Source organism: Phalacrocorax carbo, chromosome 1 (genome assembly GCF_963921805.1).
Source record: "Phalacrocorax carbo chromosome 1, bPhaCar2.1, whole genome shotgun sequence".
Lineage (NCBI taxonomy): Eukaryota > Metazoa > Chordata > Aves > Suliformes > Phalacrocoracidae > Phalacrocorax > Phalacrocorax carbo.
In genome coordinates this window covers 201052909-201197087 of record NC_087513.1, presented here as the reverse complement: position 1 = coordinate 201197087, position 144179 = coordinate 201052909, and the positions used below count along the sequence as shown (strand labels likewise).

Genomic DNA, 144179 nt, shown 5'->3' with positions numbered 1-144179 from the left:
ATGTGCGGTCACAACTTCCAGCCCATCTCCTCTTACTCCACATTAAACAGAATCAGGCTTAGGAGAGAGGGTGCAGTTAAGGTGACTGCTTTCAGACAGGTTTCCCAGTGCTCAGAAGACAGAAGCTGATGTGGAAATGCTGCTGCTTCCATTTCCTCCCATTTTACTTTGTCATGGGGGGCATGCAAAGCCTGAAGGAAGGCTCTAAGACATCTGAGCCATTAGCATGTAGAGCTGATAGGATTTGGTCTGTCATGTTCCTCTACTTTCCTGTCCATTCAGACCTGATGACCTGATTATCACAATCCCTGTTAGGAAGTGAAAAGCAGGAGTCACTGTGACATTAAATAAACCTGGGGTGCGGGGGTAAATGATGAGCATTAACCTTTTCTTAACCTTCTTCTTCTACTTTTAGCAAATTCTGTGGCATGTTTCTACTGATAAATCATAGGAGTCTTGGCCCAAAGAGGAAATGGGCTGATGCTTTCACTCAGAATTTTTGTCACTGTGTCAGTTTCTGAAGGCCACTGAAGCTCTGGACTGTGTGTGGTAGTACAGCATCAGCAATGTGTGGTCAACTTGAAAAAAGGTCTCTGGAGATTTAACATCTCCACAAGGCAACAGGAGCTTTTGACTTTCCATCAGCATAGTGAAAGTGAAGTCCATCCAAACCAGAGCCATACTATCTTATCTTCTTATGAGTCTCAGTAACGGTCACAATGCACAATCCACACACAAGTCACTTTGTGTGGTGTTCATCTGGCCACTTGTGGATCAGCAAACCAGAGGAGCAGAAAGCCCTTTTCTCAAGTGCTTATGGCCCCATTTTTTCTCCTCCTCTCTCCCTGCTAGGCCACATCAGCCCTTTTCCCTCTCTGTAAGATTCTAGACTAAAGTCCTGCCCTGTCGGGCATCAATGGGCTATAGCTAGTGAGAAGGAAAGGGACTGATGAAAATGGAAATTTGAATGGGCAGGTTGTGGACCTGCTCTACAGTTCCCTCTCTGGCTGCCTTTCCTCCTTGCAGCTCTCCTGCTGTCCTGCACACCCTCTCAGCTCTCTTTCCTTATTTCAAGCCCCACAACAGCTCTGATCTCTGGCATTTTCCTGACAGACCTCCCTCTGTCAAAGCCTAGTTCACCCCTTGGTCATGAATTTCCTTCCCTGCCCTGAGTTTTTCCACCTTTGCTGATGTACACCAAAGCCCAAGGCTGTCTCCCTTGGGAGAAAGGCTGGGGTTTCTATCACTATTGCAGCTTTTCTTTGTGCCAAGGTGCCTTGATTCATCCCTGATGAAGATTGTGATCTTGTCACCACCCAGTCCACTCTTTCAAGGCAGTATGGTATCTCCAGTCCTCCATGACAGCTAACCTCAGATTAACTTCTAAACCTCAGACTGGTTACTATTTTTTCCCCAGGACTCTTCCCAGTCGAACCACATGCATCATGAAGTCCTGTATTGAAAGCTGCCTCCAGCTCAGGCCTGATGAGTGGTCACAACTGAAACACAAGGATTCCTTCATGTGCATTGCAGACAGTATTCCTAAATTTTATGTTTAGGAGTATGAGGATGTTGGTGCATTTTCTTCCTGTTTTTTTGCAGTAAAGCTCATCTTTCATTCTGCATTTCTGTAGTAGATTACTCCTACTTAAGTATACAGTTTTACATTTGTCCGTCTTAAATTGCATTCAATTTTTTCTATATTATTTACCCAACGGATTAGCTTCATATAAAACTTTGCAACAGTTCATACTATATAGAAAAGAATAAGGGAAAAAGGAAGGAAAGAGCCTGTTTTAACAGAAAGCAATATTATTTCCTTATGACTACTTACAAGCTGCAGTGAGACTAATAGTTAATATAGCTTGAAATAACATTTTCAAAAGCTTTCTTGTTAAAATGGTGATTTCCTGCAAAACATATTGCAGAAAGGCTGCATTTAAAGTCATAACTTCAGAGTTATTTTCAAAATTATGGCAATGCAATGTTTTTGTTACATTAGCAACAGACAGTGTTAGGTTGTTATAGCAACAGAAGTGATGTGATGACTTCATGGAAGCAAGTGACATTACGGTGGCAGTTTGGGAATAGTTGCTTCATTTATGAGCTTGGCTTTGCAGAAAAAAGACAGATGAAGATTTGTAAATCTAAGGCTTCTCTGTGTATAAAACGCCAAAAGTCCTAACTTCCCTCTGAGTAAATCTACAGGTTAAAGAAGATAAATATTTCAACAGTACTTCCTCAGGCCCCTGTACTTTAATATCCATTAGGAAAATAAGATTTATATTCATACATTAAGTTTGTAATATGGGATAAACACCACAGTTCAGTAAAGGTGATATATCTGAAGGGTTTCCTAGTAGGTGGAAGGCAGAAGTAGTAATTTCTAGGCAGTAGAACATGTTTTTCTTTTCTGGTTAGGTATGAAGTCATCAATCAGAAAACTTTCTCTTTGTTTTGAATCAGCCCTCTTGGATAAATGCTAAAATTAACTTTAAAAAAGATTTATTCAGTAAAATGATGCTAAGACAAAAGATGTCCCTTTCTAGAACATCCTTTCTTATGTTCTTTGTGAGAAGAAAGAAGAAGAAAGAAAAAGACTTGTACATTTACCAACTGCGGTATTGAAAATTTATACAGGGCATCAGCACATGAATAAATGCTACTGAGCAACATTTCAGTCAATGTGAAGCCTGATGTCAACCCACATTAAAAATAGTGAAAAAATGCCAAACTCCACAGTTCCAGCTACCATTAACATCAAACAGAAGGATGCGCAAATGAAACAGAAGCAAAGAAAGAACTACAGCAGTATTCACAAAAGTGGACAGTACTTGGAGAAAGTCCTTGGAATGAGAGGTAGAAAGGGCAAATCTGTTATTAGTGGTCAAGCAGAAATCCAAACATCTTGTTAGAATGAATCCAATGGAAGACCATTCAAAGGAAACAGAGAGCATCTCCAGAAATACCAAGTCAAGAGTTACATACAAATGCTTGAAGGGGACATACAGGCAGTGAAAGGACAAGGTGCAGCGGGCAGAAGTTGCAACAGCAGAAATTCAAGTTAGACATTTGTAAACAAAATTTTCACAGAGAGGTTGGTCAAACATGGAGACAGGCTGCTCAGAGGGGTTGTGGGGCCTCCGTTCTCAGAGATATTTAAAAGCTGCTAGGCACAGTCCTAAGCAACCTGATCTAACACTGAGGTGGGATGTCACAGCTATGAGTGGGGGTTGGTGCAGAAACTTGCAATGGCCTCAAGCTTCTTGCAATTTAAACACTATTCTGAAAACGTTATTCAATGGAGGACTGTTTCCTTCCTGACGCTGGCTCTGCAACATGAAACCATTTTTTCCTAGACTGGACAACCTAGAGAGAGATAGAAACTGTTGTTTGGTGGCCAAGCAGCTCCTACCTAGTAAAGTAAAGAGAAAAAGGAAGCATTAGTGTCGGATATGACACTTTGGGGCCACTCTAAAAGTACATTTGGTGAGTGCAGTTTTCTGACTTTCAAATACTTTGTGGCCAATGTGGCAGCAATGAGTCAGAAATATAAGGGAAGCAACAAATTTCCTGGAAGAGAAGGAGCAGGTTACTGAGCAAGAGGTTCATGCTAAGCATGTGATGCAACAGTGTGTACTGGGAGATGATATGAAGGGTGTGATTTAAGGTGCTGATCGTGCACAAAATTTAAGTCATCTGCATAACCACAGATCCTGACTTATCCATCCCAATGGGGAACTGGCATCCTCACCAAGGATTATTCATGTCTGGTAATTAATAATATTAAAAAGATGACACCATATATTAAATCATTGCTCCTTATAATGCCCTCCCTGCTTTCCCATAGCCTCCTTGTTCCCATTTGCTCCTTTCATGACCAAGTACCACTTATTTCCCAGATTTCTTCCACTAGGAGACTCCCCATTTTGCAAGATCCACATGTCGTTCCCTGAAATTCTACTGTCTGTAGGCACACAGTTCCCTATACACAGGAAAGAGGGATATTTTAATCTCTAAAAAAGATTTTAGGAAAAAGATAGAGCCAAAAGAATGGGGAGAGCAGCTATAGCAAAGGCCTGGCAGAGAAAAGGAGATGTGGATAGAGTCAGTGCTGGGGTGGTTATCCTTCCTGGTGGGAGTGAACATTTGTAGCAGAATAAATGCAAACTGTTGCAAATGAATCATAGAATCACAGAATTGTTTATGTTGGAAAAGACCTTTAAGATCATCAATTCCAACCGTAAACTTAATGTCACCGAGTGCACCACTAAACCACGAAGCCCCAGAAGTTGCTGTTTTCTGACGGTTGTTTTGGAAAAAGACAAAAAATGACAGGATTAAAAGGAGCACCTATCAGCATATGATACCATTTATATCATATAAAGATGATAGGGAAAACACTGATGGTAATGGGTACATCCACACTGGAGCGCAGGCTGGTCATTTGGTTTCACAAGCTAATCTGTGTATGGTACATGCTGATTCCCATCTCACGATACCCACCTACCACCAGGGGTGTTCATTGTCCTGAGGAACTCAGGCTGCGATCATTTATTAGCACAGGCACTTTGGGAAATCCCTTGCTCTTTTCAGAGGCTCACAGTTCTACAGTCCAGAAGGGGAAATTGCAAGCATCTCATCGGATCGCACATATGCCACAGTCCGTAGCACTTCCCATGCTGGTGCTGGGCTTTCAAACGCCTCTCAGAACTGACTTAAAGATGTCAAGTCAAAGAAAATCTAGATCCCTAGGTGTTTTGTTGCAAGCCCTCAGGGGTAAAAATCGTCTTTTTCAAGAATCCAGGAATTCGTGTTGGTTTGCCTTTATCTGTTATAACACTCTACCCTCAGAAATCTCCCATGTTGATATTTCTAGACATTAATCAAGCTATGTTGTCATGGCCTGTTATCTCAGATAAATTAAATTGATTTATTATTTAAATATCTTATTGTACAGCAGTTTTTCCCAACCTGGAGTCACGCTTGATCCATGTATCCTTGGGCTGTGTCACCACAACACTTTAGTCAGTCATGTTTCATACTCCTGAAAGCTTCATCATGCTAAGACCACTTTGGTACGCAGGAGGGAAACCTCACCGCAGCCTTGCAAGATCCATTCAGATGTGTGAAGGTGAAGACAGAAAACTCCTCTGCCTTGCCTTTATTCAGCTGTAGATGTGCCTGTTTCTCTCTTCTGGAACATGGAACAGGTTTGCTGTCCCAACTGTCACCCAAGCGAGCCGATGCTCCCATCTGCTGCTACCTTTCCCTCAACAAGCAGTCAGTGAAGGCACTTCCCAGGCCCTGCCATGACCACCAGTCTTGGATGGACACTTGGGGAAGAGAACGAAGCCAAGTTCCCACCCAGGACCCCTGGGACAGATTTTCTCCCCAGAGCTGATCCTGGAGCAATATGGCGACCCAAATCCAGGGCAGCCACAGACTGCTGGAGGGAGGACAAGGTGGGATGAGAGACCGACCCCACTCAGCAGTGAGTTATTATCACATGCTACAGCGAACATGTGGTGGCTTTTTCCCTGCCTACTTCTTACAGGCCTACGACCTTATTCTGTTAATTTCAGTGGGAAATGTGATGAGTAGGTGAATATGTCCTCTGAATTGGTATTTCAGGCAGAAAAGATTAATTTATGTATATTTGATAATTGGTGATGCATTTCATAATTTGATTTCTTTTGGATGATTTCCTATATACCCACATATACTCGAAAATTAAAAAAGGACAAGAAGTTTATTGGCTGCCGTATTTTGTGTATATCAGTAGCAAGATACATATGGGTTGGTGGGGTATTTTTTGCAGAATATGTGAGAGCTGCTAAAACTTATCAGGCAGACTCCATTTGAAACTGAAATTTCTTGTGTAACCCTGGGAAAAGTATTGCACGGGCAATAGTAGTGCAGGGTACCCCCAGATCACACCAGCAACTCTTGGCATCAGCCTTTATTTAGAGAGAAAACCATGTCTCAGTTATCATTGTCCTTCGGTCTTTGTACCCTCTGTTGTGCTTCTGGAGATGAACTGCCTGGTATTTTTGTGATGAGATTGTGTGTCCATTTGCAACCGTGTTGAGTCAGCTTGGTGATGTTGTCAAACCTGGGTGCAGATGTATAGGAAGCCACTGAAGGAGAGTGCGCTGAGAATTGATTTGAGCCATTCTTTCTGCTGCTGACATAAATATGCTCAGCTCTTGCAAACCTGTTTGTCTCTGAAGATTCCCACTACCTATGAAACAGTATCTCACAGGGTTGCAGAGGTTCATGGTAGTGCCATTGGAGGTCAGATTTCAATAAGGAACAAGCCAAAAATGCTAAATTTAAATATCCAGACTTTGGAGGCATTTGGGGTTTGTTCTTACAAATCCCTTGCTATTTAATCCTTTAATACTTGTTTAAAAGAAGCTCCTACCATTTCTCCTCCTTTTGCTCAGTCCCTTTATTTCCCTTCCTTCTCCAGTACAAAAAAGTTTGTATATTGGGAAAAAATTATCCAGGCAGCCACTGTACCTGAGGTTTGGGAAATATGAACAAGACACTTCAGCTTTACTCCCTGTCTCACTACACTGATTTAAAATAAGAATTTAAAACTTCCATTTGAACTCCAGGTTGATTGAATTTTTTTATAACAATGACAAAGGATCAGAGATAAGGCTAGAACAAATATTTCCAATGAAAATGCAGGACTAAAAGGATTGACATGGAATTTACATTATGAAAAAAACAAAGACACTGTCAGAAACAAGTTTAATGGGAAGACATTTGTTAACTTGAAAATACAGTCCCAGAGCTCCCCATTTCCATCTGTTGTATTGGAATTTGCTTTCTGGTATCCATTTTTAGCTATCAAATTAAAATTAACTCTAAACAATGACCTTAGAAATTGTGCCACATAAACCATACCTGCTACAATTCTGGACCTGCTCACTTATCTCAGGCACTTATCCCAGGACAGTCCCATGCCCCAGGCCTTTGACAAGAAATATTCCAGCAGGGAAATGTGCTATGCAACTAACCTGAGCAGCTCCATCACACCCTTCCAGTTGTACAATTTCCTTTTCCTTGGGTGCTCCCCTAATTTTCTGAGACTCTCGCCACAAAAGTTCACCATTACTTTTGGAGGAATGATTTCAGCCTAAAATCTATTTAGTTCCGTCTCATCCAATCAGTTTGAAGAGCCAGCACAAACACTTCTTAGCGAAGGATCTTGCTTCTTCCTTTCTTTTTTCAGTCTCAGAAAGTCTTTTCTTTTTTTCTTAGGAGACTTTGACTCAGTGCCCATGATGTCCCCTTGGTCACTAGGTAGGGATAAGTGCTTTAAATTTCCATAGAAGTTGCTAGTATTGTTAATTTAGTATCTTCTTGAGAGTATCTCTGAATTCGCCAACTGCCCTTGTTCTCCACCCTTTTCTTCTTCTTCTCTAGCTCCAGTTACAGAAGCACAGCGATGGTGGAGAGGCTGTGCAGCAGATGGAAAACCTCCTGCCACAGGACCCAGAACCATTTGTGCCACACCGGACAAGAATAATTAAGGATACCAATCACCTCCTTCCCTCCCACTGATAAATATCACCCAATCAAAAATGTGATGTGTGTCAGATCTGTAGTGTGGACCTGGATAAGAGCACATCAGCACACCGGAGAAGTGTTCATCTGTATCACCTGTGGGCTCAGGGGCAGCTCTGATCCTGGGGTCCATGGGGTCTGTTTCCACCAGAACCTATATTCTCCTAAACCTCCTTTGGTTTATATGCACCTGTGCATACACACACGCACGCACTCACACTTTCCTGTTCAGATAGATCTCCACCAACTGAAGAGCAGTAGAGCCACTGCTGAGTATGCTGAGCTTCCCTTCATGCAGGCAATGGTGAGGACATTAGCACAGTGCTGGTCAAGGGAAGGACCACTGCCCCTGCCACCATGTGTGCTGTGTAGAAGGGTTCTGCTGACCCCAAGGGACAGTTGTTCCCTTCCCTTTGGCAGTGGCAGAGGGGGTTTGAGAGGAGGCTTTTCAATGTCTGCTCCACTTGCACTGTTTTTGTGTTTCCCCTAACCTCCTTCTGCACTCTTGGATGAAAAGCTGTGAACTGAAGCTCACAGAGCTCCATTTCTGTCTTTCCCACAAAGATTTTTGTTCTACAGGAAATAACTCTTTTCTACAAAAAGAATAAACATATGAACTACTCAGACTTAACAATGCTCAAATATCAAAAGGGACAGTGTGAAGAGGGCACGAGGGACTTATTTCCTGAATGGGTTTGCTCATCCTGAATAAAAGCTGGCATCTTCTAATAGAGTGAATTTGCTTTTCTAGCAAACTGTCCAGCTAAACTGACAAGCTTCTGAGCACAGCCTCCTAAATAAACAGCCTTGTCTCCTTCTTGCAGAAACATTGCAATTATTATAAATACTGCAGATGGGAAAACAATTTGAAGGAAGGGAAGCTGGTGGGATCCAGGAAGGAGGAAGAGCCAGCATGTGCACTTCGATTCACAGGAAGGGTCCTTTTGTGATAAAAATTAAGTAGGGCAAATACTTGTGTTCACTTCTGTCCCTGTTTCCAGAAAAAAATAAATTATCAAGATGATGTATGGCTAAAAATTTAGATTATCTAGATCTTATATATAAGGTCAAATACAAGTCAGTTCTTAGAAAAGTATGTGACAATGTATATTTGTCTTGACAGAAATTATGGTTTTTCAGCCTGAGACAGCTCAGAGGTCAGTGATAACCCTTAGCTTGTCCATTTAGAGTCAGAGCTTTCCTGGATACCTTTCTGGTTTAGCCCACAATTTCTTCTTTATATTTCTGATCTGAAAGATCTTTCCAGCCCCAACCTGTAAAAGAAACAGTGCTAGTTCTTTTAGCTATAGTCTGCTCGGAGTGGTTTAGAAAGGCATTAGTGCACCGGTCACCAGCCCCAGAGCAGACAGTGCGCCAGCGCTCTGGAAGCTATCTGCAGGGAGATCTGCACATGTCTAAAAGCAACTGTACTCCTGCCCACTCCCTATGCAGGCCTTGAAAAGCAGCAGAAACACCCATACAAGTAAACAACAAGACCGGATTTATTTTTTAAAGCTTTCATTAGATTGGTCCATTTTTGTCTCCAGCCCTTAGCTCAGAATTTTTTCTCTGCTAGAACCAATATGAAAGAATAATACTTCTTATCTTTGTTTTTTTCCCCTTCTGTCTTTTGTGCAATTCTTTAAAGATTTGGGCACTTGGAAGTGGACAGTCACAGCTCAAGGGGAGGCTGATCCTCTCTCTCCTCCTCCCCTGGGTGTTCAGACTTGGACAGAGACTGGCCCCTGGGATCCCAGGATTAAGGACCCTCATCCTCCCTAGGTCTCTGTGCTGCCACCAGCCACCATCCTGCCTTCACCTCTTAGACTCTCCGGTCCTCTCCAGTAATCCTGCAGTGTATTCCCTAGGGAGGGATCACCAAATGGCCCTCAGCTCTGCAAGTGCTCAAGGTGCCAGTGGGCTAAAATATTATTCTCTTTCAGCTTACCTGAACCCAGGCCTGGGAAAATTAACAATTCACCTGTTCAACTTTGTATATCCAATTTTCCTACTTCTTCGGCTGTGTTTTTGCTTTCTTGATTGCTATTTTGCTGCAATAGTGCAAAAAGATACATACCAGAAATGGGGTGACTGATCAGTTGATCTGTCTTCACAGCATTTCTCTTGAATCCTTTTGAGTGGACCAGTTTGCTGTGCTCGTAAACAACCTGGAGTCTTTCAACTAAAAGACCTCTGTGTTAATAATGTGTATAAAATAGTAGTGATGTGTCCATTTAAAAGTCAGTTGAATACCTGAATCGATAGACAAGCATATTGGTCCTGGAGAGCCAAGAAGAGAGGTAAGATGCTATAAAATCCATAGTCACTGCCGTTCTTGCCCTTCACTGTGTCCCTGGTATTCACTTACTGACTCCATCTCTGTTCTCTGATTTCTGATCTGAGGCTTTTTTGTTGTTGTTCTTTTATTGTTACAGCTGGCCTTGATTAGTGGTTTTGCTCATCTGCTGTGTAGAGGATGCTGGGAGGAGCTGCTTTAGTGGAAAACCCAAAGTGATGCTGTATTGTTTCTTCTTAACAAGAAGAGGAGGAGATGGTGGCGCCAGGCAGCCAGCCACTGTCCACCCAGATTGCTCTTGTCTGCTGCCCAGTTTCCCCCTTTCTGCCTTCCTCTACTTGTTTAAGTATCACAGTTAACTGCTTTCAGGGTTTTTTTATATCTATTGTCACAGCAGAGTGTGTACTACCTGCCTTGCTAGTCTAGTCCTCATGTTGCCCTCTCTCCCTTGAACTTCTCCTCAGCTCTATGACTGAACACTCAACCTCAGTCCTTTTTCGATGTTTTGGAAACAAAATGACCTTGACACATTTTGCAGACACAGCTGCTTCACCTTGCTTTGGTGAGATGACCAAAACGCCCTTCAGGGTACCTGAGCTCAAGGTTTCTGAAGCATTTTTAACTGTGCTATTTCTGACTGGTGGGATCTCACTTCTAGCCCTTGGAGGAAGGATGATATACTAAAAGGATGGCAGATATGAAGTAAGACAGAAAAGTCTGAGGTGTAGCCCTGTGCAAAAGTCAAACAGCAATGAAGACAGAAGAATTTTATTATAGAAATATGAATATTTCACCTATGGGTTTTGCCCGCATACCCTGCAATTCTAAAAAGATATTCAAGAACATAAACATTGCTTTATTGAACCAAAGCCATAGTCCGTCTGGCCAGAAATTCTGTCCCTGAAATTGGCTCTCAGCAGGTGCTTCTCAGAAAAGCGTAAACAGGATCAAACTTTCCTCTGCTGTAACCTCAGGGCAGTAGAATGTCATTTATCCATGAAAGTGATAGCCCTCTCCACTCTTACTCACTTGGCATGGCTGTTCTGGCTGTTCTTGAGACCCATGTAGCACTCTTGGACACTCTTGGATTCTTGCCCTGTTAGGAAAAGGCACTTCCTATATCCTACAACTGTTTGAAAGCTGGCTGCCGCCTTTGAAGATTGTTTGACTCATGAACACTCCTATGACTGAGCAGAAAACCTTTGCAAAAAAATTTTTTTTCACAGGCCTAGTACTGAGCAGTAGTAGTAAGTAAGATCATCAGCTCATTTCACATAATCCTTGGAATAGTTACGAGAAGCAGGTAATGGGTTTTCTCCAGTACATTAAACAGGTAAGATTTGCACTCCATTAACAGAGTAATACACAATACCTTTCCATGGAAGAGCATCTAATTTACATCTTTCCTGTTTTGCAAACCAAAACTTTAGAAAATGCTTTTCAAACTTCAGTTCTCTCTTTTAAGTTCTCATTTCTGTAATCTCTTCCTATCTCAGTGAGATAAATATTGGTTTGAAAAGCACTGTTCAAGTAGCTAAACTGACAGAGGAGCAAAATTAAAAATTTGCTTCTTCCTTTAACTCATACACTCCGTGATGGGGCTATCCATCAAAAGTGAGCTATCTCAGGATTGATCACAAGTCTGGCACAATGTAATTACTGAACCAGAAGCATTGTATTATATAGCATGAAATGAAATAGCAACTTTGCCTTCCACATTATGAGCCAGTTGACTAATGATGGAGTGTTGCAATTAGAAAATATGGAAGTAACAAGGCAAGGTATTCCACGGTCTGCTAATGTGTAGAATAAAAGTACTGATAGTGTGAAGAAGGGAAATTAAAAACAGTAAAACTGTAACAGAAAATAACAATGGGATTCTTAATAAACTGCAAAAGGAGAAGATGGAAGTGTCCTCTAAAGTAGGTCAAGTTTAAAAGGATTATGTGCAGTGCATGAAGAGGGCTGCTTCTGGTCTTGTGTCAGTGGACCGGTATTTTTCTAATATGTTTTCTGATGACTGAGAACTGTTGCATTCATTGGCATAGTACATGTGACCTAGCATTGGGAGATTTTGCTTTAAAAGACCAGGAAGGAAAAACGATGAGCTGGGGGTGAGAGCTGCCGCAGTCACATTGCCCAGTGCTCCCTCCCTGACTCTCATTTCATGCTGTGTGAGTGATAAATGGATAGGTCACAGCATCACTGCAAGATTATCCAGTGACACCGAGCCAAAAGCACTGGTGGCATAACTAGTGGTTTGAAAAAAATCATTTTAGTATAAATTAGCCAAAAAAAAATTTAAGAGGAAATTATGAAGTACTATATGTTGCCCCAAGTCAGTACTGAAGGCATTCTTCCCTTCCTTCCGCCTCTTATTTGCCTGGAGCACACGTCTTCAAATGAGTTGATTACACGGCAACAAAAAAAGTTGGGCATTTATTTTAAAATTCAATCTTTTTTTTTATAAAGTGTGCTGGTTTTGGCTGAGAAGGGGTTAATTCTCCTCACTGTGGGGGTCGGCTACCTTTCCAGCTTCCCGCGCTCTGCCACGTGGCGGGGGGGGGGGGGCTGGGAGGGGTGGGGCCGTGGTGGGGACGGCTGACCCCGACTGGCCAATGGCAGGTTCATTCCATACCATGTGACACCGTGACCAGTACTTTCAGGGGGGGCAGTTGCGGCTCGGGAGTGGCGCGGCGGCGGGTCGGCGGGCGGCTGTGTTGCGGGCGGCTCATTTGGGTGGTTCGTTCCCCTCCACGCTCCCTTCCCCCCTCCCCCGGGGCTTTGCGCCTCTCGTTGTTCTCCTTTCCATTGCATTTCTGTTGTTGTTTCTTTTAATTTTAATTATTAAACTGTTCTTATCCCAACCCACGAGCGTTACCCTTCTGATTCTCTCCCCCATCTACCGGTGGGGGAGTGAGCGAGCAGCTGTGTGGGGCTGAGCTGCCGCTAAACCATGACAGTCTTTTTGGTGCCCAACGTGGGGCTCAAGGGTTGGAGATAACAACAGCTGCTGGTCACAGCACCATGTTGTCCTTTTTGCAGTTGGTGTTAAAGATCGGTGTTGGTTTGTTGAGTCTGCTGTGTTCTGCTGTGATTAGTAATGTTTTGCCTACAAGATTTGTTATACAAACACTTGTTTTCAGCTTTATCTGGTATTTGGGGTTTTTGCTGAAACCGTTACTGTACTTCGGATACCACCTTGTTGAGGCAATTAGCAATTACACCTCCTCCTCGGAGAGACTTTATATGGAGGAAATACAGAATAGTATCTTTGCAGCTTTGTTCTATGATGTCTCTGCCTCTATTACAACAACCTTTTTGTATCTTGAACATCCTTGGGTGGTTAAGGTGCACTTATTGTTAGTTTTTGGGCATGTTGTTTTGGTTTTGACTAAGCAACTTAAGAATATCACCTGGAAATCTGCCCCGAGGTTTGACAGTTACAAGTGGCAGGGTATGTGGGATAGCATGGGCAAATACCTGGGGCAGTGGGCACCCCCAGTGTTTTGGAGTTTCACCCCCGAACAAGTGCAGAATCCTAAAAAACTAGTCGAATATTTGGAGAAAGTATGTTGTTGTGCTGGGAACTCCAGAGAGACACAGATAACTGTAACGTGCTGGGGTCTGGCCCATGCGTACCGAGCCCTGCTCAACAGTATTCAGTGCCCCCAGGGGGAAGAGAATGTCTCTGGATTGAAATGCAAAGTGACTGGCACTGCAGACACTCCAGCCCTGACGACAGGCACTGCAGCCACTCAAACTCCCACAACAAGTAGTGGAGCTGGCTCAAAGAATCAACCTGTACCAGTATCAGTTGTCCCCATACACAAGACGAAATATTGGAAGCGGACGTCAACTCGTTTAGAACGAGATGATGAAAAAGCAGGGCCATCGCGGGGAGAGGAGGGAGAAGTCATAAATGAAATAGAGACCACCCGATCCCTGTCCTTGGGCGAGTTGCAAGATATGCGAAAAGATTATAGCCATCCTCCTTCAGGTGAGCACATTGTCACCTGGCTGCTCTGATGCTGGGATAATGGGGCCAGTAGCCTGGAACTAGAGGGAAAAGAAGCCAAACAATTGGGATCCCTTTCTGGGGAAGGGGGTGTTGACAAAGCAATTGGAAAAAAACCACAAGCCCTCAGCCTCTGGAGGCGACTCCTGTCTGGAGTGAAGGAAAGGTATCCCTTTAAAGAAGATGTTACATATCACCCAGTAAAATGGACAACTATGGAGAAAGGCATCCAGTATCTAAGGGAATTAGCTGTGTTTGAGGTGATTTATGGTGACCTGGACGATCAACGGTCATCCAAAGATCCAGATGAAGCCGAGTGCTCACGACCCACATGGCGGAAGTTTGTACGGAGCGCACCATCTTCGCATGCAAACTCATTGGCAGTGATATCCTGGAAAGATGACAAGACACCAACGGTGGCAGAGGTGATTGATAGACTCCAGGATTATGACACAAATATCTCTTCCTCACTTGTCTCTGCTGTGGAGAAACTATCCCAAGAGGTCCAGCAACTCAAAGAAGATCTGTCCTGCTCCCCACCTCGACAGATTAGTGTCTCAGCTGTTAGGAATAAGTGTCCTTTGGCTCAAAGGAGAGGATACACACCATGGGCCACCCTATGGTTCTACCTGCGTGACCATGGAGAGGACATGATGAGGTGGGATGGCAAGCTACTTTGACCCTACAGGCACGAGTGCGTGAACTGCAAGGAAGAACAGTCACTCAGGGAGGCTCTTCCAGGAAAGCTGCTGCTCCAGTTTCCAGTGAGCAAGTCCCCAGACAGAGGAGTAGAAGCGCTGGTTTTATTTCTAAGTGTAATAGAGGGACTCCTGATTCACATTTACAGGAAGTGAGTTGTGACTGCCATGATCAGGACTAGAGGGGCCCTGCCTCCAGCCGGGTGGAGGAAAGGGATAACCGGGCTTACTGGACTGTGTGGATCCGATGGCCTGGCACGTCCGACCCGCAGGAGTATAAAGCTTTAGCAGACACCGGCGCACAGTGTACCTTAATGCCATCAAACTATATAGGGGCAGAACCCATCAGCATTGCTGGAGTGACAGGGGGATCCCAAGAGCTAACTGACTTGGAGGCCGAAGTGAGCTCACCGGGAATGAGTGGCAAAAGTACCCCATTGTGACTGGCCCAGAGGCTCCGTGCATCCTTGGCATAGACTATCTCAGGAGAGGGTATTTCAAGGACCCAAAAGGGTACAGGTGGGCTTTTGGTGTAGCTGCCTTGGAGACGGCGGAAATTAAACAGCTGTCTACCTTGCCTGGCCTCTCGAAGGACCCTTCTGTTGTGGGGTTGCTGAGGGTCAAAGAACAACAGGTGCCAATCGCCACCACAACAGTGCACCGGCGGCAATATCGCACCAACAGAGACTCCCTGATTCCCATCCATGAGCTCATTCACCAACTGAGGAGCCAAGGAGATCCTTCAGTAACACCCACTCACCCTTTAACAGTCCCATATGGCCAGTGCGGAAGTCTAATGGAGAGTGGAGGTTAACAATAGACTATTGTGGCCTGAATGAAGTCACTCCACCGTTGAGTGCTGCTGTGCCAGACATGCTAGAGCTTCAATGCGAGCTGGAGTCCAAGGCAGCCAAGTGGTGTGCCACAATTGACATTGCTAATGCATTCTTCTCAATCCCTCTGGCAGCAGAGTGCAGGCCACAGTTTGCTTTCACACGGAGGGGCGTCCATTACACCTGGAATCAACTGCCCCAGGGGTGGAAACACAGTCCTACCATTTGCCATGGACTGATTCAGACTGTACTGGAACAGGGAGAGGCTCCAGAACACCTTCAGTACATTGATGACATCATTGTGTGGGGCAACACAGCGGAAGAAGTTTTTGAGAAAGCAGAGAAAATAGTTCAAATCCTTCTGAAAGCTGGTTTTGCCATAAAACAAAGTAAGGTGAAGGTACCCGCACAGGAGATCCAGTTCTTAGGAATCAAACGGCAAGATGGATGTCGCCAGATCGCAATGGATGTGATCAACAAAATAGCAGCCATGTCTCCACCAACTAGCAAAAAGGAAACACAAGCTTTCTTGGGCGTTGTGGGTTTTTGGAGAATGCATATTCCAAATTACAGTATGATCGTAGCCCTCTCTATCAAGTGACCCGGAAAAAGAATGATTTCAAATGGGGCCCTGAGCAACGACAAGCCTTTGAACAGATTAAACAAGAAATAGTTCATGCAGTAGCTCTTGGGCCAGTCCGGGCAGGACAAGATGTAAAAAATGTGCTCTACACCGCAGCCGGGGAGAATGGCCCTACCTGGAGCCTCTGGCAGAAAGCGCCAGGGGAGACCCAAGGTCGACCCCTAGGGTTTTGGAGTCGGGGATACAGAGGGTCCGAAGCCCGCTATACTCCAACTGAAAAAGAGATATTGGCAGCATATGGAGGGGTTCGAGCTGCTTCAGAAGTGGTTGGTACTGAGGCACAGTTGCTCCTGGCACCCCGACTGCCAGTGCTGGGCTGGATGTTCAAAGGAAACGTCCCCTCTACACATCATGCAACTGATGCTACGTGGAGTAAATGGGTTGCACTGATCACCCAGCGGGCTCGAGTAGGAAACCCCAGTCACCCAGGAATCTTGGAAGTGATTATGGACTGGCCAGAAGGCAAAGATTTTGGATTGTCACCAGAGGAGGAGGTGACACGTGCTGAAGAAGCCCCACTCTATAACAAACTGCCAGAAGATGAAAAGCAGTATGTCCTGTTCACCGATGGGTCCTGTCGCCTTGTGGGAAAGCACCAGAGATGGAAGGCTGCTGTATGGAGTCCTACACGACAAGTAGCAGAAACTGCTGAAGGAGAAGGTGAATCGAGCCAGTTTGCAGAGGTAAAGGCCATCCAGCTGGCCTTAGACATCACTGAACGGGAAAAGTGGCCAGTGCTCTATCTCTATACTGACTGCTGGATGGTGGCAAATGCCCTGTGGGGCTGGCTGCAGCAATGGAAGCAAAGCAACTGGCAGCGCAGAGGCAAACACATCTGGGCTGTCACATTGTGGCAAGATATTGCTGCCCAGGTAGAGAATCTGGTTGTAAAGGTACGTCATGTGGATGCTCACGTTCCCAAGAGTCGGGCCACTGAAGAACATCGGAACAACCAGCAGGTGGATCAGGCTGCCAAGATTGAAGTGGCTGAGGTGGATCTGGACTGGCAACATAAGGGTGAACTATTTCTAGCTCGGTGGGCCCATGACACCTCAGGCCATCAAGGGAGAGATGCAACATACAGGTGGGCTTGTGATCGAGGGGTGGGCTTGGCCATGGATGTTATTGCACAGGTTATCCACGAATGTGACACAGGCGCTGCAATCAAGCAAGCAAAGCGGGTAAAGCCTCTGTGGTATGGGGGACGATGGCTGAAATATAAATATGGGGAGGCCTGGCAAATTGACTATGTCACACTCCCACAGACCCGCCAAGGCAAGCGCCATGTGCTTACAATTGTAGAAACAACGACTGGCTGGCTGGAAACATATCCCGTCCCCCCGCCACTGCCCGGAACACTAACCTGGGTCTCGAAAAACAAGTGCTGTGGCGACATGGCACCCCAGAGACAACTGAGTCAGACAATGGGACTCATTTCCGAAACAACCTCATAGACACCTGGGCCAAAGAGCGCGGCATTGAGTGGGTGTATCACATCCCCTATCACGCACCAGCCTCTGGGAAAATTGAACGGTACAATGGACTGTTAAAAACTACACTGAGAGCAGTGGGGGGTGGGACATTCAAGCACTGGGATACACATTTAGCAAAAGCCACGTGGTTAGTCAACACGAGGGGATCTGCCAGCCGAGCTGGCCCTGCCCAGTCAGAAATCCTACGTACTGTGGAAGGGGATAGAGTCCCTGTAGTGCACACAAAAAGTATGCTGGGCAAAACAGTCTGGGTTCTTCCTGCCTCAGGCACAGGCAAACCCATTCGTGAGACTGCTTTTCCTCAAGGACCTGGGTGCACTTGGTGGGTGATGCGGGGGGATGGAGAAATCCGATGTGTGCCTCAAGGGGGTTTGATTTTGGGTGAAAACAGTCAATGAACTGAATGGCACAATGTGAACTGCTATATAATATTGTGTGTCACCTCTGTGTTGTATCAATGATATCAGAGTACGAGCCTCCCAAGTCATGGAAGATGAAGTATGAAACAAGCTGTGTGGCAGTGATGGAATGATGACTGACTCGGTATGCAGCAACCCAACGCCCCTCACACCACCTCTCCCACCCTGAAAGACTGATACAACAGATAGAGCCCAGAGTCATGGACTGGGTGAACTCAATGGACATTTTAATGGACATTTTACAGGGAAGGTCCATGAACTAAGGGAATGATGTCTGTGTGTTATGTTAAAGGATGGGAATGGGAGGGGTGGTGGTTGGTACAGTTGTATTGCATCGTATGGGACCTGGGCATGGTGTAAATGGTATGGAATAAGGGGTGGAGAATGTGCTGGTTTTGGCTGAGAAGGGGTTAATTCTCCTCACTGTGGGGGTCAGCTACCTTTCCAGCTTCCCGCGCTCTGCCGCGTGGCGGGGCGGGGCTGGGAGGGGCGGGGCCGTGGTGGGGACGGCTGACCCCGACTGGCCAATGGCAGGTTCATTCCATACCACATGACACCGTGACCAGTACTTTCAGGGGGGGCAGTTGCGGCTCGGGAGCGGCGCGGCGTCGGGTCGGCGGGCGGCGAGCAGCTGTGTCGTCGTGGGCGGTTTGTTTCGGCGGTTCGTTCCCCCTCTCCCCTCCCTTCCCCCCTCCCCCGGGGCTTTGCGCCTCTCGTTGTTCTCCTTTCCATTGCATTTCTGTTGTTGTTTCTTTTAATTTTAATTATTAAACTGTTCTTATCCCAACCCACGAGCGTTACCCTTCTGATTCTCTCCCCCATCTACCGGTGGGGGAGTGAGTGAGCGACTGTGTGGGGCTGAGCTGCCGGCTAAACCACGACATAAAGCTTGGATTAAAATCTTTCTGTAGCCCTTATACCAGCTACAAACATTCTGAGTCACTGATGCAAAATAAACCCACTAATGTATGGAGGAATCTGGCCCACATATTTAATCTTAATGTTAGCTGCAGACTTCAACAGTGCCTGAGCGATGTGGGGATTTAGACCTTCAGTCAAATCCAGGTTTGTTGGAAGCTGTAGCTGCTGCTACTCTCACTCTTCTAGCTTTTAAAATCAGGTTTATTTGCTCATATGTAGCTACTTGCCTCTTTACCACTTTGGAGTACTCAAAGGCCTCTGGTTCTTGCTCTGGTTTCTGGATAACATGGTTACTGCATAATGTAGCTCTTCACAAGCTGACAGCCTCATGCCAAGTTGGGGATTCAAGAAAACAAATACGCACCTAAAACAACCAGCTCCAGCTTTTCCTGTGTCAGAGCACAGTGCCCACCAAGCCCCTTGTGCCAAGTGCTGTCAGCAAGAGGTCAGTGGGTGAGTGGTCACAGCTGGGGCAGAAGCTTGTGCAGCCCCTGTTAGATGCGTGAGGCAGCTGTGGCGCTGTCAAAAAACCCTGTATAGTCATGCCACTGGAAGGTCTGCTTGTCCATGACTTTCAGCCTCTGGGAAGGAATATTGCCATAGAAAGCCCAACATTCATACTATGTACTAACGTGAGTGATGGAAATGATGAGTGAAAGGTTGAGTGCCAGACCACAGCTTGTAGCATGAGATGCTATGTGCATACCATAGGCAAAAAATTTACAATACACTGTGTTATTGAGAACTGATCCCAGGACGTGTTGCCTGTCTTGGGCTGTGTGACTGCTCATGACCTTGGAGAGAAAGGTTTTCCACTCTGGAAGCTCATGGGGTGCACAGGCATGGGAGATGGTACAAACCTGGTAGAGAAATGCTGGGCTGTGAAACAGCTACTGGACATTTTGAGTTGAGAAACTGCCTGGAACACAGCTGAATTGCCATCCTGGCAGGACTCCCTGTGCCACACACGTGATGCCGAGCAGGAGCAGAGATTCTGGTGCAAAGTGGCTGAGCCCTGAGCTGAACAGCCATGCTGCCTCCTCCACGGCTCTCCCCATCCATGGGGATGCGCTTGAATAACATGCTGGAGCTGGCTGAGCCTAGGAAATAAACGCAGGTCAGAAGATCAAAGGCAGCATCTCACATCCACACTGTGTAGCTAATGTCATTTCCCAAGACAAGACTTCAAGGGAAGCCAGCATGGAGAAATTGGAGAGATAACCAGGAAAAGAAACAAATACTCTTTTTGCTCCTGTTCATGGCATTGTGAAAAATATCAGTGAGGATAGTATCTCTCTCTCTGGTGACCAATGACAGGACCTGAGGGAATGGCAGGAAGATGTGCCAGGGGAGGTTTAGGTTGGATATTAGGAAAAGGTTCTTCACCCATAGCGTGGTGGAGCACTGGAACAGACTCCCCAGGGAGGCAGTAACAGTGCTGTTCTGGTTTCAGCTGGGAGAGTTAAATTTCTTTGTAGTAGCTAGTATGGGACTATGTTTTGGATTTTTGCTGGAAACAGGTGGTGATAATGTGGAGAGGTTTTAGTTGTTGCTAAGTAGCGCTTACACTGGTCAAGGACTTTTTCAGCTCCCCATGCTCTGCTGGGTGCACAAGAAACTGGGAGGGGGCACAGCCAGGACAGCTGACCCCAACTGACCAAAGGGATATTCCATACCATATGACGTCATGCTCCGTATATAAAGCTGGGGGAAGAAGAAGGAAGGGGGGGATGCTTGAAGTGATGGCGTTTGTCTTCCCAAGTAACCGTTATGCGTGATGGAGCCCTGCTTTCCTGGAGATGGCTGAGCACCTGCCTGCCCATGGGAAGGAGTGAATGAATTCCTTGTTTTGCTTTGCTTCTGCGCGCAGCTTTTGCTTTACCGATTAAACAGTCTTCATCTCAAACCATGAGTTGCCTCACTTTTACTCTTCTGATTCTCTCCCCTGTCCCACCAGGGGGGAGTGACAAGCAGCTGAGTGGTGCTTGGCTGCTGACTGGGGCTAAACCACGACAGATGCCAAGCCTGACAGTATTCAGGAAGCATCTGGACAACGCCCTCAGAGACATGGTGTGAATTTTTGGGTTGTCCTGTGCAGGGACAGGAGTTGGACTCGATGATCCTGGTGGGCCCCTTCCAACTCAGGACATTCTGTGACTCTATGATCTGTATCATATTTCATGTTTGCCAAATGTATTTTTAAAATTGCTGAACGATGGAGAATGTACAGGTTCCCCGGGCATCTAGACCAGTCCTTCAGGTCCTGACCAGCCTTTTGCCTCATGGCTAGTCCAGGCAGCCACAGCTGTAATTCAGGCTTATTCTTCTATGTCTCATTGGCAGTGGCCATAAAAAGATTATTTCCTGCAGGTTTTCATGCATTTGAAGGCTGTTATGTCTCACCTCAGTCCCTCTTCTCCTGAGTAGGCAAACCCAGTTCTTTCACCCGTTCCCTGTGAGTGATGTTTTAATACTTGTCATCTTGCTCACAGAGGGTGGGAAAGCGAGAGACTTATCTTTACTTCTCCACAGAAGGAAAAGAAGTGAGAATATATCACCACCAGGTCTCTCTGGAAAGTCACTGGAGTCAAGACAGTGACCAGGGACTGTTGCTTTCTCATGTTCCATTTTAATAGACAGCCAAGTCAGTGTCATGCAAATGGATAGATATCAAAATTGAATAGAGCTAATCAGCATCATGTGGATATACGGACATCAAAGTGACAAGCACCCCAGAAATTTCTGAGCTAGATGAAGGCAGAGAAGTGCAAGACAGAAAGTGAAGCAAAGACTGGGATCATGCAAGGAGGCAGGGTGACAGCCTGGAGGAGAGTGGAGCAGGGAAAAACAGTCTTTCCCTTATCTCTGAGCAATGAGGCAGGGAGCCAAATTGCCTGGCCCGGCACCTCCACTCCTGAATGGGACACTGGGAACTTGAGCTGCGCTGGATCATGTTTCAAAGCACTTTGAGCATGGGAGGAACAGGGTGCACACTTGTGGTTACTAATTCTTGTACAAAGACATGGGGCCAGTGTCCTAAGTCAACAAGGGAGGAATGACAGCCCATGAGATGAGAACCTGCACAGGGCCTTAAGCAATCTTCTGTATTGTCTAGCTTTTGCCATTCATTAGATTTCAAGGTTATTATATTTGATTCTAAAAGAAGGAAAAGAAGGGAAAGGGAAGGGGAAGGGGAAGGGGAAGGGAAAGGGAAGGGAAAAGAAGAAAAGGACAAAAAGACTAAAGAAAGAGAAAAAAAAAGAAAAAAGAAAAAATAAAAAGAAAAAAATGAAAAAGAAAAAAGTAAAAGTGAACACCATTGCATTTGGTGGCATTTTCTGACACCCTCTGGCTTAAATTCACTAATTGACTTCAGCAACAACAGAGGGAAAAAACCAGCCTTTCCTCCTCCCTCTTCTCCCACCTATCACTTCTGTCAAGGCTCCTGATTGACATGGAGTAGGATTTTTGAGGGTATTTTTGTGTTTGCAAAAGATCAGCCCTGGATCTCACTCCTTCTCCTTAAAGCATCCCCTGCCTTTCTGAGGGGGGCTTCTGGGGGCAGGTGATGTCACTGATGCTCTTTTGTAGAAACTGCCTCAAAACTTCTATGAAAAGGCAAAGAAATGTGTTAATAGCTTCTGTTCCCACTTGCAAGGGGGATTTTATCTGACAGATTTAGAAACTTCTTTTTTGAGGAGGGGAAAAAGAACATTATTCAGCTATATTTTGAAAGGGCACCTATTGTCCATTTCAAGATGATGCACACACACAACATCCAGTCCTGGATTATCCAAATACCTGGTGTAGCAGCAGTGTTTTGGGCAACTTTTACCACCAGGCAGCTGGCAAAGAGCCTGATGTAATCAAGAGCCCTGTGCTCTACCTGGAAATGTTCATAGGAACCCAAGACTTACTTTTTTCTCCCTCCTGGCTTGTCATGTGATTTCACAGAGCTGCCAGTGACTGAGAAGCTTTTTCCAACACCTGAAACAGCTTGAGGAGAGTGATACTAGCTTTGCCTCTTTTTTGCCCAGTCTTGCTATTACCCTGAAGACAAGAAGAGAAGTAACATCCAGGACCCCATCAGCCAGTCACAGCTCCTAACCCCACAGGTGGGTCCTGGAGAACTGCTTTACTCGCTGCAGGTTGGTTTGTACCACTATGCAAGACCTCCTGGACCATTACTGGGTGGGTCCAACCATCTCTGCAGGTAAACATGTAGCCTCCCCACCATGTCTTTAATCCAGGGCCCAGCACAGCCTGGCTGCCTAGCCTTGGTGCACACTGATGGGAAAATTGTGAAGTTGTGAGAAAAATCTCAGAAACTTTGTAGGGAAGAGCCAAGTAACATAAGGTCTCTATAGATGGAGGTGGGACTGTTAAGACAGATGTCAGTAGCACTTTGAGGATTTAAGGGGGGAAAAAATCTATTAACATGGAAAGATTAAGGAATCCCAAAGGAAAAAAAAGGAAAAATCAAACCCTCAGAAAACGGCAACTCAGCACCATCAGAGAGCTACGCTGTGGAGCCCTTCGTCTTCTGCTGATGCCTGCCTGGCTAACAAAGATGCCTTGAGGTAATGAGGATACTAATACTTAGTCTGATAGCTTTATTAAATCCTAACTGTCTCTTGTTTTTCTTAATAAATAACTATTTTATACCTTACTTGCAGCATCTCTTTATGCACAGTGAAAGTTGCTCAAAAAGGCCCATAAGTAACACAGGATCCCTTACTCAAGGAAATGAGGTTGGCTTTGAATCCAGCTGTGCTTTCTTAGGTGGGTCCTGTTGGGAGTGCAGCTGCTGTTTGTCCTGGGCTGTTCCTGGGGACCACATTTACAACTTTACCCTATGACCTTCTCTGGCTGTTGTTAGGACACTGTTAAGCATTAGCCAGTCTGCCTCCAAACTGTGCTGTGGAAACACCTGGACGCACTCTGCTTTTCTCCATCAATGTCTTAGCCGGGCACAAATTGGTGGGGCCCTTCACTAAGACAGCGAGAAGCTCTCTAAAGTGGCCTTTATTTTGCCTTTGTTATTTGGCCTTCTGGCCCTAAAATTACTGGCTAGAAAACCCTTCATGGAGCGGTGGACATAATGGCATTTATGAAGGTCCTGGCGCACATTCCTGCTGCGGCGCAGCAGCATGGCATGCACGGAGCGCATGAGCCTGCCGCCTTTCACATGGCTGCGAAATTGCCTCAGGGCATGCATTACCCCTCGCCTTCCCTGTTCATACATTACTGTGAGGGTCCACAGAGGCATGAGATCTGGCATCAGCACATTAGACATGACCTCAGTACAGGAGTTCACAGTGACCACTGGGGATACTTCCAGGACTCGCTTTTATCTATCGCCAGCTTCACCCACTCCCCCTCTTAATAAATGTTTGATCTTCTCACCTCTCCTTTTTTTTCTCCAAATACTTGCCTCTTCCTCCATATGTGTGTAGTTCCCCCCCTTGTCTTAAAACTCTTCCCAGTCTGGAAATGTCACTCATTACTTACAATCACAGGCCCTTCTTTTAAATAGGAGTCCAAAATCTCTCCCTAACAGAGGCACTGAGTTCAGGTGTATGTCCTGACCTTGCTGACATTTACATGGTCCAAATCTTACCTTAGGCTTTGCTGTCAGGAACCCAGGCTGGTAAATCAAGCAATTCAGGTTTAGGAAATTGCAGATTAGTATTTAAAAATATGACATTTAAATACAAATTATCACAAAATGACTGCAGTTTTGGTATGAAGAAAGCAAGCTATAAAATTGATGTATTAAACTCTGTAATTTTCTCTGAATTTTATGTTGAAACTCTGTTTTCAATGATTTATGACGATACTTAATTTCATCATTCAGTATTTTCCAGAAGGTTTAGTATAACCAAAGGAGGCATCTTTTCCCTAGGAGACTGAACAGTTGTTAGAAGAAATAATTGCTTACATACAGCTCTATTCACATTTGGAGAAGTGTTCAAGTTTCTGAAATGATTCAGAATTCAGAGATAGTTCAGATTTATCTATTTTTTTTTCCCCAAAACCTTAAATGCTCTTGGGGTATAATACCCAAAATGTCCAATGTAAAATACAAACCATTATCCTAATGGTTAAGTCATTCAACTGGAGTAAAATACGAAGACAGAGGTGCTGGTACTAAGAAGTAGCATAGCTACCTGTCAAAACAGGAGCCAGACTCCCCACCTGCTCCTTCCCAGCCAAGTACTTTTTACAGCCAAGACCATAGGAAGGTTCTCTGTCTTGGTTTGGTCCTTCTGGTCACTACCTCTTACGCGGCTGTCTGTGTTGCCCCGTGTTCCTCCTCACCCTGTCTGGCAGTCAGAATGCTTATCTAGAAAGTTGGTCACCTCAGGATACGGCGATCATGAAATCCAAGTTACCCCACTATCTGGGTAAGTGCTCTATGCACTAGGCAATCCCGACAAACTTCCTGAATTCTGCCTCTCTCGTGTTTTAAAAGGGAAAGATAAGTAATTTCTCCAAGTCAAGAGAAAATGTTAATGGGGACAGAAAGCTGTTTTTAATAAAAATTTGTATGACACGTATCAGGGAGCTGAAAATTTGTCACCTTATTTCAGTGTATTGTGTTTACGTGGCGAGGTTTTGGTAGCAGTGGGGCTAGAAGCTTCCCCTTTGTGTGATACACCCTATGCCAGCCGGCTCCAAGACAGACCTGCTGCTGGCCAAGGCTGAGCCCATCAGCGACAGTGGTAGCGCCTCTGGGATAACAGATTTAAGAAGGGGGAAAACACCTGCACAACACCAGCAGTTGCAGATGGAGAAGTGAGAGTATGTGAGAGGAACAAGTCTGCAGACACCAAGGTCAGTGAAGAAGGAGGGGAGGAGGTGCTCCAGGTGCCGGAGCAGAGATTCCCCTGCAGTCTGTGGTGAAGACCATGGTGATGCAGGCTGTCCCCTCACAGCCCATGGAGGTTAATGGTGGAGCAGATATCCACCTGCAGTCCATGGGGGACCCCACACTGGAGCAGGTGGATGCCTAAAGTAGGCTGTGACCGCATGGGAAGCCCGTGCTGGAGCAGGCTCCTGGCAGGAGCTGTGCCCCGTAGAGAGAGGAGCCCACACCCTGTGGGGACCCATGCTGGAGCAGCCTGCTCCTGAAGGACAGTGCCCCAGGGAAGGGACCCATGCTGGAGCAGTTCATGAAGAACTGCAGCCCACGGGAACGGCCCCCATGGGAGAAGTTTGCGGAGGACTGTCTCCCATGGGTGGGACCCCATACTGGGGCAGGGAAAGAGAGCAAGGAGGGAGTGGCAGAGACAACATGTGATCAACCAACAGCAACCCCCATTCCCTGTGCCACTCGAGGAAGAGGTGAAGAAAATCAAGAGTGAAGTTGAGCTGGAGAAGAAGGGAGGAGTGGGGGAAAGGCGTTTTATGACTTGGCTTTATCTTTCATTATCCTACTCTGATTTTGATTGGCAATAAATTAATTTCCCCGAGTCGAGTCTGTTTTGCCCATGATGGGAATGGCTGAGTGATCTCTTCCTTGCCCTTATATTTTTCTCCCTGTCCAGTTGAGGAGGGGAGTGATAGAGTGGCTGGGTGGGCACCTGGCATCAAGCTAAGGTCAACCTGCCACATTCAGGAAGAATCTCAGATACACTTCCCCCTGGAGTATGTCTATCCAGCTGGATTGTGTCTCCTTCCTTCCTCTTGTAAGTGCTGGTTGGTTTAAGTCCTACTTTAGAAAGCCTCACCTCTCTGATTTACTACACAGCGAATACAGGCACCAGCAACTTTGGGGTGCCGCAGCGTTGAGTATCCAGGTTTCTCTTCACATCTAGCCCTGTTTCTTTGTGAATAAACAGTCCCAAGAGCAATTTTGGGTTGTAGTAGTCAAATTTATTTCCACTGTAGAAGCACACTTGTTTCAGTAATAAAAAAATAACATTTTCTTTGCAGAATAAAAGTAATCCTGTAGTGGTACAAATATATTTACTTGCACAAGAATCCATGTAAGTCACTCAACATATACTCAGATTTAGTATTCTCATAGTCCTAAGTTTCAGAGTCAAAAAAAGGTAGTTACTTGCAGAAAGATGAAAAATGTGAAGTCTGGCTCAGTTGGGATTTAAACATATATGAAATAATAGAAAGCTTCCCTGTTTTTTATTATTAAATTCATACATTACTTATGAAAAACACTGACAGTCTTCAGCACTGACCATTTCTGTTTGTCAAAATAAAATATACTATATGGTGTCAGCCATAGAAGCCTCTTCTGGCTGCCTCACAGATGTGACCTCAGTGCTGGCCAGGCAGAACTAACATCAAGAGGGGTAGTGTTTAAGCTCAGTGCTCCTTCACCTGTGCTCAGCCTCTGTGTCTCCACTCTCAAGCCTCCCATCACCAGCTAATGTCTTTCAAGGAACAAACCAGGTCTAGCAATTTACTTCAGGGGGTTGTCACAGACTCATCAGACAGCATGCCTGATCAATCAATAAATACATCCCTATGCTACACTAAGACAGGTGCTATGTTCCATATAGCATCATCAATGACCTGGTGAAACCAACAGTCCAGCTTGTAGTAGGTATGGTTGATGTGTAGCTTTATCTAGCACAAATGATTCATGCAAAAGGAAGAATACTATTTTCTGAACTCTCATTCAGTCCAAGCCATGGAACAACAGTGAACGCAACTGCAGTGAATTGAACTTGTACTTCAACTTTTAGATAATTCTTGAACTCTTTTTCCCATTGTGAGGGTGGGGGAAAAAAAGAAAAAGGGGAAATTAAGTTTACTGAATCAATCGCATCATGATTGCGTTATTGCGTTCTAACTTATGTAGTGTGTGGGCTACTGTCAGGACCATGCCCTCACAACATATGTTGATTTATTCTGATCATCCTAACTGTTAGTACAGTGGAAAAAAAAGTACAAGGTTCAGCCTTGATTCTTCTCAATGTGTCTACAAGAGGAGAACACTGAACTAACACAACACAATACTAAAGACAAGAGAACATAACACTTAGTTCTGACACACTGAAAAGCAACTTCACACTTTAGCTCATTTATGTAGGCACGCTGACATATTGAGCACCATTCTTTTTTCTTTTTCAGTTTAACATCAACATTCAAGCCCAAACAGAAGAATGTTAAGCCTCTAGAACAATTTCAGTATTAAGAACTACCTCTATTTTACAAACATCAAAACACTAATGTTGACACTTCAGTTGAGAAATTCACTGCAGGTGACCCTCCCTCTGAATTCGAAGGCGCTCCTTCTCCACTTGCAAGCGTTCCTTCTCAATCTGCAGCTTCTCTGACTCAAACTTTAGGAACTGCAGCCTCTCCTTCTCTAACTGCAAACGTTCTTTTTCAAGTTTTAGCTTTTCAGTTTCTAGATCCAGAGGCTGCATGATGGGTTTTTCCGTTTGGGCGAGGTCATTGTCGAGGGCAGGTTTTTCAGCATGCAGAGTCTCTAGCCTGAGTTTCTCCCATTCAATCTGAAGTCGCTCCTTCTCAATCTGAAGTCTCTCACGCTCCAAGTCAACATGCCGCAAGCGTTCCTTTTCAATTTGCAGGCGCTCCTTCTCCACTTGCAACCTTTCAGCTTCAATGTCTAGTCGCTGCTTCTCCAGCTCCACCTTCTGCTTCTCCAGATTTATAAGCAAGTGAGAATCTTCATAGGCTAGCCTAGCTTGAGCAGAGCTTAGATTTCCAAACTCTTCAATGTGGGGGAAGTCTGGTAGGTCATTTTCCTTTTTCGAATCTGGCAAAACTGACGACAAAATTTCTTCTTCTTCCTCAATAGGAAACTGCAGAGAGGAATGCAATAGACAAGAATTAAATTCCAGCCAGAATAAATTTGTTACACACAACTTGACTGAAAAGAACATATTGGGTTTTTCATCTTAAAAGCTACTTAGAACTGTTTAACTCATATGCTATGAAATAACCATGTTAGATCAAAAGACACTTTTTACCATTACACAGGCAGAGAAACATGCTTTATCTACCAATTAATATCTGTTAATGAAAAACAGAAAATCAGCTTGTCAGTGGACATGCAAGAACATACAGAAAAAGCTGCATTATAAATATTATAGAGCTTTCAGAACCACTGATAGAAAACTGGATCTAAAAAAGCATATGCTGTACTTAAAGACATTTATGTAAGCCACTAGAAATTTGGTGTGACTATTTATCAAAGCAGCTGGATCCATAGGCTACGTGGTATGGAAGCTAACCCAGCCTTCACTAGCTTGAGGATTCCATCTCTGTGAAACATTTAACACTGACATTTTTCACATGCCCCTAACCCTTTGAACTGTATTAAGTGGGTCAGTAAACAGGACTTGTGATAATACAATATTGGTTAACATTTGCTGTAAAGCTATTTATGATGCAGAAGACCAGGTGGTTAGGACCATTGTTCTTGGTGGACTGTGACAACTCGTGCAGAATTATAGGCTTTATGTGCTACAAATTCATAGTACACAAAGGACAATTGTCTCCCACTAAGTATGCTGCAAAAGAAAGACAAACTGAGGAAGATTGGGGTTCAGAAAATCTTAAGACAGTGAGAGCCACTGCCAGTCCTCTCGCATTAGAGCACTGTTCTTCAGCAGTTACCAGACAGTAGTCTCACTACCATTTAACAGCATATGGTGATTTAAATTTTTTTTTCCCCAGCACACATCTCAACTGAGCTAAGACAGGATTTGCTTCTTCCTCATCCACCGCCACCCCACCCCCCCAAAGAAAAGTCCAAACCAAAACTGTTTGAGTACCCCTTTTGAAACTTAGAACGATGCATTTGGAGGTTTGGATGGTTTCATTGTACCTGTACGACTTCACTCTGGCTGGCTGCCTAGCCCAGGACAGTCATGGTACTACTAGGAGTAACCACCTGTCCACAGGATCCACAGCTGCTTGCCAAATTCACACTAAAATTCTGAAAGAGAGGAACGGCTGACTGACTTATTCAAGTAATGTTTTCATCTCCTGCAGGTTCGTTTTAGGAAATGCAAACAGCATTCCATTTCTTTTTATACCTGCAGGTAACATATATTTGCATTTGTTAAAGAGATGCATTTCTCGTCTCTGTTCATCCAGCCAGCCAGCCTAAGTATTAAAATAACCAGTCTTCTTCAACAGCGTATTTTCATTCTGCTGACTGAACTAATTCTTTTCTATGGCACATACAAATTGAAAATATATGTGCAACATATTCAAAGCTGAGGGATATCAATTTAATAATCAACATCCAAGATCTTACACACAATTGCAAGCTGCTAGATTTGAATACCACCTCTCCAAAACATATTTGTTTCTACAGTTTCTTTAATTCACACATTCAGGGAAAACCAGAAACAGATGCTATGAAGAAACACAGCAAAAAGCCTTATGCTGACATGAAACGAAGACCATATTGCATATAGCTAATCATGTCAGTCACTCACTTCAAAATTCTGCGGATCCTCCTCTTCTACTTTGATTTCTGTTAAGGATCCACCGGCTTCTCTGAAGTCAGTAATATTTTGCCATTCAAAACTAGATTCAATTGCAAATCCCATTTTCTCGTCCATGTCTTCATTGAGAGAGTCATCTAAATTGGATGAAGGAAGGTGAAACCCAGCACCTACTACTTTGATGTTTGCATTCAGACGTTTTCTCTTCATGAGTGCTCTCCAGTCAAGGTATCGCCTTTTCACTTCTGTCCCTGTTCTTTGCTCTCCTTCACCTACAGCATTTACACACTCCGCTATTTCCTCCCAGGCTTTCCGTTTCATCTCATTAATTGTTGTATTAAGTTGCTTTGAAAAGAGTACTTCTCTCCTTTTTCTGATTTCCTTAAGGAGAGTTTGAGTTTCCTGAACACTAAAATTGCTTTTTCTTTTTCTTTTTAATTGTTTCATTTTTTCCAGCTTTAACCTAATAATCTCACCACAGTAGACTACAGAGATGATCTGACACTAATCAGTTATTAATACAAATAAAATTTAAAAGCCAATGAAAGCAGAGCTCAGTTCTCGTGAAGTGAATTTTCTCTTCACTTTGTAGTATTTTCCTATTTGTCAGGCTTCCTAAGAGAAAAAGAGCAAACAACATAAATCTCCAAGGTATACACTGTAAATTTTCATGTGATGAACTTGATTCCTAAGTCACCATTTAACGAATGCATACTCTGAACTGACTGCTCATCCCATAGAAGAAAACCATTTTGTTAAACTCTGAATATAAAGTAGCTCTAGGTACCTTCTCTAATCTCATATGAATTATAAGCCCATTAATATATCCATGTCACAAACCATTAAGAATGAACTGATATTTGCATTGTAAAAATATAGCCATTTTCCTTCAACTCTTAGATTTTTGCCAGGCAGGATTTGCTTAAGGCTGAAATTTGACATACACATTTCAGTTTGAATGCTAAATTATTTCCAAAAGAAGCTAAACTTGTTATTTCATTACTTCAAAAACAGGAAATATTTAGGGGACTGAATTTTCTGAGACACATTTTAAATGAGACATCATTTCCAGCCCTCCTCCCCCCCCCAAAAAAAAAGTTTTAGAGGCTCTTCTGACTTAATGACAAAAAAAACCACCACCAACCTGGAACAATTCTGCTGAATGTCAGAAAATTACTAGTTCAAACAAATGTCATGCGTTAGAGATGTTTTAACAGGCAACAGAATTAGGAATAAGTCATTATATGCCCATGGTAAAGCCCTCCTCTATCCTTCTCACACTGCAAAACACCTCATGGTCAGATGTCATGACAGGTTGGAAGCATGTCCAGTCCTCTACCCTCAGCAACAGCTGGCCCTGTGCCTGATGCTGAAGGGAAAGCTAAACCCTGTCATACAGCTGACAGATTGTGCATAACTCTGGACAGAAAGTGGAAAGTTTGAGTGGGAGAAATGGAGGACAATTAATGCAGGGATGAATATATCATAGACCATATTACCAAAAGAAAAAATTGAAAGCAGACATGGAGAATAAAAAAAGGCTCTTGGTCAGACTGCTCAGTAATGGTCCAACTTAGTATTTATTTTGACCTTTCTTTTGTACCACGTTACCTACCACTTTAGGTAGGCTTAAAAGGCTTTAAGCAAAGTAGGCCAACGACTCACTATACAGTACTTAGTTTCAAGCTGTTACATTTGTTCCCTATTAATCTAGTATAGACTTTTTGTCCACCTGAAGCAAATGGCTTGTAGATTATATATTTGATTGCTACTGACTAATGGACTTAATCCTTAAATAACTCCCACCCCCAGCTATACCGGATTCTTAAATTACAAAGGTCTTTTTTCCTCCTGTTATGCTCCTAAACTTGGCTAAAACATACACATCGACATATTACATAAAAACCTCCCTATTTGGGGGATAATGCACACAGTAGTTTAGACATTGTTCTTCATTTCCTATGCGCTATTGACTGTAAATGTGTTTCACTTGCAAAGTTTTCCATATCAAGCAACGTTCTTTCATACCCAACACAAGAATGCTGCCATCAAATATTTTTTAAAACACTGCATTTAGGAAACTGGTTTACTACTTTTCCCCATTAAAATATTGCCCTCACTGCCAATACATTTACTTCTGATGGTTACTAGCTAGCAAATATGCAAAACCAAGTCCCAAGCAGAAATCAACTGCATAAAGCATGAGCGTGTAGCAGCACAGCCCACTCTACGGTGCTGCCATGCAGTTACCCAGCACTTCCAACCCCTCACAGACTCAAGCTGAAAGCTGCATGTTGCTGTTTAAGATGCATGAAACTTCCTGCCCTTCTGAAAATAAAATACTAATTGCTTTTGAGAAAAAGGGAATTATTTAAAAAATAATATAACCTACTGTTTTAATGTAGACCTTTAACTTGACATGACCAGTACTAAAGAAAAACAGAGTGCTGCAGTTTAAAAAGTCAGATTCATAGCACAACACAGCACTGTGTCTGCCTACAATTACACAATTCCTTTCTGAGACCTTTTATCTGATCTTTAAGCATCTTCCTTAACCTTCATTATGATAAGTTTACCATGAACAGACTTGGGCTTTCAAGGAAGCAGCATCATATTTACTTGTCTGGCAGTAAATCAATTTATTTGGTACTTGCTGTGCTTTTGAAACACAAATTACAGCTTTAGTGCTTGTCTATTATTATGGCAACTGAATTTCTTGACCTATGTATCAAATTCTAAGTTTCAAAAGAAATAAAAAACCTTACACAAGATAAAATTTTAAAAAGTGACCAAGCAGGTAAATTTTTCAGAAAAGTTACCTGCATACAGAACGAATTAAAAGCACTTTTAGAAGTTTCACTGCTAATAAGGCAATTTTTCTGGACTGACAAGTATCTAGATTAAGCTGTGATTCCTGGTTTCTGGGGAATGACCAAGTACTCCTGTCTTCACTCTGGCTTTAGAAATACACACATTTGCACTTACCTGTTTTCAGGGTGGGGTGCATGTGTAAAAGATTCAGAGGTATCTGTTTTGAGGTGGTCTTCCAAAAGGTAAAAAGAATTATCTTCTTACATACAACACGAATTTCACAAGAATTATGGTATTTCTGACTTGTCACTACCAAGACACTGAGTCTCTGTTTATAAGGTCACATTTATTTTTACTGAAATCAGTAGGATTTCACATTTGATTTTAAGCATGCACTTAAGTGAACATTCAGGTACTTCGCTAACTATGGAAGAATGGATCAGACTTTCCAAAGTACTGGCCGACTGGATATGTCAAACTTTTGAAAGTAATAGTAGATACTTATTGTCTAAATATCGGACTTTTGCTGAATCACAGCCATTTTCAGCTTAAGATATACACTGGCTAAATCCTTTACTTAGCCCCAGCCAGGATGAACAGGTCCTAGTCATTCCCCAATAACAGGGAACCACAGGATTTGAGAGACTCACATGGCATCTCTATTTACCCTGGCCCTCCCTGAATTTCTCAGAGCTAGCACAGCAGGATAAAGCAGGCACAATTGCAGGAAAACAACAATAAAAAAAGGGTTTTCAAATCAATTTTTCATCCACATTTTCTCCTAAATTAAATCCTACATGAATGCAGAAGACACAGCCAGGTAAGCTTTCACCTTCGCTCCAGAGAAGGTTGAGAGTAACAAATGTCAGGCTACCCTGTGGGTCAGTGTCACTGCTCCTCACGCAGGTGTTATGCATCACCTGCCTGATCTCTCCAGCTGCTCTTCATGAAATGCCTAATCTTGGTTTGGGATTTTACACCATAAGCAAAGCATATAACCTTTAAGAATTGTAATACTAACTTGGAAACTACTGACATTCAATTCCTTTACATAATAAAGTTTTCTTTTAGATTTATTTTTCCTAGAATATGTCTGACACTGGGAAATTCAGGGACTTGCGAAACAGCAGCAAAGCCTACCTATTTTAAAACTCATTACTATTAACTTCCAATTGGTAAGGACATCTTACCTTTTCTCTTTCCTTTTTGAAAGCATATTGCCTCATTAAAGTAATTCACTTCTTGTTAATATAAATGGGTGTTCATGAATTGTCTTAACAGTATATTGACTTCCAGGGTTAGATCAACACCACTGTGGGTCTGTTTACCTTTCTGATATATTAATTAAAAAGCATTATTATCTAAAGCTGATGTTTGGGATATTTGGGTTTCTCACATTGCTAGATTGTCTCCAGGATATTACTTTTTAATGCAGAAAAATGAACTGTTACATGCCTAAAGTATATAATGGACAGAAATAGTACTAAGCTAGGATTTGTACAAATTCTAGAAAAAAACCCTCAAACCTATCACCATTTTGAAAAGCATGATTTACAAAAACATGACATAGAACATGTTTAAGTTTTGCTTTGATATGAAGCCTAAAGCAAGAAATGCATACCTTTGGAAAAATACCTGTAGACAGGCATTACAGTTTTTCTGAAATCAGAACTGTAACTGCTCTACATTTTAGTGTCTTTAGCAGAGGATTCCACAGCAAATAACATTTGCTGAGTGCACCAATTGGGTAGAGTGACAGATCACTCAGAAAATATGTAGACATGAGAGCAAAGGTTAAAAAAAAAAATTTTGGTCAGATCAAGCCACTTACACCACTAGGAAGGTAAGATAAGGCATCTGCAGCAAAAAAAAAATGCCTTCTCAACTATACAACCAAAAGTACTTCTGGTACGTGACCAATGATGGCAGTCACCTGACAAGGAAGAGCTGCACTCTGGTCAAGTGACAGAGAAGTCCCTGGGAAACAACAGAGGACACAGCCCATTACATGACCAGCGACACACCAATCATACAGCATGGTGGTAGCTGCGAATGCAGAAAGCATATATTTACAGTTTGGGTAGAAATGCAAAGTGATGGCTCAAAAAAGAAGAAACAATTCTGATCATACAAGAACAGAAAGATTTCAAGGGTCTTCCATGAAAGACAGCAACATGGGGCTGTGAGTCTGATGCAGCCCTGTCAGGCCAGAAGCAACCTGCAGTCAAGAAGGTCCTCATCGCTGGACTAAAGAAACACAAACTATTTGTCAGTGTTGAAACAAAACAAGTAACACAAAACTAAACTGAACACTCTATAAATACACAGAACACAAATACACTGAATAACTTTTACATACTTAACAACAGAGGAATCCACATTCTGCCTTTTAGTTTCCTTTCCTCACACTTCATTGTGTGAACATGTGCTGGATCAACAAAAAAACAACCAACCAAACAAAAAGAAAACCCCGCAAAACAAGCAAGCAAGCAAACAAATCAATGCATTTAACCAGAATCGAAGGGTTGTTGCTAGCGTCAAACTTGAATTATTCTCTAGAAAAAATAAGGCTTTTATTTAAGTATGATGCCCTGATGGTTTGCCTTTTTCTTTTTTAACCTTTCAGAGCTTATAACTGAAGAAGAAAAGACTTTAAATCAGGAGGACCTACTACCTGTATTTCTTTAAAATAAAATCTTACAGCCTGAGGGTCTTTGCACGACACTAAAGCCTAGGGCTTTCTGGGAAACTTCGTCTGTGATTCATAATGGATGGCTACATTGGCTTGGAACAACTTACTCTTTTGTACTAAGAGAGGCTTTAATGCAGGAGGATCTAGGTGCTGCTGAACACAGGTCACCAAACGGACCGCCCTCCCTGCAAGGAGCTTATGGTTCGAGCATCTGAAAAGGCAAGGACTGAGGGGAACCAACGCCACCTAAAAGGATAATTTAAGGAAACAGAGAGGAGGTGTCGAGGACGGAAAGCAGCCGCGGATTCAGGCTGCCGAACCCGCAGACTCATCTGTCAGAAGTTCCCCATCCCCTGAGCGGGGCCACGGGCGGCAGATTCCCCCGCTCCGAGCTAGGCGCGCATTTCGGAGGGCTGAGGGCTGGCAGAGCCCCGGTCGGAGGCGGCCCCGCCCGCCCCCAGCCGCCGGCCAGCGGGGCCGCGTCCCGCCAGGCGGCGCACGGAGCCTTGCGGGAGGCCGAAGAAGGCAACAAAGGAAGGGGCGGGCCCGGCCGCCTGCCCGAGCCCGGCCAGCCGCGCTGGGCCGTGGGGAGCGGGCGGGCCCGCGGTCTCACCCGCGCCGTGAGCTGGGGCTCCCCCGGAGAGTGACCCATGGGCGGGCCGGCGGGGCCTGTGTCCCTCTGGGGGGAGGATGAGGAGGGCCTCCCCGCGGGGCCGCCAAGGAGGGCAGCGGGCAACCGCCTCACCGCCCTCAGGGGCCGAGGGCGGCAAAGCCCCCACCGCTCTCCCTTCACCCCCACCCTCCAAAGGGGCCGCCAGCGCCCCACGCGTGCCGCAGCCCACGGGGGGAGTGGCGGCCGCAGCCCCGCCCTGGTCCCCCGGGAGCCGCGCGAACTACTCACCCGCGCCCAACTCTCCCCTCCGGGTCACCGGCCCTTTAACAGCCACCGTCCTCCGATTGGGCGAGCTCCGCGCTTGTCAGACGCTCCCGCACGCCCATTGGCGGTCCACGTCCGCCGCGTCTCCCCCGCCCCGCCCCGACGCGCCAGGCGGGCCGGAGTCCCCCCTCAGGCGCTCGGAGTGCGGCAACTCCTCTCCCGCGGGGCGTCCGCCGTGCGCAGCACCCAGTCAGCATTGGCTACAGTCGCTGCTTGTCTTCCCGATGCCTGCCGGTGATTGGTTAGTGGCTGTCAAGGCCCGCATCTCCCCTCAATGAGCTTCCGGCGGTGGGGGGTAGGTGGGGTTGTCTTGCTCCTCCTGCTCCCTAACATTTTTGGGAAGTGGTGCTTACGTGAGATACCGTGTCGTTAATGCCAGTGAATATACGTGCGAAACACTTCACTGGAGCCTTCTGTGCTTGGGCTCCTCCTTTTTGCCTCCTCAGCCACACGTGAAGCGTCTGGTACTTGCTCTTTGTATCACATCCCGTTGCCTCGGCAACGCAACCTTTGTGCAGGCTTGAGGCACTACTTGCAGCGACATAATTTTTTTCTTCTGAAGTTTGCTGCCTCTGTTCTGCCTAATCTGATGCGCGGGTGTGTTATTTTGCGTATTTATTAACAATCACGTGCAGTCCTTTCATGTCCAAGTCTGGGCTGTAATTCAGTATTTGGGCTTAAGCATTTTCACTGGACAGATAGGCTGTGATTATTGTAGCTTCTAGTGATCATAATTGTGATCATGAAACTACAAATCTCCATTAAAATGGTATTTTCCAGTTCCAGTCAACAACAAGTTCCAGTCCAGTGGACCTCCTGAAAATATTTATAGGTACTAAATGGAAAGGCTATGAATTTATCAGCTTGCCTACAGATAGCGATATTTTAGCTGCCATACTTGCCCCCTGTGTACTGAGTATCACAAAAATTTAAAAAGGAAAACAGTAAGGAGTAGGGTAGCAAAACATGGCACGTTGCTGGCAATGTATTATACAGGGATATTTCTTACTGAGGCCTATGCATGAACTAGGCTTCAACTTACATTATTACAAGTATTTTGTTGGTGCTTAGAAATAAGATGCAAGTGTGCCCTAAAGGTCTTGCAAACTAGCTCAAACTAGATTCAGGTGCAAGTAGGTGGAAAAATTATAGAGAGTGAAAGTCATTAACAGTCTGAACCTCTGCCAGTCTGTGAAATAATCAGTGCTAATTACACCTCATTGAGTATCCTTCTTCTGTTGTGAAGCACAAAACCACTAACTATGATTAGTGTCCATTAGAATAATTTGCATGAGGAAGCAGATGATTTCCTGGGGTAGCTGTGCTCATAATTCTAAATAGTTCTGCTTTCTCCCCCTATTGTTATTCCACTACTATGGAGGCTGTTGATCACAGGTGAAAAATCTTGGTATATGCTAGCTTACTCCAAAAAAAACCCTTGGACCTCCTTCGTTCATGTGAACTGTCTTGAATTTACATGTAAGCTATGTGTAATAATTATGTGTAACTTATGTGTAATTTATGCATTAAATCCAGACTCTGCTTCCTCGCTTTTGATCACAATAAGAAAAGCCCCACTGTACAGTCTGCTTCAGACACAAACTGTGCAAGCCCATAGCGAATTCCCTGGATCTGTAGAACATACATACACAGTTTTTTCCCGATTGTGCACAGGGTTACACAACTACAGCTCTCAAATTTGGTCTGTGAATCCCTTCATTGTTCAATATAAGCTTTTAACATTATGAACGCTGTTGGAATGCTTTGTGCATGTCTCCAAATAGCTTTTGCTAGCTGTGGGCAAAGGCCTTAGAGTTGTTGGAAGTTTAATTTTTATTGCTGTGACTCTATTTTATCTGCACAGAGGTTTGAAGGCCACAGAATTTTAAATTCTGGAAGAATACGAGACAACACAGAGCTCCCTCACTTTGTATTAATGCCATTTCTGCACCCTTTGCACATGGATTTTATACTAAGTAGCTTATATCTCTTTTTATTTAAAGCAAGTAGTATGGAAGCCCATTTCAGTCAGAATAAATACCTAATCATCTGCAATACCGAAACTGTTGGAAAAGCCCCATATATCAATCTGAGTTAGATGGATCCAGTAAAAAAAGACTCCAATTTAAATGAGTACTTTACAATGGTAAACTTACAACTTTTCAGCAGACTTAATCAAATTTAGCGTGGTAACAGCAAATTGATATACAAAGGATATACAAATACAAAGTCCAAGCATAATTTAAAATATCCCCTCTCACTGCAGTCTTCATGGACTCTAACTGCATTCTTGGTTATAATCTAAGGTTCAAAATGTTCTGCAGTTGAAAAAAGAAAGAAGAAAAAAGTAGTTAACCTCATTAGAAACATTGGAGATTCTCTGTATTTTGAAACTCACTGAAAAAATCAGACCTGAGAAGAATTCAGTTGCTCGGTGCTTTTATTTCACAGAAGAATGAACATCTTGGCAAACATGTAGTATCATACTTTCCACATATCAGCAGAGCCCAGGCAGCAGCAAAATTTTATGGATCTCTATTCTTTATTGGACGTTAGAAGGGAAAAAATGTAAATCAAGTATAATGTTCGGCTATAAATATTGTCAAATATATCCCTGGTTTCAGTCTGTTTTAATTAAAACAGATCTTATGCTGCCTCCTGTTGGCCACCTACAAACAGAAACACCTAAAATTCGACTCCACATGACAAACTGCAGACCGCACATTCTATAGCCTATACCTGACCTACTACCTACTAATCAGAGGAGGTGTACAGCTTTCTTCATAGAGTAATACCAGAAATAAACCTGACCTAGGAAGTCTACTCCATTTTGTGAATAGAATGAATTTTAACAGCAGTAAACTTACTACAAACGTATTTAGAATATAGAAAATAAATTCATTAGTACATAAATAATAGAGTAATCATCAGGTCTGTGCAAACGTAATCAATATAAACACCTGAATAATTGATATTTGTTATAACAACTAAACTAGTATGATAACATTACCAAAGTGCCATAATGTTTTGATAGCATTCTTTAAAATTAAATTATCCAATATAATAATTACTGGATATTAAATTCCCACATACAATATATATTATCTTCATGTATATTATACTGGTCATGCTTATAAGGTGTTCTGTGACATAGAATAGAATACTATTAGAAATGTTTTGGTTACATGGTTTAAGTGCAAATAGTAGTTTATAACTTTACATGCAACTTGTATGTTTTAGACATCTTACTATATTTCAGTGAGAACGTAGGTGATCATTAATCTAGTCATTGACTATTTTTAGAGGGAGGTGAGGTACTTTTTCATAAAGTACTGTGAGCTTTGAAAAGTCAGAAAAGATGTAGAAAAACTTGCTTTGCACTAATTTTGTGACTTTTTAAAATTGCATAACAGCTGCACAAAGTAGACTGAAAAATCTATTTGATCCAGACCTACAGCAGTTACTCATGCAAGTAATCCATATTCTTCTGAGCAGCATAATTGACTTCACCGAGATTTCTTACATCATTAGCGATTAATTACAGCATTTAGAACATAGGCCCTTAATTCTATCATTAAGCCTTGTTTTTAGCCACAACTTTCTAACACAGCCTCTTCTGCACTCAATTCTGCTATCAGATTTAACTCTTTCTGTGTGCAATTGTGGCAAATGACCTTTTTTTCCTTTGTGAGAGTTGTAATACAGGCTTACCTACGTAACTGAAGAAAATCTGTACTATTTCACAGTAACTTTTCTGTAAGCAAGGGTATAAAGTAACTGACACTACTGCATTATTTCCTGATCATTGAGTAAGAGAGCTCAATTCCTTTTCAAATCCATGAATGATTTGTCAAACTGGGAACCGACATCAGTTCCTGTGCAAATGTGGCATACAATACAACATTAAAGAAGCATGTCTATTTTCCGAATTAAGCTTCAGTTTTCACTACATGTACTAATAATGAGTAATCTACCACATATGTCATTGCTGGATCTGATGTCATATGCCAGAGGCTTTTACATATAGCAAGTAGCTGGATGGAAGACTGCAAAAAAAACTTGCTGTAAGGAAAAACTTAGAGGAAAGAGCATCACCTGAATTACTGACTTGCTCTTTATGTGACCCAGCAATTTGGTCATGACAGTGGCAATTAAAAAACCTCACAATTCTCTAGTCGTCTCTTCCAATTTGCATAGATAGTTATACCCATGTACTGTGGGCATAATATGTTACTTTTCTCATTGCATAAATTGCATACTGATACTCGGGTATAAAACCACAAGCAGAGGTGAACTGGGCCTTATATTTCTGATGAAGTGACAAGTTGCAATAAGTAATGATTAATGAAGTCTCTATGCTAAAATGAGTAGCCTTATTAATGCTAAAACTACTGTTCTCCTATATGTCTATTTATTTTTCTCCTATTCTTTCAGTAAGCAGGAATAGTATTCTCCATCTTTCCTAAACTATTCAATACATTTGCTTTGCACTAACAAGAAGTAGTTGTGTTCCAATATAAAAATGCTTGCATTTCAGTATGGTGACCGTAAAGGTTACCTAGGTAATTGTAGTTATGATTTGGAGACTCACTATAAAAGAGCAAAATAAATGTGAATTTGCCTGAAATACTGTAACAAGCTATTTCCTTCTACAGAACTGACATGCATCTTAATACAAAAAAATATTGAGTGGGAGGGTTCCACTCTTATTAGTATGTTCTCCAAATGTGCATAATTTTCATTTACATCTTTATGAAAATATTTATTATTAATGTTATCTATATTTATGAAGGTACCTGATAACAAATTATAGAGTCAGTCACAGAATTGGAGCTTTCCATTGTTTACTATTTAAAACAGAAGTATGTTGCTAGGCAATATTAAGCTTTAAGCATTAATACTGAGCTTGAGTTTTGCAAAAAGTACATGCAGTAGCAATGTGATAATGAACTTACCGCGGTCATCTCAAGCCATATGAAAGATGTTTTAGACGCCTCACTAAACTTTGTTCAGTTTGTAACTGCTTGGAAAAGATGTGCTTAGATGTTTAGAACTATTCTGTCTGGCATAAGGCAACCTTACTGCTTAAACAATACTTAGATGGAACATGAGGGCTCCCAATGTCTTATTCAGATAGCTGGTAAGAAAGAAAATTCTCAGGCTGTGGAAGATTACGAATGAATTTATGAAACCTAGCTAATCTCAGCATCCCTCTGTCAGACACAGGTCCCACTTTGTGTGCATGAGATCAAATTTAATCACAATGTATGCCTAGACTAATATTAATACTAAAAGTCCATTACAATTTTAACGTTATACTAGATGACTACTGAAAGTTTATCAAGCAATATACTGTGTAGTGTTTACCATGTAATATTTTAAACACTTAAAACTACCATGAAGTACAAGATAAAATGTCTTAATTCATTTAAACTGCTATAGAAGTTATAAAAAGCAATTCTTTCACCTCAGAAATACTTTTTACTTTGACTTTAAATATGGGGATTTATTTTTGTAACTTTGTATTTGATGTATGACAAGATACAAACTTTTCCCATAGTTAACCGAAGCAACAACTAAGATTTATTTTATAGCTTGCTGCTGCAAGCAGCCCAGGGGCTGCTTAGTAGGTAGCACTGGAGACTTCAGAGACGGAAGACTTCTGTTAGAAAACATCCTGAAGTGTTTTTTCTTTAGTTAACAGCAGGACTGAAGCAAAGATACCACATGAATCATCCATCCTGGAGAAATCTTGCCACCCTGCAACATGTTATCAAAGTTTATCTTGCCACACTTAATGGGATGAAAACAAAGTACAGCTACTACTACTAAGGCACAAGGATGGAGAAAAACTGGTAAAACTGAGAGCTGAAGTGAGGTGACAGGAATTATCAGTCTCTTCAAGTTAAACACCTGGTTTCAATGCTGCGAAGGTCACTTTGGCTCTTGCCCTTGCTAAGGTCATCCTAGTAAGATCAAGCTGACAATGAATCCCTCTTACAGGTTTATGAATATAAAAAACCTAAATAAAACAACACTAATGTAGATTTCTTTTAAACTTCAGTTACATAGGGAAAACAGTATCACAGTCAGTTTTCTCACTCAGCAATTTGTCTACTGGGACAACTGTGAATATTACAGAAATAATGGCACATATTACACAATGAATTCCTCATGACTGCTTTTTTGAAAAGTAATATAATTTTGCAAATTATTCAGATAATTACAGAGAAGACTTGCATATAAAATTAAGTAATACTTTCTATATAATGACTAGCAAGACTGACAATTTAATGGACTCTTCCAAAAGCAATTCTATAGCATACAATTTAAACTGAAGATTTAAACAAAACAGTACATATTTTTCCATCTGTAAATTGATACCTAAAAATCTGTTCTAAAACTTGTGCATTTAAATAGATTATTTTGACTCAGGAGTTTCAAAATTCTCCAGAGCAAATTGTCAGTACAGATGACCAGGGATCCCTATATTTATTAAACTGAATGACCTGACAGTAAAACTCAGTTAAGGCTCTTGGCATTGGTGAAACTTCTTCCCACTCAGACCTACTACTATGGTAGACTTGAACTTCATCTGTGATTTCTTCTGGAGCATAATCGCCACCTAATATATAAATTTTGTCCTCAGTCCCAACTGCCCCTGCATTAAAGCCAGCGCATTCAAAAGATCCCTCCCCTTTCCAAACACAGGTTTCTGGGCAAAAACTGTAGACCTTGTAGGTGGAGAGATCACATATGTACAATGTACAGTTCACAGGAACAGCTTTGATTAGAGTTGCATGGAAAAATTGCCCAAATTCTGCCACAAGCTCAGACCACTGATCAGTCATAGCATTATACTTAAAGAAACAGTCAAGAGATGGATTAAAGGCATCAGTAATCTCTACTTCTGAGCCAAGGACGTAAATTATATTCTGACATGCACTTGCTTCTGGATAGTAGATACCTCTTGGTAATTGGCTTACAGATTTCCAGTCTTTGGAAAGAGGATCATAGGATTCTACATCCAAAAGACTTCGGGTTTCTTGAGCCCCTCTGGTCTTCCCGCCTATTACAAACAGCTGATTTAAGGTTACAACAGATGTGTGCATTGTCCTCGGTTTCTTCATAGCTGACACTATAGAGAATTCATTGCTGACCGGACAGTAGCACCAGGTTTGGTCAGTGGCATCATGAAATGGCTCAGCAATATGAAGCCTGACAGTCCTATAACAATTCCCTTTGCATCCTCCAGTTATGAATATTTTTTCTCCATAGCTAGACAAACTTGACCCTGGAAGATCAACCATGTGCGTATGTGGTAGTTCTTTCCATTTATCTGTTTTGATGTTGTAGCAGAATGTATGTCTGTTTTCTCCATCTTCATCAGTTTTATGCACAAATATATATTTTTCTGTTGTTGAAGGACGCGCATCTGGAAACAGCCCACTAAAGTTTTGCACACTTTTAACTGCATCATCGATTATTACTGAGCAATTAGCACTCTTAAGTAAGTGTTCTTCAGAATGTAGAAAGTCCTGCAAAGTCTTTTCAGGTAACTGGTGTAGTCTCACTTTTTTAATCAAATTAGGCAGATATTTCTGTCGTGCCTCTAAGTTGTGTTTGGTCCATTGAAGGACAGCTTTCAACACTGATTCTTCCTCAGGGACATTTAGTTCATCAGCCTCAAGACATTTTTGTAATAGCTCAAAATTCATCTCCAAAAACTCACTTGATCTGAGCAGCATGGAAAAGTGGTGCTGTACAAAATCTAGCGCATGATCAAATAAGCGGACAGAACCATAACTTTCTGATAGAGAAAGCAACTGTAAGCAATTCACAAGATCAATACTTCTTATTAGAAAGTCACTGCAAGCTTTGGAAAGGAGTGAAACTTGAAGAAATGACGACAGTTGGAAGAGCATTTCCACATTATCATTTGTTATCTCTGTTTTTCCTGTGTAAGCATAATCAAGAAAGGCTTTCACTGCCTTGGGTGATAGATTACTAATGGTAACATTGCCATCATCTCGCTCTTTCATATTAACTTCAAACATGGCTCTGTGAATAAAATATAGAAGATATATACACAAATTAAAGATCCAGCAAACAGCAGACTACTGATGTGAGAGGAGAGAGACAGTTGGGCATATAATAAGGTAGGCAGGCTATATAGGTCTAAAATGTGGAGGCTTTCATAAATAAGGACAACGCATTTGCTTGATATGGTTGAATTAAAAAGTGGTGATAACATATTCAAAGTGATGGGTCATAAACATGATGGCAGTGGTTTGTATGGATTTTCACAGAGCGTGATGAAGTCTGCAGCTCTCAATGTGACAGAAATGGGAAATTATTCAGTGCAGCATTAGTTTCAAGTTTGAGAAAGGCTGATTTAAAAAATATAAAGTTAAAAAGTCCCATGATTTAGGTGACGCACTGCGGATGAATACAGAAAATTAAGTGAAAAAAAGGCCTTCCAAATTGCAGGCTGAGCTAATGGCAGGATGGATGAGGGGTGCATACCTCAGTAATAAAAGTAGGTGAGGGGTGAAAGAGGAGAAAAAACATGAGGAAACTCAATTCTTGCCTTAGAGTTGACAGATTGATGTATGGGTACAGGCAGATGTCAGACAAAAATGAGGTTCTGACATAGGATTGCATGACACATTGGAACTTGTAGATTTTGACTGAGTACAAAGACGATGGTTGAAACTGTGGAACAAACTACTGATCAGTAGATTTGTGCAAATTTTATTACAGCTTTGACTAGTTTATTACTAAATATCTAATAACATTTAACTATTTCACACAATCTAACATGGCAAGATAAAATAATTGAAGTTTTTCAAGCTGGTAAGTGCTGGCAACAGAATAGTGCTGCAACACTTGCCCTACCCTCGCAGAGCCTAAGCATCAGGCTGTGATAGCAACAGCTTCTGAATTTGACAAAAGATGATAGTGGAGAAAGATTTAGATAAATCATCAAATAGTAAGTATATAATCTGGATTATCAATATATCATAGATAGTCCCTATTAAAAAAAAGTATTATATCATAGTTCAGTTATACAATTAGTATCTGTATAATATGTGTATAGCACACTCTTTGGGAAGTGAACATCAGGTAAAGCAGGAATTCGTCTGACTTCCTGAACAAGAACATAAAATTACAATAAGACAGTTACATCCCAAAGACCTTTTTGCATGCTGAATGACAATCCTTAGAATCCTTTCCTCATTAATCCAAGAGCTATGATACAAGTCTCTGCATTACAGAGTAAAATCAAAACTGAACAATACTAGTAGAAGGAGAGCAATCTAGGCAAAGGCTTTGATTCTGAAAACTAAAAACTATGGAACAAAATGTTGCTGAATCTTGGGCTTACACAATGAAACCAAAACTAAGAGAAGTCCAAAGGCCAAAGGAGACAAAATGTGTTTCTTTTTAAAATTTATCTAGTGGACCTAGGTACTTTTTATTCCCTGAAGGTAATAAATGGCCCTTGCATTCCAGGACAACTTATGAATTTGATGGCTGCTATTACCAACTGTTACATGCAGGGAGAGGTCTCTCCTAGCAAATTTTAACCTGAAGAGCCTGTAGGTAGTGAAAAGGCCACATGTTACCATGTGCTTAACTTCTGTTCTAAAAAATAACACTGGAAGCTATTTCATCCTCATATTCCTTTCTACCAGAGCATCTCTGTGCTGTTAAGCAGTAAACAGTTGAAATGCAAGTAGTTCTGTGTGTCAGAGAAAAAAACAGATCTGCTGCTACAGTGGAGAAATACCTTATTTCACCTGCATTTCTTCTTGAATCAGTAGTCCTAAAAACACATCTAGCCTATGTCCTCTGTCATAAATGGCAGACTCCCACAGACCATGGGATGCTCCAGTCCATTTGAAAATAACACTTGTTGCCTGTGTACGGACAACTGATCAAGCTCATTAACTCATTTCCAGGAGCCCATTTGTTCATTGTTAGAGTGTCTTAGCTTTGTGTTTCAGTAAAGAGTGTATTTGAAAACACACTTTCAGTGTGGAATTGCGAGTTTGACCCTTATTAATAAAAAAGTTAGCAAGGTTCTTCATAAATTAATATTCTGTCTGTGAATGATCTGTCTGTCCCTCAGGAATGCATAGCTTTAAGCAGCAGAAGGAAGATAACAGACCTGTTTCATGCTGAAAGGCTGAAAACTGTAGTTTAGAAAAAAATGTATCTGTTTAAATACCTCTGAAGACAAACTCTACTATACTGACCACTCAGAGAAACAAAATCCAGCCACATTCCAAAACCATGTGCAGCTTATCCACAATTGCTCAATGCAAGATGTGTTTGTAATCAACCTTCTATGTTGCACAACATAAATGTGTCAAAGTACATAGACTGTCCCATACAAAGTCAAACAATACCCTTGTGGACCTTCAAGTACAGAGACAGGCAACAGATATGTCTCAGAGATACACAACCTGTGTCAATTCTACCTAACAGCAGAACCATGCACTTATGGTTTGACATTTGTATTTCTGATTATAGACTGCTGTCTGAATCCCAAATTCACAGAGTCCTCGTGTCACGTTGGAAATACAAACAGATGTACTTGGGGTAGAATTAGGCATCTAACACTGTAGTTGTGTTTTCTTTCGGGGTGGGTTTTTTGCTATCCTTAATATGATGTTTGAACACTTTGCTTAAAACTCTGCAGCCATATGTAAGTTATGATGACTTTTTAAAAAATTTTTTAAATTACATTCCTTCACTTCCTCCCAGAAGACTTATAATCCATCTCCTGCAAATTAATGCCAAAATTAGATTTACCTGAAAAAATCACTGCACGCTGCCAGTACACAACGATGACAAGGAATTATTTCATCTTTCACAAGAATTTCAAAGTCAAAAAATATATTTTGTTCTCTGAACTTTTGTAGTACTTTTAGAATTTGTTGTCCATGACCTTCAGCCACTAAGGAATTTATTTTATTTTCAGGAACAGAAATTCCATTGCAAATAGGTCTGCTAATGTAATCCCGTTGGTTGGCCATGGTTTCTTCAATCTGTTCCTGAAACTGAAATGGAAAAATACGTAATTGATTCTATAGTCATATTTATGACAAATTTCAGATATTTCAAAAAAATCAATTTACCATAAAACAAACAAAAAATTCCCAGCACTGAATTTCATTTGTAAGTCCTATGCACAGTTCTAAATTTGTATTATAAGTGACTTTTACACTGAATTTCATAACAATACTTCTACTTTGCAAAATATATACACAAAGCATACTTTGAAAAGTAAAACAGCTGACCAGTATCAAAGAACAACAATACAAATAGTACCCACCTGGAGGAATCTTTTCAGTAAACTCCGCAGAAAGCACACCAAGGACTGTGTTAAAATTTTAAATGGTCATTTAAGAGAAAGACTAGTCCAAGGCTTACAAAAAACCCAAACTCTTACAATTTGATATAAAATGGAAGATGGAAAGGTGAACTTTGTCACATATTTTAGATTCCAAAAGGCTCATATGTATACTGTAAACCCCCAAACTCAAAGCAGACCAATGGTCTTTCTACAGCTTACAGCGGAAGGGAGATACAGGCTACTAGACTACTTTATAAGTGGATTCCCATTAGGCATTCCAGACTAAAATAACAGAATACAAACAAAACACCAACAGCCTGGCCTAATCACAGGATTGCTCGAGCCTGCCAATGGCGTCATTCAGAGATGGTCTGGTGACAGTGCAACTTTGAATGTTTAGTCAATTGATACTGATTTTATCTTGTACCTCTAGTCTTGCTATGAAGCTGTGTGTTTGCTTACAGTTTATGCTGCACACTGTGCGCTTGATTTACAGTGGCATAAATTAACTGGCTTCAGAAATTATTTGAATTTAAGACAATGCAATCTCCCTTTCAGCAGCCAAGATTTTTTTGTGAAATCTCTATAATGAAGTGCATTGTTTGTGTGGTAAGTTGGGCTTCAGTATTTTTTAAGTTAAAAATATTTTAGTCCACTTTGACAATATAAAGACACTTTAAACATAAGTATGTTTTATTTACACCTATTTAAAGTGCTGTTTATACTGCTACAGGTGTATAAACTGCCCTTACTGCAAATTTGAGTCAAGCTTCCCTATTTTAAAGCTTAAGGAAACATTCCAAGTTTTTTCTATTGCAGGATTGTGCTTCCACAATTCAAATTAAAATTAGCAACAGATAATGGCCCACCTGAATTGACAAAGAAGGGTATAAAAATTTCCAAGCCAAACCCAGAAACCAGAAAAATACTGGTTTTGGCTTTTAATTTCATGAAAAGGCTTATCTGATAACATGATACATTCGGAGCAAACTAAGCCATCAGGCAGTCTTCTTCATAGGAGGTACTTTCATAGCAGACTGATCTATACTTTATCTAGTCAGGTAGCTCCAGCCACAAATAGACCTCCATGTCTCCTGGAATAGAAGAGATCCATTGTTCTTGCTGCCAGCACTGGCACCCTTGGAGCAGGCATCTTCTCCTTCCCATGGCCAGACAATCTCACGTATTCACTCTTTCCATTCTAAGCCTGAGGAACTAGGAAAATACAGAAGAACAAGACCACCATTTATGTATGGCCTCACCCAACTTGCATAAATCATAAAGCTTTTTTGTATGTCAGAATTCTCTAGAATACTTTTTTCTTATGAAGTTTAAAGCCTGTTCCTCAAAAGACTCAATCTTCAAAAGCAAAGTTGTTTGAGTAAAATTAGTTTCCCACATTTGAATGAAACTTTAAAAAAAGTAAGTGAATTTCAAGGGTTTTTTGGCATCATGTTAAGTAACACTTCTTCTAAGGGAAATGCAAACCTTTTAACAAAATTCTGCCATTGATAATAAATAGGAGAGGTGTTTCTCCTTTTACGTGCAATTTCTGTATCAAGCTCCAACATACTACTTGCTTTCTGTAGGTAAAATTACCAATTTCAGTAATTTTCATCTTTGTACAGTGAAAATTATACAGAAACATCTAATGTCTTCAAGTCTGTCTCTGCTATTTTAGGCAAAGACATCATATAATCACCTTCATAAAAGCAATCTATGTTTCAGAAAGTTTTCTCTTACCACCACTTTTTCCACAGAAAGACTACTCCAGCACACTGCTGCAAAGACTGCAGACCTGCTTTTAATTACACAATTGATTTATTAATGCTTACATATATTTTTTCTTCTGTCAAAATTGTCATTTGACTTCATTCTCCTTTGTATATTTATTCACTCACAATTATCAAGAGTCAACATTTATTAGAATGAACAATTGTCAAACTTTCCAAGGTCCATTTGTAAGACTGAATTTTAATTTTCTTTATTATTTCTTGCAGTTTTCATCCACTCCAGTTTGATCTCATATTTCTTTCACTGACACCAGATTTGTTGCGCAGCATTATGGTTAAGATCTCATCACTGTCTCACTACTCCAAGTTGCAGGTCATCCAGTGCATCCTAATCCTAATCTGTAATAGTAGTGTCTTCTTATTTTTTATTAAATTTCAGCAGTGTACCTCTAATGTCCATCATTAAGGAAGATACTAATGAATACAGTACTATGACTTAGCTTAATTCACCTTCCCCTCTGCTCTGTTAAAAAAAAAAGAATTAAAAAATTCACTTCTCACCTCCCTTATAGCAATTTCCTGCTCTATTTGATTATTTTGGTACTAATTTACCACTTTACCGGATCTGTTGATGATTTTAGAGCCCTCCAAAACATCTTAACAATTTTACTGGTTTTGGCTGGGACAGAGTTAATTTTCTTCACAGTAGCTTGTATGGGGCTGTGTTTTGGATTTGTGCTGAAAATAGTGTTGATGACACAGGGGTGTTTTAGTTACTGCTGAGCAGGGCTTACACAGAGTCAAGGCCTTTTCTGCCTCTCACCCCACCCCACCAGCGAGTGGGCTGGGGGTGCACAAGCAGCTGGGAGGGGGCACAGCCAGGACAGCTGACCCCAACTGACCAATGGGGTATTCCATACCATATGACATCATGCTCAGCATAGGAAGCTGGGGAAGAAGAACAAGGAAGTGGGGGATATTCGAAGTGATGGTGTTTGTCTTCCCAAGTAACTGTTACGCGTGATGGAGCCCTGCTTTCCTGGAGATGGCTGAGCACCTGCCTGCCCATGGGAAGGAGTGAATGAATTCCTTGTTTTGCTTTGCTTCTGCACGCAGCTTTTGCTTTACTTATTAAACTGTCTTTATCTCAAACCAAGAGTTTTCTCACTTTTACTCTTCTGATTCTCTCCACCATCCCACTGGGGGGTAGGGGGTGAGAGCGAGCAGCTGTGTGGGGCTTAGTTGCTGGCTGCTGTTAAACCACGACACAATTCAGCTAAAACTTAGTATATAAAACAAAGCCAACTAGCATTTATAATTATTTCACACATCATTCTACAAAGCCATATGAATGAATCAAGTTATATTTAGAAATATTTGATCAAGTTACTGACAAAAGGGTAGAAAACATAGGGGGTGCAGAAATATGTTGCAAAGGTCTGGAGTTCAGGAAAACTGGGCAACGAGCCTCCTTATATTTCCTCCATTTACTCCTACAGGATTTCAGTTACAAAATCTGTCTTTATGTGGATAACGGAGAACCTCCAGTAGAGGTTCATTAGATTTGAGATCTCCTACTTTTGTTTCTTAACATACAGCTGTGTGCCATATCGCTTATCATAGCAGGCAAAAGCTATATACTCCCTCTTCCATTATCTGACCTACTGGGTACCTGTCACATGACCAGCCTTCCAGCATCCCCTGTAATGTGACACATCAGACCCGAAGTACTGGCATATGTGGCTGGGTATTGCCTGCAGCAAGATCAAATGTGTTGTCTGATGTGATCAAGTTCAAGCTATCCTACCACTTGACAAAACCTCTCTGCTTGCATACTCAATGTTTACACATCTTACGCTGACAAATGCCTGATTAGCTATTAGCCTGGTTTTCTAAAAAAACCCTCCAAAACTAAAACACCTTAAAGTTAATACATTTGCCCTGTTTTTCTGCTTGAAAGTCACATCAAACAAGTGGCTCATTGGCCACTACAGTGAAATTTTACACAGACTTCAAAGTTATTAAGGTCAACCCCACATAATATGGGCTTGGGGAGATATACGTACCTCTCAAAGCTATCTGTACAGATCTCCAGTTGAGGGGCAAAGTATTCTGTACACCTGACAGTTAAGCGGCAACAAATGGTCAGCCTATGTATGGCCACAAAGCAGCAAGCAGTGGAACAGGAGGAGGCTGGGGATGGTAAGGTAATTTTGGTCATTATGGTGGATGAAATAAGGGACCACCTGGGAGCTCTGAGGGTAAGAGCATACTGATGGGCTGTCACAAAGTCCACTAATAAGGACACAGACCTCATTAGTTCTGCTGTTCACAGACCTCTCTGTTTTAACACTGTCCTTTTCCCAAGACGATAAGGGATGGAGCAGTCTAGAACATAATGATCTCTTTGACCCAGATGCCAGGTAACTGCACTGAGTCGTCTGATAAATCCATAGTCAAAATTATTATGACACAGATGACACCAAATTGGGTGGGAGTGTCAATCTGCTGGAGGGTAGGACGGGTCTGCAGAGGGATCTGGACAGGCTGGATTGATGGGCCGAGGCCACATGTATGAGGTTTAACAAGGCCAAGTGCTGGGTCCTGCACTTGGGTCACAAAAACCCCATGCAACGCTACAGGCCTGGGGAAGAGTGGCTAGAGAGCTGTCCGGCAGAGAAGGCCCTGGGGATGTTGGCTGACAGCCAGCTGAACATGAGGCACCAGTGTGCTCAGGTGGCCAAGAAGGCCAACAGCATCCTGGCTTATATCAGCAATAGTGTGGCCAGCAGGAGCAGGGAGGTGATCGTGCCCCTGTACTCGGCACTGGTGAGGCCGCACCTCGAATACTGTGCTCTGTTTTGGGCCCCTCAGTACAAGAAGGACATTGAGATGTTGGAGTGTGTCCAGAGAAGGGCAACAAAGCTGGTGAAGGGTCTGGAGAGCAGGTCTTATGGGGAGAGGTTGAAGGAACTGGGGCTATTTAGTCTGGAGAAGAGGAGGCTGAGGGGAGACCTTATTGCTACCTGAAAGGAGGTTGTTGTGAGGTGGGTGTTGGTCTCTTCTCCCATGTTACTATTGATAGAACAAGAGGAAATGGCCTCAAGCTGCACCAGGGGAAGTTTAGGTTGGATATTAGGAAAAATTTCTTCACTGAAAGAGTGGTCAGGCATTGGAACAAGCTGCCCAGAGAGGTGGTGGAGTCACGATCCCTGGAGGTATTTAAAAGACGTATCGATGTGGCACTTCAGGGCATGGTTTAGGAGACGTGGTAGCGTTGGGTTGACGGTTGGACTTGATGATCTTATAGGTCTTTTCCAACCTTAATGATTCTATCATTCTATGATAATATGTGATATACACATATTCCTATTAGTAGTATCTAATCTGTTGGTAAAAAGCTACAAGGAAATGTTTAACTAATCTTAATACTTGCATACCAAGGAAACAGCTGCCAAAAATACTCACTGAATTTCTACAGGAATTTTTTTTACTTCATCAATGCTAATGTTCCCTTTCCAAAGACAGTTATAAGACATAACATAGTTATAAAGTTTTTATTTCGGTTGGTCCCATCAACATTCTTCTTAGATGTACTTATAATTCTGTATGTGGAAGAAGTTGAACCATTTATTTATTTGTATTTATTATACATTTTATTTGTTTATACTTGTCTTTATCCTTTGGGAAGTCCAGCTGCCCTTTTGAATATCAATTTTGTAACCTGGACATTTATTGATTCCTAGATATTACACTAAGAAACTGTAAAAACAGCATACTGTTAAACTTACAAAGGAGTCCAGAAACATACAGGACAGCCATTTTCAGAATACCTCAGCAGGCATACACTAAAATCTTAGCCACTGCAGTATGCCTCCTAGAAATGGTGTTCACACCCATTCCTCCAGATTTGAAACAGCAAAGCAAATAAAAGTGCGGAGTGAACTTTCAGCAGAGATGAACTTTTGATTGTGCAGGGTCTACTGTAGTTCTCACCAGAGCATAAACGAAGTACATGTATTTATAAACACTTCTTGAAAGTCAAAATAGCCTTAGATGTGGCAACTGACAGATAATATGTTTACAGAGGTTTAAATATGCTGATGAAGTTGAGAATGGTATAAGATGTGCAATTAGTTCTAAGTGAACACCAGAGGAAAATTTATTTAAAAAGGGAGGGCAAGGCCTGTCTAATAAGAATGGCGCATGAGCACCCAGATGAGGACACGGGGTACAGATTGACACTGTTTTGATCACTTTACAGTAGTAAGATAAAAATAGATATACAAACACATGTGACTTTGTAATAGCCCAGGGGATGTTGTTTTGTGAAAGTACTGAGCATAGGTAAGTATCGTGTATACGTATGTTAGCACTTTGTCAGAAAACGCGTGTTAGGGCCATGCCCGCCTGACAATAAACACAATGGAACCCTTGTAAGGGGACTGAAGCCAGAGACTGTTTCCAGCACAAGGGACACCAATCTTACACGAGGCATGTACGCATTCAGGGAGTACAAAGAACATGTAGATGTTATCTCCTCTACCAATGCAGCTAGCAAAACCAGTCTAAACTCAACCTTTATTTGGTATTTTACTATTTACAAACAATTGTAAAACTATCTGCTTTATCTCAAAGCACAATATAGCTGTGCTACAGCACTCTGTACTGCACTCTCTCACCAATAAGAAAAAAAAAAGGACATTAATTCTTAATAGTTCTTCGCAGGTATCTTATGAGAAAGAAATTCTTTTTCAAGAGAACATTACCTTTGTCAGTTAGCCTTCTCCCACCTTGGATAGTATGTCTTACTAGACAGTAGGATTTAAAAAAAAATGAGAAATCTTAAATGCTGGTATTTTACAGCACACTTTATGTACTGAGAAAGAAAAGGAAAGATAAATAAATTGTATACATGTCTCTAGAGAAGTTTTAGATTTTTTTTCATACAAAATTTAACTGTACAGTTAATATAAGTTTTGAAAAGGTCAAGGTCAGCAATTTAAAATCTAGTATTAAAAACAAATATTATATTATTAAGTGTACTATACGCCCATCAAGATGATTTGCTTTTTTCACTCCTGATCTATTCAAAGGGGGAGAAGTTAGTAATCTGTTAACAATTTTTAAAGACACCACTCCCCACTACTCATCTAATTTAACAGCACCTAATGGAATATTCAGCAAGATGAATGTGAATGGAACAGGTATCTGAAGGATTTGGTGACACTTCTAATTGCTGCCTAAAAAGACAAGAGTGGATTGAAATGTAATTAAATTATAAATACTAAGTACAAAGTTTTGTACTTTTAGATTGTATTTTTGACTGTCATTAACTGTCTAAAGATTGAAAACAGACAGTAACAGAATTCCAGGTTCCTGTCTGGAAATTTCAATGCAACTCACAGCTTTTTCATAAATAACTGAGCTTCAGAGAAAATTAGTATTCAATCAATCATTTTTAGACAATCAAAAAAGATGCATGTGACATTCTGACACATTTAATCCACAAAAGTGGCATTTATCAATAATACATATTGAGACAGTATTCTAAGAAGAAAAGGTGACACAGAGACTTTAAAGCTTTGGGCTCTTTAGAAGTGATTGAAAAAAAAACAGCGTGAAAAAAAAACCCCAGCATGGTACCAGCAGGAAGCAGTGAAATTGCACTTATTCCTGAAGGCATTTCAAAAGTGGAAGATTCCCTCTCTGCAAGCACTGATCTTTAATTGCATATCCTCTCACAAACAATGAATCCATTAAGATAAATAATCACTTTGAAGAACTCCAGCTGACTGGATTTTATCCTAAAGCTAAATTTCTTAAATTCATCAAGTTTCTTTGGAAATTTTTTTCTTAGCTAAAAAAGTTCAAGACCTGTAAAAATGGAATTAAAATGTCATGCTGTACTTCGTATTCCAGAAAAAAAAACCCTATATAATTTATCATAGCTTATTACTATACCATGTTTTACTTATAATAAAAATGTGGGTTTATATTGAATATATTAATAATTATATTCCATATTATACAGTGGATCTTGAATCTCAGTTTGCACTTACACTTGATATTTATTTAAAAAAAAAATCAATAAATCCAATCGTGAAAAAAACTGCTACATGTTTACATCTCTCTAAGTAGAAAGCATGGACGAGTCAAACCTTTTAATCAAACCTGAGGGGTTTTTTGGAACTAGGTAAGATCCACATTCCATTAGTATTACCACAGATCAGTAACTAAATGTAGATATGGTTACAGTTTCCTCTTCAAAGTGTGCACAATAAAATGCTTGAAACGTAAGCTTCAGCTACAATTTGATATTGGTGAATAGCATTTTCCGGGGGGGGTGGGGGGGTTCTGACTGTGCTAAATCCTCCTCTTCTGTCAGTTAACTTTGTCTCTGTCTTTGGGTAATACACAAGGGAATGCGTATGACATCCCTTGTTTGACTCAGTCATGAAGAAAACTGGGAATCATATTTAAAAACAAATGAATTAAACTACTGATTCCTTGCTGAAACACTCTTTCCCCCAAATGTTATTTCTGTGTTTAAAATATTTTGCAAATTCCAACCTATACTCAGTTATAGCTGAGATTTATTTTAGGCAGAAAGACAGCAGTTCTTCTGCCTGTTTAGAAACCACACGTTTTCACATTAACAGGGAGCTGGGAATGCTCAACAACAACAGTTTCTAAGAAATACCTGAAATAACATTATTTTCAATATTTTGCATCATTTGTACATGCTCAATATAGAACGGTTAAAGTGTAAATATTTCTAAAGGCAAGAAACAGGAAAAGGGTCATAAATTTTCAGACAGACCCTAAATATTTAGTCATGGCCCAACTTCAGAACCAAAGGGTAAACAAAATTATTACCTCTTGATGGTTTTCAGATAGCTTGTAACTGAGGGCACACGGGAATCCAGTTCTGCCAACCGTTACAGTTCTTAGCAGAACAAAGAGCACAGGATATAACAGGCTTTTGTTTTGGACATCATTTTTAGGAGCCAGAATCAAACTAGGGTGATGCAGTGCTTCGCATCTGGTGTGCGAACAATTGCCCCCTCTTTCCGAAGCCCGCGCAAAGCAGCGAGCCCGGGGAAGGCAGGGGCCGGGGCGCCCCGCTGCTGCAGCTCCCGGGACGTGTCGGCTCTGCCAGGGCCGGGCGGTTCTGCAGGGGCGTGGATGTACTAATGGCAACGACGGGGCCGGGGGCACGGCGGGGAGCCACCGGCCGTTACCGTACGGCGCTGCCGCCAAGAGCTCCCAACGGGCGCCACCCACAGCGGGATAAACGCGGCCCCTCTCACAAAAAGCGGGGACAGCCAGAACCGACAGGGAAACGACGTTACTTTTGCGAGGATTGGAGTTATCAGCCACCCCCAACCTCATCAGCACCACTCAGCGCCGCCGCGGCCGCCCGCTCGCCCGCCCTTGCAGGCCGTACAGCCCCTCCTCCGAGACGGCTGCCTCCGCCGCCATTACTCCCGCCCCTCGCCCCGCCCGCCGACGGAGGGCAGCGGCCTCAGCGCTGCTACTGCGCATGCCCCCATCGCCCGCGCATGCGCTCTGAGCCATCTCCGTTCATTCTAAGGGAGGACTAATTCCGACAGGACGGGCAGAATGGTGCAAAGTGCTTCCCCTCCTCTCTCAGCGCGACCGCGGGGCCCGGCCGCCGGATGCGGCGATCTCCAGCGCTGCCGTCTCTCCGCAAGCGGCGAAGTGCTAGTTCCCCCCTTAGCGCTCCCTCCGAACAGCGCGCACCCACCTGCAACCAACACCCGCAGCTCGCCGACCAGTCTGGCCCACCCTCCGCAGCTGCGACGCCAGCAGATTGGCTCCTTCCGGTGTCATTCTCCCGCTTATTACACTCGGAATGATTTCCCCGGCCGTCAATCCAGACGAAAGCCCGCCCATCCTCCCGAGCGGGTTCCTCTCTGGAGTCGCTGACGACACCGCGGGTGTCGCTCGGCTGCAGGACCGCCTTTCCTCTGATAAGCCGATACCTGGCGCATTCCCCTGTCACTCACAGGGCGCTCTGATACCGGGTTGGCCACCGTGCGCCCACAGCGGGTCCCTCCCTTCTTCCCACCAGGGCGGGGTGCACAGGCCTGGTGCGGTGCCGTTCGGTCACGGCGGGGCTGAGGCGGAGGACGCGGGGGGGTGAGCGCCCCGCTGCCGCGGGACGGCGCTGGGGAGCGCGGCCGGCCACGCCGTGTGGCGTCGCGTCGCGGGGCCCATGGGTAGCGTGCGCTGGGCCTTCCCCTGCGCCGCCTGGCGCCCCTGCCGCGAGGAGTGGCTGCTGGCGGCGCGGCTGGTGCAGCCGGAGGAGAAGGACCGCATCGGCCAGTTTGTCTTTGCCCGCGATGCCAAAGCCGCCCTGGTACCTACCGGCGGCGCGGGGGCGGGGGGGGGGTGCCGCGGCGGGGGGCGGCTTCCCCTCCCTCAGGGCTGGCGGCGTCCGCCCGCGGCGGGACTCGAAAGACCGCGGCGCCCGGAGCGCTCCGTCTCGCCCCTCCCCGCGGCGGCGGCGAGGGGGGGTGGCGGCGGCGGGGCCCGGCCCTGCGGCGGGGCCCGGCCCTTCCGCGGGGCCGCCCAGCGCCCCGGAGGCCGCTCCGCCGAGGAGCGCCCCCTCTGCCGCCCCTCGCGGCCCTGGGGCCGGCCCGTTCCCGTGGGGACGCTAGTGCCCCTCTGCAGGGGCAGTATTGCCCAAATTTCTGACTTCTCTTAGAAAAATACGCCCCGCGAGGGCGTTTCAGGGACTTACAGAAAGTATTAATTGCCAGCCCTACTTACACCTTCATTCAGGAGGAAGAAGGATGTTTGAAGTCTGCTATTGGTTTTTCTGAAAGGCCTCACAAGTTTTATGTCGTGATGTCAAGTTAGGAGTCAAAATCCATGTCCACGCAGTCAGTAGTGTCGTGTAGGAGAACAAAGCTGTTTTGCCAAATTCAGGTTTAAAATCTCCCATAACAATGTGGTAGTAATGCAGACTTATGCTAATTAGTCTGTAAGAAGTAACACATTTTTAGCTGTTCAGTATTTCATTTAGTGCCTAAGTTAATGAATGTACTGAAAGGAAAGCTCTTGAGAGTTTTAGTGCTCAGTATGGTATAGAAAGTATTCGTCTGTGCAATAAAGTATACTAAGTAAGTAAATAAGGTAGAGAAGGAACTATTTTGTGTGATTCTTGTAGGCTGGGATTGCTTTTTATTGGGTCCTGCATTGTCTTTATGCTAATAATGATAACAAATGTATTGCATACTTGGGTCTGGCGAACTCTTGGTTAAATTTACTTGACACAGACTTTTATAAAAGGGTGAAATCTAAATGCTTTGGCTAAAATACACTTACTGTCTATTGGCAATAATAAAACCATATTGTTTTAGGCAGGTGGTTTTCTAGTAACCACAGATATTTTGCACACAGCAGAATAGTTCTGTATGAATTACCTCCATTTTATTTCATAGGCTGGTCGCCTGCTGATACGGAAATTAGTTGCAGAAAAGTTGTGCATACCGTGGAATGAAATACACTTGCAAAGGACGTCAAAAGGAAAACCTTTCCTGGCAAATAACGTATTCAGTATCTATTCGAGTTACAACTTCAATGTCTCTCATCAAGGAGATTATGCAGTTCTTGCAGCTGAGCCTGAGCTTCAAGTTGGCATTGATATTATGAAGACTAATTTACCAGGTAATGCGTTATGGAGGCCAAAGCAGAGTCTGTAGTGTTAAAGTGCTGAACGTGTTAACATTTCCCAAAGAACCAATCTGTGTCATAGAAATTTAGTGTCATTGGAAGAGAGTGTATGGATGTGTTGTGTATTTGCTTTTTTATTGTTAAATGTGCTCCTCATAGTTTATTTAGGATTTTCTGTTGTGCCAAATATGGATATGTTTCCAGTTTAGTAAAGCAGAACCTGGGAACAATAAGGTCAGGAATCCTGCTATGATACTGGCAGGACCGGCATCTGCAGATACTTTAATTACGGGTTTGCTGTCTTGTTAGGTAGAAGCAGGGACAACTTTCCAACTAGGGACAGTGGGATCTATCCCCATGAGAACTTTATAGCTTGTGACTGTGAGTGTTGCTCCCTTGTCCTATAAGTGCGGACATTGTATGTGTCAGCACCAGGCCCAATACTGTAGCAAACTGGCATTGAAGATTTGCCATGAGTGTGCAGAAATCCTCAGTGAGAAGGGATCATGATCGAGCATTTGAGGTGCCTCTTGTAAAAGACTAAATCTCACTAACTAGTTCTTGGCCTATTTATTTGTACAAAATGTTGCACTAACCTGACTATAGTAGTGAACCTTCAGGACCCAAATTATAAATCAGAATTGTAGCAAAATGTATTTTTAAATATAGTTTTATGAAGATAATTTAGTTCGCAAATGTTCGTCGATGCATGACAGGGTTAAAGGAGGAACATACTGGGATTTACAATTCACTGGAATTTTAGTTTTTGAGAATCGTCCTCAAATGTGTGCCCAGGTATAACAGTAATAGCTGTATTCTTAGAGAATCTCTCTTTAAAATCTTCAATTTGCCCAGCATTTTATGCTGTGAAGTAATTTGTGTAGTAAGGTAAATAATCAAATAAACCCTGACTGGATAACTTTCTCTCTGATCACTTTACACCTTTTTAATGATTATGACAAGTGTACGTTTTTGGATTGTCATGTTTAGCTAAGATGCACAGAAACTTTACTGCAATACCAAGGCAAGTTGTTCTTCTCTGTGGCTCACTTCCATCTGCTGTAGACCCTCACCATAAAGACGGTGGTCAGCAGTGCCACACTATATCTCATGGAAGACCCCACACCAGTGCAGTTCTGTATTTCGTGACAGGAACTGTAGCCTGAGGATAAGGCTGAACTGGAACAGGTACTCTTTTGAAGGGACTGCCGTGATGCATGGCCCAAATACCAGATTAAGCTTGAAGCCAGTGCTTTTATCATAGCTCTCCCAAGCAGATCAACCAAAGTGATGTCCTGGCTGTGTCCCCCTCAAACACCCCCAGCCTGTTTGCTGGGGAGGCAGAGTGACAGAGAAGGCCTTGATGCTGTGCAGACGCTGCAGATTTGGATAAAATATTGGTGTGGCACCAACACGCCTAAAAAGGCGTAGATCTAAAATACAGTGCCATACACGCTGCTATGAAAATAACTAACACCTAGACCCAGAACCCTTGGGAACATAAAATGCTGGCAGAGAATACAAGATATCCCTACCTGCATACAGGGCATGTATCAATGACTTAAATTTTCATTTTGCAAGAAAAGCTTAAAATACAAAGAATGTTTGAACATTTTGATTTTCACTATTTACCTGCTGAAACAGGACAGCTTTTTAAAATGAGTTTCATCTCGACAGACTATAGGAAAAGCAGTGAAACCAAACTCAATTTTTAGTTAAGTAAAACCAGGGTTTAGATACAATACTCAGTTCTTAACTTCTTCGGTAGCAAGAGAGGCTTCTGCCAGTGTGTCCTAGAATTGTTGATGGCAGCAGTCATGACCTCTTACCATAAAGATGATGTTACCACATCCCCCCGCTAGGCAGCTGCACTCAGCACCCGTGTGGGTTTAATTTGCGAATATGAGCTGATGAGATTAACACTTTTGGATCTGATACAAATGGGCTTCAGTGTGTTTACCCATCGCGAGAAAAATGGTGGTTATTCTGGAGATGCTTGTGATTCCGAAGACTAAATGATGGAATTAAATTGGTGGTTCTGTAATGAAGTGATACTGAAAAACAATGTATCTAGATGACCAATCTGAGACAAGCTAGTGACAGATGCAGCCTGCTCGGATTCCTGAACAAGGGTCCTTTATCTATGTTTACCCTTGGCTACTTTATCCACTTCTTCCTCTTTCATCTAGGTATTTATTAGCAGAAGAAGGGGCTATTAGGGCATGGCAGTGTATCCACAATCTGAATTCATGGTGGCAAGCTTCATGGTGTATACAGAGGAGTCAAAAATGCATCGTTACCAAATTTCTGTCTTTCCTTTCCAATATCTGAAGTTCTGCAGCTAGCATAGTCTGTCCTGAAGTAATTTAGCTGTTAACAGCTTGTATACATCTTTTCTACCTTTTGATAAGGAGAGAAAGGAGCTTCAATGCTTGTCCTTATGCGTAAGAAGTAACTGTTGTAAGTGTGTGAGTGCCTGGTTGTGCAATTGTTTTCTACATTATGTAACTTTGCATAAACATTACTGAATTAAATAAAAAAATACCAGGTTCCAAGTTTTAAAGAGGCTTTGTTTATGGCGATACAACTTCCTTTTTGGAATTATAATTTGTGTTTTTTGGAAAAGAAATCTGATAGTAATGAAAACTTAGTACTTTTATGTGGGAAAGCGAGCCAGTAAATAAGCAATATTAAGGATAGACTTTTAAATTATAGTCTCTGTAATATGAACTAAATCTAACAGTTGTTTTCACTTAATTTTTTTCTGAGAAAGATTTTTGTCTTAGTAGAATTACCTGGAACTGCTTCTACTGCTGTGCTGTGTATATATAACCTCAACTCTACCAGTAGTGTTTTATCTGATAGTTCCACTAAGCGGTGCTCTTACCCTGCAGTTGCTAAGTACATTATATTTCTAAGAGTGAATCCACTATAAAACTCTTTCTCTGGAATAGGTACAAGGACAAAATGTTCCCTATGTACAAAGTACATTACAGTAGGGTTTTTTGGTTGTTGTTTTCTTTGTTTGGTTAATGGTTTTTTGGGGGGTTTTGTTTGGTTGGTTGGTTTTTTGGGTTTGGTTTATTTTGCAAATGCTTGTTTAAATACAAAGTACTTCATCTTATGATGTTGTCAAGAGAATCTTGATTGAGGTCTCCAGTATTATAGGTCTTACATTCCTTTATTGTTCAACCAGTGAAGAAAATATGCAGTGCAAATATACAAGAGAGTATCATGAAGCTGAAAGTTTTGAGTAATATGCAATTAAATTGCGTGTTAGCATGTAACAAGGAGACCTGGTGCACATAAACATTTTATGTCACTTCTTAATCTGTGCTGTCTATTTTTGCTATTTTTGTTTTACTTATGTGCAATAAGAAGCTGCCTGTTTCCATATTACTTCTGCCGTATTATTAAAATCTGAACAATGAAACTGCTGCGAGACATAGCTTTCTTGGAAGCTGAAGGCAGGCCACACAAGAAGCTATTCTTAGCAGTGCAAATAGAGACAATTCTACAAAAGTTCCACAGGTATGCAGTGGTTTATCACCTTTTTTCCTGTATTCAGATATTGACCTAAATAATGCAGTGGTGGTAGAAAAGGAAAATGTCGTCTTTAGGTATTGTGTCAGCTTGGTTTAAGTTGTGTGTGGGATGTTGATTTACCAGTCACTTAAACCCTGTAAAGCAGAACATTTTCAGAGACTTAGGAAATAATTACAGCTTAACAAAGATTGCTCTGAGTACTTGAAAAAAGTTCAGATTTGAGGTTCAGGAGCTTCCCTGCTGCGCAAGTGAAATTCATTTCAGTAATGTAATTTTTTAGCTTAAGATGGAGTTACAAAGGTAAATAAATTAACAGTTCATTTCTGATCTTTCATAATCAGCCTGCCATCTTATCTATTGCATTACAGTTACTTTGATCCCTACATCTCCAATCTTAATGCAATTGCTGAATTAAATATTTGACATGCTGTAAAATTAGCTTTTCTCACTAATCTTTCAGTTTTATGCTAGGTTTGCTTATGAAAAGTCACCAAAGGGTAAATTTTCTGCATGTAAATTTTACAGAAAATTAATTTTATCTAAAAATACTTCCTGGCATGCTTTTCCTATAAGGTAGACTATTATGTATTAACACCTGATTGTTTGAAACTGTTTTCCTCTGAGGCAAATAAATGTAAACAGAAGTTAACTCATTTTTCTCTTTTTATTCTCATTATTTTGTCATTCAGGTGAGATAATACAAGAGATGATAGAGGTCTTCAAATCAGAGATATATCACACATGAATCAGAGTAGCTGAATACCATACTTCAGTCTAACTAGTGGAGGAAAGCTCTCTCTCTAGCCAGTTATAAACTTTGTGCAGTTTCTTTTGGTAGTCATAAAGTAAATGGAGAGTTAGGCACACCTACATCATAGTTAAGATATTTAGCATGTCTCTTATCTAGCAGCCATGTTCAAGTTTTTGAACCTGTAACGCTTTTTTAATTGCTGCTTTTCAGCTTTTGCAGTAAGAATTTCTTGTCCTAGAAAGAAATGACAAAATAGATTGTTCTTTTGAGTTCTTTTGTCCTTCTTAAGATGCCTGAACTTTACCTTAAGCAAAGTTTTAATTGATTTTGTTTGTATTGTTGTATTTCAGTAAATCTCATAGCAGCAATCAGCATCTGAACTTTTACTACAAGAGATATGCCATATTATTAGCTAATGGTACATCTGTAGATATCACAGAATCACAGAATCCCAGGTTGGAAGGGACCTCAGGGATCACCTAGTCCAACCTTTCTGGAAAGAGCACAGTCTAAATAAGATGGCCCAGCACCCTGTCCAGACGACTCTTGAAGGTGCCCAACGTGGCTGAGTCAACCACTTCCCTGGGGAGATTATTCCAATGGGTGACTGTCCTCAGTGTGAAAAATTTCCCTCTCGTGTCCAATTGGAATCTCCCCAAGAGCAACTTGTGTCCATTCCCCCTTGTCCTCCGTGTGACTCCATGTAAAAAGGGAGTCTCCATCTTCTTTGTACCGCTTAAGTACTGGTACGTGGTGATGAGATGCCCTCTGAGCCTTCTTTTCTCAAGGCTGAACAAACCCAGCTCTCCCAGCCTATCCTCATATGGCAGCTTCCCAGTCCTTGGATCATCTTGGTGGCCCTTCTCTGGGCCCCTTCCAGCCTGTCCACATCCTTTTTGTAGAGCGGGGACCAGAACTGTACACAGTGCTCCAGGTGTGGCCTGACAAGCGCTGAGTAGAGTGCAGTGATGACTTTCTCTCTGCTGGCGATGCCCTTTTTGATGCAACCCAGCATCCTGTTGGCCTTCTTGGCCGCAGCAGCCACTGTTCGCTCATGTTGAGCTTCCTGCCCACCAGGACCCCCAGGTCCCTTTCCACAGAGTTGCTCTCCAGCCAGGTGGATCCCGGTCTGTACCGCCAAGATATGTAGATGTGCTGTTTGGGATGAAGAAATTAACAAAGGACTTAGGTTAAATGTTACTTCTAATTGATTAAGGAAGTCAGAATTTATAAATATGAAAACAAATCATTTTTAGATGTAGTGTTCAAACAGCTAGCTAGTATTCCTGTTGAATTAATGAATCATAGTGGTCATATGCCCTTACACTGAGTAAACAAGGAGGAATTTCTTTGTTCTTGTTCTATTTGAAAATGGGAGGAAACAGCCATCTTAAACATACTCTTCCAGAATACATATTAAATAGCAGCTCCATCATTATGCTCCATTTAGGCACATTTCTAACACTGTTTTAACCTGGAATTACATCACGTTTATAAAAACACTTGCACATTCTGGTAATTGATTAAGCACCAATGCTTGATAAACTGTGAAAGGAAAATTTGATATTGTGATTGAATCTTCTCTTTGAGGGGAAATTGTTTCTTTCTAAAAAGCCTATCTTAGTCCCTTAAGATTGCTTTTCAATAGGAAAACAGAAAACCATTTGGATTAAAATAGAAAGTGACAGCAAAATATAGAACAGTAAAAATCAACTTGTGGAGAATAGATATGCTTAAGATGAGGGATAAATTAAAAATTAAGAAAGCAAAAAACTTAAACCAGCAGCTTTTAATAAAAATAAGAAGTGGAACAAAGAGAAACTATAAGAATGCTTGTCTGGTTTTTGGTTTGTTCTGTTTGGGGTTGTTGCATTTTTTGGGGAGGGGAGGGGGTGGGATGAGGGGTATCTGTCTGTAGTTTTTTTGTTGTTGTTGTTTTTTCAGAAGTATCTTTCTGCACACTGAATTTACAATAATCACAATTTATTCCTTAATTGGTCTTTGGGGAAATTAAGTTATACATTCAAAATGAGGGGCTAAAGAGAATTAATTTTTATTTTAATTTTTTTAACAAAACTAGAATGACTTCTCAGTCCACACTAATGACAGTTAGCTTTGTCTTTCCAAATTAAGGGAGTCTAGCAGAAAGATGTTACAGGAAGGCTGAGGTTAAGTAATTATTATGTGGGTATTAATTTGCATTTTGAAGAGTTTCTTGCTAACATTGCCCATATCCAATAGCTTCAGCTCTACAAATACATGTATTTGTTTCAAGAGTTGGACAATAGAAGCTGTTTTTATTCTGTGTTGTCAAAAGCTTATTTGGGTCTTGTCTGTGCAAGAATTGTGGCAGATCTGCAGGTTTTTAGATTGACATATGGAATGGTAGCAACTTATCTTAAATATTTAACTTCTCCCCTGAGTAACTGAAAAAAAAAAAATAATAGTGTCAGTTGGATTTCCCTGCCATATTTTCCTTTCTAAAAGAAATTCTGATGTTTAACAAGGCAAATATTTTTATATTTTCTCACTAAAGGTGACAGGTTGCTGTTGTCATGTCAGGTTTTCAGGAAAGTTTAGGACCAGGAGACCATTGCTACTTCTATAAGTAACTGTTTTCTTGCCTTAAATTAGATTGGTGCTGTAAGTTCTCAGCATTCATGCCTGTATGTGCTACGTTGCATTTTGATGGAAAATCCAACCTTGTGGTGTGTTAAATTGTTACGTGCCCTCTGTAGTTTTCCTTGTCTGTTCATCAGAATTGTTGGCTTTTGCATTAAATAAGTATATCCTTTTCCTAGCAAAAAAATGATTTCACAAAAACATAGTAAACACTTGGAGGTAGTATCTAAAGAGTGGATATAACTGATGCAGGTGAATGGACCATTGAAGTTCATCAGTTTTTCAGTTGTGGGCCATGCTCTGCTTTTGCTATGTTGCAATACATTTATCGTCCTCTTTCATCTTTTCTTGTATAGCCTGTTGGTTGGATAAAAGTCAGCTCTTGCAGTGGCCGGTCTGGAGCTATGCAGAAGTTGATTTGTGTGTTGACGGGGGGAAGGATGCACGTGCTGAATGGCTAGCTGACTGCTGTCTCTTCTCTGTGGGAAGACCAAACAAAATATGCTGGGTTTTCACTGTCAAGAGGGCCAAACAGTCTTTCACTTGCTAGCAAGCCAAACAAACGGCTTTACAAGGGCATTTTGAAAGCATGTTCTTACATGGTTACTTTCACTGTTATATAGGAGAGGTCGATTCCCAAATTTAAAACACTAATGCTTCTTCCGTCACCTTGCAGGGTTGGTTTTTTTTTTTTGCTTTGTTTTGAAGGGGGGGAAAGAAAGACAGTGTATACACAGAAGTAGGGATGTTTTAAGTGTGAAAATTATAAAGGATTTTTTTACTGCATCTGGCTCTAATATTCATGTTTTGGGACAGCCTTCTGTGCAGTATCCTGTCTTCTGCCATCACAGGGAACTCTGTTGTTCAGTGGCTTTGTTACTGCAATAGGATATCGTGATGTGGAAGGACATAGGCCCAGAGTGTATGTCTCTCAATATTGAGGACCATTTCCACACCAAACAGTGAATACTGAATGTAGACCTCTCATAGGACTCTGTTCAGAGAACCCAGCTCAATCTGAATCAGCTTGTGCTTTCTAAGGTCACGAGGCTTCCTACGGGGAAAAAAAATAGCGTTGGTCAAATGAAGGAGGTGTTAGGAAGTGTGAATCATATAGTCAAATTCATATGGAAGATGAAGATGACTTAGGTACTGAGAATTGGCTTCTTTCCCCCTCTTTTATCCAATATAACATTTATACACTAAGTACCAAGATGAACCCAGTGCACTCCCAGGTTTTACAGTGGTACTAGTTTCTTAGAGATAGGAATACTCTCCCTATAATCACATTTTCACTAAAGTACCTACCCTTTCGTACTACTGTTATTGCAATACTTTTATGGTTCGGTAGCAACCATTGCAATACCATATGGGTGATGTTGTTTTGCAGTATATCTGATTCAATGCAAAGATAGAACTGGGTGTCATCCCCTTTGTGCTGGAATTTTCTCTCTACGCATTTCACAGCAGGCCCATATATACATACCTACTTAGATATATACGCATGCATGCATATATATACACATGCATACCAGTATATATCTGTGTATATGTATGTATATAAATATATATGCTTTTTTAATATACATATATGAATATGTGTGTGTAGATATATATGTACACATACACATGTACATTGTGTAGTGTGAGAGTTAATCTGATTTCACTGGAGATATGAAGTGATCCAATTTTGACGTTGGGTTATCATCCTTATAGTAGTGTGCTTTTACTTGTCTATTTTCTGCAAATACTATATTGTATTAAGTGGTAGATTTTCTTCAAATATGTATTTCTAAGCAAAGGATTAATTGTCAAAGCTTTCAGTCAATATAATCCTTTTGTATGTGTAGAAAGGCCCTCTAGTTACTTTATGTCATAAAATATAATAAAATAAGAGATCTGATGGCTTGGTAGTACTACTATAGTATAAGGCTTTAGAAGGTCAGGCACATATCTTATGTGTACACTATTGCACTAGCAGCACCCTGAGGTTTTTGTTGTTTGTTTGTTGTTTGTTTTTTTTTTAAAGAGTAACAGAAGATCTAGCTCCATTAAAACATACTATGTTCCCCAATGTCTGTTACCCTTAAAGAGATCTGAGCATGTTTAACTATTTTTTACTTCTGTAGTTTTGTCCTCACCACTTACAACCACAATGGCTTTACAGAAGTCTTATTTTTATATTTATTTAGACTTTGGGCTTTTGAGTTTATTTTTAGTGTGATGCATCATCACCTCATGAGTGTTGAAAGGAAGTAGAGTTCCTGCTGTTCTGACAAAATAAAACGATTGCTTTAACTGTTTGATATGTTCTATAATGGAAAACTGATTAAAATGCCATTTTCATGGGGTAATTTTCCTTTTTGCTGGAATACTGTGGCTACCTGGAGCTCTTCTAGCTGCAGTCATATAACCTTTGACATAGACAAATGAAGAAGGTGTTATTATTACTCATTATCTTCTTTACTATTACTGTTTAGTTGTAAGTACGTACTTTTCATTTAAAGAATTTGGGTTCCTGGATGATCTTAGTGATTAAGACCCTGTGTATTTTAAATACTTCTATTTTCTCTACTCAGAAGCAAGCTAAAATCATGCACTTGCACCCAGGTGTGATTATGTCGGTAAGCTCTTCAATGGCAGGTGTATCTTGCAGTTGAGTACTTGGTATAGAAAGCATGTAAAATTATGCTGAAGTCTGAACAAAATTTGAGAGGACATGGCGTTTTTTGTATTTTCAGAATGAATGATAAAAAGCATCTATCTGTTGCAGACCATATACCACCTGTAAACTGATCACATGTGACATATCCAGTTAATAGCTTGTGACTTTTCTTAACTATTTTTTATCCGAGCCATACCTGGGTCAAAATTGCTATTTCTTCAATACAGTTTTGGAGGTAGAGCTATCTCAGAACCACAGAATCCCAGGTTGGAAGGGACCTCAGGGATCATCTAGTCCAACCTTTCTGGGAAAAGCACAGTCTAAATAAGATGGCCCAGCACCCTGTCCAGACGACTCTTGAAGGTGTCCAACGTGGCCGAGTCAACCACTTCCCTGGGGAGATTATTCCAATGGGTGACTGTCCTCAGTGTGAAAAATTTCCCTCTCGTGTCCAATCGGAATCTCCCCAAGAGCAACTTGTGTCCATTCCCCCTTGTCCTCTCCATGCGACTCCATGTAAAAAGGGAGTCTCCATCTTCTTTGTAGCTACCCCTTAAGTACTGATACACGGCGATGAGATCCTCTCTGAGCCTTCTTTTCTCAAGGCTGAACAAACCCAGTTCTCCCAGCCTATCCTCATATGGCAGCTTCCCAGTCCTTGGATCATCTTGGTGGCCCTTCTCTGGGCCCCTTCCAGCCTGTCCACATCCTTTTTGTAGAGCGGGGACCAGAACTGTACACAGTGCTCCAGGTGAGGCCTGACAAGCGCTGAGTAGAGCGAGATAATGATTTCTTTCTCTCTGCTGGCGATGCCCTTTTTGATGCAACCCAGCATCCTGTTGGCCTTCTTGGCCGCAGCAGCACACTGTTCGCTCATGTTGAGCTGCCTGTCCACCAGCACCCCCAGGTCCCTTTCCACAGGGAAAAAACTTTCTTTTGTTTAACATTCACTATCAGGGCAGCTTGCTTAAATATTCATCACTGCTTTTAGTCACAGTAATGCAATTGAAACATCAGCAATTCCTCTAATATTGCAAAGACAACGATCCTAACTGCAGCGAAACTATGAAACATTATCAAATTATGTCAGTCTTTTTATGGCTTTTCCATTTTTACAGTGTGGGAAATCTTCAGTAATTCAAAGGAGGCAACCTCAAATTTTCTGACATTTTACAGTAAATGCTGCTTCTCTGAGGTACACCAAGATAAAACATATCATCAGTAGTTACATGACAAGAATGGATGTTTAACACATATATCACTGGGACGATTGCAGGATAATGGCAGGAAGGGGAGAGGTCACAGAATGCAAATCCAATTTCCAATTCACACTAAAGCTGTGTGAGCTAATAGAGTTAAAAAACATGCTCCGTTAATTTTCTATCTGGTTCTTCTAAGTTAGTCATTTATCTAGCTAATTTTTTGCCCTGTGTTGTCAGTTTCTAAACATCTGTACAAGGGTTAATTGGTATTAATAAACAATTAGGTCGTGGGCATCTGTTGCAGAAGAAATGTTTTCTCTGTATGAATTTACAGTGTTTTTCTTTAAAGATAGTAAAATATGATCAAATATGGCTTGTGTCCTACACCAAAAGGATTGTCAGCTCAAGACTCCAGAACCCAAAACTTATTCATCCTATACAGTTTGTTTGCAGGATTTATAGCTGGCCTGTGTTTCATGTTAAGTAGATTGACCTGTTCGTACTTCAGTCACTGGTTTTGCTAGGTAGTACGTTTCACATTGTCACTAGGCCCATTTGACATCTGAAAGTAAATTGATATGCATTGATTAGATATTAGTTCTTGATCACTGACCTCTTCCTTTCATGCAGTTCAAGGCAGTCAGGAGTCTGTTGGCATTCTGGGGTTTGGGTTTTTTGTTTGTTTGGTTTGGGTTTTTCATGGGGTTAGCTGATCAATGAGCGGGCAGTGGTAGTTTTTAGCTTTTAATTTCCATAGTTTTGGATATAGACCACAGTGTAAGCTAGTTAGTTTGTATCTGACCGAAACGATTTGGAGACTGGCAAACTGGTAAAAACTGAAGTGAGGAAAGTCAGTCATCTGTTCTTCTCACTATTTTTGAGAAGGCACGTCATGATTTTAATAAATTCAGGTACAACAGGACAACTACTACCTTTGTTAAATTTACATTGTGTTACTGAAGCTGATTTATGACTGACCTGATGTTTAGTGTGAACAAAATACCAGTATGAAGATTTCTGTATTAGCCTTATGGATAGTAGTCTTCACTATTAATAGCATCATAATTTACATGGATCTTAATTCGGATTGTCTTTTGTCTTCCTACAAATGCAGCTTGTTTGGCTTTTTTATCAGGTAGAAAAATGCAGAAAAGTTACCCCATATCTATCAATTTTCTCAAACAGAACTAGGGAACATAGCATGTCTTCTTATTCTTCAGTCCTACCCTCCTACCCCCTTGTCATGTTAATAAATTTTATGCCATTGGCTCTGTTGAAATGTTGCAATGCACTCTCTCCGTTCCCTATAGAATCTAAATCAGCATTTTTTATCTTTTTTTTTTTTCGCCCCAACCTTTTATCCCGTATTTTCATAGATTTTTCTCCTATGACAATTTTTATTCTCTTAGAGAAAACCAGGAAAAGGTGTGTGGCTGTTCTTTCAGAGTTTTAATAGTTGATGGCTTATGATTAATGGGAAAAGATATACATTGCCATCTGTGGAACACGCTTCCTGTTTTTCTCTGCTTCCAACTCCACTTATTTTTCAAATCTCATATGAAAACATGTCTTATCTCTCTTAGGTATTCCTAAAATCACAAAATTGAATTTATTCCATTTCAGTGATGAGCCCCCACCTAGTTAAATGCTTGACCAATCAGAGAAACATTGTGCAATTTCCCAAAGCTCACCAATTTAAATAAGTAATTTACATACATGAATATTTTTTCTGAAGTACACACATTGTGAATTACAGGAATCTCACTTTGCCACTGAGATGAGCAAGATTACTGTAAGTACTTTGGATTTATTGGAGTCAGAATCTAAGTTCTGACTCTTCAGAAGCTGTAAATATGACTTACAAGAAGGAATATTTGAAATGCAGTTTGGAGCATTTCAATTAGATTTTTCCACACAGTTGTATCCCAGGCTACTTTTTCGGCTCAACATTTAAGTGCTTTTTTTAATAATCCTGAACACTGGCAAAGGAGTGCTAGATCATATTAGCAAGGGCTCAGTACTGTGTGAACCCATCTGTGTGACATCTGCTCTGGCGCTTGTTAGCGTATGGATGTTTAGAAGCACAGAGAGATCAGATGTGCTGTTTTCTACAACCTGCATAGGTATATCCTTAAATACTCCTTTTTCTTTACTGCTGCGAGTTAAAGAAGAAACAGTAGTACAATTACATAAGTTTCAATGAGTGTCTGGCCTTATTATTGTTCATTGAAAACATAAAGACAGAAAGTATTCCTGGGATGATGTGTTACATGTGTGCATTACAATAAAAGCATTTGTTCCTTCAGAGAGTCTGTTTTTCAAGTTTTTACTGTCAGTTCATTTTCCACATGCTTGTCTAGATCATAGATCTTTTTTTGACAACTTTTTTTAGAATTTGCTCTTAGAAAAATACTAAAGTCTGCATGCATTAAGGATTTTAGAGCATTTATGTACCAGAATTCCACCTGCATAAATACATACATGTACACTGCAGCCAAATTTCTCTTAGAAAATCGGTATCATCTTGTGGAGAAGAAGAAACCACTGCATAGTGAAGTGCAGATATTAAGTTCACATTTTTAGTTAGTTAACAAAAGTCTGAAGGTAAAGCCAAAACCTATGAGAACATTTATCATGTTATGTCATTTTTGTGGTGAATACTTTGCAAGTCTTGTGGAAGATCCTCTGAAATTTTTAGAAGTACTTTAAAGAATAGTTCAATACGTCAGGTTGATAACCCTTATAAATACTTCTTTGTCTTGCCTTTATTTCCTATGAGTTCTACTTGCATTCCAGTTTCTTTTGTATTCTCTTATGTGGTCTCTGTATTTTCCTTGTAGAAAATATTGTGGCTTCATGAAGATCATTAAAATATTGGGGCACACTTTTTTCTTTTTTCACTTAAATTTTACGTAGTAGACTTTGAGATTACCAAAAATGTTTAGTATTTTTCCTAAACTTCTCCGAGAGAAACATACAGGCAGTAAACACAGGAGGAAGAATACTTAAGAAGGTCTTTAGAAAGTTATCAGCAGAAGAGGAAGCTCTGTTGTTCAGCAAAGAACTCAGCTGAAAGGTGAATAACTGGTACCCTGTCTTGGCCTGTGTCTCAGATGATGTCTGTAGACTATACCGCATGTAATCCAAAATTGTATCCAAAAGAGTTCTTATGTCTAAAGTATGTATACTGGAATAATCTGGCATGAAATCTCTCTGCTGTATTTTTAATGAAATACAAATATTTTGTAAACTAGAACTTGGATTATCAATGAATTGAAATGCTCACAGAAATAAGTTCAAGTCTTTGTGTAATTGTTGAGAGGTGAGTTTATTTCTGAAACAGTTTGCAAATGAGAGGAAATTTAGAAATGCAAATTTAAAACCAACTGAATAATTGCAATACGAGACTTGTTCCCATTCCATCAAAGGAAGTTTGTGTAAATTGTGGTGAGTATGTTTGAAGCTTTTTTGCTCAGAGTAAAAATAAAAGATGTAGAAGGTTTTCTTTTAGACGCTACTGCTTCCAGTTTTGCCCCCTCCTCATCCCCCAAGTCATGAGAAACATGGGAACATTGAGGAGGGCTTAGTGAAGGGCCACCATGGGGATTAGAGGGTTAGGGAACTTGACCTGTGTAAAAATGTTGATAGAGCTGGGTTTGTTGAGCATGAAGAGGGGATCTGAGGAGGGGAACCTAATCACAGTCTGTGTGCAAGGTAGCTGTCTTCATGAGGGTGCACAGGGACAGGGCAAAAGGCAACAGACTCTGGTTGCTTCAGAGGAAATCCTGTCTGGAGAAAAAGAAAAACCTAATTCTTTACTAAGAGAACAGTAAAACACTGGAATAATTTGCCTGAAGAAGCGGTGAAAGACTCTGCTTGACAGGGCCATGAGTTACTGAATATAAGGCTCTGTTTTCAATGGAAGATTGGACCAGACGGTCTCGAGAGAAATTTTCCAACCTAAATTTTTTCCATGATTCTGTGAATTTGTCTTTCTCTGATATTCAAATATGGAGAAGTGGACTGGGTAGTCTGTGGTACTGCTAGTGTTTTGTGGAGAGTACTAGTCCTGGCTCCTCTAATCTCATCCATTTGTCAATAAAGCAACTACGCTGTATTAAGTAGGAAACGGGAGGGAGGGCAGTTCAGGAGAAAGCGGTGCCTGAGCAGAGGAGAGATGTGACAGACAGCTGGAATGGAGGGGAAAGTACTGTGTAAATACTGTGTAACATAAGCATCAAGAAGGGTAGCAGAGCAGTTGAAAGAAGGGGTAAGTAAGGTATGAAATGGTGGTAGTATATGGGTTTGATGTACACTTGGTATACTAAACAGTTTAAGTATGGAGCATAATCACCATGCATGATAAAGTTTGAAATGGCAGAAGGACTGGCAATGCTGGAGGCATTATATGCCTCTAGCTGCTGAAGGTAGTGTAGCGTGAATGGTCTTGGATAGTCTTCTCTGGTAGTGTGAATAGCACCTGGGCTCTTGAAAGCAAGAGAACTTTCTGAAAGTAATGGAGGAGGAAAGGTACACCAGGAGATTCTGGAATGTTTTGTAGTTTAAATCACCTGAAGAGGCTGGTGCCTCACCACTGTTGTCTTAAATACTTGAGAGAAAAAGATAAAGTGGATGGTTTGCAGCAGGTGTTAAGAGAGTTATTTGATCATAAAATGGGCCATATAAACTCAGAGAAATGGAAGACAATAACCTTTCTCCAAGTTGAACAAATGTGTCTGTTATTTTTCATTGTTTCAGGAAAGTTGGACTGTCTAAGTAGATGGATATTTCATTTGCCTTGGTAATCTATCAAAACATCCTTGACATTGTGGTTGCTTTTCTTTTTCAGTATCATCATTTTCTCCAGAGAGGAAAGTTAGTTCTGTCCTTAGATTGTTATGGATCATTCCATTAGCTGACTACTGCAACTGTCAACAAAGTTTCTGTCTTAATAGGTTTTCTTCACTCTAGTCTATAAATGAAATTGAGGGCATCTCTGAAATGTCACTGCCAGGTGTTGTGTGATGTGTACAGTACGTCAGATTACACTTTGCAATATGATCTGGAAGTGGTCAGAAAACCTGAACGTGTGCTTTAGTGTGACATTATTTCGTTCAGATCAATTATTACTGCTGCAAATACCTGTTTTTATTTACCACTTAGATATCTATAGAAGATAACCACTTTATAGAGAAGGGTTAATACCCTTATCCCTGGTTTAAGACGAGGAACATGAGGGTAGAGAAGTTCCTTGCCCATAGTCACTCATATAATCAGTGGCAGAGCTAGGGTTAGAATCTGCATCTCTGTTAAGCAATTATTTAGTGATGGGTTGTTAAAAGCAGCGTGGTATTGGGAGGAGAGACTTTGGATTAACTATGATTAATGTTTTGTTTTTAATATGAACATTGCATAACCTATGAAAAAATTTTGTCTCAATGTGTGGAATTGTCTCTATCCAGATTTTTATTATCCCTACTAAAGAAAATAGATTGCTTTCTGCCATTGTCTGTTTAGCCAGCTGTAAGCCCTATTGGACAGACTGCATGGTATACTGATTAATGATATAGGCCGTGGGTGATTAGCCAAGCATGTAATGAGGTCCACAGCTTCCAGTGTATTATAGAAATGCCATTGATCAATATAACCACACAGTCTGTAGTGTCTTCTGCAAAGTAAATTCAAACTAGTGGAGGAAAGTGGTGTAGCCCCTGAAGAGCTGCTGCAGTGCTACACAACTGTGCTTGTTTTTAGAGGAGACAAATTAAATCTGAGGATTTGAAGGTTTGGTGTTTTTTTTTTTTTCTTTGATCTCTTTCTTACTGTGATTATGGGCATCTCACCACCCCCATTTTTCTTGCAGAATAAATCCTAAAGATGTTCTTAAAAAAGTGTTTCTTCTGTATCCCAGCATCCAAGGGCAGGAGGCAGAATATCTTGATGAATTCTGACAAACAGCATGGTGTTTTATAAAATGTTACTAGATCAAAATGTCAAAGACTGCACATGCTACTTTCCTGGCTGAATATAGATATTTTTTTAATATAACATTAGGACTAATTAAATACTTTCCATTTTAGAGAAAGCTGAAAATATGTAGTATGTTTATGACTTTCATCTCACATTTTTAATGCTGTAATCCTGCTAAAGGAATGGCTTTTTTCATACTGCGTCCTGAACTGTCGTAGTCATCACTGCTTCAAGGCTATATAAATTCAGATTGTAGGGCAGAGTTCCTTCATAATTTTTTCATATGAGTTTTTTCTAGATCAATAACATGAGGTAATTAATTTGCTTATTATTACTACTCTATTAAAATTTCTGTAAATATCTCTTTCTAATTTATAGGTAGTAGCTCAATTCCAAATTTTTTTCACATCATGAAGCGACAGTTTACTGAAACAGAGTGGGGTGTAATCAAGTCTATGGGTAATGAATGGATGCAGCTGGATATGTTTCATCGGCACTGGGTAATGCTTTTTTTTTTTCTATTTAAAGACTGCAGCGCTGTAACCTGCGTGTTCTCTTTTGATATATTTTGTTATTATTTTCATTATGGTAAAATTGTATACTTTTTGTAGTTACATGTTCATGTGGACATAATATTTTAATGGGTTTTATCTTTTAGTGATTTTTTTAATGTCTGAATAACTTTAAGAATCAGTACAGCTGACATTTCTGGAAGGACTTATGACTAGTTTTAAACACGTACCCAGAACAAGATAAAAAAGGGTTCATATATGTATGTGCCACTTGATAATTCCAGTTGCATGTTTATTATAATGCAGCAAGTTAAGCTAGGTATTGACAGTGCTGATAACTTTTTCTCTTGATAATTGCATCAGTCTACCCTCACATTTACAGTAGTGTAAGTCTTACATTTATTTGGTCTACTCTGTTTGCTCAGAAGTAATGTTTATGGAGCAGTTTGAAAAACAGCCAGATGAATAAAATACATTTATTCTGTGTTATAGGCCTTAAAGGAAAGCTTCTTAAAGGCTGTTGGAGTTGGAATTGGCTTTAACTTGCAAAGAATTGAATTTAACGTGTCCCCATTGCAGCTGGAAATAGGGAAGGTGTATAAGGAGACAAAAATGCTTCTGGATGGAGATAAAGAAGAAGAGTGGATGTTTGAGGTGAGAAATATTAAAATTTGGTTTTGCAATAGTGATAGTCTCAACACCCTATGGTTGCATTGTACATTTGCTTTTTTAAATTGCAGCTTCACGCCTTTATTCTGTATAATTACATTGAACATATATCAATCAAAACTTAGGATATAAATTCACAGCATTTTTAAGTATTTCTGACATTTGGAAAAACACCCCAGCGATACATTCATTATAACAGCTTTTTTTTTTTTTTCCTGTTCCTGGGGTATATTTCTTGCACTCTGTGAAATTTAGCCTAGGGTGTGCTGGAAGTTCACTGACGCATACTCAGACTTGACTTCTGAACAGTGCCTAAGACATTAAAGTTCTTCATCAGATGGTCTAGAATGAGACTAGTGGTTAACTAACACCATTAGTTAGTGTTTATGTTCAGTGTTTGAAATGGAGGAGGTGTCTTCAGCTCCTTTGGGTTTCGTACTTCTTGTCCATACAAGCTGGAGGAAACATCTGCTTTTGTGGGTTTGGAGTTACAGTGTGCTGATGGGCTGCTGTCTGTGGGAATGGAGAGATGCAAAAGAAAAACTTGCTTTTGCTTAATTAGAATGTTAGTTTGGGCTCAATCTTCTATCTGAGTGTTGGGGTTTAGGTTTTTGTTTGGTTTTTCTTTTTGAAAGTTAATGAGACTTATCACCAAAACATCTATCCTGTTAGATTAGGTAGAAAATTATGAATAGCATCTAATGTAGTTTAAAGGGTGTAGAGAGAAAGAACTGATAGGGACATGGTTTAGTGGTGGACTTGGCAGTGTTAGGTTAATAGTTGGACTTCATGATCTTAAGGGTCTTTTCCAACCTAAATGATTCTATGAATCTATGCAATGATCTGAAATTATTTCATTACCCTAAGAAACCAAGCTTTAAAAAATGTTAAACAAATCACAATACCATTTCTCTGCACCTCAGAGGCACTCTCATTCAACCACTTAAAACGAAGAAATGCAAAAGACCTTGTGACTTTAAAATTTTCTCCAAAGGGCACCTTGTTCCAGTCCGGCCATAACTTTGTGCAGCTGGTATATAGCTGACTAGCAATTCAAAGAATGCATGCTTTGTGAAATTGCAAAATAGTCAAGCACACTTTTCAATAAGAGTACTCAGTTTCCAGTATGCGTTTACCTTTTGAAAATGTCTACATTGTTGGAGACAACTGTTCCAGCAGAGCTTGTCTAAATGGCAAATTTCTGCTGTATGCTTGTTTTGTGTAGTATAAAAGCTACATGTATGGTATGCATGAAATAAACAGAATGAACGTACCAGTAACATTTAACTTGTAGCATAAGTTGACCTCTTCACAGTTCATTCCTTTCAGAATTTCTGCCCACATTCAATTTAGTGTTATTTTAAAAGTCTACCCATACTATATCAGCCCTCTTAATGAGATTGCCATACTAGGAATTGAGTACGTCATGAAATTCACTAGTTGGAATTATAGACTGGCCAAAGAAAATCTTAGGAAAGACTGTGACTCATAACAGAATGCTTTCTGTATTAATATGAACAGCGTACCATTGTCAAGGAAGCATCTACCTCTTTCAGCTGACTTCTGGAACTCTTAATTTTGGTCTTTGATAAGCCTGTAGTTGATTGGCTAAAATAGCCTGAAGATTATGATGTAGGCAGCTCCCTGTATTACTGAAAAGCTTTATAATTATTAGATTTTTCCATATTACTTAGTAATTAATGATAGAAGCTTAATTTAATTTTTGTCTGAGGAATGTCTCTTCTTCCATGCTTGCCCTCCTGCTTCCCAAGAGCACAGCCATATAATGAGACAGATTGTAGTACTTCAAAGAGAAGATTTATTATCAAGTTTTGTTTAAATACAAGCTCAATTGGGATATAATTTCATTTAAATATCAACGCTTATTAAAACAAAATTGAAAAAAATAATTAGACTTTCACTTACCAATCCCCAGCCTAAAATTAAGCATCACTTTACTTTTTTGTCTTCTTGAAAGTTTCTTTCAGTTTTGTGCCCATTTTCTTACTTAGAAAAATCTTGTTTTGTTTCATTATTTTCCCTTGAGACAAATTCTTGAAACAACTTTTTAACTGAAAACACTAATTTTCAGAAATCCGGAAGAGTCACCCAATAGAAGTCATTAAGGATCACCTGTAAGACTGCATATTACTGGTATAGTGGTTTCTGTGTGTTCCCTGTTGTGCGCAGTTTGCTTGAGTGAACTTTTTCTCTTAAATAAAAAAAAAAAAAAATGATCTCACTTTTACTCTTCAGATCTGCCTATATCTTTATGATAGGAGGTCAGCAAAGAGAGCAAGGCTGTTTAAAATCCAGTTATCACATATTGTGGATTGTCTTACTTCTGTTTTACAGAGAATCTAATTTACCAAAAAAAGAAGAGTAATAAAGGGGATTTTACCCATTTAAATTACACAAAATATTCTGAAAACTCCTTCAGAAAGTACCATGTAATGTGAAAGAAGCAACTTACAAGCATAAAGACTAGAAAAAGATCTACCGTCTTCTACTTGTCATGATTAAAAGTTCAAGAGAAGTGCTAATGAATCACAGTAAATCAAAGTTGACACTGTTCAGACACCCTGTAACTGTTCACAACAAGAGCAAAGCCTGTTCATATTGGAGATTTAATTTTTTTAATGTTGTAGTTGGATGTTTGCGGTCCCTTTATCAAGGGTTTAGTTTTGTTCAAAGTGTCTTTCCGCTCTTCCACTCCTCATATATTTTTGAGATTGGATAGAAGGCAGTAGCTCAGAAACAGCCTGTTGTTGTCTGATCTTGATGGATTGGTTTAGCTTTAGGCACTTGTTTTCGTATAGTACTCCTGAGATTGCTACTCAGATTCCCTCCAACTGTTTTGGAATGAGTAGGAGAAAAAATACTGTAAAACATAATTTAAAAACATAAATTTAATTTTAAGATATGTCTGCTATGTGTGTTAAATATGCTTTATTCACGTAGGCAGTGCACACTTTCCTCATTTTAAAAAGGTGAATTTATTTAGTAATAATTAGAAGTTTACTAGCCCAGTGAAGAGTGAGACAATATTTGTGTCAGCATGTATTTAGGATGGAGTCGTCATTCTGATGATGATTATTATTATTATTATGGATAATTCTATATGCTCCATTTACTTCCTTTGAAGAAAATAAATTTTCAGAATGAAGTACCAGTTAATTTCAATAAAAGTGAAAGAAGTTGATAACAATTATGACAAGTTTTATTATTTAAAGGGATAAACATAAGTGTATAATATATATCTGTAGCAGATGTGATATGTGGAAAAAAAATCCTAATTACTGATTTGCAAAATGTTAAGTGTATTTGTGACTCCTTGTTGGTCAGTTTTGTACAGTTATTCAGGAAGAATGGCTAGGCAGCACTTATTGGAACCTATATTAAAGAAGAATCTTAAATGAGACATAAGACAGTTCTGTTCTGATCCCTACCTCAATTTTGTATACAACCAGTTTACAAAGGAAGCACCCAATTTATCCTAAACCTCACTTGGGGATTAAGAATCACCTGGTGTCACTGCTGCTACACAAGTGTTTGCATTTTTTCACAACAGAAATTTGCTTGGTTTGTCTATCTGCAAATACGTTACTTCCAGAATATGAATTTCAAACTGAGATTACCTGGGTCAGTTTGAAGCATATCAACATCAATTACTGGATTAAGTAACTGTAGTGGAATTTTTCACCTTCAGTAAGATAAATTAATCCTGTTGTATTGTAATGAATAGGAATGAAAACTTACTTCTAAGACTAGCTAATCCACCTGGATTCACACAGCAATCAGTTCTGCTGGCTGGGAAGGTGGAGTTTCCTCATAGGCTGTCTGTTGCTGAGTGAATCCAGAATGATTTGAATCCCAGACACATCATTCTGCTGAGCCATTGAAATGAGGTCATTATAAGTGTGTGCCTGTAGCTTGAACAGGTCTTGTAACACTTTTGGTTCTGTGCAAGGAAAAACAGATTTTGATCCATATTATGTTTTCTGATTTTTAGACAGGAATCTTAACAAAACAAACTCTGCCTCAGAGGGATTCTGTATGATTGTCCTCTTTCCCTTTTTGTTTAATCATCTATTTCCATTTAAGAAGTTGGATTTATTTTGTAAGCTGGTACAGCAGTATCTCCAGATGAATAGGGAAGCAAGCTGATCTGCTGGGGTTTTTTTATGGTTTCAGTATCTTTCATTAACTGCATACCTGAAGGTTTTTGCTGGCTGCTGGTAGGGGCTGGGAAGGATCTCCTTCCCTTTTGTATTTGGTTTGCATTTACATTTCTCTGAAGCAGCAATGATAAGATGAAGGGCCTAGTTTGTTATGTTTTATTGTAAGACGCTGAAAACTTTTGTGACCACAGAGGATACGTGAAGTAAATGAGGTGGAAATTCAGCTGGCAAAAAATTGTTATTAACAATATGTAAAAGATTTTATCTATAATATGTTTTTAGTTGCACAAACAAGAAGTAATACATAAGCTCAGTTTTGGGCCCCTCAGTACAAGAAGGACATTGAGTAGCTGGAACGTATCCATAGAAGGGCAACGAAGCTGGTGAAGGGTCTGGAGAGCAGGTCTTATGGGGAGAGATTGAGGGACCTGGGGGGTTGTTTAGCCTGGAGAAGAGGGGGCTGAGGGGAGACCTTATTGCTACCTGAAAGGAGGTTGTCGTGAGGTGGGTGTTGGTCTCTTCTCCCATGTTACTATTGATAGAACAAGAGGAAATGGCCTCAAGCTGCACCAGGGGAAGTTTAGGTTGGATATTAGGAAAAATTTCTTCACTGAAAGAGTGGTCAGGCACTGGAACAGGCTGACCAGAGAGGTGGTGGAGTCACGATCCCTGGAGGTATTTAAAAGACGTATCGATGTGGCACTTCAGGGCATGGTTTAGGAGACATGGTAGTGTCGGGTTGACAGTTGGACTTGCTGATCTTATAGGTCTTTTCCAACCTTTATGATTCTGTGATTCTGTGCATTTAGCTTAAAGCTGTAACACAGTTGTTTACAAACTTCTGACTACAGATGTGGGCTGATGCTGAATGTGCTGTACTGTGTGCTCTGTTCTGATCAGCCTTTAACCTCTTGGACATGCAAAGAATGAAAGGAGGGAAAATGAAGTGATTAAAAACTGGATGTAGTCATTTTTGCATCTAGGCAAACAAAATACTGCTGCCCTAGAACTACATAATTAGATGTCTGATCAAGCATTGCTGAAACTTTTATCATAGTATTTATTTTTGAGGAGGTTATAGAAATGTGTCTGGTGTATACAAATGGTTAGATTTCATCAAACCTGAGATAGCATTCTTCATGCTTGACTTATTTTCAGCCTTATACCCTAGTAAAGGAATGGAAAACTTAGTAAAATACTTCATAGTAAGTACACCTATAGCTCTTGCTGTCTTGGGAAATACCGCTCAGACTGTAGATTTGTTAGTGCTTCTCATGTGCATTAAATATTTCTCCTAATCTAGACAGAACTGAAATAGTCATTTTCTTACTAGTGCTTTGCAGAAAGGTAAAACAACATGGGCTCGATGTTTTTAAGTAGGTGAGGGATACAAAGTTCACTGCTAAATAAGTCAAACAGGCACAGTTTTGATGCTGAAGAGATCAAAGTAAAAACACAGTTCTACTGCCACACCAGCACCTATCTGCCAAGAGACCCACATCTTTGCCAGTAAAGTCCCCCAGCCTTATAGTTGCACTGCTGCTACACGTGACTAGAGCAGCTGCTCTCTTGGCTGAGCTGGGTTTAATAGATCTGAGCTGAGCATCTTGGCACTTCTTTTATATATGGGGCTGTTTGGGAATCACAGAAATGGTATCCTGGCAGCAGAAATCCTTGAAAATCCTATATAATAGATGAGCGGTAGAGAAGCCAAATACAGACTGACAGCATTGTTTTAAAAGACATTTTGCTTAGATTGAAACGGAGGGAAAAAAAGAAAAGTAAGGGTATTTCCCAAGGAAGTGGGAATTAGAGGTTCAGTCACATATCCCAGTAGAATACCCAGGCTCCTAGCTGATTCTCAGATTAATGGTTATATCTAAAATATTCATTTTTCTGGGTAAAATTTTTGTTATTCTTTATTTCAATTTTAGAAAGTTTGTGCAGGAATTATGTGAAAATTTTTTGATAAAGAAACAAAGAAAACATTATTTCCCCCTTTACATATATATATATATATATATATAAAAGCCAAGAGGATTATGACTTGACTATAGAATAAACATTATTCAGAAAAAGAATACAAAAGTAGGTTTTTTTCTGAAATTAATTGTTTAGGATGATTTCTTAGCCTTTCCAGAGGAAAACCAGTTTAAATAAAACTATAAAATAGATAAACTTTATTACTACTTATATAGTTATATATCTAAAAATGCTTTTTTGAGGAAAATTGATTTGTATTTACAGAGAGTAGCACTCAGACTGCCATGTCAGAAATTTGAAGTTGTGATCTTATGTGCTGTCTGAAGCCAAGAGTTAGAGTCATTGGTTTAAGTTTACACTTACATTGTTGTTTTTCAGAATAGCTCCCAGAAGTTCACAGTTCATCTCATTAGAAAACAGATAGCTAAGACGGGTTATATGGCTTATGACTTAGAAGGGACTGGTAAAGGAATGCTAAGGTCACAAAACTGAATATAAGTACCTACAGATGGGTGAGATGACAGTAACCTATGGTAACCAGTTCAGCCCTGCTAACTTCTTAATGTATCTGCATCCTTGTGCTCTCCAACAAAACTTCTAAAAAGGACTACTGCTTTTTGAATGTCATTATTTTAAAGAATTTTAAATTATGTTCTGCTGTTGTTCTGAACCATATCCTAAACATTTATATAGTCTTTGCTGGAAGCAGAGTAAAGAAAATGCATTTATATTGCCATTTTTCATCTTTACTAGGAAACCCGGTTAGATGACCATCATCATGTTGCAGTGGCTCTTGGGAAACAGGAGGGATTTGGACAGAAGCATTCTGATGTAAGAAATTATGAAACGTTTTCACGTCTTAGTAACTAATTGCTTGAACATAAACTTAGTCTGATGCTGTAGCTAAAAATGTGCTATCACAGATGTAGGGTCAAGGAGAAAGTTCATCTTAAGCACTGAATTAACCAGATTGTTACTGAACTGTTACCTCTAGTTCTGTTGTGCTTATTTCAGGGACAGCCTGGGATGGAAAAATGGTTTCAGAGGACAGCAACAGATAATGTAAAATCTGGAATGTATGTGTTACGGCATTCAAAAGATTAAGTGATTTTTTGTCCCAGCTTGCTAGTACTCATGTGGGAAAGATGGTTTTTACAAAGGGAAATGTAGGCAGTGAACCAATCTGGACTGCTAAACTAGAACGGCACTTCACCAAGTCAATTTTAATGGGGGACTGTCAGTGCATGTATCCCAGAGCAGGTTCATCTCTCAAACACCATTATGACAAGATAAACCTTGAGACAATCAACAACAACCAACAGATGGGAAGAATAGCAGTGTTAGTCTTCATTCTGTGTGGTCTCTTTGTTGAGAGAAGCAACAAAGCTACTTAAAAGCTTTTCAGGATTTATTGTGTAATTTAACAAAGACTTTGGTCATGAAAATAGCAATAGAAGTCAAATTTGAGACAGACTGGCAAGTTGTAGCCGAAAATAGCCAGACAGTCAGCAAAGTGTGACAAATTGTCTGTGGTGTTTTAGTTGCTTACAAGAAAATCGGTTAGTTGTTTTCTGATATTTAGGTACAAAGCCAGGAACTAGAAAAAAAAAGAAAAAACTAGTATATGAATGGATAAAAGGATGAAAGTGGTCATGCACCCATCTATCATGGTCATAAAGTCCGAGTCTGTGAACATGAATAACACAGAGAAGCAATCTTTTAACTAGTATTGGCTAGATTAAAGAAAAGACATATGAACTACATTCAAGGATTTACTGTGGTAAATCAGTGCTCGAAAATTCTTTAAGAAAATACGGGCATTCTGTTTGACAGGATATACTGTACCAGTGGGACTGCATATCATCCTTCCAAAGGAATACTGATAAATGTCAGTCTGAGGAGAAAAGAAGGTGGCCATTATTTCTAAAGACAGTTACCTAAGTATTCTACAAAACTCCAGGATTTTTAGGTATTGACCTTCATCATCATTGTCACATACCTTAAAATTATCATAGAAAGAACAGGCATGGTATCAAGAGTTATGATGAAAAACTTTGAATCAAGAAAGTCTCAAAGGCTTACTTGTCCACTGACTAAATTTGTGATGACCTAAATTTCATTAGCTCAATTCACTGAAAAAGGGTCATTTTAAATAGGACAAGTAAGTATTCTGTGGCTCCCCAGTATGGAAATGAAGTGAAAATTTCTGTACTGTTGCATTGTGCCTTTTCAGGACATTTCGTTCTAACAGGAGTGTGGAGGAAAGGAAAGCAGCCTTCTCTTTCTAACAGAACTGTAGAAAAGCATTCTATGTATTGCTAGATGTAAAGGTGTTCTTCATCTTAGTTTAAAAAAAATTGAGTGTGCAGATGTTATGCTATTACTTCGGGATGTCAGTGCTTGTCTCCATTCCCTCTTTGCTATCACAGGAGTAATTCATTATGTCCTGTTTGCAGAGCACATACTTTCAGTGAGCTTTCTTCCCAACCTGAGAGAAAGTACCTACAATTCTCACAAAAGACCAATTATTACTTTAATGTACTATAATTTAAATTCTCCAGTGTCAACAATTTTAACAAAAAGTCTACTAGTGATTGCTATATACTTGAAGAGACAGAACATTTATCTGCACTCTTGCCTAGATCTAGACAGTTATCTGAGCCATATCTCAATGAAAAATGGCTGAGTTTATAGTTCTTTATAATTCCTACGTGGGCTGTAAGGTATCACCTATCACTTGCTAAATTTCACAGACTTGTGATTAATTCAGTCAGAACACATTTGTCTTCAGACAAGCCTGTGTTGTTCAAACCAGATCTCTTAAGCCTCTGAGCTAAGTAGATTGTTAGTTCATATTTGGTATGCACCTGTGATGTCACTTGCATGGCTCTAGGCACAGCTTCTGCAGCTTTACCTCATCTCCAAAATGCCAGATGAACAGGAATGTTTCTACACCGTGTCACTTGTGTGACAATATGAAGTGACAGGCAGCTCAATTAACTTTTGCTTTCAGTCTGCATTGGACAACTGAAGTTCTGCTGTGCTGTTACAACAATCACAAACCATTTTGTTGGCTCTCCATTTATTCCTAACAGTAGCTTACTGCTCAAACACAGAAGTGGAGGATAGACATTTTGCTCTTCTACCTGTTCACTGACCTACCTTCATTTAAGTGACAGGAAGGGATAACAAAACCAATAAAATGGGTCTTAGGCGAGGTCACCTTCAGCACCTGAATGTAAGCAGGCAAGTGCCTACAAGGCACCATCATGGACAAATCCTCCAAACCCCCCACAGGAACTCAACATGCTGGGGTGCCTCTCTCAAGTGCCTGCACACACTGTGGGGAATAAGCGTGATGAGTTAGAGATCTGCGTGCAGTTACAAGGCTATGATCTTGTTGAGATCATGGACACATCGTGGGTTAGCTCCCATGGCTGGAGTGTTGCGATCAAGGGGTACAGGATCTTTAGGAATGACAGGCTGGGAAGACTAGCAGGTAGAGTTGCCCTTTGTGTGAGAGCAGCTGGAGTTCATGGAGCTCTGCCTGGGAATGGATGAGAAGCCAGCTGAGAGTTTATGGGTTAGAGAGGGCAAGTCAAGGTAACATTATAGTGGGTGTCTGCTATATGCCACCTGACCAGGAAGTGGATCAGGCCCTCTACAGGCAGATAGAAGCAGCCTCCCATTCACAGGTTCTGATCCTTGTGGGGGACTTGAACTACCCCAGTATCTGCTGGAAAGCTACAGCAGGACATAAGCCATCCGGGAGGTTACTGGAGTTCATTGGCAACAACTTCCTCCTCCAACTGATAGAGGAGCCAACAAGGAGAGTTGCCCTGCTGGACCTCACACTCACCAACAAGGAAGGGGCTTGTTGGTGATGTGAGGGTCAAGGGCAGCCTTGACTACAGCAAGCATGAGATGGTGGAGTGCAGGATCCTGGGGGCAGGGAGGAGGGTGAAAAGCAAGCTCACACTTGAGGACGGTAGACTTTGGCCTCCTCAAAGATCTGCTTGGAAGAGTCCTGTGGGATAAGGCCTCAGAGGGAGGCAGGGCCTAAGAGATGTGGTTAATATTCAAGGATCACCTCCTCTAAGCTCAAGAGAGTTCCATTCCAACAAATATGAACTCAGGCAAAAATGCCAGGAGGCCTGCATAGATGAGCAAAGAGCTCCTAGCCAAACTCAAACACAAAGAAAAAGCATGCAGCGGGTAGAATAAGGATGGGTAACCTGCAAGGAATACAGAAACATTGTCTGAGCATCCAGGGAAGAATTTAGGAAAGCTAAAGCCCAAAATGGAATTAAATCTGGTCAGGGATGTCTAAGAAGGGCTTGTGGATAGGTAAGTGGATAGGAGATAAAGGGAGGACTAGGGAAAACGTGGGCCCTTTGCTTGATGAGACAGAGGCGCTGATTACATAGGACATGGAAAAGGCTGAGGTACTGAATGTCTTCTTTGCCTCAGTCTTTATTAGCAAGACTGGCCTTCAGGAATCCCAGGTCCCAGAGACCGGAAGGGAAGGAGCAAGGAAGACTGGAAGTCTTGGTGGAAGAAGATCAGGTCAGGGAATACGTAAGCAAATTGGACATACATAAATCCATGGGTCCTTATGGGATGCAGCTGGCAGATGTCATTGCAAGGTCACTCTCCATTATCTTTGGTTCATCATGGCAACAGAGACAAGTGCCCAAAGACTGGAGGAAAGCAAATGTCACCCTATATTCCAGGAGGAGGACCTAGGGAATTATAGGCCTGTCAGCCTCACTTCAATCTCTGGAAAGGGGGCAGAGCAGCTAATTCTGGAAACCACTTCTAGGCACATCAAGGTCAAAGAAATCATCAGGACTAGTCAGCATAGCTTCACCAAGAGAAGTCATGCTTGACCAACTTGGTAAATGTCTACAATGAAATGACTGGCCTGGTAGATGAGGGGAGAGCAGTGAATATTGTCTACCTAGACTTCAGTGCCTTTAACCTCTGACACTGTATCTCATAAGATCCTCCTAGAGAAAATGTTGGTGTATGTACTGGATAAGCAGATAGTGAGGTACACTGAAAACTGGGCCCAGGGGGTAGTGATAGTGGTATGAAGCCTGGTTGGAGGCCTGTAACTAGCAATGTATCCCAGGGGTCAAAACTGGATCCAGCCCTGTTTAACATCTTCATTAATGATCTGGATGATGGGACAGAATGTACCCTCAGCAAGTTTGCTGGTGACACAAAACTGGGAGGAGTGGCTGATATGCCAGGGGGTCATGCTGCCATCCAGAGAGACCTTGGCAGGCTGGAGAAATGGGCTGATAGGAACCCCATGAAGTTCAACAAAGAGAAGTGCAATGTCCTGCACCTCAGGAGGAACAGCCCCAGGCACAGGACATGCTGGGGGCCACCCAGCTGTAAAGCAGCTTTGCAGAAAAGGCACTGGGGGTCCTGGTGGACACCAGACTGAGTGTGAACCAGCAATGGGCCCTTGCAGCAAAGAAGGCTAATCGTTTCCTGGGCTGCATTAGACAAAGTATTGGCAGCAGGTCGAGGGAGATGATCTTTCCCCTTTACTCAGCAGTGGTGAGGCCACATGTGGGGTGCTGTGTCCAGTTCTGGGCTTCTCAGTACAAGAGAGACATGAACGTACTGCAGTGAGTCCAGTGAAGGTCCACAAATATGACTAAGGGACTGGAATGTCTCTCTTGTGAGGAAAAGCTGAGAGAGCTGGGACTATCTAGCCTGGAGAAGAGAAAGGCCAGGAGGATCATATCTAAATACCTGAAGGAAGGGTGCAAATTAGACAGAGGCAGGTGTTTTTTATTGGCAGCTGGTGACAGGACCAGAGGCAGTCGGCACAAGTATGACACACAGGAGGTTCCCTCTGAATGTCAGGAAACTTTTTTTTTCTTTTTTCTCTTTTCCCCCACCCACTGTGAGGGTGACCAAGATTGCCAGGGAGGTTGTGGAGTCTCCATCCGTGACAATATTCAAAAGCCATCTGGACATGGTCTTGGGCAAATGGCTCTAGGTGGCCCTGCTAGAGCAGGGGGGTTGGACCAGATGACCTCCAGAGCTCCCTTCCAATCTCAGCTGTTCTGTGATTACTGGACATTAGTATTCGCTCCCCAGAAAGTTAACAGTACCTTAGCCTGCATCAAAAATGTGTCAGTGTGTGTGACGTACAGAATAATCAATCCCACTGCAGAGTAGCGCTGCTGAATTCTATCAAATATTAAACATTAAGAATACATAGCTTGAGCAAATGATGAATTTAGGATCATAGAATCACAGAATCATTAAGGTTGGAAAAGACCCTTAAGGTCATTGAGTCCAACCGCTAACCTATCACTGCCAAGTCCACCACTAAACCGTATCCTCAAGCACCACATCTATCCTTCTTTTAAATACCTCCAGGGATGGAGACTCAACCACTTCCCTGGGATCAGCTATGTTCGATTCATGCACCTGTACTATTTGCCCAGCTGTTTGGAAAGAATTACGCTTGCAGATAGCATACAGCAGGCTGCACAGTAATGTGCTCAAAAAAAAACAAGCTGTTTTTTTTCTTTGAATTGTGGTTTTTCTTGAAGTGATGGAATTAACACAGAGACTATGACATTTATCTCCAATACCTCAGTTGGCGTTTAATCTGGATTTAACACTGAGTAATTGTGGGTTCATTGTGACCACTTTTGTCCTTAAATAGCATGAGTTTGGGAGAAGCTTGCACAACCTGTGATTGCTGGTATTAAAGAGTATGAATAGGCACACCTCTAGTGGAATAAATCCTGATGCTATCATCTCAAATAATCATGTCCACTGGAGAATGAATTACAGTTTGTTTGGGTTTGTTGGTCAGTTTTTAATTAAATTTTTGTGGACTTAAACACTCATTCTGTGTTACTAACAGCATTCCACATCCCTTGTTCTTTCAGTTTCTGAATTGAGTTTCAAAGAAAACTTGCTTTTCCTGTGTGGGCTGTTGCATGCTTCTATTAGTTACTGTATAACCTAAACTAGGGACAGTGACATTGGTCTCAACTGGAATATTTTCTTTCTTCTTCAGTAAGCAATGTGTAGTTTAAACTGAATGGAATATTGCAGCAAGAAAATTGAGATTTCTTGATTCATATAATACTAATACGTATTTTCCTTAGGTATGTTCTATGGAGCCTAACCAACCACAGTTTACATTATTGACTTTTGAAGATTTAGTTGCATCTGGTATTCCAGTCGCACCTGAGGATTCTGCATATTGGGATAATTTTTGTTCCAAGCAGGAGGGTCCAGTGAAACAGAATTCACATTCAAGATAAGAATGCTTGTAAGAAAAAGAAAATTGTCAAAGTTGTTATGCTGTTATTCTATGCAATTCAGAGTGTGGGAATAAGCGTACATGTGTAAATGAAACATGTTTTTCCTTATTTTAACTAGAAGTCTGATTTTTACCTTTTTAAAATTGACATTCTTTAGCAATATCTTAAGGAAGGTTCATGTTTCCTCAATGAAGGAATTCTGAGTGAAAAGTCCAAGCTGACCACATGCTTTTTTTGCTTCTCCATGCCTGTGGTTCTTACATTTCAGTAATTACCCATGTTAGGAATGGGAAGCAGAGCTAGTAATGTTGTTGATTAGTCAACAAGTGTTTAATATATAAACGTTCTTCTATACTTCATTTATGCTGAAGCTTAAATTATGATACTGCCTTTTCAATTACAAAAATAATAGTTTTATTCTCAGATGAACGAATAAAACAGAAGAATTGGTACAAATCTTTTGCTGTTACTATATGGTGCAAGTGTTGGTACAGCACTTTGTGTAACAGCAGGCTGAAGAAATCTGAATCTTAGTAGTCTTGGAACTATATCTGTGCAAAACTAGTTTGAGACAGGGAATCAATTTGTAAATATTTCATATACTTTTCACTTAATCTTTGTTAATTAAAGCTTCATGTATTTAACTTAGGATTTAGTTTTTAACAGTTCTTTTTGTATTTTTCCCTTGGCAATAGATACGAGCCAAACAGCAGTTTGTTTTCGTAGACTTGCATTTACATCTGTACTGTTTTAGACACTAAGTCACATGAAGAGGGGAAAAAAAAAAAAGGAAAAAAAAAAACTATTTACTTTTTCCAAATAGTCTTATAACATCTGAAGACAGAATATTTTATTGGCTTACAGTGAATTAAAATTTCTGGAGAAGATCCATAGATCTTGAGTGCACCTTTAGAGTATTCTGTATTCCTTTTCAAAACAAATCCTATTTTGTGCCATTACCTTTCACTGTTCTTTCTAGAAATCATAGATACATTATGGTCCATCTAAAAGTAAGGAACCATCATGAACAGAATGAATCATGCTGAATGGAATGATTTTCACTACTAAAAAGAGCTCCTTTCTGTCCTAGAGTTAAACACAGATCTTTAGTGAATTCAGGTTTGCATAAACCTTGGCTGCACCCTGTATTGTGACTAAAGGAGAACCTACTTGTAGTGTAACCACTGAAGCTATGCCATATTACAAAGATAAAGAAAAGGTTTAGAGAGAGAAGGATACGAGTTTTACAACATTATACAAGCTTTTGGAGTTCTGATGTAGATAATTCTGAATTCAAATATGCTGTTAATCTTTCTTACTTCTACCAGTTCTGATTAGTATTTTTGTTTCCATTTCAATGACTCTCTCATCTTGCATGCCGATCACAGGGTTTGGTGTTTTGCTTTTTTCCTTCACAACTGCAAATCAGTGGAGCAGTGACTCTTCTTTCCAGACTCCACAGGGGTTAAATTAGATGTTCAGTAACTTCAAATCTGAAGTTAACAGAAATAATTTATGTACAAAATGTAAGTCAAGTATTCCAGACTGTTTTTTTAAATCAAACACAACTTGCGATAAATAATTGGCATTCTGTGGAGGCCAGAAAAGGCTATTCAGTGGATATGTAACTATAATTTACTGGGGTAGGATATTTATAACTGATTCAGTTGACTTCATCTTATTCTTTTCTACCTGAATTGTACTGTAATCCTAGATGGGCAAGCACCTGAAGGTGCTGAAGAGCTGAGATAACTAGAAGTGTTGCCAAGCTGTTTCTGTTTGAAAGTATGCAGAATAAGGAGGCTTATTCAGAGTATAAGGGGCTGGAGAGTACTGAGCTCCATGGCTGGCTAACTGTTCCAGTACATGCCAGTCCTCACCAGTCACTGAGGACCCCATCAACTGCAGCTGTACCAGCCAGTTTAAATTGCCAGCTATTTTGATGGGACAACGAAATGAACTGCAATGAAATGAACGAAATGAACGGTGTGAGATGAACAGAGAGTTTTCAGATCTAGATTTCTGGGGATAAATGAATTCATTTCATATTAGAGGTTATTTATTTTTTCCTGGTGACAATATCTCAAAATAGAATTTTTCTCTCATTGGAAAGAGTTTAAAAAATATTAATGAAATTATTTATAATATTTTGCTTGCGTGGAAGTAGAGGACAAGCCACTTTTGTTAAATTAGAAAGTGATACTTGGTTTGCTTGCCAGGAATATGATAATTTTCAGGACTATAATTAGAAAGGTTAGAAAAACAAAGGAGTGTATTTTGGTTAGCTTTATATGAAATAAAAGCATAGTTTCTAACATTCCAGAGAGAATCATCTAGAATATTGCAGTTCCTCATATTATGAGTATTTTCCATGTCTTTGATTTACATTGAGCTATTTGAAAATTTGAAAAATAAGATTTCTTTTTTTTTTTTAGCCTTAGGTAGCAATAAGGTTAGGTGATGGTAATGCCTTGTGAAGAGTCACTTGAGTCAGGTTGTTTAGCGTCAGTGCAAATAGACAGAATTTTTACATTTGCTTTTACCACTGTGGGAAAGAACACTTTGTATAGTTATGGAATTCTCAGCTGAAAGCATGCTGCTAAAAGGCCAGCAAGATACTCTGACTATTTATGAATGTGAACAAACCTTATTAAAGTCATCAAAATGTTTTTCTGGGCATCTGTGTACTGTGGAGGCATGTACTGAAATCAGTATTGCTAGTGTGTACAGATAAGTTAATGTAATTTTACAGCTCTAAGTTTTTTATAAATTATTTCACCATCACAATTTTCCTTTTACAAAAATTGAGCCCTGTGTCCAAACATGGCCATAACACTGGCTTCCTTGCATTTTCTTAGAATACAGTCTTAATGTCCATAGACTGTCTCTGCTATTTTTAGAAATACTGGTCCGCCACAGCTCCACCTTCCCTCCCTAGTTCAGGTTGTTTGCTTGGTCCGGTGCAGATGAGCTGACCTTTGCTGGTCTCCATCACTCTTCTATCTGCAAGAAATTCCCCAGTTATGTCTAGAAGCCCTCTGGCCTCCAGGTTCCTTCTCCAGAGCTCTGTTCCTTTATCTGTTTTGTCTTCTATATACTGCCCTACACATGACCGTACCATGTACCTGGATCCTAAAGGGTAAGAAGCTGCAAAAACACAAGCTCTGCTCCACATGAGCCTTTCCTAGCAGGAGCTGTGACTAGGTGGTCGTTTTCCCTATGGAGCAGGGTTGACCAGCCTCCCTGTATCTCAAAGTACATATTTATATCTTAGATCACATCCCTAGATCACTTAGATCACTGCCCTAGACTGCAGACCAACCCGATGTTTCTGAGGAGTAGCTATTAACAGTCTCTGACCTAAAAATAAAAAAAAATATATTAAGTTTTGGTCTTCAGTGAACACATTGACAAAAGTGAATAGATGTGGTTTAGTTTGGACGTTTATCATGTTTAAACCTTTGTGTATCTTGCATAAAAATCGTTAAGAGTGGATTAGGAACTTCACGGAATAAAACTGTTCAAGACAATTTGCAGCTGTGTGACAGGAGACTGGTGCCATTTGATGTGAAAATCTGTAACTTTGAAAAGTGGATCATATTAATTCACTCTTAGCTTTTCACAACATCTGTAAACCTATGCAAGAGGTATATTGTTACGGTATTATGGGATCAAATGCACTGACGTTAATCAAATGTATGTATGTGCTTCATGTTCCTCCAGAATACACACATTTGGGATTGCTGTACGCTGTATAGAAAATGTAGGCATGAAAATAAGTCTGAATTCTTCTCCGGAGAGACATTTTAAAGAGAAACGTTTTAAAAGAGTTTTTCGAAGAGTCACTTTTTCTAATGTTATTTTCTTCTGCTGTACATACTTTTTTTTTTTTTTTAATGGCCAGACACTATGTATGGCTGATATTTCTGCTAAGACTGAGTTTAATTTCTTTATTGAAATAAAAAGTGGCTTCTTTTGTGTTTGTGTTCAGATTTTCTGTTGCCTGTTTATGGCTCTACCTGTCTGAGTTTTGGGGTTTTTATATGTCATTATTATTTAGATCCAGACATAGGTGGGATTACTGAAACACTTGCCTAACAATCCTTTGTTATTTCTAAAACAATTTATGGGAACACAAAATTGTACGCTCATAGGGACATCTTTTAGATGAATTGTAAAACAAAGCTCTGGACCAGCTGTCTGCTCTGTGGCGTTCTTGTAAGACTGGGTACATTCAAGTCTCTCTTCTGGGACCACTCCCCCATTTCCTCCTGCAAGTGTAATTTAATCTAATAATGTGCAATCTACTTTCTTGACATAGTGTTGGTGTATTCTACGTTCGATGGAGTGTCTCATCGTTTGGTCTAAATTGCAATAGTGTGAGGTTTAATGCTTATAGGAAGATACATATTTTCAAATGCAAGGCTACAGCGTTGCATAGCGGTACATACACATGTATGGAAATTTCTGAAGATTTTTTTTGGAACTATGTTGTAGAACGCAAAGGTTCTTTATGTTGTAGTAGGAGGTTATTCACACAGAAAAAGCACTTTTGTTTGCACAAGTGCTTTTCTTTAAAAGCCTTGAAAAACTGTTTAGGATTTATAAGTGATCTAAACAGTAAGAAAATGAGTATTTCAGTTGAAATGCATCTTTGATCCTCCAACATCTAGAGGTACCTAGACACCTTTATTTCTACTTTACAAAGATGCCTTATATTCTTCATACCGCACATAAAAAAGTGTCTGCAATGAATGTGTTTAATATGTTAGGAAATAGTTTGCATCACTACTAGTGACTGAATAATTTAATACATTTTAATGCGTTTTAAAGCTGCCTTTTTATGGTTGTAGTGGCTGTCTGCCCATTAAGAGAAAGAATGGTTTGGGACATGGTGGATCTAGATGTTGTCACATCCAACTCGCTCCACATGTAAGTGGTGAAGTCTAGTTTTTCAAACTGAACTAGGTGGGAACTTCTGATGATTAAGGTTTGTGAGCAGTCATGGCAGCTGGGTACAAAGCTCCAGTCTTTTTATTCTGTTGCAAAGTCTTATTGAAGTCCTAATTTCAGACTATAGTTTCTTGGCTGCTAGGAATCTTACTGGGTGATACCCTTGCCTGTGTCAGCCTATAATCTGCTGATCAAATTTGTTTCTGAAAAGGGGTGTCGTGGTTTAGCCGGCAGCTCAGCCCCACACAGTCGCTCGCTCACTCCCCCACCGGTAGATGGGGGAGAGAATCAGAAGGGTAACGCTCGTGGGTTGGGATAAGAAACAGTTTAATAATTAAAATAAAAAAAAAAAACAAACCACCAGCAACAATGCAATGGAAAGAAAAACAACGAGAGGCGTGAAACCCGGGGGCGGGACGGAGGGGGAGGGGAACGAACCACCAAAACAAACCGCACGTGCCGCCGCTCACCGCCTGCCGACCCGCCGCCGCGCCACTCCCGAGCCGCAACTGCCCCCCCTGAAAGTACTGGTCATGGTGTCACGTGGTATGGAATGAACCTGCCATTGGCCAGTCGGGGTCAGCCGCCCCCACCATGGCTCCGCCCCTCCCAGCCCCCCCCCGCCACGCGGCAGAGCGCGGGAAGCTGGAAAGGTAGCCGACCCCCACAGTGAGGAGAATTAACCCCTTCTCAGCCAAAACCAGCACAGGGGGATATGTTTTCCATATGCTGAGGAGGATTTTTAAGGAGTTTCTGCCTTTTAGTCAAAGTTATAGTCCTCTGAATAAAAAATTCTAAGTCTGGTTTGCAGATGTGTTCGAGGCAAGTGCACTATACCAATTTGCCACAGAAAAAAAGAAAACATATAGGTCCTACTAAAGGCAAGGGGTTTTTTTTTTAAGTTCTAAGCTTAGAAATGCTTTGTGTTAAGTATACTTAAAAGGTGTGCCAGACTACTTGTCCGATATGTCCTAGGGGTTTAGGGGTGCCTGTAGAACATATGAGCTGGCACAGGGCAAGAAGCTAACACCAAGGTTCCCCGCATAAGCAAGTTGCAGTGCCAGACCGATATGCAATACCAGAACTTGGAAGGACTGATGGAGCTTTGGTAAATAGTAACATTCTTATGAATGGCAAAGCACTAAAAGGGTTGGGTGGGGTTTTTTTCAGGTTCATGTTTTTATGTTTGATAGTTCTGTTATAGACGTTTAAATGTCCCATTTTGGATTTGGTTATTACCCCGTAAGTTATACGGGCATTTAAGTGTCGTCAGATATTCCACAAGGGCACTGAGGTTTCAATTGTGTTAAGATCTGAGGACTTAGCTCAGTGTGACGGCTGTTGGCAAACTTGCCTTTTTTGTAAAGCGTCAGAATAAGCTGATGCATCAGTTCCTTCCTGTTTCTGCATGTGTCAGTATGGCTTGTGCTGTGCCCCTGGTACCAGAGGACCTCCAACACATCTGCCTGAGGAACCTTTGCTGCAACAGCCTTTAATGGGCTAATCCCAGCACATTAAAAATTCCTCCTGGCAGGTTGTTGTCCCTAAGCTCACAACAAAATGTTTTAGTATAATTACCAAAAAGTGGTACTATATTTTCCTACTAAACTAATGGAAAAAAGATCAGTAAAGGAATTACACGTTAAGACCTTAATGTTGTACTGCAAATAATGAGGAGAAATAAATGTAAAAGACAAGTTGAAAGTGTATTAATGCTAGCTTTTAACTCAAAAAGTGAAGTTCTTAGTTCTGCTTTGCTCTAAGGTCTCAAAGCAACTGGAATTACTTTAATTCTTTTATTCGGGTTTCTTTTTTTTCCCCTCAAGGTGAAATAGTAGTATCCATATTACACACTTTCGAAACTTCTGTTAAGTTTTTCCAACTATCTAGTGAGTTTCTCTTGTCACGGTAGTTTAATGTGTCCAGCCTTGGTTCAGTGTTCTAAAAAATTGCTTTCCTTTAATCTTGAAATAGGCTGAATTTCTCTCAAGTAGCCAGTCATATCCATTTTATCCATGGGAGTAATGGGGGCTGAACTGCTGGAAAGCGGCTCTGTTGAGAAGGACCTGGGAGTGCTGGTGGGCAGCAAGGTGACCCTGAGCCAGCACTGTGCCCTTGTGGCCAAGAAGGCCAATGGTATCCTGGGGTGCATTAAAAGGAGTGTGGCCAGCAGGTCGAGGGAGGTTATCCTCCCCCTCTACTCTGCCCTAGTGAGGCCACATCTGGAGAACTGTGTCCAGTTTTGGGTCCCCCAGTTTAAGAAGAATGTGTAACTGCTTGAGCAAGTCCAGCAGAGCTACCAAGATGATCAGGGGACTGGAGCATCTCCCATATGAGGAAAGGCTGAGAGACCTGGGTTTGTTCAACCTGGAGAAGAGAAGACTGAGGGGGGATGTTATCAATACCTATAAATACCTAAAGGGTGGGTGTCAAGAGGATGGGACTGGACTCTTTTCAATAGTGCCCAAGGACAGGACAAGGGGCAATGGGCACAGGCTGGGACACAGGAAGTTCTACTTAAACATGAGAAAAAAAAGTCTTTCCTGTGAGGGTGCCAGAGCGGGGGAACAGGCTGCCCAGGGAGGTTGCGGAGTCTCCTTCCCTGGAGGCGTTCAAAACCCACCTGTGCTCCCTGCTTTAGGTGTATGTGCTCAAGCAGGGTGGTTGGACAAGATGATCTCCAGAGGTCCCTTCCAACCCCTACCATTCTGTGAATCTGACTGGAGGCAGAAAGCAGGAGCTTGGACCGCCCCTGAATTCACATACAGGTTTGCCACTCGCCCGTTCTTCTGCTCGACTGTACCCTGTGCATCTGGGATCCTCTGTGCCTGCAGAAACTGCCCAGGCAGGGCATATTTCATGGATCAGCCCTTTCACTGACGCAGCAGTGCTGAGAGATGGGAAAGGCTGGGGTCAGACAGTGCATCTTAGACATTCTCATAAAAATACATCAGCAGAAGCAACAGCTTGATGGAGTGCAACGCTTTGTCCAACCTGCTTGTTGGTTGAACCTGGTTGTTCAATGTGACCCTGTTTTGGTCAGAGGAGGACAGTACCTGCTCCTGCTGTAAGATGCCTCATTATTTCTTGAATTGACTCACTCAGTTGAGTGGCGTCATTACTTCACACCACTGAATATTAAACTCTCAGTTGCATGACTGACAATGAGTTTTGATTTTTTTTTCCAGTGTTGAAGCTAATGCTTCTGCCCCATGAATTTACTAATGGCTGTTCTCATCACTGTTTGCAGTTTTTGCCATAGTATCGATGTACTGCTGGCTTTGGCTTTAAGGAATCATAGATGACAATCCCAATAACCAGTGCAGAAGGGACTGCAGTGTTGTGGAAATGCAAAAAGACAAAACCATAAATTATCTTTATAAATATTATTACAGATTTTTTTATCATCGCATGGTATATATTGTGTGCTGTATATGTAATGTATTAACAGTCATTATCGATGTTAATTTAGAATTTTATACATTTATTACATGTATATTTGTACACGTAGACTTACATGTATATATATACACACATACTGTATAATATATCTTTCAGTTAAGGATACACCAGTGCTTTCCTCTGCAATACGTTTAGGTGTAAGTACCTATAGTTAAAAAAACAGCATTCATTATTTTTCACTGTAGAGTAGCGTTTGACATATTTAAATGACAACCTGTTAAAAGTACCTTGAGTTTGCATTTGAAACAGTACACAGGCAGAAATCTGAAAATATTACCTTGGAAATATTTTCTCCTTTCAAGTGAATATCCTGTATTTTCTCAGCTTCAGCAGTGCAGTTTTCTGTGATTTATCACTGCTGCCATCAGGTGAGTGGATTCTCAGCCCATGTATCAGCTGATTGTACAATGTGCTCCTCATCCTCACTGAGAGCTTTTGTGAAAGGTACAGCGAACTGCTTGTTCAGTGAGGTCACTGGTCTCTTTGTAAGAGAAATGGAATTTTCCTGCATGTATTAAGTTCAAGCACTGTCTACTGAATAGAGTAATATTCTCAGCGAGCACTGTTTATTACCTACATAAAAGCATTTTGTTAATCTTGTGACAGTTATGTGATCTACAATTAATTAGCTACCTGTGCAACATTAGGAAAATATATTGGATTAATTTTGTATAGTGAAATTATGTGTGGGTAAAGGTTGTACTTCAGTTGTGTTCTTGCTTATACCATAATTAAAATTCTCATGTGAGTGAAAACACTGTATTACAAAGAGACTGATCTTTCTGATATCATTGTTTCTGCCTAATTGCTTGTTAGGATCTTTAAATGATTGGCCTTGTTAATTCAGGATGTTTTCCCTAAAGTGCAGTAGGATATTTATTTGCATTTAAACTGGGGCATTCAGGCAGCTCCGGCTTGTAGAAATCATTGTTATCTCTCAGTCACCTTTCAGGATAAAAAAAGACACTAGCAAACTGCTCATTGCAGTGAAAGCACATTGGTGTCCGTTGACTTGGGTCGTCAGAGAGGCTGGCCATAGAGCTATCTAACATTGGTCATGTAAATGCCTTTAAGTAATCAGAAAATAAGTTTATCTTGTGAGACATGTCTTCAGTTAAAAGAAGGAAGAAGGTAACGTCCGATGAAGGCAATAATTTGTTCCAGAGTAAAGGGCTCCTGAAATAGTGAAGAAACCTTGTATGTGCCAGGAATTTTAAAATACATCTGATTTATTTATAAATGTCAATTTGGGGACTTCTGAAACAATGTGATAGAATGATTACGGTTTTTGGTTTGTTTTTTTTTGGCATGACAGCAGTTTGAGTGCAGCATTGATTGAGTTGTTGAGTGTGTATAAACAGCTTTTAAAAGGGAAATAAAAATGCCATTGCATTAAAATTTAAATGCGTCAATGCAAATATATCTGTTTCAGCCACACAATGTGTTTTAACTCATTTGTTCTCAGGCTACAGTCAGTTCATCACCGACAGATGGATCAGGGATTTGCTACAGATATGTAGCATGCACACACACATACACATATATATATTCTTTTAAATATATATATATGATATACACATAATCAGCTTTAAAAGCACTAGAAACTAACCCCATCTTTATTAACTCAATAAACAGGAAGAGCAAGAAAAAGCTTCAAGAGCAAGTACTAAAAATGGTACAAATACATTTGGCTGGTGCAAGAGACAATTTAAGGCTTGGCAGAGTGGGAAATTAAAAACAGTACCCTGAACAAATAGGAAAAGGAGCAGATTAAGACATATTTTTTATCATCTGTTGGAAGCTTTTATTGAAAATACATCAATTAAAACATGTGAAAAGGAGTGTATATAGTTAAATACCCATTTTTTTTTCTGTGTCATGTAACAATTGAACTTTGTATGAGGGAAGTTAACAACAGAAACCCAAGAAGCAAGACTGCATTGAATTTATTTTACTTTAGACCATAGGTCTGAAGAGCTTTTCTAGTTCAACATCCAGTTTGACAGAGGAACATCTGTGGTATCTTTAGAGTGCATGTTTGAAATAGGAGTTTCTAACAGGTCTTCAGAAGGAAAGTCCGGATGCAACTGTTTCAGAAGACAAATGCTTCTGAAAAAGACTCTTGACGTTGTGGGTTGGCAGGTAGTAAAACACCTGTTAATTAGAAAACCTGGTGAGCATGACACAGCCAAATAACTACTGTGTGCTTTGTCCTGCTTTGAAGAGGTGATTTCATGGACTTGGTATAAGACACAATACCAGAAATGCTGCCTACCTCTTCACCACTTTGCAGTACAAGTCCTGTAGGACATATACAAACTTACTCTTGGTGTCCATAAAACAACATTATTGGTAAAAGAATAACCAAAAGCATAAGTTTTAACAAAAATCTGAATCTGAAGTCCTGTGAATTCTTCCATCCTGAGGTGCTGAGGATGGACAGCTGTTAGCTGCTCGAGATGTTTCCCTGGCTTTAAGGAATCTGATTTCAACCGCAGGACAACGAGTCAGATGTTTGTCCGTTACCGTACACAGGGCTTCACTTCTGGGCTTCAGGAGCATCTCTGAGAGCTCTTATTAGCCAGGGAAAATTGGTAAAAGAAGGAAGGCCAAGGACTGCAAACCAGTCTAGCACCTGAGCTGGCATCAAACAAGACTTTGGAGGAAGAAGCTTTACTCCTTAAGGTAAGTACAGGGACAGCTAAAACACAGTTCTATGTAGAGTAGTTTATAGTGTAGCTTATGTGGTGAAAAACATAGTTCTAAGGTTTATGGATTCTAAAATAAGACTCCAGTCTGTCTTTTTTTCCTTAATGGAAATCAAAACATGCACTCTCTGTTAGAAATGGTACAGGACAATGGTGCAACTGGGAGGTAAGAATTAAGGAGTCTTCTAGTTCTGGTGGTAAAATGTTTTTCTCCCTTCCTCCAGCCTCCAAAGCGTAACATTTCTGTATCTCTAACATATGCGTTCTGGTCATTTTATATATTTTTCTTTATGGTTTAGGTCTAAAAAGGCCTTGCTTCTATTTTAATCACAAAAGAGGATATGGTTATGTTTTAACTGTATACCTGCTAATACAAAAGTGTAATTTAGAATTAGTCTCTGCCTGTTAGCTGTATTTCTGTGCAACCATAATAAAATAGCTTCTTGATGCCTCTGTTTCCCCTCTGTCTGCATACTGTCAGCTGAAACTGCAACCCCCTTTTGAGAAAGAAACTGTCTCCCAGTACTTCATAAAATGGAGGCCTGTTCTCAGTTGGAGCCTCTTTGCATTACTCTTACAGAAATAATGCAAAAATAATTGAATCCCACCAATGACAAACCTAATAATCTAACAACAGCTCTGTCGAACTCAGATGATGCTGTTCTCATACACGGGGGATGATCACAAGTCATTGTGCTGATACAAGACAGACTTGGCTGTTTGACTGCTAATACACTAAAGAGATGGTCATAGACCTTGGGTGGCTCCTGTGAGTGGAGACATCACTGCAAGGGTCCTCCGGCTCAGCATGTTGTGTTTCTCTGGCTAACCTATAGGCGGTTTTCAGTTGAAATTTCTAGCTGCTTTCATGCCTGCCTGCTCCTCCATTTGAATTAATAAGTCTGTAATAGAATTACAGAGTATCTATGCCAGAAATGTTTATACAGCAGGCAGCATGCCAAACGCTTGACAATATCATAACTTAATTAAATGTGAGTGTATGTACGAACTAAAAGGTAATTCAGTTGTGCTTAGGGTATATGGCCTCTGCTTACCATACTTTCCTACTCAACCTACAACTTCTTGGCCAGAATATTTTTATCTTCTGCAGGCCAAGGTCTCTTTTGTGATGCTGATTACATCCCAAGCCAATTCACAAATACTGTATAATTGCAGCACACTCTTCCAGCACTCTCCTCCTCCTCTTCGTGTTCTTTTACACCTTCCAGTTTAATTTCCCTCTATGGGGAACAGAGTCTGAGTCCCTCTTGCAGTGGAGGTTGTCCTTCCTGTGTCTGCAAAGCCATTCAGTGAAATGAACTCCCATTTTGCATGAGTGTAATTGAATACCTGCAATGTGAGTATCTGGGGGCTTGGGGTCCGTCCCCCCCTATTTTTCTTATTTGCCTTTCTCAGTTCCTTTTTCCTCCTGATAGGCTTTCCTCTTCTCCAATCTAAAGCACCTTCTATTTTCCTGATACAATAAATCCACATTTTACTTCCCAGGTTGCTCCTTCCTCTGCTTTTCTACATAGCCCTTAAATCTCTCCTCAAACTATATGCTCTTTGAGGTGGTTTTTTTTTTTGTTCCCTTTTTCTCATGCCTACATTTCCCCCCATTTATCCCTGTGTCCTCATCAATCTCAGAAAAGCCAACCATGTGCTGGCTGAGGGGTGGGGAAAGTACATCCAGTTAGACTGGCTCAAGCTACCCTGTGACACTGTTTTCAGGCAGAAGCACATTCACACACGTTCTTGCAGAGATGGTGCCCTCTCCTTTTGAACAGCAGAGTCACAGTACTGTTATGTTGCTACTTTGGTTCATTAAAGTTCTTTGCTGTATCCTTGTGAGAACCTGACAATATAACAAGACAAGTGGCTGGTTTTGTACCAAGTGGGTCTCACTGGCATTGTTTTCCCCTTCACATGGGACTTTCAGCAAGCAATCAGTGCATTTGCTTTCCCTCTTGCAAAGTGGGGTGATACATTTCTATTATCCAGTGGTTTGCCTTGTTTAGCTCCTCAAAGCCCTTGGATTCAAGGTTTTACAGAAATGAAAAATACAAAAAAATTGTTACTGTAGTTGGGTCTATGCATTTTGGAAAGGCGTCAATGGATTTTGGAGACTTTAGTAGCTTTAATGTTCAAGCAGAAATCAGCATAATCCATTGTGAGGGTTCCTGAGTGCATCTACACATACTTACTGCCAGCAGAATAGCTGTTAGCTACAGATTATGCCTGAATGGATTTAGATGCCAGCCTACCACTTTCTTCACATCTAGCAGCCGAGGCAGAGCCAAGGAGTCAACTGCATGGCCTCTGTGATCCCTCTGAGGTGTGCTACAGCTCTGCCCCTTCTTCGGACCGTCCATCGCAGGCAGGTCTCCCTGTGTCATGGTCTCACAATTAGCTGTGAGCAAATATGGCAGTTCCTGGGTTTGATAAACCTTGTAACTTCTGTCACCAGATAACATCAAAGCCAGTCTTGCATTGAATCAATTAAAACAAAAATGTTCAAATTATCAGTTTGATGGAAATGGTGAAATCACACGCAAGAGAGGTATGCCTCCTCATCGAGATTGTTGATACTATCCAAAAGACTGCAAAAAACAGGTACCCTGCCAAAATACTTCAAAAAATAGGTATTCCAACAGTGTGGTAAGTCAAAAAATAGAGCTGCTTTCCAAGCTATGTGTGAACAGTCTGATTGCAACTGGAGCTTTTGATGTGATCATTTGGGGTAAGGGGTGCGTAAAGTGCAATTTTTATTCTTAAGATTTTTTGGAATTTGTCAGGATAGAATAATTTCTCAGAGGTATCATAATGTAGTAGATAGCTAGAGGCCACACTACTAGGCTGTAGTACTTGGATAAATGTTCATTTATTGTGACAAATGAATAGTTTTATGTTAGCTTAATGCTTTCAAAAGATTGTTTTATACTTGTCGTGGTTTAGCTGGCAACTCAGCCCCACACAGTTGCTCGCTCACTCCCGCACCGGCAGGATGGGGGAGAGAATCAGAAGGGTAACGCTCGTGGGTTGAGATAAGAACAGTTTAATAATTAAAATAAGACAATAGTAGCAACAACAAAAATAATAATGCAACGAAAAGGAAAATAACAAGGGAGAGGTGAAACCTGGGCCTGGGGGGGAGAGGGGGAATGAACAACCAAAACAGCTCATGACACAACCACCCGCCAACCCAACGCCGCCGGTCCCCAAGCCACCATACCCCCCCCCACCGCCTTCCCCCCAACTGCCCCGGTTAATGTACTGGTCATGGCGTCACATGGTATGGAATGAGCATCCCATTGGCCAGGCGGGGTCAGCTGGCTTGGCTGTGGCCCCGCCCCTCCCGGCCTCTTGCCCACGTGGCAGAGCGCGGGAAGCTGGAAAGGTCCCTGACCACTACAGGCACTACTTATCAACACTGAGCCGCTATTAAACAGCAACTAAAGCATCAATGTGCTATTGGCACTTTACCAGCTACAGTGAAGAGAATTAGCTCTATCCCAGCCAAAACCAGCACAATATTGTAATTGCTTATCAATGATTTATGTTACACACCACAGAAACAAAAAGACTATCTTAATTATGCATAAAAAGTAAAATGCTTACGATTTTATTATTTTCTGCAGTAAAAAATGTTTTCTATTATTTTCCCATGGGAATATTCACTTCAATAAATATAAACTGAATCTTTGCTTCTCTTCCATCCCGTGCAACAAAATTATTAGGTCCAAATCACTCTGTGATAGGGAATTGTGTATCTGGATATTGACCTTCTGGCAACTGACTTGCACCGGACAATGAACAAAGCTGTAATCAAGGAAGAATTTAATAGGTTATTTCTAACTTCAAAAGCCACAATCTCTTCACAAATAACCAGTCTGCTACTTCTCTTCCACTGAATGTGGAAGACCTTCATGGAAGTCATAAGAAATGAAAAAGATTATGATTGTGGGAACAGGCATGAATGCCTTTGAGATCTTTCATTACCAGCCATCTCAATGGGCCTTAAACGTCTCGGGACAGCTTCAAAAATATCTCAGGAGCTATGCCCCTCAGAGCTGCCGCACCCAAATCTGGATGCATGAGCCTGTGAAGAGAATCCACAACCCAGAAGCAGGTGACTGAATTACCTTTACACTGAGCAGTGAGGGTTATGTGCTTTAATTTTCTCAATAGCAGATATTTTGGGCCCAGACGGACATAAACTGTGAAAGAAGAGGCAGTATCTTCTCATCCCTGCAGGATGGACAACAGGGCAATGTATCAGCTGAAATTCCAGCACTCTAGGTGACAAAGCCCAAAAAGCAGAGACCCTGGACCTCTTATGCCTGCAACCATTTGACAAACAGAAGCAGTAGAGGCGAGACAGAACATCCCAGGCCATTCTGGGCACCCACTGAATCTCATTAATAGGATGATGTTTTTTAAATTCTGTATTATGTTACTTTTGTATTATGCTAATTTTTTTTTTTATTCTTAATGTTATGTTTGACTGGGGAAGGAAGATGTAATAAGCACTGCCTTTACTGAGCTCTGGTAAAAGCTGGCCAGTGTGTTATGCAGAGACCACTTTATGCGGTGGGAACCAGTGAGAAACAGACCTCAGTCTCCTTGCTCAAGACCTCTCCAGTGATGGAGGCAAAATTGAATTTTGCCACAAAATTGAAATTTGCCACAAAGAAGATGAAAACAATGTAATTGGAATGCACTGGCTCTGCTAGAAAATACATCATTGACATCTGGGGAAAGTGGGATGAAGGGAATATGATTACCCTCTGCTTCCTTCCCTTTATTCTTCTATATGTCTAATATACAGACACTTATCTACCTTCAGCCCTTCTCCCTCCATGTCTAGGGTGGGACATGGGCAGTGACTGGGTGAGGGCTGAGCTGGATATGCTGAGCATGGCCACCCCGTCCTTCACCAGGGCTGGAGAAGTCATTCAGATGGAATCACACAAAAGTGGTGTCTGCCCCTGCTTGTCTGTTAGCAGTGATAGCTGGCTCACCTACCTACACCCAAAGGCAGATGGGTTTTGGGTGACCACTGAGCAGTGCTGCAGCCAGGCAGGCAGGAGCATCTGGAAAACTTGATATGCACGTAAGATCAAGAGCTTGTGTCAGCAGTTGATGCTGGACCGTTTCTACAAATGCCTTACTGTCCTACATGTAAAGGATGAAAGATGAAACAGAAAGATCCAGGTTAGCCTGTGGGTAGTTTCTTACTCCTGTCTGAATGCAGGAAAGGAGAGAATTAGATAGAGCGATGTGGAATAAGGAGGTGCCTAAAGATGTCCTGTAGTCTTTTGCACAACAACATCTGATTGACAGATTGGCCAGGAAAGAGTCAGACCCAACTGTGTGAGCTGCAGTGTTATATGGGAGCAGATGAGACTTTCTCCTGTTTGATTCCAGGCAAAGAAAAGCTTCAGCAAAGCATCAGAAACCAGAGTTAATGCCTAAGATTCTTTTTTCACTCTCTGACTTGTCTCAGCTGCAAAAAGGAGAAACAATTTAAAAACTGAACCTAGGGTTCTGCTGTAATTTTTGTTTTGGACTCACACAGGCTTGCACTCTCCCTCATGTCAGATATAATCACAAAAAAGTTAGAGAAGTTCAAATAGCATTTGAGAATGATTTCTGGAGAAAAGCCTTTCTCACCTCTCTTCTTTATTCCACATACTAGGTTTCTGATTGTTTTTTTATTTATTTTTATCCATTATTTTTATTAAAAAATTGAGTCATTTAAGTTTGAACAGACCAATTATCTTCTCTAACTTTCAGTACTTCAATATCACATGTTTTACTTTTGAATTTGAAACAACCTACAGGGTAAAGGAACCAGGAGAACTGTTCATATAGCTCAGCCTGGGCTGGACAGCCTTTAAAATGACCCTAAATGCCAATATAAATTTATCCTTAAATTATTTCTATAATGTAGTTGTTATTTAAATTCTGCAGGAGAATACACTTGTGGTGCTATTGCCAGACAGCTTGCAAATTTTGATGGATGAAATGAGGACTGATTTACCCTGGATCAGCAAAGACAGCTGTATGGGCAGACACCTCTCTGCCACTAAGGTCCCTCAGGCTCAGAGGCTGCCGGTGGGAGTGCTGGCATCTGCCCTGGCTTCTGGTTTCCAAAGGATCTGGAGCTAAGTCTAGGAAGAGCAGAGGCTGTAACCACTCGCTGTTGAGAGCTCTGGATAGGTCTGTTGTATGCTGTATTGAACTCTGTGATATGAATTTATGTTCAAATACAAGTATAATTGTGTCAAAATCTTCTAGCCTATTTCCATCAACCCAGAGAGGAATGCTCATGAGCTGACCTGTTACGCTGAGCTTCCTAAACTATAGAGTTGGTAGTTGTAGATTTCTGTACTGTGGCTATAAGCAGACTTTTTTCTGATGCTAATAATTTCACTCCTTAAAAAAATATTGATATTTTTAGTTAAATAATAACAGCTAAAAACTGTCAAAGCATCAATATAAATGCTTTATATTTTCGTTTTCTCCTTGCCATCAGGTACCATTTAATATTCAAGATTTTATGGTGCAATCTGCTTTGTGCTTTAGGGCTGTTCCCCTGATCTGGAGCTGTGTTGTAAACCTGACTAGTTTTATTTTTCTTTTCCAAATAAATAAATGCTATGGGCCACATGGTTAGCAGACCCAAATCTGTTCAATTCTACTGAAGTGAAAAGAACTGTGCAGACTAAAACCAGCTTATAGTTTGGCCCAATATTCTTGAAATAATGATCCCATTCAAAATTCACACCCTGCCTGTTGTTTTTAAGGCTGGCCTTGAGTTGAGTGTAGAAGTATGGGATGTCTATTGCGAATCTAATGATGCATAGAAAATAATTAAGCTAAGTGGAGCATTGCTTTTACTACTAGAAGCCATTTAAGAATTCTGAGAACCACTACTACTTAATCTGTGTTTATAATGTTTATCTAAATGCAAATGAGAACATTGCTGTTTATATATATGCTTGTCATATAGTTTCACGTAGCTGGTCAGGGAAAAAGCTTTGATAAACTTTCTGATAAAATACTTATAACATACTTATAACATTCTAAAATAAAACTTCAATCAGTGCAAGAAACAGATAATGGTCTTTTTTTAACGAAAAAGTTTGTTTAAAAAACACGCTGAAGTTTTCAGTAAATGTTGTCTGTAGTAGGTGTTTAGGCCCAATACTTTGATATATTGTGAAATAATAAATAAAGCTGAATCAATACATGTTCATCCAGTTTGCTTGTCTTTGCTTTAAAAGAAAGGCCTTCTTCAGCATATTCATGATTCATATGCTTACGCTACTGTCCTCTTTTCAGCAATGCAATTCAGCAAGCAAAAGGTTATGCTTGCAATGACTCAAAAGAACAGAAGTACAATGAGATGCTACCCCTAAAAGATACTGCTTGACAGCACAGGATGGAGTTGAACAGAAAGCATATGTTGAGCAGGTGTTCTCTGGAGAAGTCATCTCTGGACTTTTGAGGACTCTGTTTTCACCTAGCTTGGTTCCCTTCAGTGGCTTACCCATCATGGCTCCAGTGCCAGTGCTGGTACAGAGGAGTGGGGAAGTTGTGTGGCAGAGGACAGGGCGTGTAGGGTAAGGGCAGGCTGAGATGATCTCACTCCACAGATGAACCAGATCTCAGAGGTGGCTCCCACTTCTCTACAGCACAGCAATGTATTCCCTATCTCCCTGGGAGCATGCCTGTCTCTTCAGCTCGTGATCTTCCTCCTGAGGACCTTCAATTCCTCTGTAGGAAACAGATTCAATCAGAGCCTTGACTGCTTCTTTGTTTATCTTGTGCGGGCTCCCATATGGCAAAAGGGCCTGTTTTTAAAGCCCAGAGTTTATTTCAGCACAAAGCCATGGTGATATCCCTGCCTCTTACTATATCTCTTGCATCTTTGCCTGTTACAAAAGAAATAAATACCCATGGACACCAGGGTTCATGTTGAAGCCACACAGTTGATGTGGGCTGGGGTTGGTGCCCTGCTCTCCAAGCAGGTGCCACAAATCAGTCCTGAATTCCAGAGCAGGGATGTGCCTCACTGGGAGGCGAGGACGTGCATCCATCGCTGCTTTGCACTGTGGGTTGTGGGAAATAGCCAGCTATAACTAAAGCTAAGGAATTAAGCCCCTGCTTTGGGGTTCTAGTTGCACTGTTGTTAGTTGTACACCAGAACTACAAGGTACTATTCTGCCAGTAGATTTGGCTTTTATTGGTCCTGGGGTACAAACCCCAGAGAGGAAGAAGGGTTTAACCATGTGTTTGTAACATAAGTGACAAGCCCTTATGTTCAGCGGTGCTGAATACATGGAAGTCTTGGGGAAGGACACACATCATTAAATGGAGTCTATTGGTGCTCAGGCCTGGGGGGCCTAAGTGCTGGGTTGGGCTGTAAAAGTATAAACTTTGGTGCCCAGCATGATAACAGTGGCTGAACTTGCTCTCTTCTTTCTTCATAAATACAGTGGAAGAAGGTTAACTATTCAGTCTGAGTTATTGGTATTTGGGGCTGAATGAGTATGCAAGGACTTCTTGCATACAACTCCATTAGTTTTCCAAAGCGATGTACCAAGTCCTATTTCCACAGGGGTCAAGCAACCTCTGGGAGTTTCCTCTGAGTATTTCCCATTCCCTGCCTCCCCATCAAAAAATCACACGCTCTCCCTTCACACTCAGCTGTTGATCAGCCTTAGAGCAACACCACCTCCCAGGTTACACTGCCGTTTTCACGCAGCTCAGTTTCCGACCACATTAACATGCAGTGTGTGTTTTGGGCAAAAGCTCCTCTTGTTTCTTGGAGACACTTAGCTGCTTTTTGGTTTTGTTTTGAATAAGAGGTGAGCACTGATGTTTTTGGCTTCAGCAGTCTTTAACCAGCCTCCTGGGTAAAAAAAGAATTAATAGTGGCTTACCTACACAGGATAGTGTCGACTCTTCTGAGCAATTAATGATTAAGAGCTTGCACAGCATTTTGAACTTGTAAAAGCCTTAACATAAGCAACAAATTGGGAAAAAGGTTTTCTCAAAATTAACTTTAAATGAAAGTATTTAAGTGGCTTGAAGTGCATTAAAATTATCACATCACATCACATTATCCATTATCAAAAAATCCTCAAAAACAGTTTGAGCAATGGTTGTGAAGTTACTGTATTGTCACTGGTATTTTAAGAGGTAATATATCACTTTTGCTTTGCACAACACTGCATTGGTGCCAGCTCAGAGAATTCCTTCAAGAATGTGAGTAATTCTATCGATGCCAATGATGGTTTCTTTGGAAAGAGTGCACTGATTTCAGTAAGAATGCCAGCCTACATCCAGCTCAGCATGGATGCAGCACTGGTGCTGGTATAGGGAGCGGATGTTTATTTTGCAGTCTATCCCCAGCACAGACACTGTGCAGGAGGCAGGAATACCTTCTGCACTGCTGTTTTGAGGTGTCTGCAACTGAGTCATCTTCCATCTTCTGCAGAGAACTTACAGTATTTTTCTTCATTTCTGTAACCTAAGAATATTTTCAAAGTCTATTTAAAAATGGAAGGAAAGCAGAATAGTAACTTGATTTGTCATAGAATAGCACTTGCCAGGAGAAGGGGAATAGGAGGACTAATAATTACTAACATTGCCTGGAAAACTGCTTGTCTAAATAGCTAAAACTACTGTAAGTCACTATTAAACCCAATGACCAAGTGTTGCTATGGAGATACTATTTCATAAAAAATCTTACTTAACTGCTTTCCATTCACTTTTAAACCATCATATATAATTACTTCAATTTCCCAGACACAAGCTACAGACAGAGCTTGGAAGCTCATTTCTTTTCACAGTTCAATTCTTATGGAGCTAAACCTATTGGAATAAAAAACATGTATGAACATACAGAGTAGATAAAGGGTGATTATTTCTTTCTGATCAAACTGGAGGAATTTTTTAGTAAACCACTCTAAATCAGCATTTTTAGATTAAATTGCAGAGGTTAATAAGGGTTGTTAAGATAGAACTTGTAAAAAAAATTGTTTCTCGATGGTTATTTGGAAACTATTAGCTACAACCTGCACCATCAAAAATGTAACAGTTACTGTATGCAGTCTGAATTTTCCATTTCTTGAACATTATTGACAACTTCTAACAAGTGGTAAAAAAATAAACATTTGGGGGTGCCAGGAACAGAAGCCAAAAAGAAGGATCAAGACCGCCCAGAGATTTACATGTTGCTCAAAAATACTTTTTCTTCCTCTACCTAGCAAGCAAAGGTCGCTTCAAAAGTTTTGTGATATTACAATAAGGGAAATAAAAAAAAAATTAAAATCAGGTGTGAAATCTTACGGAAAATAGTATCTGAGATGGAAGCCAAATTAATTTGCTGAGTTATAAACACCTTCACCAACTTGCAGTATGACTTGAATCTCTGTGCCACTTGAATCAGCTCAGAAATTTTGCAGCACTTTCTGTCAGATCTGAAATGGGGCAGGCTGCTAGTTAGCTCTGTGTACCATTTCAAATTTGTAGAAATGAAATGCAATGACATATCCAAAATAAATCCCCAGTATGAAAAACTGTGCACTTGGGTGTGAATTTTGCCATCTGGAGAAGAACAGTTGTCAGCAGGGAGACGGTGCCTAAAAGATGAGCCAGAAGATGCAGTCTTTCCGTTGCTTGAGTTTAGTGACAATCTGAAAATGAGCAAGTGACCCAACTGCAGCAGCCAGGTAACAAAGTTTTTGCAACTTTTCATGAAAAATCTGCTTATACTAGTTAATATCAAGTAATTAAACATCATACACATATAGAAGAAAAAGACTACCTGTCTGCAGAAACACTTAAAATCCAAGCATCAAAGCAAAGACAGAAAGTGGAAAAGAGCAGAGGGATGGAAATGATGTATTTTTCTGATGCGTTAGCAGTGACTAATAGGAACACGAGCACAGCAAATGCATGGGCTCACTATGAAGTTACCAAGGGGAAAAATAAGGAACGATGAACCTTTTGTGTGTTGATGGCTCTACATGCAGCACTAATGCCCAGGCTCCTGCTCTGCAGTACTGAGCAGAGCATCCCTTGGCTGCTGAGAGGACCCCCAGTCACTGCCTGGGAAAAGAGTTGCAGAAATGAAATAGTAAGTATGAGAAGCTGAATAAACTGTGAATCACTGTATGGGAAAGCAAGGACAAGGGCTTGGATTTTCCCTGTGGACCTGCCTGCTTAGGCAGGATAGTGTTGCAGTCAAGCATCACTGACATGCTTCTCCTAGTTGTTTAAACCAGCATCACAAGCACATTATTTTGATAGCAACACCATGCTCACAGACTGTGATTTTCTTTTTCATTTCATTAAACTCCCTTTCACTTTGTCAATTAATCCTGAGACAAATCTCATTTTCATCCTTTCCCCTCTCCAGAGTACCCCAATGCAGTTACAGAGAAGTGACGTTTCATTGTTTTGGCTGCCCCTTTGCCTGCTCTCTCAGGATGTGCACAGAGGAAAGACAACCAGGGACTGAACAGTATGAGTTGTGCCCTCCATGCAGGCAGGGTGTTGAGCTCCAGGATCCTCTGTGGTGCTGCTCACAGTGCTGGCAGCCAAATCACACAGCTCTGTGGCCCTTGGGCTTTGGCTATCCAAACCCATGTGCTGTTAACGCAATGTGATGCACACAAGGTTTTTCAGACTATGATAGGAAAATTCCCTTTTGCTTTCATAAGAGGTCACATAGCAGTGTTCCTTGGGATGTCAAAGAGCTGCTCTTGCAGAAGTCCTGTGAACTCCTGCTTGAAACTCGGCAGCAAATTGTACTTGAATGGATACTTTTCTTGTTGTGAAACATGAATGGATTTGTGAAAAATGGAAGAAAATGAACCTCAAAAAGAGAGCAGCAGGATTCTGCTGTTAAAATAAGTGAATGCAACATCATTCTTTTAGTAGCATTTGCTGCCATTTAATATTATCTTTTTATATGATATTTTTATTAATATATAAAGGGTGGGTGTCAAGAGGATGGGACTGGACTCTTTTCAATACTGCCCAATGACAGGACCAGGGCAATGGGCACAAATTGAAACACAGGAAGTTCCACTTAAACATGAGAAAAAAAAGTCTTTCTGTGAGGGTGCCAGAGCAGTGGAACAGGCTGCCCAGAGAGGTTGTGGAGTCTCCTTCCCTGGAGACATTCAAAACCTGCCTAGATGTCGTCCTGTGCCCCCTGCTCTAGGTGTATGTGCTCAAGCAGGGGTGTTGGACAAGATGATCTCCAGAGGTCCCTTCCAACCCCTACCCTTTCATGATTCTGTGATATATATATATATAATTTTTTACAGGAATTCCAGAGGTCTTATTTTTCATTGTTTAATGCAATGACCATATTGCATTCTGTTTAGTAAAGCATTTACAATTTCCCATAAAATCTGAAATAGCCTATTTAAAGTTACACACGAAACAGTTTCAGGGTTATATCCCTGAAAGAATGAGAACTGACATCTCAGTTTATTCCCATAGCAGCAGCCAACCATCTGCCTATTGACTGAAATATGCTGATGTGGCGTTCAACTTGGGAGGAGCTCACAACGACCAGTGGCACAGAATGAGATTATATTTGGTATTAAGGAGAGAAATTATGTTTATCTGAGAGAAATATCGGCACATAATTTTTTTGCTCTCAGGTAATCTCCTTTAGGATAATGTAACAGCTAAATACTCTTTTTGACAGAGTTTGAAAAAATGGTCCAGTACATAGGCATTACTGCCTGGTCATGAATGAGTATGAAACACAAGCTGTGTATAAATCAGATGTCTGTGAAATGCAGAAGACCCACAGAAGCAATCCTGGATCTATACTGTTCAGCCATCTAATCTAGCCACAAATATGGATGCACAAGGACCTGCCAGAAGTAGAAATCTACAAAATGATTTAATTCAGACTGCTTGGGTTTCTAGTTGGCATTTCTACTGAGTTGAATTTCATGAGGTTCTTGTTGGCCAATTTCTCCAGCCTGTCTAGGTCCCTCTGAATGCCAAGCACACCCATCTGGTGGATCAGCCACTGTTCCTTGGTTTTGTATCCTCTGTGAACTTGGTAAGTGTACAGTGTCCCATCATCCGGGTCATTAATGAAGATGTTAAAGAGTGTTTGCTCCAGTATTGACCCCTGTGGCACACCTCCAGCTGGACTTTGTGCTGCTGACCACAACTCAGCCAGTTTTCGCAATCCACCTCACAGACCATTTCTCTAGCACAACTTCATCTGTTTGTCTATGAAGATGTTATGCGAGACAGTGTTGAAAGCCTTGTGGAAATTGAGATAAACAGCATCCACTGCTTTCCCTTTATCCACTGAGCCTGTCTTTTCATTGCAGAAGGCTATCAGGTGGGTCAGGCAGGATTTCCCATTTGTAAATCCATGCTGACCACTCCATATCACTATCTTGTCCTTCATGTGTCTGGAAGTGGTTTTCAGGAGGATTTGCTCCATTACCTTCCCAGACATTAAGGTGAGGTTGACGACTGTAGTTCCTCAAGTCCTCCTTCTTGCCCTTCCTGAAAGTAAGAGTGATGTTTGCTTTCCTCCAGACTTCAGAAACCTCTCCCAAACACCACAACCCTGCTGAGATAACCAAGCATGGCCTTGAATGACATTGACCAGCTCCCTCAACCCGGTGGGTGCATCCTATCAGGTCCCATGATCTTGTGTACATCTAGTTTGTTTAAAAATGTTCCCTAACTGGATTCCCCTCTACTGAGGATAAGTTGTCCTCACTCCAGACTTTCCCATGGCTCTCAGGGGTCTGGGATTCCTGATGGAATATTGAAACAGTGAAGACTGAGGTGAAGAACTCATTGAGTACCTCAGCCTTTTCCATATTCTCAGCAGGTGGCCCATATTTCCTCTCACCTTCCTTTTAATGATGATGCAGCTTTAGAAGCCCTTCTTGTTTCCTTTCACATCCCTCATCCTCACCATGTTCAACTGTGCCCCTGTTCATACATTCCATGTTGCCGTTGGCCATCTTTGCAGCAAGAACTTGCTGCTGGGTGATGTCCTGCTCACTGCCCAATGGGACCGCCAGGGCCTTTGCCACAGAGGGGGTCCCCAGTAGTCAATTCCCAGCCTGGGTTTTTGCAGGGCTCTTTCCTTCCCAAGTGCAGGACTCAGTATTTCTCCTTGTTGAATCTCATGGCTCATTCCTCCAGCCTGACCCAGTCCCTCTGGATGGCAGTCCTTTCTTTAAGGCTCCCCCCAGTTTGGCATCAACTGCAAGCACAATAAGAATGCAGTCACCTCCCCCAGCCTCTGATAAAGATGTTAAGCAGATAGGTCCCTGTGGTGCTTCCCTTTAATCAGCCTGCCAACCTTTTACCCACCTGGTTGTTTCCAAGCCAGATCTTGAATACAAGAATACTGTGGGAGACAGTGTCAAAAGCCTTGCTAAAGTTGAGGCACTTGATTTTATCACTCTGTACTACCCTCCTCTTGAAAAATCTGGTCAGTTTATTACTGAAGACAATCAGGCTGTTCAGGCAGGCTTTATCCTCAGTAAATCTGTGTCAGCTGTTCCCAGTCAGCTGCTTCTTGTGTTCAGAAATGCTCTACAAGCAGCCTCAGTGTACAATGTGCCCAGGGAGGAAGTTTTCAAGTGAGGCTGAGTGACTGTAGTTCCCCACGTTGTCCTTTTGACGTCTTTTGAAGGTAGGTACATCCTTAGTCTTTTTTGACTGATTTGCACTCTTTACTGAAGAGATAAGTGACAAGGGATGCATATCTGCAGGTGCTGATATCTGCAACAGACTGAGCTTTCTGGATCTCTTTTATCTGGATGAACATGGGCTCTTCTAGGGCATGATTCTTATCAGCTTAATAAAGGTTTTTAACATACTGAGATGATTGCTGGCTTAAAATGCCTGCTTGTCTCCACTAACAGTGAGGGTCTGGGGGACAAGCTCCACCATGGGCTCAGCACTTCAGACAAGCTTTGCTTTCTCCCGTTACATCTGACTGTCCTGACACAGGCTGCCACTGAGGTGGTGAGTAACAGCAGTGTGACCCTGCCTTTTGAGCACAAGAGAGGTGGCAGAGTGATGCCATTTGCTTCAGATAAGTCTCATTTCTCTCATCAGCTGCAAGTAGATGATGGCTAGGATGATGGGATGGTGCTAACGCACAGGCAAACATCGTCATCAGAGGTGAGGTTTCTCAACTCTTTCTTTTCAGAGGACTCTATCATTTTGGAATATCCCTCTTGATATCGGGCAATGAGAAAAAGTGATCAATTATTGAAAAGTTAGAGAATAAAATTATCATTTACCCAGGAGGCTTTTGTCTCAAAGGGAGCAAACTAAAACCTTTGTATCCAGTTTATTATGATTCTCCTTTTTAACAGCAGAATATGCGATTTTTAATCAGTGGCATCTGCAGCAAATCCCCAAAACTTTAAGCCTGGGCCAAGGATTAGCTTTTGTTGGGTTTTTGCCATATGCTACTGAAAAATATGGCCCTTTATCGAATGCCTTGTGGCTGGGACATTCAGTTAGAGGACTTTTTCTGGCACTGCTCCATTAGAAAACCATCTAAACCGTATTTTTCTCCTAAAGCAGTGTGGAACTAATTGAACACTGTAGAACAACAGTAAATATACATAGATGATGTGTGTTATTGTGGGTATTTTGTGAATAGCCTGTAGTTCAGCTGTATATAAATCCCCATACAGGTTCCTCTCTCAACTAATATTGTCAAGGAAAGCCATTTGGCTAAAGTAATAATTAAACCTTCCAGAAACTATATATAAATAAACAATTCCTTCTAGCAACAGTATGCAGATCAAAGTTTTAAAACCTGTTGCAGATGTGGGGATTGTGCATGGAGTGTCTCCTTTTTGGAATATCTCTAATTTGTACTAAGCTCACAGTGATGACAGTCACCCAGCTGCAGCCTTCCATCCATGTGTCCTCTGTGAAATGCAGTATTTAATTGTCTGTTTGAGTCTTGAGGAGATCACTATCTGCAGAACTGGCTTCTCAGTCCACTTTATTGGATATCATGTGATGTGCTGTCCCATCACCTTACTCTTAATTACTATTTTTTGAGGATTAGGATCTGAGCAAAAAGGCACTTTATCTATTAAAGGTTTTTAAATCTGTTGTTTTATTATATCCTATTACTTTATTATATCCTCCATTTACTCTCAAGGCTACTGTGAGCATTAATTAAACAATATTTGAAGTGTCATTACAAAATATATTTATAGAAACAGCCGATTTTCATGCAAAATTAGCAGAAGGGATAAAACCCTGAATTCTAAGTAATCCGCTTTAGCAAATCTAATGTAAACATCTTAAAATTTGCTTTAGGAAATCATAATGAGCTATAGTTAATGTTCTGTGTGTATCTTAACATTTTTCTTAAATCTTCCACAGTGTTTAGTTTTCAGTTTTCAGAACGGAAGAACTTGGGCAGATTTTGCTGTGGATTTTCAAGTCGACCAGAGAATAGATCCTTCTGATCCTTGAAAGCAGTTGTCACTTCCCTGTTGGTGCAGGTTGTCTCCATGTACGGAGTTGTAAACACCTCTGACACAAACACAGACATTTGCAGTGTGCAACCTTTGCTCAGGGAATTAAAGCAAAATCAGCTGTTCAGACTTTGGATCTGAAATTCTCTGAGTAACTGGGCACTGACCGAAAACTATGCTTAGTAACATGATCTGATCCTGACTAGATTATTCACTGTTTCAATGAAGGGAGAATAAAAAAATATAATTGCAACTGAGTTGAAACCTGCAGAAATGTGAATATTTACTCAAAGATGCTAGGCCAGTGAGGGATTTTCTAATTTACAGTTCCATCTTTATCATGCAAAGTGTTTGTATCAACCTCAGGAAAAAAAACCCTCTCGAACAGCTGGTACACATTTGGTGATGGCGGTTCAGTTCTACGGCATGATGCCAAGCACTTCAGTTTTCTCTCACAAAGGCAGGATGCTCATCCAGTCCCTTCTCTTACCAACAATCTCTCTGAAACTCAAATTTTTGTTTTGTGCTCGGATGGAGGCCATTCTGGTCTGCAGTAGAGGGGAAAAAAGTAATGCATTTTATCTGAATCCTCACCTTCACTGTGTGGGTACCCTAAAAGAGGTGTTCACCCTCAGGTCCATCTTCAGTGGCACAGCCCCATAAGGGAGACCTACAGCAACATTGCAAAAATTCTGCACTTTCTTATTTCAATAACAGCAGAATCCTGGTGCCAATCTTCAGGTACTAGAGGAATCCTCTTCCTACTTCTCTTCCTCTCTCAGCTGCCTCCCTTTTAGGTCACAGTAAGCAGCCAGAGGATGCAGGCACAGCTCCTTCCTCTGCCCTTAGCAACCTGGTGCTGTTCTTGCGTGCAGGACAAACATGGAGGAGGAGAAACAAAATCCCAGTCCCCTCAGTCCCGAGTTGTCTCTCCCTTTCTGTGAACAGAGATGGCCTTAAAACCTCTGAATATGCCTTTCCTAATGCACATACATTCACAGGCCCTTTTGAGTGTCATAGATTAAAAATGAAAAATGAAGTTTGGAATGGAACTGCCAACCTGAATTTGCTTTTGTCAGAGTATTGCATAGCAGCCTGGATGACAGGTTTCTTTTAAGACGATGTTTGAGATGAAGCTTTGTTTTTCAAATTCCTCATAAAAAGCATGTTGTTTTGATTTCCTGGTAACATTTTTTTCTAGATTACTAGTTTCTGTAGCAGTGTAGCACCACACCCTTTCTTGGTGAAGAACACTGCAGCATGGAGTATTTGCCTGCAGTAGGTTATCAGAAATGTGGTTCAGTCAGAGCTTAAAAAAAGAAAAGGGAGAATAAATTACAAGTCTCGTGAGATACAGTAACTTCACTCACTTCAGCACTTCAGTTCTATAAAAGGATGGAAGGAGGATAAGTTAAAACTGCACAGATAGTCCTGCTCTTCCTCATTCTTGAGTGCTCAGCTCAAGTGCTTTAACCTCCTGAGGCAGTTCCTTCAAGCAGCTTTTTCTGTGCATAGCACATATAAGTATTTATATATAGCTTGCTTCTTCACCTGCAAACAGTAGCTACTATTTTGAAAATTTCAGGTAATAGGAGGAAAAAAGGCTTTTTAAAAGCCTGATATAAAATTGATGCCGTGGAGAATGGTGAATAGAAAGGAAAAACAGCAATGTAAGAATATTGACAATCAAAACCTGTAATGCATAACCTTTGGGCCAGCAGCTTGGTGTGCACAGCCAGTCTGGCATCAGCATTGCTTTGAGAGAGGACTCGGTTTGATTGAGATTCTCACTCTTTGAATAAGCAGAAAATGGGGTAATACTAAGGTAATACTTTCCCTCCTGAGGAAGGTGCTGTTTATTAGCAGTTTTTACATGTTGTGATTTTGTTTATCATGGAAAATAGCCTCAGAAAGAGCTGGTTGCCTCAGTTCCCTGAACACAATTATACATTAAGGGACTGTGGGAGCAGCGTTAGGAGAAGCAGACCACAAAAATAAGGAAGAGTGTTTCATTAAAGGCACAGCTGCTACTAAGCACAGCGGAGCCTCTGCAAACATGCTGTGGTGAGGGGTGGAGATGGATTGCCTCTCTGACGTACCCCAGCCACAAGCATCATGTCCTGCCCAGGTGGGGTGAGCATCACACTGCCGGTCGCCCAGTTCTGCCTCAAGGCCAGAGGCTGTCAAGGGTTTTCTGGTTAAACTGTTCTCTGTTGGAAAATGCCATTTCAGTGAGACTGAAATGTTTAGTCAATTTTGACATAATTCAGCTTTGAAACAAATTTTGATTTTGCTTTGAAAAAACACTTTTTGTTTTGAAAGTTGCAAATAAAACATTTCAGCAATGATGCTTTGTTTTACCACTTTTGAAGGCTTCTTTTCTTATGGTGCTTCATGGCCTCCAATTTGTTGTCTCAGGGTTGTATGTATAAATAAATCAGATATGAAACACAATTAATGATAATTTAAAAATAATATTTAACAGGGAATTTCACAAATTTTACCTTAATTTTAAGGAGGAACAATCATGATCATCTGAAGCCCAATTCCAGCACCTCAGGCTTCAGGTTTTCTTCTGTACGTTTCTGCTTTAACTCCAGTGCTTGAAATAGGAACCCTCTTTTAGTAAAATACCTTTACACATCAGTACTGTCAGTGCTGACTACTCTGGGAAACAGCTGCTTGGATGTGCAGAAGTGTATTTTTCATTGAAAATGTCAGCTGCTCATGGGAGCAATACAAGACCATTCTGCTCAGCTAAAATAAACCGTACCCTTAGAATATTAACTATAAATTCATCAGAACACTACCAACTCCAGAAAAACACACATGAAAATTAAAGGGACAGCCTCTATAATACAGTAAGTAGACCTAAGGTGGGCAGATAGTCTAAAACTACAGTCAGTAGTCCAGTCACTCTATGAATTTCTGCGGAAATGAATATTTAGATAAAACAGTGTAGCTGACTAGGTTATACCAGCATTAAGTGATGTTCTGAGTACATCCGTACAGTAATTTCCCATAAAGAAGCAAGCAATCTGCTTTCCTTACAGGAAAAAATCTAATATGACACCAGTAAGGCATATTTAGAAAGGGCTTTTTCAAAGGAGTCTGACAGATAACCATCCATTTTCCAATTAAAAAGTGATTTGAGTGTCTGGTTTTCTTGGGTTTGTATCAAAATCCCAGCAAAAATGCACTTATTTTCATTATATAACCAAGTACAATCATGTTTGGAGCATTTAAATTAAGTCAGTGGATTATGAAGAGCATCCAAAATGGCAACCTGAAGCAGATATCCTTGGAGAACATAAGGTTAAAGCTGTAATCCTCCTCTGATGAGAGTGTCCAAGTCCCTACCCTGCTCCAGGGTACACAGAGGCTGTCACCAGGTTCAACATTGCCTCCAATGGAAATCCTCCTAGCAGGGTGTTCTGTACCACTGTGAGTTTTTAATAAGGATCAGTACAGAAGAGAGAAGCCAGAAAAAAGTGATGTTTTAAAGTGAGCCTGAAATAAAGCTTGACATGAGTACAGGAAAATTCTTGTGTGCTTCCAAACTGGAAAACCAATGGTGAAGGAATTACCGAGCAGAAGTCATTGCTCTTGGGCAGAAGTATTTGGATCACAGCGGCAAAACATTTACAAGTTTATATGACAATATACACAATATATCTTCCTAATACTCTTTTGACTATCAGTATATGCAAATTATCAGGTTTAAAACTGTAATTTATTTATGGTTCAGTTGAATCAGAATACATGCATTGTAGAGTTCATCTTTCCAAGGGTCCAAACCATGCTAAGTTATCTTCAGCCCTTCAATCATACATAAAATATTTTTCACGTATTTGAGAATTTCACCATTCCTACTCCAGCCTTGCTCTTCCCAATTAAAGCGGAAAGAAGGCAGGATAAAGAGCTCAAAAATGTATTTTTAAAAGGATAATTAATTTTGTCATTTGAATAGTGTGTGCAGGACAAAGGTGAAGGCAATGGCGTTCACTTATTCCAGCACTGATCCACTGATCTCTCCTACTGCGCAGTTCAAACTGGGATCTTGCAAGTTAATCAAAGGAAGTCCTTTCATTTGGCAAAATGCAAGGAAATTTCCAACATGGACTTGAGAGGGATGAACTGTGTTCTCCAGACTTATGTTACAGTATGGAATAAAACAAAAAATCATATTTTAAGATAAGATGAACTGTCAGAGAAAGTAGTGATATCAGTAGAAAAGCTTGTTGACTTATTCTTAGTCAGTAAAAGAATAAGCATGAGACTCAGTTCTGTACACGGTGAAGTAAGTTGTCATGGTTTAGTTCCAGCCAGTAATTAAAGCCCAGGCAACTGCTCACTCACTCCCCCACTGGCATGATGGGGGAGAGAGTAAGAAGAGTAAAAGTGAGAAAACTTGTGGGTTAAGAACAGTATAATAATTAAAATAAAACCATAACAATAATAATAACAACAACAATAATAATATAATGAAAATGAAAATCACGAGAGAGAGAGAGAGAGAGAGAGGCGAAAGCCGGGGGGGGGCAGAATAAATAACCAAAACAAACAACAAATGATTCAACCGTTCACCACTTGCCAACCCAATGCCGCCAGTCCCCGAGCCGCAATTGCTCCCACCCAGCCAACTCCCCCCAGTAGGTCATAACATCATATGATATGGAATATCCCTTTGGCCATTTTGGGTCAGCTGACTTGGCTGTGGCCCCACCCCCCCCCCCCCCCAACTTCTTGTGCACGTGGCAGAGCATGGGAAGCTGGAAAGGTCCCTAACTAGTATAGGCACTACTTAGCAACATTTAGCAGCTACTTAGCAACAACTAAAACATTGATGTGCCATCAGCACTATATCAGTTACAGTGAAGAAAATTAACTCTATCCCAGCCAAAAACAGCATTCTCCACCCCTTATTCCATACCATTTATGTCATGCTCAGGTCCCATACTATTCAATACACCCTCACCAACCACCATCCCCCTTCCCATCCTTTGACATAATACACAGATATAATTCCCTTAGTCTATGGACCAGCCCTGTAAAATGTCCATAAAATATCCACAGATGTCCACAAAAATGTCCATTGAGTTAATTCAGTCCATTACTTTGGACTTCATCTATCGTAACAGACTTTCAGGGCAGGAGAGATGGGGTGTGTGGTGTTGGGTAGCTGCATACTGAAGTCAGTCCTTGTTCCACCACTACTGCATTTTCCTTGGTTTCACCAAAGTTAATTTTCCATGAACTGGAAGAATTCTACTGTGGTATCACTGATAGAGGACATAGCAACCACAGAAGAGATGACATACAATATTATACAGCAATCAACATCATACCATTCAGTTCGTTGGCTGTTTTCACCCAAAATCAAATCCCCTTGGGGTACACATCGGAATTCTCCATCCTCCTGCATCAGCCACCAAGTGCTTTAGATTTATGTACCAGTGAGGGTTACGGTACACACAAAATTCTGGTAGCCTGGTTGTCTAGACTGGGCACCTGTGAAGAAATAGCAACTATAAAAAAGGACTTGGGGGGAAAAATAGGAGATTATGAATCACAAGTCATGTTCATCCGTGTGGTGAAACCATGGCATGCACCCAGACTCAGGAACTCAGAAAAGCATCTTCTCCCCTCTATTTAGATTTTACTGTTAATGCATGAAGGGCTGAAGTAGCCAAATACCACTTGAAAATCTGGGTTAGAAGGTGCCAGGCTTGATGTTTTAAGCTACTTGTATCAGAAAAAAAAAGAAAAATTTTGGAAGTATCACTAGCACATTAAATTCAGAGTTTTCAACTCATTCCGACAGTTTTCAATAAAGTGCAGAAAATATTTAACCTCTTATAAATCTCAGAGTATTCCTTTTGATTTTATCCACTTACCTTCATATTGAGCAAGCTACTTTATATTTGAGTAAACCATGACTTGTTTGGCTATAGCATATTTCCCAAAAGTCATCAAAGTATTCATTTAAAATGGATTAAATCTTCAGCTGAGGACATCAAATGATGGAAAAGCCACCACCTTCCCAGGTGCTTTCTTAATCACCATTGTTGTTCATCCCTTATTTTTTTATTGGTCTGTATGATTTCATTGCCCACATCAAGCTTCACCATTCCCTCTCAGCATGTTGTCTCCGGTAGATATTTGATACCTACTTTGAGATTATGGATTAAAAACATTCAGTAGTGTCAGGTTTTTCTGTTATCCCTGTGAGCCTCTAATTGTTATGCTTATACGCTGCAAGCAGTTTAGGACACTTGTTGGTTATCATATTCTGTCAGCCAAATATAATATTTTATTTCTGCTTTCAAATTTCATTTTGCTGTTGGCTTGGAAAAGCAACATACATTCTTTTTGGTCTAACAGTTCAGGTTTTTTTCAAACATTTATATGAAGACATACATTCTGCACTTTGACATAGAAGTTTATTATTCATTTTTTACTGATTAAATATTTAAACTGTACTTCTTCTGAAATCACATTACTCAGAAATAATACATTTGGGGCAATAGCTATTTCCTACCTCTGATCCAAACACACTTGTAACTGTCGTTTGCATTCGAGTTACCCTCTTACTATGTGCATGTAAAACTAGTAATAACAGAAAAAATTTTGGCTTGTTTATAATTTTTAAGTCAAAAAGTGTATTAATTTGTTCTATCTAAGGCTTCCCAAATATGGATTAAACACATCCACAGAGTGTCAGTAGACTTTTACATCAGCTCCTATTCAGAAGAGTACCACAAAAATCTCTTGAAATGTCTAACATGGCAAGCAGTAAGTTTTGAAAATACTAAAAAAGGTTGACCTCCTGATGATGAATTGTGCACTTCAACAGCTGGATTTCAATCATTAGTCCTGTTTGTCAAAACTGCTGAGAACTGCCATGCCTCTGAGCAACACAATCCCATACACTGTCAGCCTTGGGTGTCATGACGTCATTTGGGTGCTAGGAAATCTTTGGACAGTGTGATCCCAAAATAACAAGCTTAAATTCCAAGAGAGAGGTGTTAGCTCATAAAGGACTCCATGTGCAGCCAACTGGTAAAAAATCTAGAAAACAAGGTACTAGCTATATTGTCACAACTGCACAATAATGTAATATTGATTTCAAGCTTAAGGGTTTTGAATGTTGGAGCAAGTCGTCCTTCAGCAGATATGACAGAGGTGGAGATCGTTTTGCTAACCAGTCCAACTAGGTTTCAGTGAAGAAATAGCAACTATAAAGAAATCTGATTACTTGTACTGTTTAGGAAAGGCTATACATCTCAACTTTACAGCATCCACAGATCCGATTTGTCTCACTGGTGTTTTGGTTAAAGTGTCCAGGATTTTACAAAAACAGCACTGCAGAGCTGTCTATTCATAACAAATAGCTGCAAAAAGATGGTAAGTCAACAGCATCTTGGTGCACTCTGTGCTGCCATTAACCTCCTGCACTTTGATTAGCCACTGCGTTTTTACTCAAAGACATCCATACAGACAACAGATGCTTTAGTCTGCCAGCATGGTCAATTTTGATTTGTCTCTACTTCAAATTCTGACATGACAAGGATGGTTGAATACTGCAGAAAATGGTCTCTTCTAATGAGTCCAGCATAATGCCTGTCAGTAAGTTTCTACTTGCAGTCAGTGCAAACATTTACATATCAGTATGAAGTGTGAGCTGCATTCAGTCTTCCTTGGTGTGAACTTAGCTCAAGTGTTGACCTTTTGACACATTTTGACACATTTTTTTTTGTCAAAAATTGTCAAATTTTGACACATTCCAAAGTTAAAGCTTGTAGTGCACTTTTGTATTGACTAGCTGGGTTGCACATGCTCACATACTTCTCCAATCTGCAACTCAGCTGCAGAACTCTGCTCATCTCATATAATTTGTCAAAGAGAGCTGATTGGTATGTGGTTATGTTTCACTCTGTTTACTATATGAAAATATTTCTGTCTTAACAGTTGCTGGTTTAAGCATATGTATTCATCACAGGGACACAACTCATTAAATATTAGGAAAAATCCAGGCTATTGTTCATCTGTCATTGCATACAAATCTTTCCAATATGCTTATAGTTGTGCAGTCTTTGAAATAATCCCCATGGTGTAAGAGACTGAGCACAGATTGCCTGGAGCCAGGTTGGTGAGAAATATGGTCCTCATCAGGAACAAGAAAAAGATTCAGCAGTCCTACAATGCAGTATGAAGACCCTTCAGCAGGACCAGCTGAACAGATTATAAACTGGCCAGTTTGCAATCATCTTGCAACTAGTCTTCACAGGTGTGGCCACTATGTCTTGCAGAAATGTATAAAGAGCTCTAATAAAGAAGACAAGACAGACTACTGTTAGGAGTGGTGGTGGTTCCTCAGCATGAATATGCACACAGGGAGCTGCTGATGGACTTGACAAGGGCAATGGTTAGTCTCCCTCAAAGACAGAATTTTGCAATACTTCATCTGTAACTGTTCATTCTTGCAAACTTCTGAAGGAGCCACAACGATGGGCAATTCTGCCTCCATCATTACCTGCTTGACCATCACCTTGGATGGACCCTAATGAGATCAGGACTTAATTGTATGACCACCCCTAAGGAATTCTTGATGGTAAATACTTCTAGCCACTACAGAAGCCTAAAAAGTTCCAAACTTCTGAATTTTGAATATTGTTTGAAGTTCACACACCTGACCTGACTTTGGGTTTTTCTGGTCTGGGGTAATGGAGGCTGAAGGGCAACTTCATTGCTCTCTACAGCTTCCTGAGGAGGAGAAGTGGGGAGGGAGGTGCTGATCTCTCCTTCCTGGTATCCACTGATAGAACACAGGGGAATGGTTCAAAGCTGTGCCAGGGGAGGTTTATACTGGACATTAGGAAGCATTTCTTTACCAAGAAGGTGGTCAAACACTGGAAAAGGCTTCCTAGAGAGGTGGTCTATGCCCCAAGCCTGTCAGTGTTTAAGAGGCATTTGAACAATGCCCTTAACAATATGCTTTAACTTTTGGTCAGCCCCAAATTGGTCAGGCAATTGGACTAGGTGATCATTGTAAGTCCCTTCCAACTGAAATTATTCTATTCTATTCTATTCTATTCTATTCTATTCTATTCTATTCTATTCTATTCTATTCTATTCTATTCTATTCTATTCTATTCTATTCTATTCTATTCTATTCTATTCTATTCTAGTTGCATATGACTCTGTAGAGTTGCCTACTTGTGTTTCCTGGTCTGCCTTGTGCCATGGCAGCTGCGGACCTGGATGGAGGGACCCTGTCTCCAGCTTGCCAAGGCAGGGGACACAGCATGGACAGATACTCTAATTCCACAAGTGTGGCTCCCTTTTTGCCTCCGAGGCACATTCAGGAGAGACAACAGAAATGTGTAGATGTGGTGAACTCTTCTGGCAATGGCAGCTTCATTTTAGGGGCAACTCAGTAGCAGGGGCATGTCATGCTGAGCTGTATATGAGCAATAAGCTCATTGCTTCCTAACGGTGACAGATCTACTGTTTTCTTATGTGGCCACTGATTTAATGCATTTAAAATGTTTTTCAGGAATGTGATCTATTCTGGACAGGAAAGGCTGGCAGGGAATTTACATTTTAAAAATTAAATTGAATTGGTTTTGCTCTATAATTTAATAGTTTTATATAGCTTATGAATGATAATCTGATCAAAAGGTACAACATTCACTATTAAAAATGTTCACTGTATTCCAGTTTGAATTTTATTTACTTCAACTTCAAGTCATTTTACATTGTTATGCTTTTAACTGCTAGATTTAAAAGTCCAGTAATATATTTGTGTACTGCACTAGAAAAGCAGCAGGAGAACCAATCTGAAGATCAAAGAGGATGAGCTAGATACAGCTGCTTAATTCAGCGATTTGAGTTTGTATATCATTAAAACATATATTGCTTTGGCCTAGCCACTGAAGTTTTAACTACTGTTGATTTTAAGCTCTTAGAATTTAATTTGATCAAGCTTTCCCATGATAAGGAATGATTTCTTATTTAGAATAAACTCAAGGTCAGAAATGTTATGACTAAATTTTGCAGGAAGAAGCAGTATGTTTCCTTCTGGAGAACAAAACACCCTCTAGGCTGCAAGAATTTTTCTTACACAGAAAAGATAGTTGCTTACAAATAATGCTTTGGGGAAAGCCTCTGAAGACTTGTAGCACCAAGAGGCAATCTTGATATTAAAAAATCATTGCTCACTCCTGCAGTAGCTTAAGAGCAGCATGTCACATAATATTGTCAGATTTCATGACTGGGAGTGTTACCTTTTGACTCCACTGAGCATGCCAAAAAAGTAATCCATGCTCACAAAAATTAAATGGTGGGGAAAAAACCCAGCACAATCAAGTCAGTCTCTGGGTAGTTTCAGAACTTCAGTCAGATAATTGAATACATTAATATTTACGCCCAATTCCCTACTGCTGAGTGTGTCAAAGTGCACTGCCTTTTATTGCACCAGAATGAATTCTTCCCCTATTTCTGGTGACCCTAACAGGGATAGCTGACACAATCAGAGAAAATCTCAAAGGTCTATGACTCACTTTGCTCCAAGCCAGTAAGAGACAATCCAAGACAGTAAGAGGCTGAAGTACAAATACACATGCAGTCCCTTGGCAGTGATGGGCAAAGGGACCCCATGTCACTTGTACCCATCTAAGAGTGGTTATGGATCAAGCCAGACAAAGGCACATGGCCTATCTTGGTCCCACATCCAAGCAATCTAAAAAACGTGATATATTGCAAGATTAGTATAGAAGAACATAAGAAGCCACAGACCTGAATTACTTTTTTGGAAGTCTGAATGCTAAAACCGCAGTTTTAACAAGTAGTTAAGATCAAGCAGTCAAAGCCAGATTTGCCATTAGCAAAGAGCTCAGCACAGCGTGCTGGGTTGTAAATATGGTCTCCTGGGGTAAATTTGGATGATGTCTGTTCTAATCTGCTGGCATAGCTTCAGAAGCTGCTCTGTCCTGCCATGGTCAGCTGCAATGCACACACTTGTCCAACACAGTCATGAGGCGGTCACTTTGTTGTGTTTAAATAGTCTACTTGGTTTCCCCTGGGATCTATGAGCAGCATGGTGCAAGCTATACTGCCAACTGCACGCTGTCAGAGGTAGTACTTAGAACCTTGTTGCAGAGGCTTGTGGGCCCTTGCAAGGCTGTGAAAAGCTGGCTTGAGAGAATCTGACCATACTGTCCGCAGTTGCTGCCATTTGGACTTCTAACTGAATGTTTGTCCCTTTCCCAGAGCACCCTTTCTGGGAGCCACATAATAATAAGGTATTCTGCACTGCAGAGGCTGAGCATAATGAGATTTAAGGGCACCTTGCCCAAGAAATAACACAAAGCAGTCTCCTTCCTCCATGTAGTGAACACTGTAAGCATTTTGCGATGACTGAGGGAAATTGAGAATAACTTCCTACAGATCCTAATTTCTAAAGCAAACATGACACTATCTCCAGCTCTGCCTTACATTCCTCTCTGCATTGGGACATATGTGTGTGGCAGAAAATAAGAATGATCTGTGCCATATCTTCTGGTAGCATCATGTGGCAGACCTCCAAGAACTTTTGCAAGGCTCTGCTGACTTTGAACAACACAAGGATTTAACATCTTGGTCAAGGGAGTCCCTGGTGGGTTCCACGGGCTGTGTGGTTGCTGCAAACTTCCTCCTGAAGTAGCTGATTTACAGCCCAGCTCCCTGGCCATCTGTTGTGGTTTAGCTGTCAACTCAGCCCCACACAGCCGCTCACTCCCCCACCGGCAGGACAGGGGAGAGAATCAGAAGGGTAAAGCTCGTGGGTTGAGATAAGAACAGTTTAATAATTAAAATAAAACAATAGCAACAGCAACAATAATGCAGTGAAAAGGAAAATAACGAGAGAGGCGCAAAACCCGGGGGTGGGGGAAGGGGGAAGCTCTCAGTGTAGTTTTTAACAGTCCATTGTACCGTTCAATTTTCCCAGAGGCTGGTGCGTGACAGGGGATGTGATACACCCACTCAATGCCGTGCTCTTTGGCCCAGATGTCTATGAGGTTGTTTCGGAAATGAGTCCCATTGTCTGACTCAATTCTCTCTGGGGTGCCATGTCGCCACAGCACTTGTTTTTCAAGACCCAGGAGAGCGTTCCAGGCAGTGGCGTGGGGGATGGGATGTTTCCAGCCAGCCAGTCGTTGTTTCTACCATTGTAAGCACATGGCGCTTGCCTTGGCGGGTCTGTGGGAGTGTGATATGGTCAATTTGCCAGGCCTCCCCATATTTATATTTCAGCCATCGTCCCCCATACCACAGAGGCTTTACCCGCTTCGCTTGCTTGATTGCAGCGCATGTGTCACATTTGTGGATAACCTGCGCAATAGCGTCCATGGTCAAGTCCACCCCTCGATCACGAGCCCACCTGTATGTTGCATCTCTCCCTTGATGGCCTGAGGTGTCATGGGCCCACGGAGCTAGAAATAGTTCGCCCTTATGTTGCCAGTCCAGATCCACCTCAGCCACTTCAATCTTGGCAGCCTGATCCACCTGCTGGTTGTTCCGATGTTCTTCAGTGGCCCGACTCTTGGGGACGTGAGCAGCCACATGACGTACCTTTATAACCAGGTTCTCTACCCAGGCAGCAATATCTTGCCACAATGTGATGGCCCAGATGTGTTTGCCTCTGCGCTGCCAGTTGCTTTGCTCCCACTGCTGCAACTAGCCCCATGTTGGGCACCAACAGAGACTGTTGTGGTTTAGCCGGCAACTCAGCCCTACACAGCCGCTCACTCACTCCAACACCGGCAGGATGGGGGAGAGAATCAGAAGGGTAAAGCTCATGCATTGAGATAAGAACAGTTTAATAATTAAAATAAAATGACAACAGCAACAGCAGCAACAAAAATGCAATGAAAAGGAAAACAATGAGAGGCGCGAAACCTGGGGGTGGGGGAAATGGGGAATGAACAAGTGAAACGAACCACACGTGATGCAGCCGCTCACGGACCCACTGACCTGCCACCACCTGCCCCCGAGCCACAACTGTCCCCCCCAACACACCAACTGCCCCCATTAATATACTGGTCATGGCATCACATGGTATGGAATGAACCTGCCATTGGCCAGTTGGGGTCAGCTATCTTGGCTGTGGCCCTGCCCCTACCAGCCTTTGCCCATGTAGCACTACAGTGAAGAGAATTAACTCTTTCTCAGCCAAAACCAGCACACCATCTTTGCACAGAGAAACTTCCTCTTCTTCCTTCTCCCTGTCTCTCTGGAACTGCCTGGAGTCCCTGTGCAAAAAAGTGGGCAATGGTCCTTGCTTTGAGAAACAAGTAAAGGCTGTCACAGTGGCTTTCTTTGCAAAGGTTCTAAAAAAGAAAGAGGAGTGATCAGGAAAGCTAAGGCACAACTGGAGCTAAATTTGGCAAGGGAAGTGAAGACTAATAAGGGCTTCTTCAGGTACAGTAGTCAGAAAAGGAAGACCTGCACCCATCCTGATAAATGAGACAGGGAATGTGCTAATAACAGACATGGAGAAGCCTGAGATTCTCATCAACATTTTTGCCTCAGTTTTCACTGGCAATTGGTCTCCCCACATCTCTTGAGTCCCTCAATCTCCAAAAAGGAAAAAAAGTATAGCACATATTCAACTGAAATGTAGCCCAAGCAATAAAGAAGCCTTCTTGATCAGGATAATGCCTCCAAGTGGATTAGAGATGATTAAAATTGGAAAGCAGAACATAATATTAAAATGATTTTAGCAGTAACTTCAGCAGCTTCCTACAAAAGGTTTTCCCTCCAGGCATCTGAACAGCAACAGGCATTCCCAGAAGCATCTTGCATCTCAGCATGCATAAATCATCAAAACACACAATGAAAATGAAAGAAAGAAAGCAAAAAAGAGAGGAGGAAACAAGCAAGGAAAAAACCTCAAAACCAACTTCTCCCCCCAGCCCCCAACCCCAAAGAACAAAAAAAGACCTCAGGGCAAAAGAAGCCCAAGTGAGTCCAAGGGAGTTGAAGGGCTATATGGGAAACATAGTGAAAGGAGTTCTGCTGGTTTCAGTAAGAGGCAGTTCTTCCTTCAGGGCATCAAGAAAAAAAGCAAAAGCTTCTTGGAAATGGTAGTTCGTCATCTTTCTCTTCAGTTTTCAGATGTGGAAAGAGCTGTCATTTTCATCTTCCTCATGAGCGATGATCAAATCTTCAAGGAGGAGGAGGAGAAGGAGGTACATTAGTTAACATAAATAAAGGTTTTAAAACTTAAATCATCTCAATGTCCCTTTGTTCCTGATAATTCAAAACAAAGTAAGCAAGAGAAGCCTTCTGGAAGCATCTTCTGCCTATAACTACACAGATGCAAACATACAACACAGCAGAACGGGCACAGGACTAGTTCATCACCAGAGTTTGGGCAGGGAGCGCCTTCCCTGTAGCATGGTACTGGATCCCACCTGCACCCCAAGTTTGGTGCTACCTGCAAACTTGTTAAGGGGGGGCATTCTGTCTTGTCCTTTAGGTGATTGATAGAGATATCAAACAGGGCAGTTACTAGGACAGATCTCTATGTTTTTGCCCTTGTTCTTGACCTCCAGATCAAATACAACCCATTAACCACTGCTCTCCAACTGTCAAAACAGGTTTTAACCTGTCTGCTTGTCTATACTTCCAGACTATAATATCATCACATGCATACAAGGGTACTGTGGGAGGCACTGCTCTCCTTTCATCCAGAAACACAGTCATTGTCATTTTATTATAGAACTCCATCAGGTCAGGTGGGTCCCGTCTCTCCCCACTTATCCTATATCCTCAAAGATGGACCTGTGGTCTTAAAAACCCCATCAGCAAAACAATCCCTATTGACAATACCAGCTGTGTAACTGGCTGTGGACTGCAGGATCTATCACCTTCTCCCCAGGCCCTTCCCCCTCACTGGCAGGACCAAGGAGAAAATCACCTGGGACCCCACGGTCTTGACCATGGCCCCCAGAGCCATGTAGTCACTCCAGACACACTCCAGCATTACTGGCCATATTGTTGGTGCCAATTTGGAGGAGCAGTGGGGGTTATAGTCCAAGGGCTGGATGAACATCAGCAGCCCTTCTTCTAGCCTGTGCACCTTAGCTAGGCCTTTTTCCTCACCTCTGGCTGGTGCAGTTGTGGCTTTGCCTCTTTCCCACAAGAAAAATTACTGTAAAGAAGGTTATCTGTAGAATGACCCATCTCTACTAGGTCTCACATCTAGTATGCACCTTTTTTTGTATTGACATTACCTGCCAGTTCTCCAAAGACATGAAGAATATAGGTGTGGGGTTTTTTTTCTTCTTTTCTTTTTTTTTTCCCCTGTAACATGAATTTTCATTGCCTGGGTTACTGATTTTTAGGGCAAAATAACAAGTCCACTTGATTTGGATGACTGATCACATGGCACATATTTCAAATTCGTAGCAGTACTTTAGAGCTCCCATGAATCCAGTACATCTATTGAATAAATAGAAATAAACAAGCCTGAAAAAAGTTGAAGACACCATCTGCTTAGAAGCAGTCAGCAAACAGAAAAACTACCTAAATTCAGCAAAAGGAATCATAACAAATAATTCATATAGCTCTGTGAGGGAGAACACTTCATCATTTGCTCTGCTCTTGCATCTAACTCGTGTTGGTCTGTTAGTCTGTCTTCTAAAGTGAGCTGCCTTGCCTTGTCCTCATGTCCCCAAGAATTTGCCACAGCAGAAATTCAATGACCTTGTTAAGAGAAGATCCTCTTTTTATTACTAGGAAAACATCTTCCATTGTTCACCAGCTGCAAAATTTTCCTCAGTAAGTTAGGTCAACAACAGAAGGACATTATTTCTTACCTATGTAAGAAATGTACCCTTGTACCCTGGATATGCTTCTTAAACTGTGGAAATGAAGGTAATTTTTTCTCTTAAATTACCTTAATATTGAAGGCTGCTTAGCTTCTCTTTTTGGGAAAGCAATGTAGCCACCCTTAAAGGACTAAGACTGTACACCAGCTGTTCATTTACTTCTATTAAGTTGGTTGAAAAACACTCAGAGCCTTCAAGAGGGTGAACTAGTCAGCCGAGGATACAGTTTGTCCTGGTAATGGGGCTGAGACTTGTGTTAGTCAGGGCAAATGGGCTCTCCTTCCTGTATCTGGGACTGAGGGGGTAGTTTTGTTTCTGGAACAGCTTGGGTCAGTTGTAAAAGTTGACAACACTCAGTTGTGCTCAGACTCCTCCTGAGCCACTGCAGTAGTGTGGACCCATTAGGGCAGAACAATCCTCAGGAATGGCTGCCCCATCTCTTCTTCTTCTCAATACTGAATAACCCCAAAAACAGCAAGTCATCTTTGAAGACTGCAAAAATGTGCCTGACCCTGAGGCAGATGCCCCTGTACTGGATGGGAAAGGTAAATTCAGTCCCCAGATCTCTTTACAGGACTTAAAAGCTTCAAGAGAGAACTGACTATTTTACCTCATTGCCTATTTCTGCCTTCATTAAAGCTAATGATCTCAAGGCAGCACAAGGTCATTGGAAATTTAGTACGTAAGTTGTAAATAATTGCAAGTGTCGTTAAGTATGCTGAACAAAAAGTGAATATTTAAATGGAAATCTTTTAGCCAGGACTGAGCCCTGCAGAGAACTGCAAGCTTTTTTGCAGCCAGCTGGCCATGCTTGCCAGGGAGGGAAGAATACAGTAGCTGGGAAGTATTCCTCAGACAGGGTCCTCAGTACAACATTGTTTGTGAAGAGCTGTAAACTTCAGTGATCTCAGCCATCCTCTTTTTTAAACATTTCTTGTCTTTACTGTGAAAGATTTATGGCAAGTAAAAACAGCAGCTCACCAATGCTAGTTGGTTTACACCAAGGCCAAGCCATTGGTTTCATAGTCTCGTTCAGCTGAGAGCCCAATTAATCCTTGTCACAGGGGAAGGATGTTGCCTCAGGCCACATACAATCCTGCAAAAGAAATGAAATGCAGGCAAGTACTGCTGTGGGGAAAGCACTGAGCAGAGGTGGAGGGGAGCTGCAAGAACACATTGGGAGTTTTCAGGTGTTCCATCCTTCCTTGAAGGAGTGGGGACATCATTAGGAGTGTCTAGTGCTCAGCTTCTCTTTCTGCAGATGTGCATGGCAGGGTTTTTTGGCTGGCTTTTGCCTGAGTATGTTCAGTTTGGTGATGTAAGAAGGAAGGAAATCTCAAGAATCAAGGAGTCATCTTGGAACCCATTGTAGAGGGGCAAGGTCTGATTCAGGGTCTCACTCTGGTTTTACACCATTTATAATATCACTCTGTTTATAATTCTACTGGGAATATTACAGGATGAAATGAGGAGCTGAGTGAGATTACTACTGATTAACACCAGAGGATGTCAGAGCAAGCTCACTAACTGCTTAGTGTAATGCTTGTTGCATTAGTAGATGAAGAAATTTGGCAGAAAATAGAGCCCCTTGCAATCCAGCTGGTCCTCAGATGTCAGAGGACACTAGGACACTGAGCTCCCTCAGTGTTCCCAACATCTAAGAGTGCTGGTGGTGTTCCTTAGGGGTCAACGACTGAACAAATTTCCGGCAGGCCAACCTCATTCCTTTTTGGAAGTTAACTTTTATGAAATGTGGATACAACTTTAGCCTCAATAATTTCAACCTCAATAATCTCACCCCCAGTAATCATTCCACAATGCTCTGCCTTTCACTGTACTTTTTTTAATACTACTTAATGCTCTGAAATCTTTGTTTGCAGGGATTTACACAGGCCCAAGGTACAGGGTATTAAGTACCTTCCATAAACAAAGTCCTTAATGAAACCCCTCCTGCTTCCCTAAGGTCCTCAGCTTGTTTGGAGAAGAGTCCTTGTTTTACATATACATAGGGGGTTTTTTTGGTTCGTTGCTTTGGTAGTTTCAAGTCATCTGTTACAGCATTAATTTTTTTTTATCATCATGTCTGGATTTTGTCTGCTGAGGAGAAGGTGTCTGTGGTAGGGAGTGATGTTCTGCCCAGCACTGATACTTTCACGTGAAAAAAAAACAGCTGGCGGCCTCTGTTCATCACCACTTGGGATGTGCTAAATTCCTTTCTGACCCTAAATACTGAGCAGCTGGCAGATTGGTATTGTGCTCCTTCTGGGGTCACTGACAGACCCGTTTCATGAGAGCAAAACAGGGTCATGCCGAGTACCTGTACTGGCTTCAACTGGGCTCTCAGTGCTACTCCAGACGGTACCCCCTTTGAAGACTAAAGATTAAGACAACTTCTAGTAGTTCTTTCTGAGCATATTAGAACTTCGATTATATTAAATTTCATCGGAAAAATGAAGACGTAGTTATTTTGGTTTGGAGTTTTTTTCTTCCTGCTACAGGAGGGTTTCACTAACACTGTGTCAATATAATGAACACTCATTTTTAGAGTTGGGTGATATCCAACACAATGAGATAAAATGGAAGGGCTGGGTCATAGAAAGTCCTAAGAAGGGCTTGATAACAACATTTCAAAAGTGGAACACTTCTCTGCTCAGAAGGGGAAAGTTTTAAAATTTATGTCTGGCCTTTAAGGATTTTTGAACAGTATTATTATGCATAATCTTTTATTCTTTATCCTTTATGCTTCAGACAGAGCTTTTTTTGACAGAATACTTCTCTTTTCCAGTACAGTCTCTACATTTTCAAAGTTCAGTGGCACATTAACATTTACAGAAAGTTTTTATCATTATTGTAGGAGAAGTTTGAATGCCAGAATCATTGTGGGATTAACTAATTAATATTTTGAAAGCACTTTGAAGAAGAAAAGCACAGAAGGAAATTACACTTTTATATTTTTGATGAAAATTAGAGCTCCACTCTGCAGATTTTCAGTTTAACTTAATGACAAAAAGGTCCCAGTACAGGACTCATCTTAGTCATGTTTTTGCATTCAAACCTGTGCAGCAGAGTGCTCAAACACAGCTGGATGCTGTCCTGAATTAGGACTATCCTAGACAAAGAGAACAGCATGCAGAAGTTCTCCTCCTGGACCAGTAAAGCAAATGGCAACAGAACAAGAAAGAACAGAACTTCCATAAATGCATTGTCTTGTCCCTCCATACTCTGCTCCTGATCACAGAATGGAACTGAGTAATCTCTGAGGGTCTCTTCACACAGTCCTCCAGGACAGGACAGGACAACTAAGAAAATGCAGGTCATGTTTATCAGACAGCAGCATGACCTCACCAGTGGACCCCACAATGGAGCGTGTCTCCAGAAGATACCAGGTTGGGTTTAACCCCCGAACGTAGATCAATAAAGAAAAACAACTTTTTTGGTTTTGGTTTGGTTTGGTTTTTCCTGAGAAGATTCAGCCTCAGGGATTATCTAGTCCAACCTTTCTAGGAAGAGCGCAGTTTGGAGAACTGAGTTGGAGATTTGCTGCTACGTTTTGCTGGTATAAACGTCTTGTTAAGGCCTGATACTTAGCGCTTCTGATTTTTTGTTCATCAAAGCTAAATTTAAGCATTAAATCTTTCAGTCTTCTTGTTGGAACAACAGTTACCATCTTATATGCAGTGCAAGGTGACACAACTGGAGCTTTTTGCAGACTGCACATGCTGAACCTCACCATGGCGTGTTCACACCATTGCGGTTCTGTGGTGCTGAGGGTGGGATATAACCCAGAAGAGACTGCCCTACTACCCAGCCTGCCAGGGGCTAAACTCCCTTGCAAAAGTAGTTATCTGTAGTTCTATCAAAACCACTATTCTAATGAAAAGCAAGAGTATGACAAATCTTCCCCTATTTTAAGACTTTTTTTTTTCATTTTTGAATTGTGCATACAGAAGAATATAAGGGTAAGAATTCATTATAAATAATATTTGAAAGAGTCAGACTAAAACCAAAAGGTGTAGTACAATATAAGTCCATACATTATTTGTCAATTCTGTGGTGACTCTCTGAGCTGCATCTAAAATGGTTGGCTTGGAGGCTGTCTTGTGGGTTTTGAAGGTCAAAGCAGAGGCTCAACTCTGCAGACAAAATTTTGCATGGGAGAAAAAAATACTGTGTTGGTTTAGATCTAAGCACAGCAGCAACATCCATCTTTGCTTCTGAGAAAGCTTAGATTCACCTGTGGAAGGTACATTGTGAGAAAAATAAAGACAAGAAGAACATGAATAGACTAAATATTCAGGTACTTGGTGCTCAGGGAGAAAAGCTGGGTGACCTACACCTTCATCTCACTTTCTGACTTCTCTAATTGATCAGACTGCAGTGGTCTTTTAGTAATATTTGCAAGTTATCAAGTTATGAGTATTCCTCAAGTTTTGATAAAATAAGAGAAGCTTGAGATGAAACTATCTGACACATAACAGGTATCGCTACCCTTATTCTGAGTCACGCTGGGCAACTTTGTCTGCATAAGGAGATTGTGCAAGAAGCATATGAACATCTAAAAGTATGAAGCAATTATTTATTGGCTAACAAACACAAAAGATAGCTGGGATTTAGGGAGCCTGTTAACACTCATCACTTCACAAGGCACCTCAGAGCCTTTGGAGCAGGAGGGGAAGGGTTGGCCCCTGCAGCTCCTGGGCTCAGTCTTCTAGTGGTGCTGCCTTGCCATCTCCCGTTGACCCAAAACCTTATGACACTGATGACCAGGTGGTTCAGCCTGGTGATCCAGCTGGCTGAGTCCCTTGATGGAGGGAGGCTGCAGAGGGGCTTACAGAGGGAGGGTTTACCTTTGGAACATGGGGCAGCAGTGATACAGCTACAGGCCCACTGTCCTCAGCCCCTTTCCCTGTCCACATGTAATATTCCTTGCTGAGGCAACAATGTAAACGCTACTATTAAATTATTAAAATTAATCTTTTCTGGTTATGACATAACTACCTATTACAGGTTTTAAAATGTTTATTTAAATGTAGCAATCCTTGAGGTATTTGCTTTCCCAAACTATGAGACTAGAGGCATACAGAACCTGGAAGAAAGAGCAGAAGAGGTGTTAGAGTTATATTTAACCATATCAGTTCTGATCACAGGAGGCAAACCTCCTTCCCATAACTAGCACAGTTGCACTTTCATGTTCCTCAGACATTTTTATGAAGAGGTGGAGCTTTCACTTGCTAACTTGCTCTCACATGGGACCTAGCTTTACAGAACACTTACAGCCTCCTACAAAATGCTGCATTCCATTACCAGAGTTTTTCCCACTGTAGTTCCCTAAGACACCTTATTATGGCAGTAGGTACATTGAATGAGGCTGCCAGAAATTAGGCTCAAAACAAACAAGAGGCTTTTCTTGCAGGTGGTGCTGCATTTGAGAGGCAGAACTCTTCACCGTGAGTTATGGACAGTAAAAGCTTACATAGCTTCAAGGAGAGGCTAGAAAAGTTCACAGAAGAGAAGTACATGAGTTGCTAATTTCATAGAAACTACTCCCAGATCAGGAAGTGCCTAAGCTGCAAACATTAATGGGTTGGCAGAATCATCAGAATCATACCATATATTTGTCCCACTCCCATACAGTGTCCCAGGCTTTTGGACCACTACTGGAAAGCAGATTGTTTGACCCATGGTAGCCATTCTTATGTAAGATTAGCAAGAACGTGTTTACCTGGTTAATGGTGAAGTACTAATCGTATCATTGCATATGCACTGTTTTTTTTTTCCCCATTAACTTTTTAACAATAGTGAAATAAATTCGACTGAAAAGGAAACATTTATACAAAGCATAGAATAGGCCCTTATGTGGTTAAAGCTATAGACCATTAAGGTATTTAACTTTTTGATCTCTCTGCCTACTATCAAGATTTATAATGGCTTCTTCTATAACTTTTTACACTAGGCCATCACTGCAGTCTCCATTTGTGCTCTAATTAAGCTCAGCTTCTTGTTTAACTGTGGATAAAGTTGATGCCCAATCTGATTCAGTTCAAACAGCACAGATGAAAGAAGTCAAGAGTCTCAGATCTGGGTCTGTCATTCATAGGCAGCTCTGATGTTTTTTTTCTTCTGCCCGCACCCTCTGCAACCTGCAGAGGCATGGGGAAATAGCATGCTGCTGCTGGCCTCTGCCATCCTGGCTCCCAAAATCTAACCTTGACAGGGTTAGAAAGGGGAAACTAAAAATTATGCCAGTCACCAGACCTGGAATAACCTGAATCAAAAGACAAAGATGTGAGAGATTCCAGTGTATATGAACCTGCTGGCATAGCTCAAATCTAAAAAAAGTAGGGCCAAAAGGTGACAAAAAATATTAAAACAGCAATTCTGAAACAGGTGCCCTCATATGTATGCAGCATCCGATGAAGATGTGTATAAAAATCTTGTGAACTCTCCTCAGACGTCTGTCAAAAAATGGATCTTCACAAGTTGAAAAAGAAATTGCTTAAAAATATATTTAAGTAAAAAAATAATGAAATGTTTGGAAATCTATTTAATGAGGCAGGTTCTGAAGTACAGCACAAAAAAAGGTTATATAATGGATGTCAAGATAATAAATCGTACTCAAATTCTTCTCACGCTTCTGAGTCATTTAGCCTGCTGTCCTTTTGAGCTGTCAGTTGAACAAAAGCATCTGAAATGAGCTAATTTGGTAACTTACCTCATTTGTCTTTCTTTGGGAAGCATTCCTTTTCTCCAGAAGTCTCTAACAACAGGCTAAAAGGAGAGACAAATATAAGTGAAATGCCAATAGGAAAGACAATTAGGTTTTTTCATGTGTTGAAACTTTGATATCTATTCCAAGCACAGTTACTGTGTATACCACATGCCTCTGATATTCAGCTTAGCATTTAAAGAAAAGTCATGGAAATTATCTCTCTTATTGGAGAGTCTTTGAAAATCCAATAATACAAGTACAATACAACTACAACACAGCAAAACTACAACGTTATGAAAGGCTACCCAAACTGGCTTGGCTATCAGAAGCTGTACAGCTGCCTTAGCTTGACTCCTCCCTGAAGCATCATACGCTGCTTACAGCATTCGTCCTTCCTCCAATGCCCAGATTTAACTCTCTGAGGGCTAACACACAAATATCCCTGTGCAGAATTGAATAACCTGAAGAAAAGAGAAAAATCTTAAACTTTGGGCTCATGATACTGTTTGAAAGGGTAACTGTCTTACTGGCAAATCAGTACTCCTAAGCAGTGACTCCAACCTGGGCTCCACTGCAGATACCATTGCCAAATTTTGCAGAGCAAGTTGTTTCATTTTTGGATGGCTCCACTCCCTGCTCACACCAGGATAAACGCAATTATTTGCTCTCCTCTGACCACTGAGGTTGGAAATATGTTGAGGCCAGCAGCACTCTCTTGCTACGTGCTCGCGTTTACCACAACGGTACTGAAGCCTCAGCAGGAGCCTCCTAGTGTTTGTAGCACAAATAGACAATAATAATAATTACTGTTTCTAATGACAGACCTCTTCAAAAGTGTAGGGAGGCTTCCAGACTGATGCATCCCTGTGTGTCTGTCTGAACAGATGGGTGCCTGTTAACCTACCTGTCAGGTTATTTTTTTCTCACATTCATAAAGAATCCATGACTGTATCTCATTTTTTAAACAATTTTTTGTTATTCTTGAGTATTTCTTTTCTAGATTAAGACAGACACTTAAAGGCAATTTAGTAAGGCTTCCTTCCTTACCCAGTCTGGATACATTCATGCTTCTAGCATTCTGAAAAGGTTTAACAGGTCGAGGCATGTATGAAAATTGCATGAAGCCCTGAACCTGAATGGTTCAGAGGTTCAGAGGGGCTGTCAGTGTATCAAACTCACCAGCAGACAAGTAGACCTAGAGCTCAACACAACAGATCTACTTCAGAATGGAGCTGAAAACAGGATTATTTGTGGGGAAAAATCTAGTAGCTGGGCTAAGGTGTTCTGAAATGTACTATGCCATAAACCAATCAAAATGAGATTAGTGGAGATTTTAAGAACTCACAGAAATATGTAGAGGATTATTTGAAAACATCATCCACAAAAAGAGCTAGGGAAAATTAAGCAACAGTAATCTCAAACACTGTTGCTCTCACTCAGTGTTTTAACATGAAAGAGGAAATGGTTTAGCTTTGCTAATCATGCTATTCTGTAACGTTCCCACTGCCATTCTCTCTTTCTCTCTTTCTGGCATTTATGAATATTTCACATTTTCCATAAGGCTGTGGAGAAAAGACATTGGATTGCAATTCTCAAACACTTAAAAACAATGAGTCATGTATTTTATTAATCTCTTCAATTTAAACAGAAACTGGTTGATTTTCTGAGCCTCAGTCATGATGTTTGAGTATTTACAATACTTTCCTATTGATCTTACCTTTTGTGTAATTCTGACGGAAACCATAGCTACAGCCCTGGAGCACAGCTGAAGTGTACTAAACCACTCAGATTTTCTTGCACACATATAATTCAAATCTGTTTAAAAAAAGTTAGTTAAAGCGGAGACAAGGCAAGAGTCAATATGAACATGGACAGATGAATATATATATTAATATTAGGATTACTCCTATTTTATTGTTATCAACAGTAATCTAAAAGCATGGATAAATAACATCTACTTGCATAGTAATAAATAGGAAGGACAGAAATCTAATAAAAAAAGGACTTAAGAGACATCTGTGGTAGTAGAAAAAAGAAGAAAGAAGTTGATTTGATAAAACACTAGCTAATATAAAAAGGAAAAAAATGAGCTTTTAGGGTGGAATTAATCTTGCCTAATTTCAACCATTTAAACTTTAAGAATCTTATTCCAGGATAATTGTCTAGTTTCCTGTGTAATCATAGGATAGAAATATGTTATAGCCAAATTTAATTCATGTCACCTACCTTGAACAATGCTTTAGGGTAAGTTACTTTCGAGAAGCTCTGGTCCCCCTTTTGACTGTAAGGGAAGTTGAGACCACTGCCTTATCCTAGACATATATATTTTGGACAATTAAGATTAGTTGAGATTAATTTCACTCTCACACAGGGGAAAATTATCACAGAATCCCAGGTTGGAAGGGACCGCGGGGTCCATCTAGTCCAACCTTTCTAGGAAGAGCAGAGACTAAACAGGATGGCCCAGCACCCTGTCCAGAAACTCTTGAAGGTGTCCAACGTGGCTGAGTCAACCACTTCCCTGGGGAGATTATTCCAATGGTTGACTGTCCTCAGTGTGAAAAATTTCCCTCTCATGTCCAGTCGGAATCTCCCCAAGAGCAACTTGTGTCCATTCCCCCTTGTCCTCCATGTGACTCCGTGTAAAAAGGGAGTCTCCATCTTCTTTGTAGCTACCCCTTAAGTACTGGTACATGGTGATGAGATGCCCTCTGAGCCTTCTTTTCTCAAGGCAAAACAAACCCAGTTCTCCCAGCCTACCCTCATATGGCAGCTTCCCAGTCCTTGGATCATCTTGGTGGCCCTTCTCTGGACCCCTTCCAGCCTGTCCACATCCTTTTTGTAGAGCGGGGACCAGAACTGTACACAGTGCTCCAGGTGTGGTCTGACAAGCGCTGAGTGGGATGATGACTTCTTTCTCTCTGCTGG

At 41.0% G+C, this 144179-nt stretch overlaps 3 protein-coding genes across 17 annotated transcripts; 1 reads left to right on the top strand and 2 right to left on the bottom strand.

The window, feature by feature from the left end:
• Nucleotides 1-26758: 26758 nt before the first annotated feature.
• MSANTD4 (Myb/SANT DNA binding domain containing 4 with coiled-coils) lies at nucleotides 26759-36911 on the bottom strand. 4 transcript variants are annotated; one of them, XM_064441283.1, is made up of 4 exons: nucleotides 36760-36911; nucleotides 35966-36104; nucleotides 30347-30970; nucleotides 26759-28699 (listed from the first exon to the last, which is right to left on the bottom strand). In XM_064441283.1, the coding sequence occupies exons 3-4, from the start codon at nucleotides 30800-30802 to the stop codon at nucleotides 28124-28126; spliced, it is 1032 nt and encodes a 343-aa protein (XP_064297353.1). In that variant the 5' UTR covers nucleotides 30803-30970; nucleotides 35966-36104; nucleotides 36760-36911; the 3' UTR covers nucleotides 26759-28123. The 4 variants fall into 4 exon arrangements, with proteins under 4 accessions (XP_064297353.1, XP_064297354.1, XP_064297355.1 ...); XM_064441284.1 differs by lacking the exon at nucleotides 35966-36104; XM_064441285.1 differs by lacking the exons at nucleotides 35966-36104; nucleotides 36760-36911 and adding an exon at nucleotides 35526-35946.
• A 2306-nt stretch (nucleotides 36912-39217) lies between these two features.
• On the bottom strand, nucleotides 39218-57787 carry KBTBD3 (kelch repeat and BTB domain containing 3). Of its 8 annotated transcripts, none has more exons than XM_064441273.1 (5): nucleotides 57665-57745; nucleotides 51960-52086; nucleotides 49030-49375; nucleotides 47617-47864; nucleotides 39218-44856 (listed from the first exon to the last, which is right to left on the bottom strand). In XM_064441273.1, exons 4-5 carry the CDS (start codon nucleotides 47838-47840, stop codon nucleotides 43236-43238), a joined length of 1845 nt encoding a protein of 614 aa, XP_064297343.1. In that variant the 5' UTR covers nucleotides 47841-47864; nucleotides 49030-49375; nucleotides 51960-52086; nucleotides 57665-57745; the 3' UTR covers nucleotides 39218-43235. The 8 variants fall into 8 exon arrangements, with proteins under 8 accessions (XP_064297343.1, XP_064297342.1, XP_064297345.1 ...); XM_064441272.1 differs by lacking the exon at nucleotides 57665-57745 and adding an exon at nucleotides 56773-56860; XM_064441275.1 differs by lacking the exon at nucleotides 51960-52086 and having other exon boundaries at nucleotides 57665-57787.
• A 265-nt stretch (nucleotides 57788-58052) lies between these two features.
• On the top strand, nucleotides 58053-109356 carry AASDHPPT (aminoadipate-semialdehyde dehydrogenase-phosphopantetheinyl transferase). Of its 5 annotated transcripts, none has more exons than XM_064441281.1 (6): nucleotides 58053-58279; nucleotides 59367-59592; nucleotides 76733-76854; nucleotides 77446-77520; nucleotides 84453-84530; nucleotides 108103-109356. In XM_064441281.1, exons 1-6 carry the CDS (start codon nucleotides 58136-58138, stop codon nucleotides 108298-108300), a joined length of 843 nt encoding a protein of 280 aa, XP_064297351.1. In that variant the 5' UTR covers nucleotides 58053-58135; the 3' UTR covers nucleotides 108301-109356. The 5 variants fall into 5 exon arrangements, with proteins under 5 accessions (XP_064297351.1, XP_064297348.1, XP_064297349.1 ...); XM_064441278.1 differs by having other exon boundaries at nucleotides 77359-77520; nucleotides 108103-109349; XM_064441279.1 differs by lacking the exon at nucleotides 108103-109356 and adding an exon at nucleotides 90848-94998 and having other exon boundaries at nucleotides 77359-77520.
• The last annotated feature ends 34823 nt before the right edge of the window (nucleotides 109357-144179 follow it).

Excerpts from the sequence above, each read along its gene's own strand:
- AASDHPPT (XM_064441278.1), top strand. The coding sequence starts at position 58,136 with ATGGGTAGCGTGCGCTGGGCCTTCCCCTGCGCCGCCTGGCGCCCCTGC. Across the intron at positions 58,280-59,366 it reads GCGATGCCAAAGCCGCCCTG|GCTGGTCGCCTGCTGATACG; the intron begins GTACCTACCGGC and ends TTTATTTCATAG. Across the intron at positions 77,521-84,452 it reads AAGAAGAGTGGATGTTTGAG|GAAACCCGGTTAGATGACCA; the intron begins GTGAGAAATATT and ends CATCTTTACTAG.
- KBTBD3 (XM_064441270.1), bottom strand. The coding sequence starts at position 57,288 with ATGAGGTTGGGGGTGGCTGATAACTCCAATCCTCGCAAAAGTAACGTC. Across the intron at positions 47,865-56,772 it reads TATCTGAAAACCATCAAGAG|TTTCAGGAACAGATTGAAGA; the intron begins GTAATAATTTTG and ends TTTCCATTTCAG. Across the intron at positions 44,857-47,616 it reads GCGTGCAGTGATTTTTTCAG|AGCCATGTTTGAAGTTAATA; the intron begins GTAAATCTAATT and ends TTTTATTCACAG.
- MSANTD4 (XM_064441283.1), bottom strand. The coding sequence starts at position 30,802 with ATGAAACAATTAAAAAGAAAAAGAAAAAGCAATTTTAGTGTTCAGGAA. Across the intron at positions 28,700-30,346 it reads AGGATCCGCAGAATTTTGAA|TTTCCTATTGAGGAAGAAGA; the intron begins GTGAGTGACTGA and ends TCCTCTCTGCAG.